Source organism: Besnoitia besnoiti, chromosome I (assembly GCF_002563875.1).
Source record: "Besnoitia besnoiti strain Bb-Ger1 chromosome I, whole genome shotgun sequence".
NCBI lineage: Eukaryota > Apicomplexa > Conoidasida > Eucoccidiorida > Sarcocystidae > Besnoitia > Besnoitia besnoiti.
Genome location: NC_042356.1, coordinates 1,235,624 through 1,358,994, shown reverse-complemented (window position 1 = coordinate 1,358,994; position 123,371 = coordinate 1,235,624). Strand labels below are relative to the sequence as shown.

The following is a 123,371-nucleotide window of genomic DNA, read 5'->3' as shown; positions in this document are numbered from 1 at the left end:
GGAATTTGATGCTAGCTACGGTTACATCATAGAATTTTGCCTGTGCTGTGCGTGTGTTATCACGTCCGTCTCTAGGCAACAAAGTCACGTTCCAGTGTCATGCAGTGGGATGTCCGCTTCTCCCCGCTTATCATTCTCCCGTGTCAGGCCCTCCGCCTGTTGGTCTGTCGCGTGTGCAGAAACGTCCTGCCGCGGTCGCGTTTGCAAGTAGTAGTGTGTATTCAGCCGGTGTTCCAGTCTCCGCCTCAAAGATATGAAAGACTGGCTGACCGCTCAGGTTCCTGCCCGGCGGGTCAGTGCCGTTCTGCCCTCGATTACAGGGTCCGCCAGCTATCCCGCCCACAATGTCCCTCATCCTCGCCGGGATAGCCTCAGCCACTAGTGGATACTGATGCACACCCGCACAGAGAGAAGGAAACGAGGACGCGCTCAGCAGCGGAACTGACCGGGCGATGTGTCACTGCAGTGAAGAGAGATCACCCCTAGTCGCCAGCTTCAAACATATCGCTGATTGTTCTATTCGCCAAGGGCTAATGGCGGCACAGTCGAGTCCGCGGAGCGTGAGGCCAGCGTCGCGGAAGCGAGCCGCATAGGAAAACACAGTAAGTAATCTGTCCACGGTGCTGCCATGTGGACGCTGTACGCCGTCATTAGGGTTTAGGGTGAGTGTGTCTTACTGGTGGTGTGTCTATTCGCCCCTTCACCGTAGCCTGCTTGCCTACAGTAGAAGTGGCGAGTGCCGGACGTGAACTGTCGCGCTGAGGGGAGAGTCGTCGTGCGGAGCGTTACGGCAGTACGGTGTGAGAACCAAGCGAGCATAAAGGTTTCAAGATGCCTTGTGTGTCGCCCAGAAAATGAGTCGAAAATCCGCTTTTACGCCACCGGAAAGTAGATTGGTGATCCACTGGTGGACGCGTATGCCCGCGTCTGCGCAAATGCCCCTGCCGCCGCGAAGGGGAGATATCATGTCGTGCTGTAGGTTTGTCGCGAGGCTTTTTAAACACTAAGCTTCATGACACTCAACCGCGCCGAGGAGCCCACATGCGAAGAAGCGCAAAGGCAGAAGCAGGCCGCCTGTATGTAAGTTCACATTTCTGCGTGCACGACTATGCATCTCCGAGCGCACGCTGTCGTGAGTGATATATCATACACCCATCCCGAGGATGTGTCCTTCGGATGGGTGTATGCATGCTCTCTTTATTTCTGGCGCAGAGACGCACCCGCCCACCACCCGCTCTGGACGGGGACGCGCAGTAAGCTTCCCCCCGAGGGAGCACTTCGACAAAACACAAGGCTGAGCAAGCCTGGCACTGGTTCAGCAGAGGCGGCCACGACGCCGGTCGAGGGACTCTAGCAAGTGCACGTGATCGATGACTGCATGAACGACGGTTTCCGCGAAGACACAGCAGACCGCAAAGCCACAGATCAAAGAATGCACGACCATGGAGCTGACCAGCGGCCGAAGCGCGTCGACGAACCGGTGATGCGGCAGGACCAGTTTCGTGCTTCATTGGTCAGCCGTACATCGAAGTTTGCTCCGCACCGTGTACAACAGCAGAGGGCTCGAAAGCAGAGTCATGCCCCCGTGAACCACATACAGTCCGCCTGTATCTCATCTGCGGACAGAGAGTCTCCTTCGCGAATCCCAGGGGAAGACAGAGAACATGGCTGCACACAGAGCGGGAGCAAGATGCACAGTGTAGTTATCGCGCCTACAGAGCGAAAGCAAGGATAACCACGGGCGACCATACCAAAGTAAATGTGAGCATATGTGCCAACAGAAATATTGACAGTCTTTGCCGCGGCAATGCAGCACTGTCCAGGGGTGGCTGACCAGCAACGAAGCGCGCTGTGGGTCGTGTGGGCAGTCCTGCGTGCCAGCAAATTTGGGAAACAGATGCTCGTTGCTTCAGCTGCAAGGGAAAGGACTCACCTAACAAGTTCTTAGCTGCCTCCCGCTCGGTACGAAGACGTTCCCTGAGTCGAGCTATTACTGGAAAAGTTCCAGTCCTGACCAGAGAGGAAGGCGCGCCGTGTTATCTCACAGCAGACTGAGCCGCATCCCGGTTCAGAAGTCGTGACAGAGATGTCTGAAATATGAGCGTGCAGATACACGTACGTACATGCGAATATACAGATGTATAAAAGCGTATACTTTTGGCCTGTCGTGCCCGCTAGGCCCGCCCTGTGGGCGTTCACACAGTCGGTGGATCGTCTGTCAGGGCCTGCGTGTGCGTCTACTGACTGACACGAAAAGGTGTCCCTGTTTGGGGGAGTGAGCTCCTCCGTTGCCGTGTGTGAGTCGGGCAGTTTCGCCGTCACACGGCAACTGCTCCGCTCGCGCTAGCTGGCTGGACTGCGTCCGAGCTTCGCGAAAGGAGAGCATATAACGGGACGTCACTCACCAGCACGCGGCATCTGTTTGAAAAAAAGAGAATGGAAAAGACTCGAAAACTATAGGGAAAATCCACACGACAGGGGAAAGGCCTACAAGGCCCTCGGGCGCATGCGCTTAGGCGCGCAAACGGCTGTGTCTCCGTGTCGTCGCGGCATCCGCGTGCCCAAGAAGACATCATCCCGGCCTTTTTCCTCGCGCTCTCTGTACGGCGCGCTTCGTCTCTTTTTCCGTCTCTCTTTTTGAAGAATACTTTCTCAAACGACAAAGAACGCGTACGCTTCAGCTTCTATGATCGTCCTACTGAGGGACTGAGCCTCGCTCCTGTGTCGCCGCCGCCCCTCCAGCGCGGGCCTTTTCTCCCCTGTCTCCTGCGCACCGTCCTCTTCTTTCCGCCCTTTTCCCGCCTGATTTCTTCTGTTTCCTCTGCTCCCCTTTCGCCAAGTCGCATGTGTCCGTGCCCTCGATGCCTGCGGGGTTTAGGGCGCTTTTCTCTCCAGGCTGTGGCGGGAGGTCCTGGCTCAGGTCAGCCGTGACGCAGCTCTGAGCGCGCCGCTTTCTTCCTTCCCCGCCGCCTCGCACGAAGCGACGGAAGCGACGAGGCTCGTCCAAATAACTCTATTTTGGGGCGGCGTTGTCCGTTGCTGCGCCTGTGCGCGCGAGGGAAAAAGGCCTCGAAATCGTCTGAGTCGGGCTCGCAGTGGCGCGATGCACGTCTGCGAAGGCGGGCCGGTAGCCGCGCATCGCCGCCACCCTCAGGGCGCGCAGGAAGAAACGTGCGACGCCCGCGTGGCGCCTCGCGACTCCGCCTATGCTCGCGCGGCGTCCCCTCGCGCTCCGAGAGGTGTGGACTCCTCGCCGGAGTGCTTCTTTGCGCCCTTCTCGCGCTCGCCCGCAGCCAGCTGGGCTCTAGCGTCTCCTTTCCGGCGCGTCGCCTCTCTTGGCTCTCCCTATGCCGCTGCCCCCTCTGCTTCGTCCCTCGCGGCTCTGCTGTCTCACCCGCGCTCAAAAATCTTTCTGGCGCGCTGTCAGACGGAGCTTCAGCAGCTGCGGATCCACACCAGCGCCTTCGCGTCCCTCGCGCGCGGGGAGCCCTGGGCCTCTCCCCAGCGCCGCTGGCTCGCGTGCGCTTCCCAGGGAGACAGAAGCGAGCAAGGCGGCGGGGGCGGTCGCTTCGAGAGAGAGCAGCCGCGTCGCGTTCCTGCACAGCCTGCGGACACAGATTTACTTCAGCATGTGTTTCTCCTCGTGCCCCCGACACTCAGTGAACTGCTGCGTGCCCAGCAGGCGCGGAGTGCGGAAGGAGACGACCGGATGAGGAAAGGCGAACGCGATGCGCACCAGCGACTTGCAGGCGCCGAGGGCAGTGCAGAGACAAGGCACCTGAACAGCGCATGCAGCCAGGCTGAAGAGACGCCGCCCGCCCCGCCGGCCTGCCGCACCTACGGCGGTTTCGCGCTTCAGGCCTACGTGAACTTGAACGGACTCCTAGGTCTACCGCAGCGCGCGGAGCGGGGCTCTGGAGCCTTGCGGGGCGCAGACGAGATACCGAGCGACGCCAGCCCGGTCAGGTTTCCAGCCGTTGCTCCCTCGAGCGCCAGCGCGTTCGAAGAGGCGGAAGCAAAGGCCGCGCAGCACGCAGAGAGTGCCGGGGCGACGCCGGAGGAGCGAAGCAACGAAGATCTTTCCACTCAAGAAGGCGAGGAAGACCTGTTTCTCCATTTCACCCTCGAAGTCTATGCGGACTATCCGTTCGAGCCGCCGTGTCTCTTTTTCAGGCGGTTTGTCTCTCGCTCGGAGATCCGCCGCCGCCAGCACCAAGCAGCGGCCTCTCCCGCATCTGTCTCGACGCCCTCTTCGTCTCGCGCTTCTCCGCAGTCTCCGCACCGTCTGCTGAGCGAGGCCGTGCACGAGAGACTCGCGGCGCTGTCGAGGGAGGGGACGGCGTACGCTCTGACGCACGCCGTGCTGGGCGAGAGCTGGCTTCCGTCGCTCTCGCTGGTGATTCTGTTGCGTCGTCTCTGCTCGGCTCTGCTGCTTCTTTCATTCCAAGCGCAGGAAGAGAATCAGGGCCAAAGCACACACGTCAACCTCTGCCGCCTGGAGCCGTCAACCTCGCGCGTTTCTCTCTCCGCTGCGCAGCCAGCGCGAGTCGCGACCAAGGCGCCTTGCTCGCCGCTTGCTGCGGAGAGAGAAGCGCGCAAGGGGCATCTCGCGGGCGCGTCTGAGTTTTGCGCTTCGCCTCCGCTGGCTTCTTCTGCGGCGCTCTCCTCTGCTGCGGCGGCGCGCCACCGAGGGGGGGAAACCGAATGCAGACGAGTCCGGCGCAGTCGTCGTGGCTCTGCACAGCTCTCGAGAGAATGAAGACGGTCAGGGCACCCGCAGGGATCCTTCTGCTGCTCTTCGCTGTCCTGGTGCGCGCGGCTCTCGGCCTTCACCCGTACAGCGGCGAAGGGCGTCTTCAGTCAGGTAGAAGGAATGGCGGCGCGAGGCGGAGAGAAGCGGAAAAGAGACAGAAACGAAAAGACGGCGGCGCAGGAGAACAGAGGGGGACGATGGAGAACAAATTGGGGAAGACAAGGACGAATTTTAAGCGGCACGCTCAACTGCAGAGACGCCGCATCCGACAGCAGCCTTCGGGAAACGGCAAACGATAACAGAAACACACGCGGGAAGAGAAGGGGAGACAATGGAGAAAACTAGAGAAAAGAAAGGAGAGAGATAGTGTAGAGAGGAGCATTTCCCGAGGGGCGGAAGTGGGAAGCGGAGGAGCAAGTCCGATGTTTCACATGTGGCTTCCTTGAGGTTTGACTTTTCTGCGTTTTCTCACAGGTTACGGAGACTTTGAAGCCCAGCGTCACTGGATGGAAATAACTTTCAATCTTCCTCTCTCGGTCTGGTATACCTACGGCACATTCCTGTCTCCCCCCTCCTTTCTACAGGCTCCAGTTGCTTCGCAGTCCGATCCCCCTCCGGCAGGGGGTCCGACCTCTTTTCCTTCTTCCTCTGCTGAGAGAGAGAGACGGGGGCGGGGGCGAGCGAGAAGAGAGGCTCCGCCAGATGCGAGGCCGCCGCGAGCCGAGGCCTCGGGGGAGGACGCAAACCCGCGCGCCTCCGCCTCGCTCTCGCCTCAGATAAAGTCTCTCTGGTGGCCGTTGGACTACCCCCCCCTCAGTGCGTTCTTCGCTCTGGCGCTCGCCCCGATCGCCTTCCTCGCGCATCCTCCCTCCGTCGTCCTGTGGCCTTGGCGGAGACACGCAGGCCTCTGGAGTCTTGAGACGGCGAAGGAGGACGCGGGCGAGCGGGCAGTTGACCGCGGAAGGGAGGGCGAAGCCCGGCGCGCGCCGAGCGCGAAGACGAACGGAGAGCGCGCACACGAGGAGACAGAGACAGCGAACGAGAGCGGCGGCGAACGGAAGGAGGGCGCGCACCAGAGAACGCCGAACGCGAGACAGCAGGCCCGAAATGTCGCGGTCGCTGCCTCGAGCGACGCAGAGTTCCGCGCGGTTGAAGACGAGTTTCTCCGCGTGTTCATGAGGTGGACTGTCATCGCCGCGGACTTCCTGACTTTTGTCCTGTTCTCTCTCTTCTTCTTTTCTTCGTCCCCCCCGTCGGCCTCTCAGGCTGAGCAGACCCCGCCCGAGGACGGCGGGGGAGAGGCAGAGGAGAGCGAAGCGCGAGTGGCAGAGGCCAGCCAGCGGGTGCCGTACTCCCCGTCTTGGCTGCAACTCGCGACTTGCCCATCGAGCGACGCAACCAGACCCGCCCAAAACGCGCGCGGTGCGTCGGGGCTTTACGCGGAGTTGTTCAGCGGCGAAAAGCGCGAGGCCGCTCGCTGCGCACATGCCTCGACGTCGGCCTCGGTCTCCCCTCCTGCGGGTCCCGTTCGCCCTCGCTCTCCATCGTCACCCTCCGGCTCGTTTTTTGCGCGCGCTTCGTCGCTCCTCTGCCGGCTCTCATCAGACTCTTTCTGCGGTCGCGCGTCTCCCGCGTGTCGCTGTGCGGGCACGGAGACGTCGAGCTTCCTCTCGCTCGCACTTTTGTTGCTCTCTCCACCGCTTCTCCTGGTCGACGATGGTCATTTCCAGTACAACGGCGTCGCGCTCGGCTTGGTCACCGGCGCAGCTGCCTGTCTCTTCCGCGGCCAAGATCTGTGCTGCGCTCTCTGTGAGTGATTTGCGCCTAGTCCACGATGAAGCAGACTCTTGCGGGTCGCGCGTCTCTTCCTCGCGTTGTCGCTCATCCGTTCGCGTGCAACGCGCACTCGTGAAGACGTTATTGACGTCGTCTCGTAAGCGGAGTCATCTGGTGGAGTAACTCAGAGCCTCGAAACCATGCTATCCCAATAGAATCTCGTTTCCTAACTACATATTAACATTCGCGTGTGTACAGTAGTCTCAAACGCGCCGCTCATTGCATAATAAACAAACACTCATATTGCAGCTTTTTCATGTCAGCTGAGTTGTCTGGATGCTTCCCGACCTGTCTTCGAAGACCATCTGCGATCCTAGCTAGGGGTTGTATTGTTGAATTTCTATTCTGGGTTCCCTTGTCTGGGCGGCGTGTCTGATCGTGCAGGCTTCTCGCTCGCACTGCTGTTCAAGCAAACGATGCTGTACTTCGCGCCGGCCTTCTTCGCCGTGTTGCTCTCCCGGGCCTCGCGCCGGCTCCACTTTAAAGGACGTAAGCCGCACTCGGGGTCTGCGCTTCGGCTGAGCCCGTCGGTGAGGGTTTAGGGTTAAGGGGAGGGGGGGGGGGGGGGAAAAAGAAGGGTGGGAGTCGATTTCGTGGTTTCGGTGTTTCGCGTCGGTTCTGTTTTGATGGAGCCGGCCGTCTCTGCGAGCCAGGGCTCGGTTGCCGTTTGGTTTGTGTGCCTTGTCAGGCCTGCAGACTCCGCAGATTTTTCATCTTCCGCTCCGCACCTGCATGTGGAGGGTCTCGCGCCTGGCGCTGGTCGTGCTCGCCGTCGCGGCGTGCGTTTTCTCTCCCTTTCTATTGCTCCACCCGCCTGCACCGCTGTCCCTCTCTCAGCAGCAAGAGGCGTCGCTCGCTTGGTCCTTCTCTTTGTTTCCTCCGCCGGGCGAAGCGCCCGTCGACGGCCGCCGCACCGGCGAGCGGTCGGGGCTCCGGCCCCCGGCGTTTTCGTCTTCGCTCGCGATTCTATACAACCGGATCTTCCCTTTTCATCGCGGAGTCTACGAAGACTACGTCGCCAATGTGTGGATCGTCCTCTCTCCCGTCCTTCGGCTGAGAGACCGGCTTGCTGCGGACTCGTCGCCGTTTCTCTCTGAAAAGATGCTTCTGCTTCTCTCCATCGGCCTGACGCTGCTTGGTCTGCTCCCTGCATGTGTCGCCGTGTACGCACACCCGACGCGGGAGCGGTTCCTCGCTGCCCTCTTCTGCTCGGCGAGTTCTTTCTTCCTCTTCTCCTTCCACGTTCACGAGAAGGCCATCCTCCTCCCCCTCTCGGCGGCGCTGCTGATGCTCCCGCGAACGCGTAAGCTCGAGGAAACAAAAACCAGCCGCCAACTCCGCAGAGGGTGGCAGCACACGCAGGGCCCCAGCGCAGGCGTTCCACCCATATTCCCTGCAACAGAGAGGCGGAAAGGAAAATATTTTGATCAGTCCGATTGCCTCCATAAGGCACATGCGCTCCCGTGGAGTCGAGTTCAGATGTAGCTTTGATCGTTTGGCCCCATTGATGATTGCAGTACACCACCACCCCACTGGACTGCTTAAGACAGCTAAAAGTGTTGGATTTCAATATCACGGTAATCATGTTTGCTTGGAAGCGCGCATGCGCTACACATTGCAAAGCGGAAACCACTGCGAAAGCTTACCGGAGGGCGCCTTTTCGGGAGTATACAGAATCGGCGAATGGGTCGCATGCGCACGTTGCCACTCCGTGCGTAGATTTTCGGGCTTGAGCTTCGCGGACCGTCCCGGCTTGCCCATTTTCGTGTGACTGTATCGGGTGTGCATTTGCAGCTGAGTTCGCCTGTCTGTACAGTATGATGGCGACTTTCTCCCTTCTTCACCTGATGCAGAAGGACTTCTTGGTCTTTCCAGCCAGTCTCCTCCTTGTTTGCTTCTTCTTCCTCTCCGCGCTTCTCGTCCCCCATTTGCGGTCGTCCGACCCGTTGCCAGCGACGCGCACGCATGGTCTGACTCCCTTTTTGCCGCAGAGCTCCTCCACTCGTCAAGCGACGCTGCGCTCCAGGCTTGGGGCGCTGTCGCCTCGTTTTTCGTCGACGCATGGGAGTCCGCGATCTTTTGCTGTCTCAGCCTTTCTGACCGCCTGGCGCTATGGTGCGGCGGCGTCAGACATTGGTTTCTGTCTCTTCCTCTTTTTTCGTCTTCTTATTCGGCGCGTGTACTTACATGTGACCTTTTCAGTGGCGACGGTGCGCGCTTCCCTTTTCCCCGCTTCTCCGCCCCGTGAACGGCCTCTCGACCTGCTTGCGCAGAAGCGCATACAGTTGGAAACGCTGCGCTCTGAAGAGGCGCAGGTGTACCGGCAGCTAGCTGAGGTCCTCAGGAAGAGAGGGAAGCCGTTCCCTAGCGGTGTGGCGCGTGAGGAAGCGGCGCGTTTCTGTCCACAAGGAGATCAGACGTGTCGGGAAGAACGGGGGGGGCACGAGTGGCTCTCCAGGCTCTTCCCGCTTGTCCTGAGCCCTGTTGGATGGCTGCCTGCGGCCTTCTTTTCGGCACTACCCCAAGTGAGGAGGCAACTGGAACGCGGTGATAATTCCGCGCGTTTGGCTCCGTTGCATATGCATTCAGCGCGTCACGCTCCATTGTTTCTTGCGCTCTCTAACGCAAACCAAGCCAGACCTGAGGTGCCGAAAGGCGACTACTGGTGGGGGGTTTTTGTGTCCTTCAGACGACTTCCTTCGCGTGCTCCCTTTTTCCTTTTCCCCCGCACGTTCTGTGTTGCCGCGCGCCATGTCAGTCTCTTCCCCTCTTCATGGCGCCCCGCAGCCCTTTATTCCGCGCAAATTCGCACTCCGGTTATGGTTTCGTGTCGCGTGTGATATGCCTCTTCCGTCGTTCGGTCCTTCGACTCACGACACGCACAGAGCTGTTTCTCCGGTTTTGTGTTGCAGGTGTTCATCCGCCCTCCTACACGCTTCCCGTACGTCTTCGTCTATCTGAACTGCTGCCTTCATTTCCTCTTCTTTTTCCTAAGCTTGGTACGGTGAGCACAGGGTCACCCGCGGGGGTGCGTGTGACCGGGGATAGCAAGCCAAACAGCCCGTCTACGCCAACCGCCGGAAGTGCCCCTAGGAGACCAAATTCCATTCAGTGCAGCACGCGGAAAAGTCAAGAAAGAAACTGCTTCCTTTATTCTAGCAGATGCGACAGAGAAATAGAAAGCAAGCAACCAGGGTGGGACGCGCGGTCCCGCGCCCATCTGTGAGCCCAACTAATGGAAGTCTCAGCCTTCGGCCTCCACTCGCCGACTCCCCCCAGTCTTACCTCCGTCTCGCAGTCAACCCCGCCTCCCTTCTCTTTTACGTTAGGCTTTCAGTCTCTCTTCTGTCATCTCGTCTCTCAGGTGGCTGTCACCCTACGCGCTTTCTCAGCCCCCTCCACTGAAGGCAGATCGTGTCCCGAGTCTCTTCTGGACGAGACGCGCGAAGAAATCCTCGAGGATTCTCCGTTTTCGGGCTCTGTTCACTCATTCGTACACGGTCGAGAGAAAAAGGAATAGTGAAAGAAATCCGCAGTCTGGAGTTGCTGCGCACCCCCAGTCCAGTGAAGCCCAGCGTGGACAGAGCCACGTTCCCTCTGGTTGGAGAGAAGGGACGCAGCGCGAGTCCGCGGTGCGCCATCGTAGTTGTGTCTTCTTTCGAATCTGATCGTGTGCAGGGGAGTAAAAAAGCTCCTCATGGGTGACTGTTTCGACAGGGGAGTGTCTGTGCACGTTTGCTCTCTTTACTAGTTAACGGTCGCGTGTGCGCATGTCTCCTGTATTCTGGGGTTGATCTGAGGCGCAACGTGTTGTGTGACCCCGCGACGGATAGAAACCGCGCGTTTCAAACCATTGTTGCCCCTGCAATGAGTCATCGATTACAGGCTTCTCTCTAGCTTCACTCGGTGGAAAGAGGAAACTCTACAGCGGCACTCACAGAGCGCGTGCCTGTCACATCCCATTCCTCGAGCGCCTAGGCAATTCACTGTGTGGGAGGCAGCACGCCGCGCCAACGCAAAAGGAATCGGCCTGGAAATCGTGGGCTAGAGAGGGCCTCGCGTGAGCTCGCCTGCGCCATGAAATAGCGCCATCCGATCGGGAAATCAAAGAAAGGGGCGCAGTGAGAATGCAGAGAGCAGCTCACGAGACATGGAAGAAGAAAACGGGAAGAGAAAGTCAGCGAGATAATACCTGAGTACGGGAAGGGCAGACAGAAGGGAGAGCAAGCGAAGGCTACATAGCAAAGGGGTAACAGAGGGAGCAGGAAACGAAGAGCGAGGGAGATGCGACAAAAACGCCAGGAGGAGATGCCAGAAAAAGGCGAGGCCCGAGTAAACGTGAAGCAGACAAAGAGTCTGGTGGCAGAAGAAAGCGGGGAAGACAAGCACTACAGGGAGCGGCGTGAGGATGAGATCCAGGTCGAAAAGAAAAATCTTTATCAAAGAGAAAAAGCGAGGGCACGGGAGGCCGCAAGCTGTGGGGGAGGGGCATCGGACTCTCCTCGCCTCCGAAACTGGCGACAGGCGAACACGTCCATCCCCACCTCGCCAGAGAGAGGCGACGGAAGAAAAAAGTTCTCACAGACGTGGTGGCATGACAAGGACAATGTAGACAGAATCGAGTAGAAAAGAAAATGAAACGAAACAGAAACAGGAGAGAGTAAACCCAATGTCTTGGAAACACACGACGCCTTTTCCCCGGTCAACGGACAGCAGCAAGGGATCACATGAGGCCTTTGGCATAGACTGTCTGTCTTCCGTTTTCCGCCGCCTCGGACTCTCCGCCTCCATCGCCTGCACCTGCGTTCACAGCTTCCCTTCGCCCCTCGCTATCGTTCATGCATATATATATTCACATACACATATGTATGCATATACGTATGTAGACATACGTATCATGTACATACATACATATATACATACATACGCATACATCTGTATATATGTTCGTGTACGCATGTACGGATGCCTCTCCTCTGCCGCGCCGCTCTCGGTTCCTGAGTCGTTCTTCGCGCAGCTCGCTCCTCTCATACCAGCGACGCAGGTCGCGGCCCGTGGCATACCAGCTGCATGTGCGAATGCGGGTCTCTGCATGCCTCCAGGCGCCGCACACTGCAGATGCCTCACTTGAGGAGTGTCGCCATGCAGGCTTTGAGGTTCTCCGGCACCATGTACTTTTCGACAGTCTTCCGGACGGCGAGCGCCTGACCGGCGGTCGCGGCGGCGCCCTTCCCGTCGCGGGCCTGCGCGCGGCTGCGCTCGCTCTCGCCCTCCTTGATGGCGGTCGCCGCCGCCGCAGCGAGGCCGACGACGCGAACGACTTTGACGGCTTCCTTCGGCTTTCCCGCCTCCTTCGCGGGCACGTAGACCTCCTCGACAGTCCAACCAAGCGTCTTCAAAATTCGCTCCGCCTCGTGCGAGCCCGGCGCCAAGTTCAGGAAGGCGCAGAGCTCGTTCAGAGACACGGACGCGTACGTCAGCGCGACCACGTCGCAAACGAAGCGCCGAATCGCGTCTGTCAGCCCAGGTGTCGCCGCGACGTCCGCCATCGAGGCCTCCTTCAGAAACTCCCAGACCTGAGACACGCAGAGACGAACCCAGCAGTGGGCGAGCGGCAGCGAACCCGACAACAACGACACATACCCCGCGCATAGACACCGAGAGCCACCCCGCAGGGTCCACGAACAAGAAAGCCAGCAGTCGGCGAAGGTGCGCGTCCCCACGCAGTTTCTAGGCTGATAGCCAGAAGAGGGTGCGCCGCCAGTTGAGGGTTTCCGGCGACACGCCGAGATCCCTGGAGCCACGCAGACAGACCCGCAGAGATCACCGGGCAGAGCCCGTGAGGGTCACTTCTACCTGCTTGAAGCTGCATTTTTCGAGCATTTCCCAGAGCTGGATGGCTTCCTGAACCTTCTTCCACTCCTTCTTGTCGGACTGTTGCTGGAGCATGCCCACGAAGACCGCGCAGTCTTCGTTGGGGAGGTTCATGATGCCTTTGACGAGGATTTTTCGCGCGAGGTCCGCGGAGAAGCACTGCGGATAGAGGAGGTACAGTTTGAGGACTGCGAGGCACGCTTCCTGGTCGTAGGTGTTCTTCGCCACCTGTTCTTCAGTGTATTGACACAAGACAGTCAGCGAAGAGGGGTCGTACCGCAGCTCGGGAGACTGCAGCAGGGCCTGAACCTGCGCCGACAGAGGCGGCGTCGTCGCAGCTGTCGCACCCGACATTTTGGCGACCTTGCACGAAAAAAGAACGGGAGACCCTCGGGCACAGAAGATATGGTGACACGCGCCAAAGAGGGAAGTAGGGGAAACGAAAGGGGGAACGCGGAAAAGGAGGTCACTGCCAGCGCAGGCGACGCTCCCCTCAGGAAAGAAAAACAGATCCGCGCGGATTTCCAAAGCCCGGACCGGTCTCAGAGAGCCTAGAAGAGAAAATCGAGAAAGCAGGACGCAGACGGTAGGGAGGAACAAAAACTAACTCGGAAGGCGGAGACTATTCGAGACAGGGATGCGTTGCTCGACCGTGTGGCGCCTGGCCCCTGAGACCGCGCGGTGAGGGCAGCAACAAAAAAAACTGACGCGACGAACGAGGGAAGCTTGGCTGAAGTCTGAGAGGACCGAGGCGCTCTAGACGAACAGAGAAAGAGAGTTTCACCGCTAGAAAGCAAGAGAGGCGCCGGGCCGTACACGCAAGGCGGCAAGAAGACAGAAAACGTGGCGGTGAAAGGAAGGAAAGGCCGGACACAGGAAGAGGAGGAAAACGACGATGCAGTCTAGAGTGTACTGCTGACGACGAGAGAAGAATAGGGACGTGCAAACCAAACACAGAAGGCACGCCAAAACGCGTAGCGCCGTCTGTGGGGGGGGACCATGCCAAATATATTTTGCGCCGTCGTGCATGCTCTCCAGTGGGATATTTCTACTGAGGCCAAAGCGCCCGTTTTTGCCAAGCAGTAGTTGCTCACCAGATTCAAAGGGACGAGAAAGAGAACGCAGCACAACAAGCCCGTAAACACAGAGTTTTAAGAGCTCCGTCGTGTGTCGTTTATGTGCGCATCTATTCTGGTGTTTTCAGACGTCCCGGGAGAACCTTCTCACACGTAGAGAACCAGGACGATCAAATTCGCACGTGGCTCTGCGCATACAAGGGATCGTTTGGGCAGTGCGCGTCTCTCCAGCCCAACGCAAACGATACTCTTGTTTCTGGCTGACTGGACAAAGCAACGAGGGAAGTGAGGCACGCCTACGAGCATCAGGTGCGTAGAGCAGCTGGTCTTGTACCGAGTACTGCATTAGCACCGCCTTAACACTAAACTGGCTCTATGGTGTAGCTCGCAGATGGCTCGAGAGCTCTAGTTACATGCCAGAAGAGAGGAGATACCAGGACGCCATTCCATGAACAGGTCCGTTAGCGGTTGAGGCTGCAACGTACGCCCTGTCATTAGCTCGACGGGAGTAGTGGTGTTACGTGTGGTGATGTTTGCGCCCACTAGATGCGCATATTTCCATATAGTGTCGCGGGACCATCTCTGTCGTCTTGCGTTCCAGTTCAGGCAAAGGGCATTCGGGGGGTGCACCGCGATCCAACATCGCCAGATTAGGATTACCGGAAAAATCGATTCATCTACAGGGGTTCATCCATGTAGTCGGAGATAAAGAAACCGCCCGCGAACTGTTGAATAGACTCGCGCGTTTGCAGCGAGCGCAGCAGAAATCGGAAGAGTGCGCCATCGCGCCTCCTCGTCCTGCGCCGCACGCTTTGGCGGACGAGCACATCATCACAGCGAGGCACGAAGATGGCATGACGCCGCCGCTGCATCTTACAGTAGCGCCGAATGTAGTCCAATACCGACGCACATACAGCCCACGCCTGAGAATGCAGTTCTACAAAATGCACACTATACCGCTCTGAGAGGGAAAAAAAACTGAGCAGGCTTCGAAAAGCTTGGCGCTTTTGTGGACGTGGTTTCGCGGAAGAGGCGACAGTGCGGAACCTGGTACGCGCTCGATGTCCCCATTGACGATCTTTGAGGGTTAGTCGATGCGAGGCTGCTGCCGACACGCAATAGCCTGGCCGCGAACTCGTAAACTGGTCAGGGATAGCGTGCTCCACCGCGCGTTGTACGGTGAGAGGAGCTTTCTCTCACTTCTCTCCCCTTCCCTTGAAAACAAGACGTGCACAGAACAAGGCGCGCGGCGTCGAACTGTGGTCATTTGCGGATAGAACTGATAGTTACACAAAGACACTATTCGTGTACCCGCACTCTCTGTGTCGCAATATTTCGCTGCGGCCTTCGTTCATGAGCCTGGAATACTTGTAAAAATCGGCAATATTTGGCCGTTTCCTCGGATTGAGGTCAAGCAGCCCGGTAATGAGCTCTTTCAACTCTCGGTTAACTGGCCGTCCTCTGCACCGGTGCCAGTCGATGACAGGCCTTGAATTCTGAGGTATGGGCATTTGAGCCAGTGCCGTGAGGAACGCTCCGGTAGTTGATTCATAGGCATTGTCGTAACTCATTTGCGGGAAGGGGTAGTTGTTGCAGAGGATTTCAAAGAGTAACACTCCAAGTGACCAGGCGTCGTGAGCGAAGGAAACTCTCACTGTCCTTTGTTTGTCAGTCAGGAAGCAGTGAAATATGCTTGGATCCGCATAATCACTAGCACCAAAGGTACCACATGGGACGTTCGCCCCTTCCTTCTCCAGGGAGTCCAGATCTGCCAGGAACATTACGCCGTCCCTGTTGAAAAGAAAATTGTCTGGCTTGATATCCCTATGCACCAGCCCGAGAGCCCGAAGGAGCGCGGCCAACTCGACAACTTGTTTTACAAGGGTCGTCCTTAAACTCTGCGAGAAACGCCTGATCACGAGAAAGAGGTCAGTTGGCAGGAGTGGCATGATTTCAACATAATTGAGCAAGGTACGATGTCCGACCCTCGCAAGGAGGTTCGGAAATCCCTTGAATTGCCCGGCTAACATGGGAACCGCAAAGTGGAATGTGTCAATCAATGTCTCGGCTGTGATCGATGAAGGAAACAGGCGCATCAGATCTGTTTCTGGACTAAGCAGTTCCGTGACCAAAAGGTTCGCGTGTGCCTGTTCTTGTTCCAACGAAAAACCTTGGCGTCTACCCATGCGAATGCGCAAGATGACTCTCTCTGGCCTTGTGGCGAGCCGTGAACCTGTGGCGCTCGAGGATGCTGCCAGCGCACGGGGCGAGATGCTTGCTATCCGATCCTCTTCGGGGCCCCTTGACAGCCGAGGCGCTTGAGGAGCAAAGCACCGGATGGTTCTGCGAAAAGACGTGAACCAAGACTGAATGCGTGACGACCACGTCGAAGAAGGAGCCATAGTGGCTGCCACGACGATGTTGTATGCGCCGCAGCCGATAACTTTATCTCTTCTAATGATCCCAGAGACCTTGCTGCCTGTTCCCCGTATATTCTTATGCTGCACCCGGAGCGTCGCGGCAGATGCAAGTCCCATTTCAACCAATTCAACTCCCGCTGGCGGAATGTCAGGGTCGGGGTCGTCCTCGATGGACAGCTGCGGCAGCGAACCTATAAGAAGGGCCTGCGTCTGTAAATCCTCTTCGGTCTGCCAGTTTCGATAGTAAACACTCATAAGCTCCTCAAGCAAACTTGGGAGGCCGTTCGGCCGCTCGGAATCGGGTGGACTTCCTCCCGATGCCTCAAGAAATGCAAGGCGGCTCTCAGGCGCACCCTGCCGCTCCTCTGTTTTCTTAACATAATCGGAAAACGACGGGATGAGCACAGGGACTTCTTCTCGCGGATACGCATCGTCGCTCAAATGACGGCGAGGCGCGATAGTGATGCGAAGCGTGGACGATGCTGCGAAGACTGCTTCTGTCCCGATAGTCCGGACGAGTACGTCCGTGGCTAGAAAGGAAAGCAGCGCCGCGCATCGTGAGAGACGTCGTGGACGATAAAAACGCCTCCTAAAGCGCAAACTCGCTATAGGCTGTCGCGCTGTGAGGTTGGTAGTCGGGACAGTGTTACTCATTGCAAGAAGCCTTCGGAGCAGCTCGTAGCAACTTTCGGTGTCAAAACCCTGCAGTCGCCGCAGGCCATGCTGGGGTCCAGACCAATTGACTGCCGCCGGGGGCGAGAGTCTTCCAGTAAGATTTCTGTCACATAGCCAAGTGCAGTCCAGGTGTTAGACGAAACTCGAGCGACAATACTGAAAGGCCATGGGAAAACGTCCAACGACAGACGCGCTGGAAGCAGAGAGACAAACGCGTCCCCCTTCTGGACGGGTCACAGGGGTCGTAACTGGCATGCGTGTCTTGTGACCGGCTCGCCTGCCCCCGTCAAGCGGCTAGCCGGAATATGTTCGCTTCCCTCGGGTAGCGCCACATGCAGCCGTGTCCCACATATAAACCCCGTTTCTTGGCAGCTCTTGAAACTGAGCGAGCGTTTTTCCAGCTCTACAGTACTGCGGCCGTGGACACGTCTCACTCCATCGTCACGTCGACACAACTACATTGTTCCGGTGGACAAGGCGGGGTCAAAGACGTAAACGAATGCGGACACACTCGTCAACCTCCAGATAACCACCTTACATGATTTAAGACGGGCGTGGGGAAGATGTTTATTCAGGATGCCTTGCGACACGCAAGGCATCCTGAATCCTCCTCTAGCCAACATCGTACTACCGCAACACCCCCCCGTATAGATCTCCCCTATGCTGGGCTTGACAGTGCTTCCTCGGCACCCCACACGTCGGCTAGGCGCGCGAGGTCTTGACTGAAACAGCGGATACACGCACCACTAGTAAGACTCCCGCATTGATCCTACAGCGTCCAAAGGACAATCCGGTGCGCAGACCGTTTACTGTGTTTTCGTATGAGAGTTGGATCAGGGACACTGGCTGCACGTTCCGTGGGACTTGGCGAAGCAGACATGAGCTCGTGGCGAGTAGAATAATAAGCGATACGCCTGTGGCTCACGAGACAGCAGCCCATCTGTCTTCACTGCAGTCACACATTGCATGCTCACTCCGTCGCTCAGCTCCGATCCTTACCTTTATCACCCCCCCCCCCCCCCCCCCCCCCGGCTCCCTGACTCGGTAGCCGAGCGCGGCCTCGTTGCCTTCTCTCGGCGAGATCGTGCATCAGTATCCAGATCAAGCACAGGTTGTTTCGGATTCATATCGTTGTCAGTATGAAGCAGAGGCTGCTGTGTCCGGTCCGCCGCAGAGGCAGGTCAGTTGGTTCGGAGGGACAGCCGAGCGGCGCACAGCTGATCTCGGCACATGAGGCAGGCGTTGCAGGGGCGCAGAGCTCGTGGACAGCTACGTGGTCTTCAACCCCGCGAAAACGCCGAGGAAGCACATTTGCACGCGCGGCCTGCTCTGTCCCGAGCGCCTGGGTGTATCTGAAGGGCACGTCCCATACCATCATGACTTCATTTTGACTCCCATCTCCTTTTCCATCTGTACGCCTCTCTGAATATGCCTCAATAGGGGGCGAGGGGCACGGAGGGTATACAAAGAATGTGATATCGACTGGTGAAAGCGACGGGTTGAGTACCAGTGCTTGTGGGATGGTAAGTCGGCAGTGATGCGGTTGAAAAAGGGAATATGCGTGGGAGAAACGTATGGCTCATTTTCGGCAACTTTTCCCGGGTGTGGCGCGGAGAGAATCAAAGTGACGCATTCGGACAGCACCTCGCAAGCAAAACTCTGGCAGGGAACTCGCTAGCGCATGACGCAGAGCAACAGGTGATGAACCTGGTGAGGGCGAGGCGGTGTGAGGGAGGAAAGCCGCCAATCCACAACATCCTGCTTGAACGTCATTGTGCGCGTAGAGAAACACTTGGTATCTAACATGTGTGTGAACCCCGAAAATGGGTGGAGTACGAAGCCGGCATCATATCCCCAGCCTGGACTGGAGCCGCAAGAGCAACACGGCATCTCGCAGTCCCCCCTCTTGGTGTAAATGCACCTGCTACTGCGTTCGCCGTGCGTTTTGTTTCCTCCTGGATATGCAGCGGCGAGAGACACAATGAGAAACCGAGTGACTTCTCTGATGGCTGGAGAGGCCCAGTCCCTTAAGAATCAGTTTCTCCTGACAGCGGGCTCCTCCTCGCAACGAACGATATTCACAAACAGGCTCGTGTCTCTTTCTCTGTTGCATCGCGTCGCTTTGACAACCGGTCTTTGACTTTGAAACTCTGCAGCGATATCACGGAGCTCGTGTGATAAGGCCGACGACGAACAGGGGCCAGCATACACCTATGCAAGCAGGATGACACTATCGACACACATATAAACTGAGTAGACCGTCAGCTATCTTGCCTTGAGACGGCCCCAACTCTCGGTGGCTTACTTACTCACTCACGATGACTCATGTCAAGCCTTCCCGCTATTAGGCGCCTAGCCCCAAACTACAAGCCTGAACGCGACCTTGGTATCAGGTCTTTGTGGACTGGGAACTGCTACATGCAGAGACTGCACGGACTGGTGATTAGGTACCACAATCCACAATGAGTTTCGTCTGCGGTACATCCTCTCGTCGGTAGACATGACACAACAGCTTCTCGGTTTTATATTGCTGACGCTACCCGCGAAACCCATATCCAAGAAATCCCCTTGGACGAAGACGCTTGATAGTTCTACCGTCAGTACCTAATATACAGTCAACAATGTGGAGGCGCAGCAGTACCAGCTCTTCTTCTTAGCCACGAAAACAGTTAAGCCTGGAAACAGGCGAGGATGCAAAAACGCAAGGAAAATAGGTGTGACGAGCAAATCCCCGAGTAAAGCAGCGTGAGAACCGACACTCGTTGGCAAACTCCGGGCAGAGCTCGTGGGAGCAGCTACGGGGCATGAAGATATGCGCTGCACATTGGGGCTCCCTAAGATTAGCTCGGGCTCTGGCGTCCTTCGTTGAAGAAACTGGAGTCCTTATAGAACTTCAAAACGTCTAATCTCTTCTGGGGATCAAGGTCAAGCAGGGACGGGTCAGATCCTTGACCGAATCGCTCGGTTGCGCTTTGCTGCAGAAGGTCCAGTCGATGGGGGGCCGGGATTCAGTGGATGTTGACGGACCTGCAAGATTACTGAGAACCACGAAGTTCTTTCGGCTGTTGACATTATTGTAGTCCATTCGTCTGATATGGATATTGGTGCGGAAGATGTCGAAGACTACCATCCCGATCGCCCAAGCGTCGTGAGCTGATACAGGAATCTTGCGACTAGGGTCGCTCAGAAAGCATTTCACCGCTTGTGGGTCAGAAAGGATGGAGCCACCCACGTAGACCACGTACAGACAGGGAACAAGGGCACCTGCTTCGTGCGTTTGATCAAAGTCTGCCAGATACGAGACTCCACGATAATCCAGAATCAGGTTTTCTGGCTTGATGTGGGCATGCACAAGCTTGAATGCCCCAAGATTGGCTGCCAACTCGATCAGCTGTTTTCGTTATTTACGAAAAACTCACCACTCCCCAAGAAATTTTACTCGTGAGTTTTTCGTAAATAACGAAAAGGTCGCACACAAAGGGCTGCACTACATCCAGGTAGTTGAGCACTAACATACCATTTTGTAGCGCGAGTAGGGAAGGTCTTCCGGGGATTTGACCTGAGAAAATGGGGAGAGCGAGATGAAAATTGTACAGCAACTGCTCAGACGTTACGCCCGGGGGGAACAGCCGCATGTCGGGTGACTGTACATTTCGATAATTTGAGCTGCCTCCTCTTCGGTTTGCGGCCGATAATTAGAGGAACCTCCAACTCGGATTCGTAGTGCTACGTTGGTAGACTGCCACCGCGCTCCCTGTCGCTTCCATGCTCCCCCCGAAGGCAACGGACCTTGCCATTCCGCCGTATTCTGACCCGCCAAACTCCTGCGAAGCCCCCGCTCGCGGATTTAACCCTCTGAAGCTTCTTCGCACAGACCGCCACCCGGCACAAACCCTAGACCCCCACGAATTATCACGAGAGGCCAACACAATAACATTAACCGAGCCTGAACCAGCAACAGAGGTTCGCACGACCTCTCCATGGCGGCGATACCGTCTTCCCGGTCGCCGGCCCTCCTTAAATATGAACCGACTGCCTCTAGGTAGTGCCTCATCTATCAGCGGTAGTATGTGCGGCGGGGTCGCGTCTCCTATGGCAGCGGGGGTGGCAACGACGGGCAAACCTGTCGCAAGCGAAGCCCGTGCTTCCTCGTCAGTACCAGTAAGCCACTTACGGTGCCAGGCGCTGCTCATCTGCTCCCAAGGACGCGAGGCGCCTTCGCCAACGTCGGATGCCGCGGGGGCTCCTGCCACGGCCTCAACGAAGGCATGTGGTGCTGAATGTATCTCACCCCCGTCTAGTGGGCTGTCCTCCGTGAGAGAAAATGAACCTCCGACGGAAGGCCCCCTCTCTGGAGGCGGATATCTTCCAGAGAAATGACGCGGACAAGCACGTGCCCACGTGAGGGGCGATGACACTTGGAGCCCCCCAGCTCCCCCGTAACGCACACAGTCTGCACTGCGAAGAAGCAAATACGCGTCTGACACCTTGAGAGACTTCTTGGTAGGCGGATACGACACGTTCCAGCCTGTGCTGTTCCCAGCGGCAACATGTCACCCTCGCCCCAGACGGCCTCCCTCATGGCTGAAGATCATATGCGTCCCTGAGCAACAAAGTATGACACGCTGCAGTCTCGATTTCATTCTAGAACCAGTCAGACTAACTGGTGTCAAACAAATCACTTGCCATCGAAGCCCACTGGGAAGGCCGACAGCACCCTAGGTGGAAGCCCAGTTTCAGCCAGACAGGTCAGCGGATGATACCTGTATGCGCGGGTACAGCCGTCCAGACACGCTTTGCAGCTGTCCGTCAACGCATTCTCCCTACAGCCTCGGACTTTCTTTTCGTTTCTTTCAAACCACACAGACTCTGTGTCAGCTTGTTTGCGCCATGCGCCTGTGCTCGTGTAGAGGGCTCTGACAGACTTAGATATCTTGTTGCTGCAACAGCGGCGTGCCACGCGGCTAGCCAAGGGACACACCCGGGGGTCTCTGTCCCTTTGACCCGCAAGCGGCCACGGAGCAAATGTGTGAGAGCGTGCATCAGTATCCAGAGCAAGAACAGGTTGTTTCGGCGGGACGTCTCATGTCGTTATCAGTATGAAGCAGAGGATGCTGCGTCCGGTCCGCCGCAGAGGCAGGTCAGCTGGGTCGGGGGGACCGCGTGGCGGCTCGGAGCGGATCTCACTACAGGACAAGACCGGGAGGAACGCAGAGCATGTGGGGGTCACTACGTTAACTTCACCCCCTCGAAAAAGCAGAAGAAGCACATTTGCGCTCGCAGCTCGCCCTCTCCCGAGCACTCGGAGCATCCTGACAGACAGGTGCTGCGCTAACCATGTCCTCGTTTCGTTTGCCCTTCTCTTCTATAACTGTACGCCTCCCTGCAGCTGCCTTTATTGCGGGCAGCCGGTACGGGGGTGCGCAGCGAACGCGAAGCCGATTGATGGAAGCGACGTGTTGCGGACCAGTGCTTGTGGGATGGTAAGAGGGCACCAATGCGATAGAAGGTCTTGTGCTCGGGAAAAACGGCGCTCTCAGTTTCGGGAGCTTTTCGTGTGTCTGGCGCGGGTACACCCAGAGCGGCGCATTCGGACAGCACCCTCAGGAGCGCAGCTGTGGGAATGAAGCTAGCGCATGTCGAAAGGGCAACGGACGATGAGCCTGGCGTGGGTGAGAAGGCCCGATGGAGGGAAGCGGCCAACCTACAACATGTTGGGGGAGCGCGAAAATGTGTTTGGAGATCGGCGTGGGAACGCACAGTTGCAGGCTGAGGCAAAATTCGAATGACTTCGTTCATCGCATGGGGCATACAAATGGCCGTAGTACCACACGAGTACGTTGTGTCGGCTGTCATGGTCCTTGTAACCGAGTTTTGCTCATGTCGGATTTAGAAACACATCAAACGCAGTCAAGGAAAATGTAGGGAAATACACATGAGTGTCCGCGAAGGTCGAATCTGGGCTTTTTCGAACTAGATTAATCAGGCGGACACGTATACAAACAAACCGCCAGTTCCTCGTGTGAAGATTTAGAAGGGCTCAGAGGACGAATGGTTCAGAATTGAACGGTGGGAGACCACTGCGCTATAACTCCACACGCGATAAAACTGGAGTAATATTGTGGGCTCTCAAGTGTGGCTGTATAACTAGCCTGGGGGCTGTAAAACATGTGCCCCTAGGACGTTCCTGCTTTACCGTGCCAGCTTCTGATCAGCACGCTTGCGTCGAATGTTGCTCCCAGAGAGGAGCTAGTTTTCGACTCCAGTTCATTCCTCACGTACATACTAGAGTAAGCATTACAAGCGGGATGCTTGCAATCCATCCATCCACCACAGCGTTCTGCCGTTAGTCAACGGTGTACACCAGGATAATCTTCATCGTACCCCTCGACACAGGCCGTGTCTACATCTCCACGTGATCCAGACATGGGTGGCGCGACAGCCCCGAGCATAATATGGAGCCATGGGCGATGGCTTCTTCTGAGAAAGCCCGTGGCAACATTGTGCCTAGTATTGAGATTCCTGCGAAGTATACGTAGAGGGGCCATTTTGATGGATTACTGCATGCTGGTTACTTCTTCCATATCCTTCTGACTGGTAGTATATTGTTGCTCCATGGAATAACTCGTTAATATGCACTGTGAAGAGGAGACGCGCGGTTATCCTGCGATGCGAGGACGGCAAATACCGGGAGTTGAAAAAAGACTTCTTTTGCAAGTGATCCGGTGTCAGCAACGGCTTAGACTAAGCTGCTAACAGGGTAATAGAGGTTTGGTCTTCATTACACAGCGCGCGGCATTAATGATTTCCTCCGCACTGAGAGTATCCAAGTACACCCCGCCTACCAAGGGTCAATACAGAAGGAAGCACTTGGCGTTGCATACATCCATTCTGCTTATCTCTACTCGTAATTACCATTCTTTGTATTGACAGTAGACAAATAGACTGGCTGCGGCACGTGCTGCGACAGGACAGAGTACTTGTTCTTGTTGGGGCCGCAGCAATGCAGTAGAGGATATGGTAACTTCTTTGTACCAATATATGTCGTGGTTCGGAAGTCGTTTGCCCAAAAACTAACGCGATCTCCTATTTTCTAGTACCATTAGTGAACTCTTTTGGTCTGATTCTAAGTACGCAGTGAGCTAACTCGATACAAGGAACTTGACAAGCATTAATAGATTTATATAAACGACGAGGGCATGAGTCTACTGAAATTTATAATACAGGGTTGAACTGTGGGTTCTCTTGCATATGGTGTCGCCAAAGAGCGGCTTCCCAGGGATTTGTACTGCCGACGCGTGCACGCCGTACACTGAATTCGCGGACTGACGAGTTTGCATCCCAGGTTCTAGATACCATGTGGTAGACATCATCTTTACGGAGGCAGCGGGGCGTGCGTAGACAAGCGGTGATGGCGCGGGCGGTGCCGGGTGCACACCACCTGCTGCGTGGATAACTCCGCGGTGAACCCTGGGATTGGCGAGCCTGAGTTGCGCACACCTCTGGGTGCCCTTGATGCTGCTTGCACGTAAGTGCTGGCTGCGTGGAGAGCCAGATGGCAGTATCCGGAAATGATTCGTCTCGGCAAGTTCCGTGGACCGCAGAAGACAGCGGCGGCGCCGGCCACTCCACTCACGAAAAGTCTGGAGATCTGTGCACAGTTTATCATCAACTCGAACCGGCATACGAATGCAAGCAGACGGCTGCGTTTTCTCACCAAAACACCGCTCCCCTTCAGACACCTCTCAGCAGGTCACAGTGTCAAGCGGCCGAAAGAGAGAGCACGTCGCAGACATCGTGCACGATTTGTGTGGGCCTCGGCTCACGAACTGATCGATGAGCCTAATTTGGCGTGGTTAATGACGTTGGGGCTCTGCGAAATGCTCACTTCTTTGAGTCTTCGAAGGAACATGAAAACTCAGCACGTCCTCTCCGTAACACCCACAAAGCCTACACTGCTTGCTTCATGGAGGCACTGAGTTATCTTCCCCCTCCCACCCCCCCCCCTCCTTCGGGAAGAATCCGACAACACCCATCACGGTCCCGCCATGCTCTGCAGGCAGAAACTTTTGCAGCAACAGAACAGACAGCAGCCTCTCCCGCATAGTTACTACCCAGCGACTCCGAGCAGAACGCCTATCGCCGGAGATTTCATTCCCATGTCTCTGTGTCCTCCTCTGCGACAAGTCAGTCTCGCGTGAAGAGCACCTTGCGGAAGGCATTCCGTTTCTCATTCCTTTGCTCGACAAACCTGTACGTGCTTACAACAGCGAACTACACAGACGCTCGAGGGCTGTGCTCCAAGCAGCAGACAGTTCCGACGCAGTACGCGTGAACCTTAAACGACCCGTGAGTTCAAAGGATCTGTGTGTGGAGGGCCAGAGCGTGCGAAATATCGCGCACGCGCCTGTCACCAAGGTGTACGTATACTGGACACCTGCGCGCTTACGCCTGCGGTAGACACTTAGCGCACACCCAACAATCACAAAGTTTGTACGACTGACTATGAAACACGAAGTCAGCCTTCGCTCCCTGTTCACCGGCGCCTTCCGTCGCCACGGTCAGTTCCATGGTCGTCTTCGTCGACGCCGATGCCGCTCGAGTCTGCCTCGTCCTCACGGAAAGCGTCATTCATGTAGTCATCAATCACGCAAAGCTTCTGGAGCACCTCAACGTACGTCTTGACCGCCTTCGCTCGACTCATACCAATCTTGCTCAGCGCTGCGTTTTGCCTGGCTGCTCGCTCGGGGCTCAAGCTGTACCGCGCTTCTGCCCCCAAAGCGGAGAGGACGTTTCTGAAACCAGAAGTAAAGAAAACGCGCACACACCTGCATTGCGGAAAACTCGAGTCCTTGCGACCGCGGGCTCTCGGAAATGCGCACTCGAGCATATATCTATATCTATCTATATATATACATGTACATATATATGAACCTGTGAGTCCGCGTCCCCACGCATATGAGCAAACCCCGGTGCGGCCAGGTGTCCCCAGAAATGGGCGGTCAAACACGCTCGCGACACACCCGCCAGTTGAGCGCATAGCCTGAGGCGCTCACCGCCCCTGAGACCCTAAACTCTAAACTTCCTCAGGGAAACGCCTCTTCATTACCCGCACTGCGCACCTGTGAGGCGCACACGGCGGATCTGGGCACTGCATATAGTCATGGTTCTCGCAGCAACTCGAACCGGGATGGAGGAGTTCCCCCCAGCAGTCCTTGTCTGTCGCGCAGCAGAAAGCTAGAGTTTCGACGGCGCTGTACGGATACGGAAAGGACGGCGGACACTCGTGGGGCGGCATCGGAGGCGGCGAATCCATCCTGGCTGGGCGCACGCGACACAGAAACACCGAGAAAAGAAACAATACGTGCAACAGGAAAACCACTCGTGCACGCTGAGATGTCAAAAAGCAGAGCTTCTCTGTTGGCTCTCTCCATGTCAGCTCCCATATGGTGCCGGCGCTTCAACGCTGGAAAGGCTGGCCGAGCATGAGAAGACACCCGACACGAGAGAGGAACTCATCCACACTTGACACACGAGAGAAGGACACGAGAGCTACTTGCGCCCCAAGCAAGACGGGGCAAGACGGAGAGTGTCAACTCCCTGGCTTCACGTCGGACGATAACACAACATGCCGTCACCGAGGACGTCGCGGAATTGGGAAGATGCTCGTTCCTCGGACTTTGCGGGTGTCGCGTCTGCTCACCATCTTCGGCTCCAGGATCACACGGCGGCGCGCGGCACTGCGTCTGCTCGTCGTTGTAGCAGCACGAGGAAAGGGAAGTCAACGCGTTTCCGTGACAGTCGCGCTGCGTTTTGCAGCAGTGATCGGCGAAGTCCGGATGCGTGAAAGGGTAGGGATGCTCCGCGGGACACCGAAAGAACTCACGCAGTTCTGTGCGAATGTACGCCGTCGGGAAAATCGGGAAATCTCTGCTGCGCTCTCCACCCAAAGCTCCGAGCGAGGACGTGGCGGGTGGAACGGCATTCAAGACCTCGTCGCCAGCTCGCAAAACGGGTGGCTCGCGGAGGGGATACAGCTGAGAGAGAAACCCAGCACGCGCGAGAGGACGCCACGAGCTCGACAAAAGGAAGAGAAGCTGAAGGCGGCCCCAGCCGGAAAGAAAGCAGGGACGAACGGATCGCCGAGATGCAAAAACGTGAGGGGCTGGAAAGAAACACACGTGTGGGGCGTCGCGAAAGAGCGGCTAGACGTACCATCCGCAAAGCTCTTAGACACGCGTGACGAACGAGTACCGAGAAGAGTGAGGAGCACGGACTAAAACGACGCCAGCGAGAGCGCAGCGCGGACATGCGGAGCAGGACGGCGGGTGAGACCCGACGCTCAATGCGTGCCTTCGCAGACGGGGTGCGGCACAACGAATAGGCAAGTCGATACGTACAGAGACAAGACGGCAGCCCTAGGCCTTCGCGGCTTTCAGAACTACAGGACAGGCTCGTCCGCTTTCGGAGTGCGCGAACTTCTGTGACCGGTGCGTGGACCTACAATGGCTCTAAGTCGCTGTCGAAGCCGCTGTTTCCCATGGGCCGCACACGCCTTTGCAAAGTCTCTCAGTGTCTTCACGCCGCCTGTAGACTCTCCCTCTCTCCCTCCGTCTGCTTCCTCAGAACGAGACGACGACGGGTCAGAAAGAGGCGCAAAAAGCTCGACGTCTCGATAGAGCCGCAGCAGCACGCTGTCGCTGTTGTTCGCCTCTCGCTTTCGCGCGGCCTCATCCTGCAGCTTCGCCCTCGCGCCGGTTCGCTTCTCGCTCTCCGTTAGCACCCAAGTCTCTGCCGCGTACGGACTCGCGTCCAGCGCCTCTGCCGACGAGGAGGAAAGATCTGCACAGCCGCATGCGGACACGAGCGTGGCGCCGCGTCATTTCAGCGGGGCGCTTCTGAAATCTGGCAGCTCTTTACGCGCGACTCGCACGGAGAGAGACCGTCCCATCCCGTCGCGCGCGCCGACAGAAAAGCTCTGCGCTCGAGCAGCTCAAACACCCGGTTTCCGTCGGGAAGACGAACGGACGACACGGCCCCACCGCTCCACATGCGCGCGCATGCGCCCGCTGCAGAGCAGAGTACCACCGTTACACATCCGCATCCCCCGAGGTGCGGCAAAACAAGCGTGGCGGCTCCGAGCGCCTCTCCGGCAAGCGCAGCACGGCTTGTCGATTTATGGCTACTTGGACCCGCGCAGAGAGCTCTTCAAGTCGCTACTGTCCGCGGACGGTTTTTCGTCGCGGACTTAAAACCGGCATCTCTCACGACCAAGCGAGCACCGCGCAGGCGCGGGCCGTACCTAGCGCCAGCTGAGGGTGCACGACAAGCATGTCTGGCGCAACCAGGTGCCCGAGCGCAATTTGCAGAGCGTACGAGGGCAGACAGTCCAGCGACCAGTCTGGCGCGCGGCCCTCTGAACGCGCAAGCACTGAGTCGTGCAGCAGAAGGAAATTCGCAATCTGCAGAGCGCACCCAGGAACCGCACACGCAGGTGCTGCATCGACTCGCATGCTGCGAGTGCTCCGCCAGCCGGCTGCGGCAGACGAGGACAAACGAGCGAGAACGGGCTCGCATGCAAAAGGCAAACCGTGGTGAAAACCAGCCAGTGCCCTCGCAGACACAGAGCGGACATAACTTGCGCAGCCACGCGCACAGACACGCAGACGCGCAGAGGCGAGCCGAGACGCCGACGGCGCTAGAGCGAGGCTCAGATGATACCAGATGCGGCGAGGCGAGCGCGCCGTTGAACACAGAACCTGCACTCTGCCGGCCTGCGTCGGCGAGCGCAGTCACGAAGCTGGGGTCTGACGAGCTGTTGGAGGGAACGGATGAACAGGCTTCTCAGAGCGGTGCCGTGGCTTGTCGCCGAAAGCGACTCGCGAACCCAGAGTCGCCCAGCAGGCGCGCACTCTTCTCACCAGAAACGCTAGCCTCGAAAGGCGCGCCACAACGCGGGACGGCCCCAGCCAGACGTCGCCGATAAGGACCTGGCCTCTGTGCTGCAGACCGAACAACCTGAAGCGGAAGGCACGCCCGCCAATCCGTTTGAAGTTCACTCCTGCACCCGACGGCGCAGCTGCGCGGCGCCGCAGCCGCGCCTCGCCTTGACGACCGCACACAGAATTCGCGGACGGAGACCCACCGGGCACACGAGCTCCGCACGGCGAGACACAGAGATGAAAAGTCACCAAATAAGAGGTCACACCCCAAAAAACTCACCTCAGAGGCCCGACGGCGACGTATCTGTAGGTTTAGCATTCAGATTCTCCGTCACCCGCCCTCCGCTCTCGCCACAGACGCTCACATGGAGACACGGATACCCGTGTCGAGAAGAGAAACTCTCATTCTCACGTACGCCGTAGCAAGGACATTCTGCCTCACCCAAACGGAGACAGAGCCATGAGACCAGCACACGCGTACACGTCCGCTTCAGTGAGGACGTCTAGAAGTACATGATTTACCCACACGCGCATAAATGTGATTTCAAAGAGCGTCTCAAGGCACCCATAATCTGTCCGCGGCCGTCCTCACCTCGCGTACTCTGCAACCGCTATTTTGCTAGTCTCAGAGCTGCAGGACTTGGATTCCTGAACGACAAGCCACAAGGCTTCTTCTCCTCCCCTTCCTCCTTTTCTGCCGCTTTCTCCCTCTGTGTATTCGTCTCTTTCGCTTTCTGCATCTCTCCGTCTCTCTTCTCCTGAAGCTCCAAGCACGCCTGCCCGTCGTCCTCCTTGTCTCGCTTCCGCTGCTGGCTGCGCCGTTCGTCGCTCTCGGCGAACCAGCAGCGACGGAGTCACGAAAGCAGTCAACGGGATTTTCAGCACCTCTTCGTACGCGTCAAGAACTGTGGCGATAATCGGCTCAGCCAAATAAGCGAGCTCTGCCTCGACGGCGTCCTGGATATGCCGTTTCTCCCACCTGCTGTCTGGTGTGCGGACGCCATTCACAAAGGTGAAAATCACGAAGCAGCGACTCGGATGCAGTCTCCAGTTCGACCCAGACACGCGCGCCGCCAAGCGCCGCAGCCGCTTGCGAGAGAAAAGCGACAAAAATGCAAGCGAAGCCGCAGGAGACACGCGAGGCGACGGCTGAACGCCGGGAGACGCGGGCGCGGCGGAGAGCTCGGGAGAGCTCGCCACTGGAGAAGACGACGGAGAAGGGAGACGAAGAGAGCGGAGAAGCGACACAGTCTCCAACCGAGATTGCAGCCGGAGAGAGGCCAGGAGATGCCCCTCCCACGGCCGCAGCTGCTCGCACACCGGAGGGAGCTTGGAGGATTGCAAGCGCGGATCCGCGAAGATGATTAAATCATTGATGAGAGGCACTCCTGCAGACAAGGACACGATAGAAACAAGAACAACACGGCGCCGTGCAGGCCGAGCAAGGAAGGCACCAGGCGTGCCCGCCGCCGCGAAAAGAGACACCCGTGCCACTGCCCGCCTTTTTTTGTCTCTCTCCGCGAAGACGGCAGTGCGAACAGTATCGCTGGCGCGGGAGACGGAAACACAACAGGCAGGGTGAGCGACAGGTGGGCTCAATGAGAAAGTAGTTCTCCGTGATAGGTGTGAACACGAACAGCAAATGCGTCGATTTTGCTCTCCCTATTCTCCAGTGAACAGCACGCTGGTCAGCTGGTTTCGCCAGGATCGGTCTACAAAGTTGTTTTCCTCGCCCACTCTCACTCAGGCGAGGCGCACGCGTAGCCGCCATCACTTGACCTTCTGCCTCCGCCTCTTTTCCCTCCCCCCCCTTCCCCCTGCAGGGCTTTCATACTGGAGCGTCTTTTGTGACTACGCACATGACTCTTCGTGCGACACGGAAGCGAGCCTTGGGAAAGGAAAGCTTCTCCACCAAGGCTCTAGCCACCGTCGCGCGAGGAGTGGAAGCAGCAAATTTGGCCTTAACCCGCATTTCTTTGAACGGAGACAGGCCCGCGGGAGAGTCCCGCGAACATCCCTGCAAGAGAGCTCTTCCGCCACTCCACGAGGCAGCACCAGCCCTGGGCGAGAGAGCGTCTGGGAGCATCTGCCCCTGAAGCTACACAATCTAAAAACAGACAGACGCGCGCCTCACTCGAGGGAAGGACCCAATGCTTGCAGCATCCGACACGCATCCTCATCGCGCCACGCACGCAGGTTTGAGCGTGTTGGTAGGGTGCGATTGTTTACCGGCAGGAGGAAGGCGAAGCGCCGGCTCGGTCTCTCCGGAGCCCCCGGAGCTTTGCTCCACCGAGGGCGAGCTGGAGAGGAAGCCATTGTGCAGAGCGTCGCCCTCAACGTTTGGTCTCTCCAGCACGCCAAAGGTGAACCTCCACGACTCCACGAGCCCGTAGAGTCTTTCAAGTGTCTCTATTTCGTCCTTGCCGGTCGCTGGAAAGTATGTGACCACTGCGCGAGTCAAACGGGCGTCCTCTCTTCTCCCTGAGGCTGCCCCCCCGTTCGTCCGCGAGGGCGAGCGTACGGAAGGCGTCTCACTCGCCCTCCCCACCCCGCTGTTCTGCTCCCGCTGCGCCACCCCTTCTTTCCGCAGAGACTGGCTTCGCGCCTCGAGTCCGGAAGCGCCCTGTCCGGCAGGCGAAGAGGAACGCAGAGACGACGAGGAAGAAGGCACAGTCAGAGCCTCCTGTGCCGTCTTCTCTCCCGGTGCCGCGCCGCCGCCTCGCGCTCCTTCGAGACGCTCGTCGCCACCCTCTCGAGAGACCAGCGAGAGAAGCGGAACTGCGAATCGCTCAGCTTGGGGAAAAAGGAAAATGCGCGTGGACGTTCTGTCAAATGCGAAGCCGTCCGCGCGCCAAGCAGCAAAGACCGGAGGCACGAAGGACGGAGACACTCGCGCGAGGGGAGCGACCTCTGCGGCAGACAAAGCGGAAGAAGGTGGAGACGAGGGCGCAGGCGCTGGGTGGGGTTTTGGCGAACCGGCCACTGCTGGAACAGCGAAATCTTCTAGACGGCTCCCTGCAGCGCCTGTGCTTTCTGTGGGCGATCCGCCGTCCTCCTCGGCGGGCGTGATGACGGGCAGCACCTGCGAGACAGGCTGCGCATCCTTCGCAGCAACTACGACGTCGCTCCAGCCAGAGGAAGGAAACACGTTGCCGAGAACCAGGGAGACAAAGAAAAGACGAGAGCCTAAAGACGAAAAAAACACGCCGAAACGTCCCCCTGCTGGGCACGTCCAGCGTCGTTTCACGTCGCGCCGCAGTCTGCTTCGCTCGGGTCCTGCGGCGATGTCAGCCCCGTATCTGCTTGCTTCTGCCATTTGCATGTGACCGCGGAGCAAAGATGAACGTGGAGACGAAGAGAGGATCGTGTGGAAAAAGCACTCTCCGAGGTAACGACCTTCACGCCTCTTTCCGCAGTCTTTTTCGACTCACCGTCGCGTAGATGCTTACGCACGGGGCCTGGATGTACGGGCATGCAACTTACGCCGACATGTCGGCGATTCTCCATCGGTAAATGCAGATATGCAGCGTCAAGAGACTCAGCGCTTGCATATTACCCACTCCTGAGCAGTCTGCACGGCCGCCAGGGGCTCGCTGGAGGCTACGTAAACGGTGACGTGAGAAGTCTGCAAGGCTTTTTAGCCCAGTCGGCAGATGAATCTCGTGCAACTCGGCCGGCGGGCAAGCGACTCCACCGCAAACAATCTAGCAGGGGGTACTGACCAGTTTTCAAATATGACGACAGACACGGAGGCAAAGCCAGGTTCCCACGGACTTTCCGCTTGCTGCCTTCTTACTTCAACAGACCGGCGCGAAAACGGTCTCGGTCGCTGAGCGTGGCAGCTAAGTGGCGCAGCAGTTAGAAGACCAGGAGGAATACGGAGGCCGCAAGCCCGACTGACTTTTCCAGTGTTGCCAGATTCTTCTTTTTGGAAAACTACAGTGCGTTAAATAAACAAACGGAAGCCGGGGTTGAACGCGGTGCAAAAGTTCAGGGAGACACGAGTCTCATTCAGACGAACCCGCCGCGTGAGTCAGACCGGCACGCAGTGCACAGGTTTATCTCCTCGGAAGATGCCAGTTTCCTCCTGCACACGAAGCAAATGAGTCCCCACGAGACTTTTCGAAAAGAGCCAACGGACAGAGACGTGACAAGATTGACACAAACCCGTCTTCTGGCTCTGCTCGTCTCGTCGGCGCAGCTCGCATGTTTGCCCGGGCGGTGGCACACGCGCGGTCTCACCACGAGAAACTGAAGATTGCAACTAAACGCTGTGCCGAGGCATGACGCGGGAGGGGAAAGTTTTGGTCATGCTTTTTTGTCCCTGATGCAGCTGCAGGAAATTGCTAGTGAGTCAACTGCTCCACGTGGAGGATCGTAATGCGTATTCATGTGTGTTCTGCTTGCAGAATCTCATCTACCAAGTACTGAAGGCGTCTCCACTGCCTGAGCGGAACGGCCACAACGGTTCACCGGACTGTGCTGTTTCCGCGAAAACGTGCAAACTCGCCGCCTTGCACTAAATTAGAACCCTCAGCGTGTGCGTCAGCGTTTGCCTTCTGAGTTGTCTGCCTCAGTGGCAGGAGAAGGCACTGCTGCCAAGAGTAGATGCTGGTGCTCCGGACTCACGCGCCAGGTCGGCGTTGTGCCCACCGGAGGGGTGTCTGACGGCATTCCGAAATTCCCTCTGTCGCCCGCACACTCTCGTGTAGGTGACTCTCTCAGGCACTCTTCCCGTGAAAGCGCGGAGAATGGAGTCGCCATGGCGTCTTTTGCCAGCAACACGCTGCCGCCAAACAAATTGATGCCAAAACAACGAACAGCTCGCCTGCGCAAACTGAACTTCGTAATCTATACTGCGTGTTCTGGAGCGCAAGCGCTTACAGAATTGCTTTTTCGAGTACCTATGTATCGGGTTTTAGCTCGATTGCACATCATAAATGCTGTACGCTTTCCCATGATCAAATGCTATCCACCGGCACTTTCGAACAGATAGACCTGACTTCATTCGATTCGCCTCGGCAAAAGAGTGCAAGAACCTTCCGCGTCGATGCAGCTGCACGTCTCCGTACGCTGTTTACCCTCACATGCCGGCTCTCGCTTGGAAAGTCTTTAGGGCCAAAGTGGCTGCTTTTCCGAAAAGCACATGGTTCAAAACACACACCTTGGACGGTTTGTTACCTCTGCCAGAAGCCAGAGCGTTGATGACTGAAGCTTGCAGACGACTCAGGCGAAAGCCGACATTTGAGAAAAAAAAGGATCTTTGCTCTTCGTTCAATGTATACAGAGGCTCTACCCGAGCTCAGATGCCGGCATCAGATGCCTCGAAGCGACGCACTGCACAACTGGAAAAAGACGTGTTCCCTAGGCTCGCCAGTGTGTCTGTTCCGCATGTGATCACAGTTCACATATGGGCAGAGCTCACATGCCGGAGCGGCGGTCTGTTGCATTGGGGAAGTTAAATCGATGCTAACATTCTTGCCGCGTTCATTTCCCGGCAGAAGAGATCAAACAGCAACCAAGAAACATGAGCGGTCAGCTGCTGTGGCGAGACTCGCTCCATGGCAAACGAGCGTGCAACGGCCGCGTCGTGCAGTAAATATCAAAGTAGCACAGCCATACTCAGAGAGAAGAGGTGTCATCTGAAGAGAAATGGACATGACGAGCGAGCGAAAAGCTGCAGTACGTCTGACATCATGACCCAAAAATATCTGCGTGCCTCGGCTGCTTTATCGGCTCGCAACGTCTCGAGTACTACTAAACTCTCCGAAGCAGGGCGCGCGACACAACTGACCTCTCAAAGGAGTTATCCAGTCTCTTTCTGGACGCATCAGACAGACGCTCGGTACGCGGTCCATAAAAAGACCTCCCTCTCTCCAACTTTTTTGGTCAGATGAAAGTGTGAAATTCACGCTCTGGTGCTCGTGTCATTCGATTCTCACATTCCACGCGTGCATTGCGAGTTCGCATGCGCCATGCATCTATTCTCTTACTTTAAGGTAACAGCAATCTGCAGCCAGGACATACAAGCGCTGACTAGTCTATACGAAGATACAGATCTTCGTCAGTTAGTCTGCGCATGTGGCGGGCGGTCTGCCTGTGGAACGCTCTACGGGGAAAACATGCATGCATGCACTCTTTTTCTCCACGCCCCAAAAAAAGCGATGGTATTTCGTGACGGCCAGCCAGATTCTTTCTTCTTCGGCGCCGATCGCAGAAGCTTCTCCCTCCAACACAGACTTCAGCGACACGAAACCTGCGACTCTCCGTTATCGCGGTGCCTCGCTTTCTTCCTTGACTCCGCAGACCTTAAGCGCCGCCGGCGCTTACTCGTTGAGTCTCCGCTGATGTCGTCGGCCGCCCCGCTCCCTGTAAGGAGGATAGCAGACACTTCTTCCCCGTAATTCTCAGTAAACTGCCTGTATGCTAGCCCCGGGTCCTCTGCGGGCGGACAAGGGAGTAGATCTCGGCTCGTTTTGTCCCGACGCGTTCGCGCGCATGCACGCGTCAACTTCACCGTACGGAACCGTAGCTCCGCGCTATTCCTGCCCTTTCCCCCCCCCTCCCCCCGCCCATCCCGCCGCCCTCGCAGCGCGCATTCGCAAGCTTCATGCGTGGCTTTTTCCTGAAGAGGCCTTTCTTTCGTTCGCGACCTGCGGCTTCGACTCGTGGTGCATCTCGGGGCCGTTGCCTCGTCCGTTGCTCCGCTCAGGGCTTGTTTCGCCGCGTTTCTGGTCCAGCTGCCGCTGTCGCGCTGCGATGAAGGACTCCAAGAAGGGGGGGGCTGCGTCCGCCGCGGAGAAGCGGGGGGGGACGGAGCCGAGCAGAGCGAGCGAGAAGGAGACGCCTGAGAGCGCGGCGCCGAAGCGCGAGGGGAAGAAGGGGAAATACAGGAAAGAAAAGCCATGGGACACAGATGACATCGATCACTGGAAGATTGAAGAGTTCAAGCCGGTAGGTGCGCGTGCCCCCGGCAAACCAGCCGAAGCGGCTTCGGGGGACGACTCGCAGTCTCGAGTCCGGCTCGCGGGCGAGGCGAAGACCCGAGACTGCGCTGGATGCGCGGGGTGGCGCGTCTGGTGGAGTGTCATGTCCTTCGTTTCTCGTCCGCCTCGCTCCGCCCCAGCCTCGCGCTTTTCTCGTTGCCAGGTTGCCGCTGCTGTCCGCGATCTCTCTCGCCGCCCGCGACGTGTGTGCGTCTGCAGGAGCACAACCCTGGAGGCATGCTCGAGGAAAGCAGCTTCGCCTGCCTGTTTCCGCAGTACCGCGAGAAGTACTTGAAGGAAGTCTGGCCTGAGGTGAAGCGCGCACTCGGTCAGCACTTCATCAAGGCGGAGCTCGACCTCGTGGAGGGCTCCATGACCGTGCGGACTACGAAGAGGACATACGACCCCTACATTATCATCAAGGTGAGACCGCCAGTCCTCGCGAGAAGAAGAGAGCAGCGAGTCGACAGGATCGACGTGCACAAACTGTAACAGAGCACTCCTCAACTTAAACTGAGGAGTCCAGCGGTACAAACCGTGACGGAGTTATCATGTCCCTCTGTGCGTCCAAGCTGAGACTGTCGGTCACATATTTTAGATGTGATTTTTCCGGCGAACACACCCCTTCCTTTGAAGCGCACATCGGTTCTCGCCGCCGCTAGCGGCTGGTCACGTAACGACGGAATCGGAATGCAGGTTCTCTATGTCAACAGCTGATCTACACAGATCGAGCGAGAGGGGGGCGCGGCCCCTGGGGGCGTCGGCGCCCACGTAGAGATATGGAGGAATGCATATTTGAGTCACATGCATTGTTCTTCAGGCCCGAGACATGATCAAGCTCCTGGCGCGCAGCGTTCCCATTGCGCAGGCGCGGAAAATCCTTGACGGTGAGTCCGCCCACAGAGCGCAACAGGGAAGAAGAGAAAGCAGAGCGATGGCAAGCAAACCAGAGACAGCCAGTAAAGGAAAGGGGCGGGGGGCAGCGGAGAAAGCAGAGGAGGAAGAGAACTCACCCGCGAGAGGGCGAGACAGCAACTGCGCGTGGCGATTGGGTGAATAGAGGGAAGAGACACGAGAGGAGAGGCGGGTGCAAATGGACGCGTGGCGGAGAACACAAGACTAGACGCGAGCGAGAGGAGAATTCAGGAAGCGAGGGAGCTTTTCAGGGGACCGGGCTGGGTAGGCGTTTGACAGAGAAAGCGCGTTTCGAGAGCCGGTTTGGTAAGGTCGCAAGTTAGAGGCGCGAATCGCTGGAAAAGGCACAGTTTGAGAGATGGCGAAGGGGAAAGAACGTCTGATGAACCAGAGCGAGGGAGAAGGGGTGGCAGTGGAAGGGCCTCGTCGATTTTTTCTGGGATATCCGGCGCGCTCGTTGTGTCGTTTGTTGCTTAGACGGCATGTTCTGCGACATCATCAAGATTGGAGGCATAGTTCGGAACAAGGTAAGGTCTTTCTTTGCGTGCTTCGCCTCTTCTTCCGTATTTTTTTCTCAACTTCGTTACAAAGCCACACACCATTTCAAACAGAGGAAACCAAGCAACTCAAGTTAGATTGCAACACACGCACTAAAATATTTTCGATTTCAGATTTGCTCTGTGACTCAAGAGTTGCATTTCAAACATCAGCTCCTTAGACGTCTCTTTGGCATGCTCGCTGCGCATGGGCGAGGCGTTTGCCTTCAGGAGAAGTTCGTGAAGAGGAGGCAGCGGCTTGTGGGTCCGAACGGATCGACTCTCAAGGCGATTGAGCTGCTCACCAAGTGCTACGTCCTTGTCCAGGGACAGACTGTCTCCGTCATGGGCTCGCCAAAGGGCATCAAAGTGGTCAGTCTCTACCGCAAGCCAACACACACGCGCGCAGCCCTCGTCGCGGCGACTCCTCATCCTGCCGTTCATGCATATAAACTCACACACGTACCATATATATATATATATATATATATATGTATATACGAGCAGAGGCTCGTGTGCACACACGGCAGCCTACGGATCTGTGCGTATACGCAGATGGAGAGCTGGAGCGCGTAGAGGCAAGCGCGAGCGCTCTGCTTCGAAGCGCTGCTCACTAGCGTCAGTGTGCGGCCGCGCACCGTTTTTCGCAGGTGTGGAGCCGCCACGCCGCTTCCGCATGCGAGTACACAATACATATATCTACCTATATTTATCTATTTATCTATATTTATTTACGTATATATATGCAGCATGGGTACATGCGTGGAGATGGTGCGAGAGAGGCGGGAGAGGACATCTGCATGCATACGTCCAAGGGTCGGAAGACGTTCCGCTTTTTTCGCCCGCGGAGTCGCCCTCCCGCTCCGCCCTGTGTGTTGCGCGGCTGCCACCCAGAGCGCGATTTCTCTCTTTTTCCGCGGTGTGCAGTGCCAGCGCTTGGTGGAGGACTGCATGAAGAACATCCACCCGGTGTACCACATCAAGGAGTTGATGATCAAGCGCGAGCTGGAGAAAGATCCCGCGCTGGCGACGGTAGGTCGCGGACGAGGCCCCGATTGCTTGTTCTCGGAGCGTCCTGCATGGGAGGTGTGACCCGCTGTGTCACACTTTTTACTCGAGACCTGCGACATCCACACGAGGGCGTCGGACCTTTGCTGAGCGGCTTGGTGTATGTATCTCATAGCCGGGGTCATCTTCAGTATTCTGGGAACTTTAATGTCTCTGCTTGTTCGACGAGAGTCATACAGTTCCGCGGCCTGAGAGAACTCAGTGCTCACGCGTTGGTGTGGTTTTCCGCCGTGTGTGACCTTTTCCGCAGGAGAACTGGGAGAGGTTCCTTCCGCAGTTCAAAAAACGCAATGTGCAGAGGAAGGCGAAGAAGGCCGCGATCAAGAAGAAGAGCAAGAGCCTCTTCCCGCCTGAGCAGACGCCTAGAAAGGAGGATCTGCTCATGGAGTCTGGAGAGTACTTCGTCACGGAGGAGCAGAAACAGGTGAGGGTCGCGTGGAAGCGAAACACAAGGCAAAAGGTGGCGCTACCGCCGCAGTGCGTTCTCTTTTTTCAATCCGAATCCCCCCTCTGATGGGCAGGCGGCGTGCTCTGCGATTGGATAAAGGACACATTTGCAAAGAGGAGATTGAGAGAAGATCGTCATTCAGGAGGAACTGAACACATGAGGGAGAGAGCGTTCTGTGGTTTAGAAAATGCTCAAATACAAATACTATATTTTGGAAATATTATTTCAGAGCTTGAGGCAGAATTGTATTACGAGATTATTCATATTTAGTTAGTTTAAAATGTGTATTAATAGTTCAGAACTAGAGCAACGCGAAATTCAAAAATAAGGCACCCTCTTACATATACATTCTATTTCTATCTGCGTTCTGTTTGAATCAAATTTGCTTGTTTTCTTGTTCGCGTTTCCGCTCTTGGGCGAGTTTTATCTTTGAGGGAGCTTTGTCCTGTTGCTTTCCGCGTGTTTTCAGATGAAGAAGGCGAAAGAGACGCTCGAGAAGCGCGAAGTGCGGGCGGCTGAGAGAAAACGCGAGAGGCAAAAGGCCTTCGAGCCGACTGAGGAAAATTCCATCAAAGTGAGACACACGAAGTGCAGCGGGGGGTTGTGTTCGTATTTTCTCTCCCGGCGCCCACTCGCTCGAGGCAGTACAGAGTTGCGCCTACACCGTACTTAAGCTTCTGCTTTGTTTTTATCGCGGCGTTTCGTTTTTGCTAATACATGTTCGTATATACGCCTCGTGCCTGCTATATTCACCTTTGTAAATGCATATAGGCTATTCCTATTCACCACGCTCTTTCCGCAGCGTAGTATCATATATATGTTAGTTTTTCTGTCTCGGTTTATGTAGTCTTCTAGCCTGAAATCTTCTTTCGCGTGCGCATGCATCGATACAGCGGGAGACATTTGTGCACCCGCAGGGATGTCTTCGCCTCAGTTCTGTACACGCATGCGCACGCGTCGAACTGCCTGTGCTGAATGTGTGTATGCGCCAGCGTCGGACTGTGAGCGTGTAGATATGCATATCTGCCTGCGGGTGGTGTTGTCTCTGTTTTTTTCAGAAGCACCGCTCTGCAAACACCGATGTAAACAATGATGTAAGGGAGACGTAAAGAACAATTTTTTTCCTCTCTTCAGGGTCCTCCTTGGCGCACATGGCGTGCGCGTCACGGCGCAGCGACTTCGAAAACGAGTTTAAAAATTCTCGTCAGGGGTATAGGAAGGAGGCGTTTTCTGATCCGGTTTGAGAGCCTTGTCGCCTCTACTCCGTCCGCAGTTCTCGACTTCCACGTCTCTTCCTGAGCCCACAAGGCCGCGACGCGATGTTCAACGCGATTACGCCAAAACTAAAGAGTGGTGCACGTCCTACGTGGAGAAGAAGACATGTTTTCACAGGTGCCGTTTTGACTTGTGTGCTTCTTCCTTCAGAACGACACCTCGGTGGCCGCGCTCACGGAGCGACTCCGGGGGCGCGAGAAGAACAAAGGTGAGAAAGAAAAAGTGAAGACGAGCAGCGAGGGGTATAGGGTGCGGGATCGTTATGTCTGTGTGACAGTGTCCTTAACGCGAAAAACTGGCTCTTGTTTCTGCCGTCGTCTCTCCCGCTGAATCTTTTGTTCAGTGCCGTCTCTGACCTTCCAGACGCTGTCTCTCGCGCTGAAGAGGCGCTCGCGCGAGAAGCGTCTCTCGTTCGCGTTTGCCTGTTGGAGCAACTGGGCTCAGGCGAGCTGTGCGCTGTGTTTCCCACCTCCGTGTTTCCCCTACACATTTTTTTGAGTTCTGCCTTTTTTGCCTTTCAGCGCGCCGCTTCTGTACGTTGTGCACAGTATACACATGCAGGCGATATGTATGTGTGCACCCCAGGTTTTTACTTCGCGACCACAGGCAGGTGTGGTATTCTCTGCATGCCGCCTGCAGAGCATACAAATGTGTGGATTGCAGACGCAATGCATACAGTTCTTTGCTTCTCACGCATGGTGTGCGTGTTTCCAGGCGAAAAAAAGAAGAAAGCGGGCGGCGCGGCCCTGCTGTGAAAAGCCATGTTACTTCCATTGTTCAATCCCGTTTTTGTCTCTTTCTCTCTCTTTCTCTGTCGTGGTCGGGCGACTCACGTCTTGCATTTCTTGGTTTCTCTCTGGTGTCTCTCCGCCTCCCTGGCTTCTGTCGTGAATTTTGGACATTTCCTCCACCGCGGCCGCCCCTTAGCTTCCGGCGCAGGTCGCGAATACCTCTGTCCTGTGCCTGTCTCTAATATATACCCATATCCACACGAATGCATGCGTACGCGGAGGCCTTACGCGCGAGGTCGTGTATGTGTGAGTTCCCCAGTCGATTCGGGTTTCTTACACTTTTGCGAACCTCTACGTATTTATCTGTCAAGGGGGAAGCGGTGGAACGCGGATCTTTTCGGTCCAAAGAGGAAAATCGACCCTCGAACTACGAATCAGTTATTTTTCTCGAAAATCCGGGTACTTCCGAGAGTGTCTCTGCTTTCCTCGAAACGTTTTTTCGAGCGTCGCCCCTGGAGCAAGTGACGGAAAACGCTGCTGGATAAAGTTCTAAATGAAGACTGTAAAACATATAGTTCTACGGGCAGTTTTCAGCAGTTCAACACGAAACACAAGATTTCTAGCGGCTGGCTGACTCGCTCAGTAGCTCCGCATAGACCTACGCGCACCAGTATCTCCATTTAAAGCATTAGTTCTCCTGAGCGGAGCCACATGCGCTTCTGCCGCTCACACTTCTTCGTCCGTCTCACACTGCCGCAAGCTTCCAGAAGCTAGTCATGCGCGCGACTGGATCCTTAACGCGGGTGAACAGAGACATGCAAAATTCGCCGATATCCACGCGCAGGACTTTGCTGCCGTGCGGTGCGCCCTGTATATCTGCACTATTCGCGAGGCCTGATGCATTTGGCCTACGCATGTCTCTGGCTGGGAACATGAATAGGGTTTAGAGTTTATTAATTCCTGCGTATCGGGCCGCCCGCGGGCGCCTGCTGACGCGTGCGCGAGCTGCTGCACACGGGAGTTTCTTCCATTTCTTCCCTCTCTTGCCTAACTGTTTCGCGACCCACGCGGTATGAAGCGTCGCGGTCGCCTCTGTGAAGCTCTAGGCAGTTAGCGCGAAGAGCTGAGACGCGACGTTGAATCAGGGATCGTTGTAGTACGCTCCGATTGCTCTGACTGCTCGCCCATGGCAAGCGAGCGTCTCAAATAAAAAGAAAAAAATTCCGTCTCTCTGCCAACACGGAGATCTGCGGCGCCTCCCCCCTCTCCGCGTGGCGAGACAAGACTCCACTTGCGCGGCACCCCTAACCAATAACGCTATCGCTACGAGCGCTGAATGTCTGTGCCCCGTAGCAACGAAACGAGTGAAACTTCACATCTGCCGTCTTCAAACTCAAGAAGGGAAGTACAAACACTTTTTCATGTGCGATTCAGCCAGAACAGTAGGGTTTGGATGTTGAACGTATGTTTGCCGGGGTAACCTCTTCATCCTACTGCTTTAACTCTCATCAGCAGTCGCGCTTCAAAGGATCCTCTAGGTGTCAACGGGAGACACAAACCCTGTAAAGCACGCTTTTCCTCGCTCATTGTTTCGCTTCTCAGAGGCGCTGGAGGCAGCCGCACTGAGGGCACACTAGCCGCCTCAGTTCGCCTTATCTCCCACCTGGTTGAACCAGCGTTGTTACTGCAAAATCCTCTGTCTGCCTTCCGGACGCGCGTGAGCGGCTCATTCGCTTTCGAAACAAGTAGCCCTTTCTGCCGACGCTTACGGCTAGCCTGCGGAATCCTCTGCTATCTCGCTCGTTTCGTCGTGCTTCAGCGGTTTGGCGCTCGACTTCAGTTAGGCTTTCCTGTCGCTGCACGGTATAACCCACGCATCTTCGGGCCTGTCCTGCTCCCCTCCGCTGTCCCCTTCTTCTCGCTCCCGCGGTTTAATGCAGGGGCTCGGTCTCCTCGCGTTTCTGCCGCGGCTGATCCCAGCCTGACAGCAGACGCCATTCGCTGTCTCGCATCTCTTCCCCTGGAAAGCACGCGCTTGCGCCGCCGCAGGGCACGTTGCGAGGCGCCTCTGCACCGGAGTCTCCGCCTGAGAGGCGCCCCGCCTTCAAAAGTGAGCCATGCTGGGCAGCCAGCCTCTCGTCGACCTCGGGTCTCGCCCGCCACGCTTGAAGCATCTCCGGCTCGTGCGGAGGGGCGGGAAGGGCCGGAGGGGCGAGCAGCGAATAAGAAGCGGCTGGCTGGCTGTGCTGCTGGCCTCTGCGCGCATCCCCTGCGTCAGCGGAGGGAGGAATCAGCGGAGGCGCGGTCGGCTGCGTCAGCCAGCTCGTTGCATAGATCAGGGCGATCAGGAGAAGGCCCAGGCACGCAATGGTGCGCCTGCAACGAAACGCAGCGACATGCGTAAGAAGGCCTCATATTCGTACAACGACGCATGAGCCACGTATCACGACGTCCAGCCGCCGTCGGAGCTTGCGTCGATATGGGTGAAAGAACGCGACGATGTCGACGCCGGCGCGGAGCGGAGGCTTGCGACGGAGAAAAGGAAATAAAAACGAAAAACACAGATTCGCGAAGCACGACACGAGTTGCTCGAGTACAGAGGCTTCCGCCAGTGACCAGAGGACAGGCGGGCAGTCCGACGCGAGGCCTCAAAGCATGAAACGGCGAATCACACGCTCAGCGAGTGGATCACCAACACAAGACAGCGAGAAGCATGAAGCGGGCAGGCCCCGAACCGCCTGAACACAGTAAGCAAGAAACTCTAGGCTTGGACAACGCGCGTAGACCGCTACCTGCACGAATGAGCATATCTATCGCCGTGCATACGCAGCAGCACCCGCAGCGCGGTGAAGTCTGTTGATAGCACTTACCACTCGAGGCGCTGGAAGAAGGCATTGAGGACGTCGCCCACGACGGCAGCCACAATTTTCGTTCGTTCTCCATGGTGCTGAGGCTGGCGCATGAGACAGTTTTTCCACTCGCTGCAGGGTTGCTGGAGGTAGGGCGGAAGCGGATCGAGTGTGTCGCAGCCGTTCTCGCGGTGTTGTTGGCGACAGAACGCCGCCTCGGCAGCTGTGCGCAGTTGTCTCTGTTCTTCGCCCTGCTGGATGTCCCGGTAGAGCGAGAAAACCAGGTGAAGCAGAAGCCACAGGAAAGCTCCGACCCAGCAGCCGCTCCATAAAAGCCGCAGCACGCGCTGCCCCGCGTCAGCCAGCTGCGCAGTCCGTGTGTAGACGCTCACAGCTGAAGGCCACGGTGACAGAGAGTGGTGCGGCGCGCAGGGCTGCGGATCCGCGTGCGCGAGAGTTTTCACAGGACCTGCGAAGCTGACCCCGCCACCGGGGTGCGTGAAGGCTCGCCGCGGCCACGCGCCCGCGACTGGAAAGCGCGCGTCCGCGAAGGCAGTGGTCAGCTGCGGGCTCCGCGGAAAGAAAGGGCGAGCAGAATGCTCTGGCGAGACAGGGGACTCAGTCTGACTGCCGAAGCCGACGCCGGAGCGCGCCTCTTCGGGGGCCTCGAAAGCGCCGGCGGGCGAGCCCCCGTGGAGACAAGACATGAACGGAGGCCGGTCCGGCGCGGGGCACGACGACGAACTGCCTGATCCATGAAAAGGGAACAGTGCCTGCGACGAGGGAGCCGAGCCAGCACGGTCGCGATCTTCACCGGCGGCAGGCAGCGCCGCAGGAGGCGGCGGGGAGGGCTCTGAAGGCCGGAGGACGGAAAGAAGAAAGCCGATGAATCCACCCACTCGCCTAGACCTAGCTCCAGGGAGGCACGCATCCGCAGGCGAGCAGACGCCACTAGTGCGGTCCGTGCAGCCAGCCGCTCTGTTTTTACTCCCTGCGTCTTTTTCGTCGCGCAAACCCTCCTTCGGAGCCGCGTCTCCGCGGAAAGCCTGACGCGGTCGAGCGCGAAGTCGTTTCCGGGAGCCAGAGAAGGAGATATCCTCGACGCACTCGCGGTCGCTGTCTGTAGAGCAACGGCGATGGCTGTCCCTTGACTCCCCAAAGCTCTCCGAGGTCGGTCCTTCTAGACGGTCTAGGTGAGTCGCGCGGTGCTTACTACTCGGGAGCCACGGCCAGTCCCGCAAGCGATCATCCACAGGAGAACGCTCTCGGCAGTGTACGGAAGTGAGAGACGACCGCCTTGACTGCGTCTGTGCGGAGACTGTAGGTGCTTCAGCAGGAGCGCTGCGAGAACACGATAAGAGCGGCTCGTCGCTTCGGATGCCGAGCTGCGGTGCCATTCTGCGTGAGGACGGTGCTGTTCTTCCATCGACGACGGGATGAGAAGAGTCACCACCTTCTGACACAAAGCGAAGAGCTCCAAATGCCTGCATAAGCGGCTCCTGGATGTCATCAGGCAGCGCTTGCGGGAAGAGGAGTCGGCGGCTCTCTTCCAAAGAAGGCTGCCGTGAAGGAGGCATTCGCGGAGGCGAGATCGGGGCTGACGATGTGCTCCCTGTGCTCTCTGTTGTAGACAAGTTCCCCGGCGAAGGAGACTCGCCATCACTTGCAACCTGAGCCGAATTGCTGCCGAAAAAGAAGCGTCGAACCATCTTCGACCAGGGGAGAGGGCAGGGTGCACGCTGGACGCGCCGCGCACAAGGAGGGCAAGGGACTCAGAAGCAGCACATGTTCGCGTCCCTAATAGGGACATGTGCACACTACTAAATTCACGGCCGCTCACGCTCTGTCCATCATACAACACACATGAGTCAATGTTGTTGCTGTCATGGCACGCTAGAGTACGTCCGCGAGCACGCAGAAAGACGGATCACGAATTGCCCGGCGCAATAAGAAGAAGCCTGTTAAGCCTCTACTGTGTTTTGTGCAATACAATAGCGGCTATCACAAAGTCCTTCAGCTCGTGGCAAAGACAATAGACGAGGAACTGCATGGGGTTCAACAGACAACCTAATAAAGCACCGGGGACGAGAGCGAAACCTGCGAAAAGTAAGTATCTACTCGGAAAGCTGCCGCCTGAGGAAGGCAAAGGCATGTAACCACACAATGCCCTTCATAGAGACAAGCTGCGAGAGTTCTCAGCTTCCCAGAAAATCATATGGGATGAGAGCATTGCGATCACGTCTCAACTTGGGCTCAACTATCTCGCGCTGATGAATGCTACAACAACGCATGCAGAGCTTATGCATGCAGAGCAACCTTGGAACCACCCTCTCCTGCAGACACTGCCTTTTAGAACTGCATTCATTTCGCGTAATGTGAGTCAGTTGTCCTCTGTGTACTGCGTCTCTGTCTTCTTGTCTACGGCCCTTGTAGATACTGCGGCAGTAGTGGCGACACTGAGACAGGACCACATGTGCTGTCATAAACAAGACTGGTGCCTACGGCTCCTCTTCTCAGAAAAGGTGACTCATCGGTTGCCTGTCACGCTTTCGACAAAAAAAACTGGTATGGTGCGTGTAGGGAGGCAACCGTAGGAAGGAAAGCCCATTTCCCGTGTGTACGTCTTGTAGACACCAGTTTCATTAACGTGTTTTTGATTGTCATGCCACGACACTAAATGGCACGCACCGGCTCCGACTGTTAGGGAGACTGTTTTTCTGCTCCCGATGAAATCAGGAGAGAAAGCTCTCCTGTATTGTCTATATCTCTTGTATCGCACCTCTATCTCCGACGCTTGTACTGTCGATGCCACCAGTACTGACGTCTCGTGGATGCTGAATAGCAAGAGTGCGAAGTAACCAGCTTCTGAAAGAAGCATGACAGGTTCCTTACCATTCCTTGCTGTAGTTCCTTCATGGCACGGTCGATTCGGTGAACCCTGGAAGGCCTTGGTAAAACGACTACACGTGGGGTGTATTTTTCTGGAGTCACTAGTGGTCGAGGGTCTGTCAGGGAATACCGTTCACGTGACCGAAGCCTCCAGATGCGGAATCAGCTATATCAGTTGCAACAGGCAGATCAGATACCAGGGTCAGAATAGATCCAGCAAGCCACCGCTGTCTGTTGCTGCGATCTGTGGAATAGTTCACAGTCAGATAACTAGTTTCCTGACCTATCCGGTGTTGACTCCCGTTTCATTAGAAATCTGTAACTCATTCAAGCTTCATCGTGCCCGATGCTTTGTTTTTGAGCGCCCTTACAGAGCTGCCATTGGCGTGCCTGACGGGGTTTCGTGTACGACGAGCTAATACTATCTGCATGAGAGGGTGTACCTAATGCTTTCATCATTTTCTTCGCGAAAGGTCTCGAGACAATGGTTTTCAGTCGTGCAAGAGCCGTGTCCGCACGTCTGCTGAGCGATGAGAGCTTGGATGCGAACTCAACACAGCTCGTGGATACCTTCCACCCGAGAGGACGCGGACATTGAGAGTTGATATTTCTTTTCCTGCAGCAACGGTAACCGCCAACCCTTTCCGTTGTGGCAACCGACGCGTACCGTTTTCAAAAATGTGCCTCGCATCCTCCATCACTATGCCGTCAAACTGAGAATGAAGCGGTCGATTGGCAGAAAAAAGGGACTAGCATACCGTTTTGGATACATAGCATCACCTCCCTTGAATGAGGTGCTTTCCCACCTGACTTTCGTGCGACTTCACTAGCGCTTGCTCGTGATCGATTATAATGCTCACATGCTTCAACAGATGGCAAGTTTGGAATGCCTATCGTCACTCAATTCTGACATTCCGTCCCTCGTGTGGTCAGACATGCCAGCATGTTACCTATTGATGATAGGAACGCAATCATTCCTGCAGCGTGGTTGGCGATTTGCTGAATCCAGGGGGGCAAGACCTGATCAGCTGCCACTCCGAAACTGTGGTGACTTTGCAGCAGTGTGGGACTTACGAAAGTGGAGCCTAGTTGAACTGGTGCCATTGGAATAGTCTCTGGGAATGCAGCACTTTGCGGTAGTTGCCCAGCGGACTAAAAATTGTCCCTCAGTTTGGAAGATGAATAAGTAGGCTCTTGGTAGTACACTCTCACGACTGGGGCAGCTGGAGGCGCCGCAGGCTGCGCCAGCGGGGCCACTGGCGAGGGTTGAGGTAGGTGTGGCTGCACCGGCTGACTGACTACTACAGGGAATGTTGGCTTTGCCAACACCAGTCTCTGCTGTGGTGCAATGCCGATGGGTCCTGGAGACGCAAGCAGGAAATCAAGGACTTCCACTGAATGGAGCGCTGCCGTGATCCGTACCATTGTCCAATTGCATGCCCTGCGCAGCGGCGCACTGCATACGCAGGAACAAAGCTAGGAAGCCGGCCGCGGTTATGCTGCTTTCCTTGCGCAACATCGTGGGCGGTGGGAATCAGAGTTTCCCGAGATACCCTGGCACGCGCCAGCCACGGTAGAAAATTCAGCTTCTCTTGCACGACTGGTAGATCGACTCGCCGTCCGTGACTGTAGATACACGTCATCCGCGATATGGTACCCTTGCGTGACGACTGTGAATATGCTTCATTTACCTTTCGTTTTGTCAACATCGTAAGCGATGCCCATGGGCATCGAAGGATAAACTAAAGAATGTAGCTGTTATCCGGATTACAACAGGGCAGCAAGTTTCTTCGAATTCTGCATCTGCTGTAGATCAGCCTACCAGCTGCCGACCTTCGATTTGATTTCGGCAATAATCTAAATAAGACAACAGCTTTCATTCTTCTGGCAATGATTGTTCATACACCTTCTTTGCTCCTGCTTAGAGCGCCCGCCTAGATACGGGGGTTCCTAGGGCCCGAAGAAACTCAGCGCCTGCACGACGTTTCACCGCCCCGGGCGATGCCGGCATAAGCGAGAACAAACCTACCTGGTTTTGATACACGGCGCTGTTTCTTTGCACGGGAAAGTGAAATTGTCGTGCTGGGGCAACTGTCTTCCGTGTAAGTAGAGCAAAACAGAAGCGGTAGCACTGTGACTCCCAGAGGTAAGATGAGGGCCGAACAGCTGCACACCTCCACAGGAGCTCACTAGTTATTTCCCCCGCCGCCGCCCACCCCCGGGCTAACTTGGATTGATATGTTATTTACTTTGTCGCTGGTGTCTACAAAAATCCAAAGAGTCTACGAAGGAGTAATCTCCGTGGTAACACTGGGAAGCTGTTTGCAGTCGCCGTCAATCGTCCCAACACGAATGACAGCGCGAGTGACGCATCGCCCAACCACTTGTCAACGCTTCGCGGAGTCACGTGAGGGAGGAACGCACGCCTAGGTGAAGCATGATACGTGAAAGACGAAAGCATAAGTCGCGTGCACCGAGAAGAGAGGTTTCCGCATCACACTCAGCGTAGACACTAGCAACAAGGCAGAGGCCAATATACGCAGCCAGTGGAATCTCTCAAGCATCAGTGAATAAACTCTTATTAAGACACTCAGAAATGCTCTGCGTGACAGTGGCGCAATCACCGTTTCCGTTTGTCCCTTGGGCGTTCTGGAAAATCAAAGGATATCCCGACTTCCGCTTCCGCCGTAAAAACCGGACACCGTCCCCGTGTCTCCCATAGGTGCATGCGCTGTGTGCACATGCGAAGACTCGGAACTCCAGCTTGGCAAGTCTTGCCATTTTATCGGAAACGAGGAATACTAGAAAACAATTATCTCCTGAAGGAGAATGGTTGCCTCTGCTTGTGCTTCTTCTCCATTTTTTGCTTGCATGGGCACTGTTTCGCTCCTAGATTCTTTTTATTACCGGGGTTGCCGCGTGCTTTGTCTGCGTCCTTCGCTGTTGTTGCTCTGAGCACAGTCACTGTCTCGTACGCATTTTACGAGATAGCATGCTAAAGATGACTGTCCCGGCTCCTCCGCCGTCCGAGGCCCAAGAGGACTCGAAGCAAGCCGTGGATGGGGGTGAGAAGGAACTCTCGTAGCGCCAAATGCGTGGAGGGTGGAACCACTGCGTGTAGTTGCTGCCTGCGCCGTCCTGTCCACTTTTTCTGGTTTTTTCCCTTGGCCGAGCAGCTCATGATATTGAGACTTGAAACAGTGAGGAAGGGCCGGGAGTGCATTAGAGCGTGTGTGAAGTTTCTCTTTAGCTCTGGTGTGCCCAGTGTCTCCGAGCCAGAAAACGGTTTCAGTCAGAAGCAGCAAGCCTCGATGCGAACTCTAGCTGGAATACGACGCGCCGCCGCTTAAAAATTTGTGACGCAGATCCCAGGTTCTTGCCTCTTGCTCCCGATTAGGCACTAGGCACAGCATGCCTTTCTTGTGTTCTTCGCAGCCGCCGGTGCCAATCCGGAGGTGCCGTCGCCGACGGAGAACGCGGAGAGCAGCCCTAGTGCCCCAGCGACGGAGCAACAGCAGGAAAATGAAGTTGATGAAGGTGAAACGGAGGAGGCAGGAGATGACGACGAGAAAGGTGAGGTGAAGGAGGACGGGTGAGGGCAGCAGCGAGCGAAGGAAGCGATTTTCCTTTCAGCTTTTTGGTTCCTGCAGCATGCTTTAAATTTCACAGTTGCGGCTGCAATAGACTGCGCGGACGACGTCTGGTAGGCCGGGAATTTTTTTGCTCTGCGGAAAGCAGCGTGCCTGTTCCGTGGGAACCTCCTGTCTGCAGAGTTTGCCGGCAAGGATGCACAAACCCTCCTCGACGACGGCAAGACGTTCTTCCGCAGCAAGAACTGGTCCAAGGCTGCCGAGTGCTTTTCGCGCGCTGTAGAGCGGAGGTGCGTCTCTCAGCGTGGAAGCATGGGAACGACGGAAGAGGAATCTGCAAACCCTGGGCGAACGCATCGTCTGTGACCCTCGTTACGCGGCCGCGTTTCCACTCGCAGTTGTCGATGTATTCAGTCTCCTTCCTTGCCTGATCTCCGTTTTGTCGTTGGGTCGCGTCTCTCCGTGCGTCTTAAGGACCGTTCCATGAGGCATGCAAAGGGACCAAGAGGAGCGAGAGGTTTGCGCTCGCTTGTGGGGTTCCTTGCAGTGAGCGTGATTCCTTCGAAAGGGAGTCGAGAGACGGGATAGGTGAATCGTGGACTGTACTCGCACAGGCTACTTGCTATTTTGTCGTGTGTCGCAGGGTGGCAGAACTCGATGGCTCAGACTTCCACCCCGAGCTGAGCACGTACTATCTCTGGTTCGGAGATACTCTACTGACTAAGGAAGAGCAGAATGCCGAACTGTTCCAGTTTGACAAGCCAAAGCAGGAGGCCGGTGACTCGGGTTCAGCTTCATCAAGTAAGTGCTTCGGCGTGCGGGTACTGCGTGATGAGCGAGGAAAACCGGCTGCTCCGCAAGCAGAACGAGTAATCCAGGGCGCGAGATCTCTCGATAGCTACGATGCCTCCTGTATTGGTCTCTCTGTGTGCACGTTTCCTTCAGCTTCTTCCGGCGCGTCTGCGTCGTCATCAAGCTCCTCGTTATCTTCAGCCCCTTCCGCAGAGAAGGGCGAGAATGCGCATGGTTCAACAGAAGAGGAGGTCCCTGGCGGAAATGCCGCCGGCAAGGTTTCAGATGAGGAACTGGCCTTCGAAATGCTGGAGATGGCAAAGCGGTGTCTCCTGAAGAAACTGGAAAACTCGCCCCCTCCAGGGGCCGCGGCAAGCTCGTCGCTGCAGGCTTGTGCGAAGGAAGAAGGCGGGAAGAGCACGGTCGCAGTCCACACTGACGTCATCGACCTTTCGTTCGCCTACGTCCGCCTGGCAGACATGCAGCTAATGAATGAAAGATATGATGAAGCCGCGCAGGTGCGTGCCTGCCAGGAACCTTTTCTGCAGTGCGGCGGTTTCGTTTTCGATACAGAATACCCGTTCGCGTGGCGCATTCGGGATCCGACGCCCACGGTGCAAAGCCCGCTTCTAATGAAAAAAAGCTGCAACTTACGGTTTCCAGACGCACAAGCAGAGATGGTCCGTGTGTGCTACAGTCGCGAGCGCATGTCAGATTTACAGCGTGCATGTGCTTTGCAAATCGCTAGAATGATACGTACGCGGCTTCTGCAGAGTTGGATTTGCGGCGGGACTCTTCTGCCTTGCTGGTCTGAAGCGCCTTCGCAGACACTCACCTGAGAGCCGTTTGCAGGTCTATTGCCCCGTCGTTCGCTTTGAGAGCTCTGCGGCACTGTTGTAGCCGCCGGGGCTTTGCAAATATCTGCTTGCGGACCTCGGGTCGAAGTGAATCGAAGCAGAGTGTCTGTGGGTGTGTGCCGTCCAGGACTATGGAGAGGCCGTGGCTCTCCGAGAGCGATACCATTTACCCAAGGAAACCCTCATGGCGCCACTTCTTTCTTTAGCGCAAGCAACGTTCTTCAGTGGAAAGAAAACCGCCGCGCTCGATGTGTTCAAGGTAAGCGGGCCTCCCGCGCAGCTGCCTTCAATGAGCATGATGCGGACAGGCGGTGCGTCAGGTGTGTCGGGCGTGTGAACCGACATGCACGAGTCTGCGGTCGCCTGCATGTGTGAATGACAAGTGTGCTGGCAGGGCGACCGATCGTAGCGGGGGAGGAGGGGGGGGAGGGGAAAACGGCCGGGCGTGCGTGTGCCGTAGATTGTGGCAAGATGCCACGAGGCGCAGGCGACGAACTGCGCAGCGTTGTGTGCGCGTGTGTATTTGTAGCGTACCCTGGATATTGGCAAAGAAATTAAAGAGGGGGTCCTGAGGATGCCAGATGGCATGACAGCGGACGCGCTTGCAGATACGATTGAAGATCTGCAGCTTCAAATCGCAGACGTCGAGAAACAAATTGCTGAGGAGGCCGCCGCCGGCAAGAATGAGGAGGAATCGACGAAAGGCAGCCAGTGTGCTGCACGTGATTGCATTGCGACAACGACATCGACTTTCGATACAGCTCAGTTGGACCCTTCCTCCGCAAAGGTCGTCAGAGTTTCTGTTCGACCACGATCCGCTGCTGTTTCCGTCATCAGTGGCGAAGGAGCCCCCTCCAGGGCTGGAGGCAATGACGACGAGGAAGAAAAATACAGGCACAGCCCGAAGAAACGCAGAATTGATTTACGGCAACTGCAGAGTAGCCCATCCGAACAAAACGCAGTCAAAGCAGCCCCTTCTGCCGAGGCAAAACCGTGAAAGCTGCCAATCGGTTTCCGTCAGATGTACGGATGCGAGATTCTTTGTGCCTTATGAAGCGCGCAGCATGCGCGTCATGCTTCAAACTATTGCGGGCGAAAGCCGCTTCCACTTCTGTCTTCGGAGTACGTGCATACAGGCAATTCAGAAACCGGTTGTGCATCCGAATATGCGGGGTGCCGCATCCCGTTGGGTAGGCGCAGCCTGGTATTCCACCTTTTCAACTTTTTTGTCTTGGCTGAAACGTGGGAGTGCAGCGTTGCCGGCGTTGGCTGACTGTTAACGTTTCTCATGGAAACTCCATTTGTATTCGCATTTGCGCAAACAAAAAAGTGGGGGAGAACAAAGCCCCCTACACCTCTTGCAGGTCTGCCCTCACAAAAACTACCATCACGGTTACGGGCTCACATAGGTACATTGTGGATGCACAAAACACACATTCCCTGCTCAGTCGTATTCTGCGGATGGCCTCCGGGAAAGCCCGTGGCAGCGACGCAAGTCACGGTCAAGTAGCAGCGCTTTCCTGCACCTTTGCTTTTCGCTCTCGTAGCGGCGACCTCTTTTCGCTGTTTCTCTTTTTTTCTGAGGAATCTGTCTTCGTTTTAGCTGCATGATCAGATGGGCGCCATCCAGAAGCCGTCAGCAAATCGGCAACATCGAATTTCTGTTTTTCATCGTTGTCGGCCGATTCGTGCTGAGGCTTCAGCCTGGCAAGCAATGGAACTTTCTTTGTTTCTTGGGCGCTAGACCGTTTATCTGCATCTGAATGAAGAGATGGCTGAGGAGAGACCACTACTTCTTCATCAGCCTCTGCCTGTTGTTTCTTCCTAGAAAAAAAAGGTTTCTTTGTAATTCCTTTTGCAGTGTCAGCTGAAGCGCTTGGGCTGTCGTCAGCGAAGAAGTGGGCGTAGTCGATATCTGTCTTGCTAATCGGGACTCCTAGCATGGTAAAGGCTGAAGAGTTAGTCCACTCCGTGGAGGAGGTTTGCACCGTTCCCCAACTCTCTGCGAAGACGCATCACGCATCGAGGATCATTCCAATACGGCTAGCGGAGAGCGTTCACCCATGGAGTGAAGGAAGTAGGAAAAGAGGATAAGAAATGAGAGGGAGGGCTTGATATGGTCACTCGCATCCCTCGTCAGCGCGGCCCAGGGTGCAGGTATTTGTAGGACAGACAACAGCCTTACGACTTCACAATATCTCTGACCGTGGAGAATGCCAGAGATTTACTCTCACAGCGTGAGCCTTCTGTTTCCGCTGCGTTTCAATCTGCATTACGCTTGTTAGCCACAAGCTTTCACTACAACATCCCACCCCTAGATATGAAGAAGTGTCTGTGTGGAGGGACGAACGACTAGTTGCCTAGCGTATGTAGATATGTACGCAGACAGCATGTCTGTATATACATATATATATATATATATATATATGTGGGTAGATAGATAGGTACTGTCATGCAGCCACTTCTTTCTTATGTTATCCAGTCCCCCTATTTCTCGTGTGTATGAAACTGCTGTTGTATTGTATTGAGCGGTTGCGCGCTTTAGGCATGCGTGCTGTGGAAACCGCTTTGGCTGATTCCAAAGGAAACAGCGAGTTAAAGCCAAACAGGGAGTGGAAAGTGAAAAATACACGAACACAGTAATGGACCAACTAATCGTGCGTACACCATTTCTATGTAACAGAGCTAGGAACTTGGCTTATTCCCACGTTTCATTCCCTTTCAGGATTTCCGTACCGGCGGAGGAGGTGGTCGCCGCAGGAGGGCGCTCATAGATATCAGGCAGGTAGATACCGTATGCTTGGGCGTTACGGCTACGAGCTGAGATGGCGTCTTGATAGTGGCGCTGGGGTCGGTGCTCTTCATACCCTTCGAAATCATCGTCAAGCTCGTCGTACTCTTCGAAGTCATCTTCGTCTAGTGCTTCCGCGTGAACACTTGGGTAGGCGTGAGAAGGACGGTCCTGACGAAAGCAAGCAAGCCACACAAGAGGCATGCACCCCATCGGTTTGCCGCCCACTCGTATCTCACTGACGGAGGCTTCTGTTTGTTTGCGGTAGCAGTGTGAACATCTGGCACCTCTGTTGGCATTAGGGGAAAGGCTCAAACTCTGCCCCAAATGACTGCCCTTCCCTAAAGTACTTCAAGTTCACCAACGAGCGGTCGACCTTCAGAGTGAGAGCCAGTGCAGGCGACAACGCCGAATGGTGTATCACGGCTTCTGACAAAATGCACTTTGCATTGATCAGTCAAAACGCGTACTACGAGGTCGCCGTCAGAAATCAGTTCACTATTGACAAATGGCTGAACACTGGGCAGCGGCATTTTGGTACCGGCAATTACGATTTCAACAGCGAGGATCACGTTAAGTCTCTACTCCCCGAAAGCCTCTACGACCTTACTCTAGGTGACTGATGATACTTGGGCGGAAGCGGCATTTCTGCCCTGGTGTGCCGCTGTGTGTCTTTTGCTCGCCGCCCCACTTCACGCGTGTCTGGTCGCTCGTCATGAGAACTATTCTTGATTCGTTCATCCTTTAGCTGCTTGGTTCGGCAGGGGGGACAGGCAGGAGGCTCCCGTTCCGGGTCCTCCCTGGTTTTCCACGCATGCACCGTTCCTCCGTCGCGTCGGTCGCCTTCTCGCGTCTTCTTAGGCCCAGTCACAGACTGACTAAAAATTCGGAGCCGAGGCTGCAGTCGCCTCTCTTCTACGGCATTCACGAGGCTGGGATTATCCAGCGACGTGGGGTGCCCCACGGCACCTTCTGCGTCCTCAGGCACTGCATCTCTAAACCCTTCCTGTTGCTCGTCTTTCATCCACCACGCAGTTCCCGGAGAGTCAGCGTACACTCCAATGCCGTACCGTTTTCGATTGGGGCTAACAGAAGCTCGCGTGGCTTTCTTCACAAGTTTATTGTACTCTTTTGACTGACGATCCTGAGCACCTATCTGCTTGATGTAATTGCGGTCGGCCACCATTATGGCGCGGGGATCATACACTACTGGCTTCGATGAGCGCAACATCAGCGGCGCATTCCAGTCGACAGTCGTCGATCCTCCTGGACTACCAGCGACGATTGGAGATCCATGGAGGGAATCCGCATACGCGAATTCATGTACTACCGGACCGCGTGGTTTCAACAGCTGGATGGGACTGGTCGGGGAAGGGCCGTAACGCTCTGCTGGGTGCTCGCTGTCGAAATCAACAATGGCAAGAGATTTGATAGATGGTCCAGCACCCTCTTCTCCGGGGGACTGCGACCACACTGTGTACGTGTTATTAGCGGAAGAAGCATCCGGCCTCAATAAATCGTAATCATGGCCGTCACCCGCGGGGCGTGGAGAATCCGCGTCTGCAGCCACAGCTACTAGCGTGTGCTGAGACTGCCCATCGGCTGGACTCGGAGACGTATACGGACTTAAAGGAACTGAATCGGGAAGAATTTCAGTTGGCACGTCAGTGAGATCAGCCTGTATCATGGCGTCGAGGGTAGCTAGAGGAGGGCCCTGTTGTGTGAAGCTCGCCACTCCGGCGCCTGTATACAAAGGATATTAGTAGCCAGAATGAGATATAGGTGCATGCTGTGTCCTCGAAATAAGGTGACAGTAACGCCTATCAGCCAGGAAGACATAGAAGGCGGCGCTCATCATCAGTGAAAGGCTGATCAGCGCCGACCGGGATTTGCACCTTTTGCTTGCCTTGGGCTCTCTCTGAAACCCCTGAACCTTGGAATCAACTAGAAACACGCCGTTTAAAATGTCTCGTGTCTCGAAATACAGCATAGTCTTGATACAGAGCGACTAGGGGCGTACCAGCTTCGTGCTCTGCCGCGAATGAACTCGATGACATTCCCAACAAAACCAGTGCCTGATCGAACGCAACAGAGCAAAAATATCAACACTCGTTACCATAAATGCTAAACTCCTGGGATTAGGTGACTAGTGAAACCATCGAGCTCGATCAAAAAGCATATTTGAGCATAAATTAAGGAACGGCTCTGAAGCCGTACCAGTCCCAAGGCGCACGGCGGCATTCGACGGTACGCCGCGAAAACCATTATTCCGAGAAAACCGGCGATTGTCTTCTACACTGAATCCTTTCTTTGAACTTAGACCTTCTTTTCAATTATCTGATGAGCGAAAACACCTGCACTCCAGAATACGTCTGGTGCTTCACGAGTACTTAATCGCCAACCAACAACAACGCGACGAAAGAACGAAAACTCGCGGGCAGAGAAAGGTGTCAGATCTTTAGGCTGCCGTAAGAGGCGACAAACATGCGATTAGTAGAATGGTACGCAACTGCGAATGAAACAAACAACAGGGAGATTGTATTGAAAGGCGTGCTTCACAGGACTCACTTGCACGTTCGCCAAATGCTAGCCGTTCGTATCTGCGCGCGTCGACGGTTGCTAGTGTCGGCAGCGACTTAAGCAGGGGTGCGGACCGCGAGACTGCAGAACGTCTCTTTCTTATTTTGCCGTTACCGCTTCTCAAACCAGGACGTCCAAGTTCACGGCTCATGACTGCAGAACCCTCTCTGATTAATGCGGGGGCAGCAGGCGGGGGCAGCAGGGGGCAGCGCGGCAAGTCATCTAGCAGGGGCAATCGCCAGTACAGTCGTGTTACCCACCGTGAAGTTTTTCTAAAACGAGAAGTGCGTAACGGACGCCTCAGGTATACCCAGTCCCCTGGAGACCCTACTCGACCACGATTCAGTAAAGCGTAAAGCGTGCATACGCGGCCACCATGCGCTTTGACCGGCCTTCCCCAGCAAACGCCTGACAGACAACTGTATCCCCCAGACCCACTGCAGACTTTTGTGACTAGTAGGCACCTAACCCTGTGCACGTCTCGAACGGAGATATGTAGTAAGAGAACGGAGGCGTCGGCACAACGTACGTCTCAGTTGCTCGTCTAGCTTAGACTTCTGCCAACAATAGTCTCCTGTGTGCTGTGTGCCCTAATCGTCCGCTACTGCGGGGCATGTCGCGTCAGCTATGGGGTGGCGAGTACTGGGTGCTTTCACCGTTCGTCGCTGTACGCTCCCGTGCATCTCTCTCCTACAGGACAGCTGAAGCCTTTAGGTTGTGCGCTACACCACTGAACCTCTCAGTGTTGAAGAAGGCACGTCAGTCGTCTTCGACACTGCAGAGATGGCAGGTTTCGAAACAGGGTGCCACCAAAAACCAGGAAACTGCTGGCGTGTCCGTCACTTGCTCGTGGCTCAGCTGTAGCTGAGCGTAGAATGGTAATGAAGGCTCTCGGAGAGTAACTTCTTCGAAGCGTCAGCCGGAGTGAGGCAACAGTGCCGTTGGCTTGCGCTTCTGGCGCTGACGCATGCGGGGGGTACGTTCGCCTACTGCGCCCGGTTTTACAAACAGGCAACGTATATGTTCGAACGTATCCCTGTGAACCGGGCATCACCACCACGCCTAATAGTGATGACTTGCGGAACCCGCTGAGCCCGCTAACCACCATTAAATACCCGTCCCTGCGTTCCTCCGTCGTCGTCCGAGAGCATTCTACGCCGCTGACAGCACGTGACCGAACGGGAAGGCACCAGAACGCACAAACTTTTACGCTCGCAAAACGTCGCGGCGTCTGCCTAGCCGGAAACGCCGCTTTGCAGGAGGCGGTAGGGAACACATTAGGAGGAGGAAAAAAAGTTCGTATGACAAGAAAACGAGCAATGGACATGCCCTTGCCCCTCGGACCGCCGCAGAGCCTCGCACGCGTACGCCAAGAAGATATAGCACCCCTCTATTTTTACCGGATCCAGACACCTAGCCAAACCACTACCACAAGTGAAAAACTCAGTTTCGATGTCCCTGGCCCCAAGCTCCTGCTACAAAGAAACAGGTTCAGCCCCGCACGATATATCCAACTTCTACCTGACGTCCCTTCTCACACAGTTTGGAATGTTGCTTGCTCCCGCTCTGCCGTCTTTCAGTTACACCTCCCTTTGCTGTAGTTAAACCTCCCCGCGTTAAAACGGCTTGGGCATTCTCCTCGTCTGCGACCCTTTCCTGCATGTTTTCCTATCAGGCGCGGCCTCCGGCATTTCCAGGCTTTTTCTTGGAACGTCGCTTCCTTCCTCTGCCTCCTCTTCGACTAGCTCCGCCAGCGTCGCCGTTCCCGGGGCCTTCACCTCCGCTTGATGCCTCTGCTGAAATATCTGAGGTCAGCATCAACGCCGGTGCCCGCGCCGCATCTCTCTCAGAGCTTGACTGTGTCGCGGAAGGCGCTGTCGTCTCTCGCTGTGCAGCTGTCCCCGGCTTGTTACACACCACTTCTGCTTGTCCGACGTCTCCTGTCGACCTTGAATTACCTTCCTCAGCCGTAACGGCTGCGGCTGGACACTGACCCTTCTGTCCTCTCTGGATTCCCCCTCTCTTGACCGACTGCTGTTGTCCTTTAATGTCTCGGTCGTTCTCCGTCGCGACAGTCCCTCCTCGATCGTGGCTCGGACTCGAGCTACTTTCTCCCGTCGACACGTGGGTCCCTCCCCTGCTGTCAGATCGATTTGAACCTCTGCTTGCTCCCTGGTCGTCCGCGCACCCCCGAGACAGACTGGCGAGTGCCCGTTGCGTCTGGTCTCCCTCGCCCCTTGCCTGGCTCGTTGTTTCCTCATTGTCCTCGCTTGAAGAGGCCGCGCCCACTACTCTCCTCTCCACACTCTCCACAGACGAAGACTCGATCTGTGCTACTCCGGCTGGACTTACGCCTCCAGAATCTTCTGTGTGATGCACCTGCAAAGCCGTGTCGCGCTGGACACAATCCACGCCCGAAGAGCAGCCGCTTCCGCGCCCTCCTCCATCTGCCACGTCTACGCAAGCCCTTCCGCTGCCTGTGCCACGTCCGCTGCTCAACCCTGATTCGTCCCCGCCGTCCGCATCCTCGTCTCCGTCGCGCCGTGGAGCTGTGTTCAGCAAGTCCCTGTCTGCAGTTGCTTTAGAGGCACTACGCAACTCTGCGCTTCGCTCGTTGGCTTCCCCTCGCCCGGGGGACCTGTCAGTTTCTTCTGCGCTATCAGACGCTTGTCTCGTCCTTTCTTGCTTCTCGGATGGTGGCGAGGCCGCAGCGGCGCTCGTGCTTATGCAGTGCTCCGTGCCCGCGAATAAGTTTCGTTCGCGGCTGTCGCGTTCTGATTCGTCAGACACAGGTGCCCGTTGACCAGCCCGCGTTCCTCGGTCAGACTCGCCGCTACCGCCCCCGTCTGGGCTTCCTCGCCGAGCACCATCTCGCTCAGCTGCAGGCCACGAACTCCCGGGGTCGTTCAGCGATTCCGGCATAAGTGATTCATCTTTGAGAGACGACTGTCCCTCTGCTCTTCCCCCCGCGTCGTGCCCGAAGTGAGGCTGGGTAGAGCCGCCGAAGCGGCCAGCCTCGCGTTCCGAGAGGCTGCCGGGAGAGATGACCGCATTCCATGCATCGCGGCTCCCTTCGGCATAGGGGGTCGGGTCCAAAGCCTGCGTGGGGGGGACAGTCGCATGCGGCGCTTGCTTTTCAATGTTTTCGTCTCCACTCGACGCGTGCTCGCTGCAGCGTTCCGCTCCATTCTTCCAGTCGTCTGCCCGCGGAGACTCGGCAGCCTCCGCAATGCCTTCTTCCGCGAGACTCGTGCCCGGCGCCAACGTGAGGCCCTCCAAGCCGTGGAAACTTCCTCCTGGGCGAGCCGCGACGCACAGTGGGGAGGAGGCAGACCTGAAGTACATCTCTTGACTCTGCTCCTGGAGCTGCTGAAGCCGGTCGCGAAGCTCGCGGACTGCACGCAAGCAGCATTCGCAGGGGAACAAGCCACATGTGCATGCATCTTGGCTCTTACACACACACACTGACCGTACGCAGACAGCAATGATGCAGAAACCTCTAGCGGTTGATGGCGAGTTCCAAGCGAAGCAGGCGGCGGCCGAAATCTGGGAGAATGCCTAAAACCGCTGAAGTGTCTGCTTTAACGTCGCTTCCGCAGCGCGAGGCACACCCACGACTCTAACAGACAGGCACTTACACGGCGACTTTGTCGACGGTCTGACGCGAATCAGGTTGTTGAAATGTCCGTTGCCGTCCTGAAAATCGCCCCAACCGCACGCCACACAAGCGAGATTGAGCAAACTCTCTTTCGCCAGGCAAGAAGAAACCTTGTCACTGCAGTGATGCCACCAGCGAGGCCGAGCCTGAACCCGAAACCTAAGGCCAAGAAGCAACCCGTTTCTACACGGATCCGGCTCTCGCCCGGCTTCTGACTCACCGCCACAACAGTCTGACTGCCGTCGCACACGTAGCGGCCGTCCACGATGAATTTCACTTCGTAGCGCCCTGGCTTGCGTGGCAGGGGAAGAATGAAGCATCTGCACCGCGAGACAAAGACCACACACGGAACACGTTAGCTTCCTTATGGAGAAACACCCATGAGTCATGCCCTCGTAGATCAATTGACCATGTGCCCGCTTTCTCCTCACACTCATCCTGCTGACCGCATCTCTAGTTTGTGTCCCCCCCTCCCTCCCCCCCGCTCCACAAGGGTTGCTCTACAGGTCTCAGACCGGGACGCGTCACGGCATCGGCAGCTGAAAAAAGCACCGAAGTTCCTCGGAGAGAGATGCGGCGTACCTCCGCACGTAGCAGTATGTCATGAGATATCGCTTCGTCCACGGAGGGTTAGAGAAGTCGCCCACAACCTGAAACCAGCCACACCGTAAGCAGAAAACCCCTCACGTTGTTCTGGATCCCCCGGTTCCCACGCGATTTCAGTAGATCCGCGAAAACACTCACACTGAGCGCTCACACAGTCTCCATTCGGTAACTCCTCGCACGCAAACACGCGCATCCATCACACAGGGCGCGGCAGAGGGGGAAACGAGGCCACAGAGGAGACACGAGCACGGCCGGTTACCCCCTGCGGCAGGCCGAAGTTCTCATTTCACAGACGCACCTCGACGATCGTGCCAGGCTTGTCCCACGGCCACTTGATGATCCATTTCTGCCACTCGTCGTCGAGGACTTTGCGCGTGACTCTTCCTCGCCACACGCGCTGGAGCTCAATGGCTGCCAGCCGCCGCAAGGCCGACAGACACTCCACCTGAACATCGCACACGCCACAGCGAAACATGCGTGAGGCGATCGAGAAAAAAAACAGCCACGCAGAAGACTCCGAGCAACCGCCGGCAGGGTCCTACGGCTAAAGCCCCGACGCCATCCGGACAAGCAGCTGCCCGGCAACGAATGCCCTTGCTTCTGCATCTGCATCCGCAAGCTACATATATATATATATATATATATATATGTCTATAGAGATGTAAACACACACGCACAGCTGATTGTAGACATATCTACGAAGATACGTGAGATACACACGCCTCGAGTACGCTCATGCGCGTACGTACCGTGTGTGTGTGTGTGTGTGGGGCGGGGGGGGGGGGGGGGGGGGGGGGGGGGGGGGGGGGGGGGTTCGCTGCCCGTCGCAGAACGAGGCTGGCCCCGTATCTGTAATGGCCACGACCCTGGAGCGAGGAGAGTCGTTTGCTGTCACGAGTGCGATCGAGCGTGTGAGCTCACCAGGTGCATGGTGCGATATTTGTCGCGCTGAATCCTCATTTTCCAGAAGGCCTGAATCTTGACGGCGGCCTCCTGCCGCTCTCGGGCAAATATCGCCGCGAAGTGGAGAACGAGGAACGCCTCCTGGGCCTTCACGCGCCTCCAGCCTGCCTGGATGACCGTGGCCGCTCGGCTGAGACGAAGGAACTCCCTTCGCTCGGCGAGCAGCTTCTCCATTCTAAGCCGCCCCAAGTGCCCGCGCACCACTCGCTGAATCGTCGCCTGACCAGAGAGAAATCAGCCACCGGAAGGCAAGCATACAGCGTGATACCTGCACGTGCACAAGGCAAGGCGGAGTGACAGCCCCTCCCCGCTCGGCACGCGTCGCAAGCTCGCTTACACGACGAAAGAATCACAGAGTCAAGCGATGCCGAGCTTCCCCCCCCGCCCCCTCCCCCCACGCCGTGACAGCCCAAGCCCTGCTTGAGAGAGGGCACGCCCTCAGGTCAAGCCTCTCGGTTTATTCGCACTCTTTCCACTTACCGCAGCAGTGTCCGCTAGCATGCACCGGAGAACTTGCAGCTTGGAGGCGGGCGAGGACGACTTCCAGAAGGCGAGGGAGTTTTCTCGGTCCTCTGCACACGACGCGAGCGCGGCTCGGCAGCACCACGACGAAGAGGCTCCTCCGCTGAGGGACGAGAATACGGCAGGGGCGAACATGTGCGTGTGGTAGGCCCCGGGAGACTGACTGCCGAACTTGGTCGAGGACGACCTGGACAGCGGTGGGGAGTGCTCACTCCTCCGCGCGGGTGCCTCTCGCGCGTCTCTGTCCTCGTGCCACGGCCGGGACGCGTCCCCGGGGGTCGCCTCGGGGAAGACCGCCGGCGCGTGGGAGGGGGGGTTCGGCCCCGCGTCCTGGGGCTTGGGGAAGCTGCATCCTTCCGGGAAGTCGAGGGACGAGCGATGCGAACTGGTCGCCAGCGTTGCGCCCGCGTGCGTCGAGAGCGCAGAAGGCTGGCCGCCGACGGAGAGGAACGTCGCAGGGTCGGAGGGCACAAAAAAGGCGTTGGAATTCGCGAATGGGTGGCTTTGCGATTGGAGTGCGAACTCGGTTCCGCTGCTGTGCGCGTCATCTCCACTTTCTCCGCCGTACTGCTTGAAGGCAGACGAAGAACAGCTCGATGACGGCGACGCAGTAGGCGAGTCAGACTCGGGCGTGCCTCGCGCTCGCGTCGAGTCTTGTCGCTTCTCTCCAGGCGCCGTCAGGTCACTCGCGAAAGACTGGGTCCTCTCGCCTCGGCTTCGTCCACACTGCCCCTTCCACTCCTGCGACGACCCCAGCGAAAGCGCCTCCTCCTCCTCGGCCGCCTCCGGGCTCCACGGAGCGCCCTCCATACGCTTGTCTCTCCCTTGCCAACCCGCGACCGCCTGCAAACTGCTGCAGCCACTGCTTCCAGGCTTGCCCCGGGGCTCAGGCCAGATGTCGGTTTCCAAGCCGCACTCGCCGGCGCCTCTTTCTCCGCGGCCTCCCCGCGCCTCCTCCCCATCCGCACGCGCCGCCCCCCATCCTTCTCTGCTCTCGCCTCCAGAGGCCGCTCGGGATCCTACGCCTGCTGCTGTGCACCGGCACGCCGCCTCGCCGTCCCTAGCGAGGCGCGAGGCTCCTTCCCGCGGCCGCTGACCGTGGAACTGCCGGTTCAGCTGCGCGGATTTCTCCGAACTCGGGTCCGTGAAGAACGGATACGAGAATGCAGCCGCGCAGTTCACATTCACGATATGGCGGAAGAGGGGGAAGTGGACCCAGGTCCGGATCTGAGACCTGGAAACATCACAGCGATGAGACTACGAACGCGAGATGGCGCGGAAACAACGGGCTCGACACGCAGGCTCCACTCGGTAACAGCTCCACTCCGCGGCATCGCTGCCGGTATGCATCGCATTCCTTTTTCTAGCAAAAATCTAAGGCATACAATCATTCAATATACTCACAACTTCAACGGCAGAAAACCGGGACAGGTGCTTCAAGCACGGAATTGAGAGCACGAAGCCAGTGCGACAGACCTGCTTTGAAGGCGACTTACCTCACGAGCTCCTTGAGCTGTCCAACTGCTTCACAAGGCAGCTCCGGAGGGACTTGCGTGAGAAACTGAAGCAACAAACGCATCCACAACAAGAGGCCGGACAGCGCTTGCAGGAATATCATCAGCTGCCACACAGCGCAACAACACACTCCCAAGCCCTGCGATTAGCGACGTCCATGCTGATCCTGATCCATCTGACGGAGACATCGCAAGCGGTGCTGCAGACACGCGGGCGACCGCCTGCAGAGACGGGGCAAGTCACACTATCACACGCAGCTGCGCTCGCAGAAAAATGCCTTCACGGCCACCCCACGCACGGGAACAGGATGCCTCCGCACCGAAGCAGATCTACGTCTACTTCCGAAACTGCGGCCGACACCCGAGACGCGCTACTCTTGTTCTCCCTAACCGGCCACGCGGCGGCGCGGTAGAACCGTCGTTGCAAAGCTCGCGACTCTGCCTTTCCACACACACCGCGAGGGGTGAATCTATCGAAGCGGCTGTTTACAACACGAACTACGCCTGCTGGACGCGCTCAAACGCGCGTCAGGCAGCTTCATGGCGCGCGAGGGCATCCCCACGAGGCACAGCGAAACACTCAGATGGGGAAAGCGTTCAACAGTCGCAAAGGGTTCGACCTCCCAGCCTTACCTCTCCCGAGTTGATCGTGAGTCTCAGCTGTCTGCCGCAGTTGACGGAGACGCCTGGGCCCGCGTGGGCGTGCGGCCCTGCGCCGCCAGACCCGAAGACCGGCCGGAAGTCGTGGACTGCGCCACCCCGCATTTTGTCTTTTTCTGCCCCGAACGAGGAGGGCGTCTGCTTCGCGACTCGCAGCTCCCACCTGGAAAACTCTGTGCCTCCCTCCGCCGCAGCAAAACACAATTACGTCTCCGCTTTACGCACCAGCGCCACGCACCCGCCCAGACGAGAGGTTGAGCAGACGAGGCATACGGAGACCGGAGAGCGGCGACCTGAGAATCACGGTTGACGAGGTATGCAGATGCAAAGACACGAATTCACACACGGGACCGGCACTCAATAAAGGCGAGGCACTGGAATTTAGCCACGTCACGGAACCAAATACCACCTCCGAAACACATCAAGCACGCGAAGGCCTTCCCGAGCGCTTCCCCCTCCCGGTAGAGTAATTCGCAGCACTGCAACGCCAGGCCCTTGTAACGCCACAGATGACGATGCAACGGGGCAGAAGCGGCGAGGTCTGGATCTCAAAAACGCGTCTTTTGAGGCAACCAATTCAACTCCGAAAGAAAATGACAAGAGCAGTCACCGCCCACCAGCTCCGACAGCGATATGGAACAATCACGTGAGGCGTGAAGCACGTCGCGTACGCCTTTGACCGGCGCACTTCACACAGAAGCCAAAACCGAACTTAAACACGCGGACAGAGGTGCGTGTTTACTATGGAAAAAAACGCAAAACGGGAATGAAACCAAGTCCCGTAGCGGGCGAGTCGCAGCCTTCCACTTCTCTCCCCTCACATACAGCTCGACACATACAGCAACTCCCTCGAGAGACGCTCAGCGCGAGACGGAAAACACGCCAAAGGACGCAGCCAATCTCGTTCTGAGAAACGGGCTCTCAGCTGCGTACACTACGCGCACACCACACCAAAACCTCCAGAAGTCCAGCAAAGGATTCAGCAGCCCCGCAAAGGCGCGTATGCCGCGTTTATGAAGGCCCCGCCAGCGCGTTCACAGGGACGATCTCACGATGACAACGTTCCGACTGCCCCCGATACGGCGTGCAAGCGACTAAGGAACACGATTTGCGTCGAGTGTCAGCGCGTGTGCCACGGCGCGTTTGTCACCAAAAATGCACCAACCCGTGCCTCCCGTCCAACCTTTTCGCTCCTCCTATCGCGCCACGCCCCCTGATGACTTTTCCTCGATCGAGATGAGGCTTTGGTTTCCCGATTTTGGGGCGGGGTACTGGGCACGGACACACACTGTCGAAGAGCAACTGGGCACCCCTGCCACGCAGTCGCGGATGCAAGGGGGACAGGCGACGGCCGACAGAGAAAAGCTGGAAAACCTATCGGCGTAGACCGGTCATCAAACGTAGAGTTGAGCACGCAGGCGCGGTTGGACCGAAGCGAACCTCCTGAGACCGTAGAGCCACGCAGAGGGAACCAGCAGCGCTGACGAGACGCAGGGATGTGCAGCGTGCCTCGCAGAGACGCGCACCCCCCAATCCTCGCAGGTCATCTGAGTTTCTCGGGAAAATATGCAACCCAAACCTCCAGAACAAAACGAGGAAGCGTCACATTTCTCTCCTGCACGATGCGACTGCACCCGACGCGGGGTTGCTGCCGCACAGGGAGCAGAGGGATCGCCGCCTCGCGCCTAGCCTGCCTTCGCGTTTTCTGCTGTGCAACGCCGCGGAACAAACTTGAGAGCAATCCTACGAGTACCTCTCTCTCCCCGTAGCGACGAGAGGACGCACTCGGGGATGGCGCGCGGCGCTGAAAACGCACGAAAAACTCGCTCCCTCCACAGGAAGCACGACCGAATGCAGCAGCAAAACTGCGGAAGGAGGAACCCACAAACACGGTGTCGTGGAGAATTCCCTCGGCGGCACGCCCGCTCCTACAAAACGAGAGACTTTCTACAACGGAGAACAAGCCCCCAACCAAAGGCGCCTCTGGAACCCGGAGGTTTCCTCCTTCTCCGCATGATGCCCCGCTGAGCGAGATTCTGTGAGAGGGGTGGCGATTTAGAGGGTGGAGTTCGACGCAAAAGGCAGAAGTAAACCCGTGTGAAACTAGGCGAAATGAAGCTGCAGTGAAGAACAAAAAAAACTGCAGAAGCGGAAACACTCGTGCGCGCGAAGCAGGGCAGACCCGCCCGACAGGCCTCCTCCCCCGACGGTGCGAGAGAGCTGCTGCAGCGGCGGAGCTCTGGGAAAGACAGAACCGCCCGCGGCACGATTCTTCAGCCGCCAGGCGAATGCTGTACTCACAGGCAACTCGCAAGCAGATTTGCGTCTGAAGAAGCCCCGTGGAAAGCTCCACGTAAGGGTAGGAAAGAAATGCAGGCAGAAAACACACACTCAGTTGCGAAGCTGCTCCAACTGCAAGCGGTTTAGGGCGGTGCGACGCGAGACTGCTGCCTCTGGCTGGCTCCGGCGCTTCTGAAGCTTGCGCTCTTGCCTCTGGCTTTTCGCAAATGCCCGCACGGACGGGGCCCTTTACTTTGAAGAAGCGGAGAGCAAAACAACACCCGACTGAGCAAGGAAACCGCACCCAACTACTGAATAGGATCTAAGGCTTTTGGCTGGCGAACTCTTGACCGACCGACCCGCAGAGCAAGTCGATTCAAGGGAGAGAGCGCACCGTGGAGCGGCACAGCGCTGCGACATACCACGAACGCAAGGAACTTTTCCCCCTTTTGCCCCACGGACGAAACCCGCCTTGCTCTGCTTTGCCACGAGGAAGGAAAAGGATGCAGATTTGAGGAGGTTCAATCACGCTCAAGGCTCTCGAGAACGTCATCACAGCCCCTGAAACCACGGCATGCACACGCGCCTCATCCGTTCTGTGATTTCCTCGAAGGCTCCCGTGCTCCTGCCCGTGCTCTGTCCCTTCCTCACCTTCCCTGCTAGCTTCGAAGCGTGCAAACCATGCGCTTCCAGAAGCCCAAAGTTGACTTCAAACCCGCCTGCAGTTCACCTTGCTTTGCGAGTAACTATTCCTGTTGCCTCTCCCCAAAAAGGTTGTCTCTCCTGAATCCCAGAGTCCAGCATTCCCATACTCTGCACTGCTGGCTTCCGCTCCGCAGTTGGCGGAGGAGGGGCGAGCAATCGTAGGCTGTCCTGGGCGTGGCGGCCGGTTCGCTAGCGACGCGGGAACAGCGCGGCTCTCCACTCGAGGGGCGCGCATTCCGCCCAGTTCCGCGTCGCAGTCCACCTTGGTTGTTGACAGACAGCTCGAGGCGCAGATGGTCTGCTCTGACGCAGCCAGGAGCGGTGCCCCTGACCGTATCACAACCACGTCAAATTCAAATTTGTGCATGCGTGCAGCAGCGTGCGCAGCAGGTAGCAAGTGAACAGTGTTCTGGGACGGGAGACTCGCCTCCGTCGAGATACTAGATCACGGACGCGATCCATATCCGTGGAAAGGCGTTAGGCGTAGTAGCAGCTTGGTACCAATATATATTGGTGGTTCGGAAGTCGTTTTCCCAAGAACTAACGCCATGTTGACAGTTTGTAGCACGACTCTCATAATAACTAGCCGTTCAGTTCTGTGGCAAATAGCAAAGGAGCGGGTGATCAGGCAGCACACAGTTCGCACTGAGATCCTGGTTCGCGCAGGATGATCTCAAAAAAAGAGTGTGTGCTCTGTACTTGCGAACACGAACGAGTACGCGAGGACAGCTAAGAGATGCATTTCATCGGTAGGTTTCCCACCGGAATTGCTTGGGGGGTGTAACAGGCGATTGTTCCGTGATCTTCACGAAGCACTGAAAGTCGGGAAGAAAAGTCCAGCTCAATTCCAGGCGATCAGCCGTATGAGGCAGCCGTCACTACTCCGTGAAGACCACAGAACAATTGCCTGTTCCAACCGGCAAGCAGTTCCGGTGGAGAACCTACTGGTAATACATAGCCGTACTCATGTACTCATCACGCGCGTGCGTGGAACCCTCGCCAGAGCCTATCTTCTGATAGCAGACAGCTCTCTTCCTTCTGCATTTGTGTGCACTTTCTGAATGCGCTCTCGCCGTCCCACTTTTCCATTGCGGAGGAACTTCAGGCGTCCCAGCAGGCGTGGAGCAGCGCTAGCAAACGTGCAGATTCCACCAAGACGGGCTGGTCCATCCTGACACCCGTGAAATCGTCGGTAGATCGTTTCACGGCCCCTTGCGAGTCCAAACAAAACGCCGTAATCTCAACAATTGGCGATAGACCTATACGCGCCATCGGCAAGACAGTCGGCGTGCGCCGACCGCAGACCGAGGTTTGCGGCGTTCAACGGCGTCAACGGATGCGCATGGAGGATATTTCCGCGCTACTGAAGACTGGTGTAATGCCCCGTGTACCAATTCGTGAATATTTACAAGACACGGCACTTCAGCAGGGTGACTGCGTACGCTGAAACGGCGACTTTGCTGCTGTAGGCTGTGGAATGAGTGCCTGGCTGCGCGAGAGGGTAAGAGAACCCGGAGTTCAACAGCTGCCAGCGGATGCATCGAAACATGACGCAGCGGCCACTTTTTAACGTGCCTTGACCTCAATTACGAAAACCTGTGAAGTGAAGGAAGAAAAAGCGTCGCTTCTGCCGCATGGCGGCAGGCCGCCTGGTGCGTAGTCGTCCGCGTCCGCCCGACGCCACGACGGACTGGCGACTTCTCTCAGCAGCGCCGTGACTCGAATACACGAACTCCGGCAGAACACGATGTTTGCTTTGAAGTGTCCCTATCAAATCCCTACGCTGCGAGGCAGCAGACAGGCTCAGTTCCGTCTCCAGGGTTTGCAAGGCCTCACGCGGCTACGCAGTGTGGCGCGGAATTAGACTCGGCGTCTCTGTCCGCGGCAAGTGCCTCGTTGACGCTGTGCTGTGGCGCGCCTTTTTGCCTTCGCGGCTCTCGCCTGGGCTTCTTCTTCTTGTCTTGCCCGAGAAAAGCATACACGCGTTTATTCTGATTTTTTCCTCAATGATCGTCACCGGTACGCACTCTGACTGCTCTGCGGAAAGGACAATGAGTCGCGTCCCGCTTGAGGTGACCCGACCCGCCGCGCGAGTGAGAAAATTCAGCAGACAGCACGGCGCAGTCCCGACGACCAACCTGCTTCTCCGTTGAAAACGAAAAGGAGGATGACGGCGCTGTCTTCCTCGGAGTCTTCAGAAGAAAAGGCGCACGAGATTGGGGCCGGAATGAACGCTTTTTCCTCGCCATTCCTGCCTCCCTACTCCCTTCTTCTCATCCCCTCATTTCCGTGTGCCATAAGCAATCATCATAGCGTCACTTGCTCATTCGCGTGAGTCCTGCGCCAGAGAAATGCCCGTCCTGGTGCCTCAAGCGCAAGAAACGGCATCTGGACTCTCCTGTGAGCATGCACTTCGCCATGCGCGGCAGTTGGAGACTACACATGCCCAACTCTGTCAGTGACATATCAGCACGCCGGCGAATCGTTTGAGATGCGAACAAGCCCGCGAGCGGAGAGAGCATCTGCAGCGACGCGAAATGCATTCGTCTACGACTGCACGAGCGTCGGCGGAACGAGAGACAGCTCTCCCTGTCTCTTTCGGAAGAATGTCCGCCCCCCGCTGCCTGCGGTGTCTTCGCAGCTGGTCTTCCGTTTTTTCCCCGCCTTCCTCTCCTCAAGAGGAGCGCATTTTGAAGTCATCCTCTGTATGCCAATGCTATTGAATCTCCTAGAGATGAGAGTGTGCACGGCGGACTCTGCCTGCCGGGTTTCCTGTAACACACTTCACAGCCTTCACGTCCCACGCAAGAGCTGATGCTCTACGCAGTGACATTTAGAACTATCTCTCGTTGTGAGAGTTGACAGCTGAAAACGAGCTGCTAAGCGGAACCAGTGATCCTGTCCCTTCGACTTGCGTCTGGCAAGCACATCTCTCTGAATATGGTCTCGTGAAAACTCTCTTTGTCGGGCAGCACTGCTCCTCCTCAACTCTCCACACGGCGTCCCTCGGCGCCTGCGGTCTTCGAGTCTCTCTCTCTCTTCTCCCTCTCCGTTTCTTCGCGGTGGAGGGCGACGGAAGCGCTGCTCCCAGGACGAAGCACCTTCTCTTCATTTTTGAAACTCTTGTTCGCGGTCTGCCTGACTCTCCCCCCGGGTGCTCCCTCGCCCTAAACCCTACAGCTCCCCCCCTCCCCCCCTGCTGTCGCCTCTTCTGCGCGCCTCCGCCGTCTGCGTTGTGCTCGGTCTTTCGTTTTCTAGATTCTCTTTGCCTTCATCTCTGCAAGTGTCGGTGCCGCCTCTGCATGACTGCATCTGACGGTGAGCAGGCGCCTCTTCAACGGTCGCTCCAGCGCGGCAGAAATGGCTCGCTTTTCCACGTCGCCTGCCTGCGGCGAGGGAGAAGACGCGTTTTCGCATTCCTTATCTTCGGCGCGGAGTAATGACGGCAAAGTCGGCTCGCTGTCGGGAGGAGGCGGCTTCGCGGCGCAGGCGAAACGGCTGAAGAAGCTGACAGCGGCGCTTGTCCAGGGGCGCCTCTCAAGCGCGCCCGCGAGCTCAGAGGATCGACCGAGTGAGCGGCGCGAGGCCTCTCTGCCTGACCTTGAGAGAAAGAAGAAAAGCGCGAAATACCCGGGCGACGGCATACGCAAATCGTCGCACTCCCAAGAGAGAGAAGCGGAGGCGGCGTTCTCAGGCTTCTTCTGCGCGCGCGAAGGGACAAAAAGCGGAGACTGTCGGTCCTCGCGACCCGAGAAGGCTGCCCTCGCGCCCTTCCTCACAGATCGCCTCGTCGGCGAAGACGCACTCAAACTTAACAGCTTCGAGTTCTCCGGGCTGGCGAAAGGCAACTCCGAAAACTGCGCCTTCGGGTGGTACGTGGAACAAAACGCGACAGACGAGACATTCTGACTCGTACGTCAAAACTTGTAACGCCGAGTGGACGCAAAACTCCTCCTCCCACAGCGCTCTTCCTCGCCGTCCGCGCGGGCTGAAAATGCCAACGTTGAGAGGCAGTATGCGCCCCAAGCTGCACACAGCCATATATGTGCATATAATACATATACGTGTAATATGTGTAATATGTATGTATATTTCTACATAGTGCGTAGCTGCGAGTGGGCTCATGTCTGCTCAACACGAAGTGTGAGACAAGGAGGAACGACGCGCGCAAGGAGATGCGACTTTTTCAGGGTCGACCATTTGTCAGCAGGGAGACTCTCAAGTGAAATGGAGACTGCCGACACTTAAGGAGAGCATTACGGTGCCATGGCTCGATCTGTTTGTGGCGCCTGAGGCGCGTGGCTGCGTGTTTTCCCTTGTGCGTATATATGCGGGCACAGAGGTGTTTCGTTTGTTCGTCTATGCGAGCGCGCAGAGGCTGTCGCACCTTCGTCTTCCTCATGAGTTCCACTGCACTCTGTCTGTGCTTCTTTGAGTCTGCGCGCGGCTCTCACGGCTCACTGCCTCCGCGGTCTTCTGCATCGCGCGGGCGACGGCTGCGTCTGTCCCCTGTATGCGTGCGTTTCCCTCTTTTCTGCGCGCGGTGCCTACCGTGCAGGTCGGGAGGATCGTCGAAAGCAATCGAGCTGCCCAGCAACGTCGACGAAGCCGGACCGCAGCTCGTCGACCGAAACTCGCTCGGCGCGGCGGCCAGTTCAGACTGCGAGCGCATGCATGCGCCTCGCGAGGGCTGTCCGCGCGTCTTGCCCTTTCAAGAGATCTTCAGAATGTTTAATCCGTACATTCCCCAGTAAGCCCGCGCATCCGCAGACGCGGGCAGAGAGAGAGGGCTGCCCGCAGGCGGCCTTTGCGTCGACTCCGCTCTCGCCGCATCGGAGAATGCAGAGGAGCGATCACTCCGTGCCGCGCTGCGCAGGGGCTTCGCGCAAGTTTAGGTTTTTCCGGCTCTTCATATGGGTGCATGGCGCTTGAATACCTGGCTGTCGTTTGGCTGTTCTGTATCGCATTTTAGATATTTCACATGCCTGTGCGTCTATTCACCTCTGCCTGAGCAGCGACCGCGTCGGAGACAGGGGGAATCTTGACACCGGAGCAGACTGCAATCTCTCAAGGCGAACGCCCACTTTTTGTATGATTTCCAAATTTTAGCACTTTAGTATCGTATCAAAAACTTGACAATCAAAAGCATTGCTGAAGAGAAAGAATTTCTAAATGATTTGTTCGCATTTATGTAGAAGGCGATTTCCAGACTCGTGTTCAGTCCGCTCTGTGTGTGTCTCATTGGCTGTCTGCGCTTCTTCAGACCGATCGGCTCTCCAGCGCCAGCAGAGCCCCTCGTCGAGGAGAGCGAGCAGCGAGGCGCAGAAGAAGAAAGAGAGGAATCCTCGCTGGATAAGCGGGAAGACGCGGAAAGCGAGGAGGAGACAGGACGGGACGACGACTGGCAGACCGTGCCAGACGCCGCGCAGAGCGAGGCAGGCGACCAGGACGCTGCGGCGGACTCGGCGACGCGAGTAGAGGAGGCGAGGAAAAGCGAGGTGGAGGAAGATCCGCAGAGAGAGAAGGCGGCAGACGAGGCAACTGCGTCTGCGAGCGCCGCAGAAGATCTCTGCGAAAGCGAGGCGGAGAAGAAGGAGCAGCAGGGCGGTGAAGCGCTCGTGGGGAGCCTGCAAGAGCTGTTGCCGGAAGGCGGCGACGAACCTACAAAGCCAGAATGGGCAAATGACATCAAGTCGGCGGCTGAGGCGGACTCGGGCGCTCCACCGAGTAGAGACTCGGCAAAGCGGAAAGAAGAGGAGAAACCACTCGACAGGGAGAACGAAGAAAGTGAGAGGGAGGGAGAAAATGAGCAGCCGCGGGAACCGGACCCCCGTAACTCTCGGTTTGCGCTTCTCGCAGGGGAACTGGGCTCCGTGGCTTCCGTTGAGGGAGCGGAGAGCCTCGCGGGCGTCCGCGAAGCGCGAGAGCGTGAAGGCGATGTCCTGAAGGCCTCGTCCCCGCTGGCGCTTTTGGAGAGCGACGACGGAGAGGGCACGCTTTCACTCGGGTCGCGTTCCCCGCCAAGCAGAGCTCAAGAAAAGACAGACGCCGAGCGCCTGAAATGGGACGACGCGGAGGAAAGGAGACAGAGAGACTGCGGAGTCGAACTTGAATTGAAGGGAGCTCAATCGGAAGACGAAGAGCAGATCTACAGGTATGTCGCGTCAACAGTTTTCTGGTTTCAAAGTTGCGGGGTTTGAAAGGGAATTGAAAAGCAAGCGAGCCGGAAGCGGAGACAGCGCAGGAAGGCTAGCACCGACGATGTGTGCTCGCGCAAGATTTTCTCTCCATCGAGGGGGTGTTTTGTTTCGCAGCTGTGTGTAAAGTTTCAAGCCAGTTGTTCTTACGAGGAGCGCGGCTTTCAGGGTGGTGCGTTTCCGCCGGCGGCGGAGAGCGTTTTTGTTTGCCTTTGTTTCTCCGTTCCCCCGCTCCTTCTTTCAACTCGCTTCGCCTCTGTTTGCTATTTGATTGAACCCGGACGCGCGGCTTCGGCGGCGCGGCGCGCTCGTCTCTGCAGGGAGCCGACTGCGCCGCGCGACTCCGCCTGTGTCTCCTTTGCATGCTTTTCGGTTTCCTTCCTGCGATTCACCTTGCGTTCGCTCGGTTTCCATTTGCTGCGCAGGGACGCGGACGCGCTGTCTGCTCTGGCGGCCGACTCGAAGGGTGAAGGCGCGGGGCGAGGCAGCGAGCAGGCGCGGAGAGGTCTCGTCATCGGACGCGCGGAGTTCCCAGAGTGGCTGATGCAGATCGACGGCGAAGAAGACTCCGATGACGGCGGAAAACACAATCCGTACAGACACGTTCGCTTGCGCAAGTAAGGCGCGCTGAGGCTCTATTCTCGCGAGGGACAACAGGTGCTTCGCAAACCCAGGGATCGAAAACCCCGACGCCGAATCCTCGGCATTTCGGCCCCTGGATATGCCAGTGCGGCACAGCAAGAGACATGTGCGTGTCTCTCAATATCTCTGCAAGTGGAAGTGCATGCCACGCGTGCGTCTCTCTGCAGTGCAGAGGCAGTTTTTGTTGCGAAGGCGCTGGCTTTGACGCGTCTCTGCAGGCCGGCCGCTCTGTCCCTGTAGTGTTGCATTTTTTGCCTGTCACCCTCTGGCCTCTGGCACCGTTCTCTCAGGACCTTTTTTCTCGTTTGCTGCTTGCGTGCGTGACTCCAGGTGACTACGAACGCAGGCGTGTGTGTGTCGGTGCGTCTGCGGCGCCGCGCCCTCGCGGAGAGCGTCCCCACTTTTGTGAGCCGCATGGATCTCCCAGAGTGTCTGAGAGCCCGCTGCATCGAGGCGCTTGCCGTGGGGTGTGTGCGTGTTTTTCAGAGTCGGGGTTCGCGAGCTGCTGCGCGACCGCCAGCGCCCGAATAGCTGCGAGAGTCTGCTGTCGTCTGCGGGCGACGAGTCGCGCTCAGCCGTGTCCTGTCTGTCGCCGTCGCTCTTGCTGGAGCGCAGCCGCGAGTGCCCGTCAGCCTCGTTCTCCCTCGACGATGCCTGCGAGACCGACGGCGGGCGAGGAGATGTGAGCCGGAGAGAGAGATCTGAAGACGACGGCTTCGAGGCGGGCGGCGCGGGCGAGTCCGATGAGAGCGCGGCGCGACTCTCGTCGTGCCGCTCGGAGGCGGCGCCGCCTGGCGGGGCGGGACGGAGCGGCGGCGCGGCGGCGCGCGGCGGCCGCGAGCGGGAAGCCGAGGGGGAGGGCGCCAGGCGTCTCACTGCGGCTGAGAAGTTTCGCCTGGAGCAGGAGCGTCTCCTCGCCGAGAGACAGCGGCGCATCGAGCTCGACGAACTCCTGCGCCTCTTCGAGGAACGAAAAAAACTCAAACAAGTCGAAGAAGAGAGAGAGGAGGCGCCTGACGCGAAGGATGACGCGCCTGAGGAGGACTCCGCCGGTGAGCCATGCTTAACCGTGGAAGATAAGAAAATCTTGGAGATATGGACATAAAGGTATTCTGTCCTGTATCGCTGAAGATACGCATTTATGTGTTTTACAAAAACCTCTATTCCCAAGTAGTAGCATTGGTGCTGTAGGTGACTACATCGCGTATGAATTCACGGCATTTGAAGCTTCAGCAGCAACACTGGGCGAGGAAGAATGCCGCGCGAGCGCCGCTCCGCGGTTCTTCGCAGGGGGCGGCGACGCGAAGTTCTATTTAACCCGCGACAAGGAAACAGAGGCGACAGCCACGTCTCGATTCGTCACGTCGTTCTGAGGAATCAGCCGATAAAAACTTCTCATGGTTCCATCTGTAGTAGAGGGCGGAGGCATCGCAGCGGAGACTCCTGGCAGACTCGTTTGAGTCTGTACTGAGGCGGAACGAACGACCTCCGCGCAAGCAGAGACGAGGGAAGCACGAAGGAGTTAGACAAGAAAGAAAGGGCTCACGAAGCAGACAGCACAGCTCGCGGCAATCTCGTCGCGGTTTGGGCTCAGCGTCGTGCCTTCTGATGCTCGTCGGCTTTTTTTTTTAACAGATGAGAGTCGCCAGTTGTCAGTTTCGGCGCTCCGAGCGCGGTTTGAGAAGTCTCAAAACGCTTGGTTTACCGAGCAGGTAAGTTTTTTTTTCTTTTTTTGCGCATGTCTTCCTCTGCTCTTCCTAGCTGTCTGGTACCGTCCTCTTCGTGTCTAATCGCTCTCTCGATGTGCGTCTCGTTCCCTCCAGGAGAGTCTTTTCTGCTTCGTTTTTTCCTACCGTTTTGTCGCGCGGCCTTTTCTCTTGCATCGATTGGGAGCATTTTCTTGGCATGTTCCGGTGACCATCGTGCGCTGCCTCTTTGCGTCCTTATCTGTTCGCCTCGCTACCTGTTCCCGGCGCCCCCTTTTTTTCGCTTTTTTTCTCAACGTTTGCTTTTTCTGGGCCTTCTCTTTTCTCCTCGCTTGCGGCGCGCGTGCTCTGTGCGAGTTGCGCGGGTTCGCCGCTGCGTCGATTGCGTCGGCGTGAGGCAATTCGTCACCTTTTCTTCTTCCTTTGCTTCGCGTTTCTGGCGCTAGCTTCTTTGCAGTTCTTCGCTTTTTGTTTTTCGCTTCAGCTCGGCAAATATCGAAAGAGCGACGGCGCTGTGTGAAGGATGCGGCGCCGGCACGCTGTCGCTCTCTTCACCGGAAGAGAGGAGACGCGAGAGAGATCTCAAAAAGAAAGAAAAATGTTGCTTCTTCAGCTCTGTCTCTTGCTTCGCACGTCTACGAGTGGTCAGTCTGTTTCTGCTCTGGATCGTTTTTTGTGGGCTTCTGATTTCTTTTCTTGCGTTTGTGTCCCTCCTTTCGCTCTCGTTTCAACACCAGCTTCTGTTGTTCTCTCACTCTTTCCATGTTGTTTCGCTTCTGCATTCTTTCTCCGTCTCTCGGTGTGCTGTCGCTTCCAGCGCCTCTCTCCCATAGTTTTATAGTTTTCTCACCCTCACTGCGCGTGGCGCTCGGATTTCTTCTAAAGTTTTGCGTCAACGAGGGACCCACGCCTTTTGAGTGGCTCAGCAGGCATCGAACGCTGCCTGCTTTCGCAGAGGAACGTCCAGTTTCCACTCGCGGCGCAGGACAGACCGGAGAAGCAACGCGGAGGCGCAATCTCCTCTCTGCATCCGCACTCGCCCTTTCTTCATCTTTCCAAATAAGGAGATTCCCACTTTAGCTCTTTAGGATCCACTTTCGGTGCGAATCCCGCATCAGAGGCCTGGAGTCTGGAAGTCCTCGCCTTTGCTGGCGGAGAAGCTCACGAATAAACGGCGAAGGCAGTGCGTGTCGAGTTTTTAAATCGACTGGCTGCCATTACGAAGGCGAGCATGGGCAGGTGTCTGTCTGCTAGTGAAGAGAAGCCTTGCTTTAAAGACAAATGTAGCGCCCATGCGGAATGTCCAAGCTCAAAAACAGAGAGTCGCTCTACACAGAGACACTCCCTGAACTCATGGCTGCGGAGTGCCCTCACAGCTCGCAAATGCAAACGCTTCCTCTCGGCGCCCTGGCTCGAGGCAGCGCAGGCGAAGCTGAGCAAACTGGGCAAGTGTGCTAGAAGCGTTGCTAGATTTCAGTGCAGAAAATCAATTGAAACTCCTCGTGGCGCAGGCTGATCGAGACCTCAAGCGCAGCTCGCTCCGTCAGGTGCACTCTGCAGGCTTTCTGGTGCGTGACGAGACACTCCTCTGGTTTGAGGGCGAAGCGCCGCTTTAAAAGAGCAGGCGGTCGCGAGGCGGAAGAAGAAAAAAGTAGAAACAAGGAAAAGACTTTTTGTGACCTGAGCTCTGGCGCGCACAGCGAGCCACTACAAGACCGGGAAAAAAATTGAGAAAAAGCAAAAAATTAGTGACGCACAGCGGAAGAGGGACAACGAAGATGACCGACATAACAAAATATACAGACACAGACATGCCACCTCAGAGAGAGAAAGAATGCAACGGCTTCGCCTTCGCCCTTCTCCCCATTATTGCCGTCACTTCGCCTCCCTGCTCTTTGTCCGGCCTTTTGCTCCTCGCTCGCACGCCCCTCTCTCGGAGGTTTGCCGAGGCAAAAATGAAATAATACGTACACTTTTCGCTTTCACTCGCATGCAGCTCAAAATGTATATCTGAGTTTTCGCTCCTCAAAAGGCCTTTTCGACCTCTCTCCCTCGCTGTTCGCCTCCATATCTAAGCAAACAGAAATTAGGTGCCGAGACCGCCGCGGCAGACAGGTCAGTCGAGAGTCAAAAGTCCCTCCACATGCGCGCGCAAGTCTCTTCCGAAAATATACAAGCACCGCAGTACGCGCATGCATGTATATATTTTGCCATATAAATATATATTCATATACATTTATACATACTTACATATATATATATATTTGTGTATATATATAGTTTATGGAGACGTCTACAGATACAGGTAGATGCACGACTTCGAGCTTGAGTCAAGGCGGGCGTGCTGCCTTGGCGGCCGCTGCGCGAAAGGACTTTCGAAAAACTTCTAGTTTCAGTTTGTATCCTTCGGCGCAGCCGCGTGCAGACGCCACGGCTGGACAGAGGGCTGATCTAAACGGTACCGAGAAATAAAATTCTGCAAAACATGCGTCACCTCCTGAGGTTGGTCTTCCTGCACACAAGTTACACATGCGCACACACACATATACGTAGACGCGGGAACTCGCGTCACGCGCCTCAGAGAATTGAATTTGCGCAAGCTTTTCAGCGCGTGCCTCTGCTCAGTCTCGTGCTGCATCTGTGTACTCTGCACACACGAATTAATGCATACTCATGGTAAATACAACGAAAAACATACAAAATCCGTGTATATATATATATATATATATATATATATATATATCGCCAGATATATGCGAATACATGCATGCAAGCCGTATCAGGGAAGCCTTCATCCTCCCTCGCATATTCATACATAATACATAAATACATATATATAGATATAAATACATGGACTGACAGACATACGTGAATATAGGCGAGCGCACTTAGTGAAGCTGTCTTTCTCCCTGGAAACGAAGGCACATCTGTGCGTCTCGGCTTCATCGTTTCAAAGCACCCGTCCGCAACAGAAGGCAGCTACCGGGAAGTTGGTAAACGCGAGAAAAAGAGATGGAGTGGACGCGAGCCGAGGGCTATAGAAGCCGCTTCGCCCTCCAGACGCGCGTGTCGAAACATTTACAAAAGATGCCACGAGAGGGAGACACGCGCTTTCACCCTCGCATTTTACCTCGACGACGTGGCCTGAGTAGGGAACGAGCTGAACCTGGAATTTGCCTTGCATGTGAGCAATCATGAGTTCGCGGTCAAGGCGGTCATTGCCGGCGCAGATGAGCACTTTGGTGCATCGCGCCTGGAGAAAGAGAGACGACATGCCCGCGAACCAGCCTGCGAGAAGAAACGACAGACAGAACGCAAGAAATTCTTTGCGAAGAACAAGAAATGGCGCGAGCCCACAGACTCGCGCGATTTCCTGTTGTTCATTTCCTCGTTTCGCGGGGGCGAAACGAGGAAATGCGGAAAGCGCCTCAAGAGGAGTGTAGAGAGACCGAAGAAAGAAGAATGGAGAGAATGCAACAAGAATGGGCGATGGCGGCGAATAAAGGTGCGCCGAAGAGCGCGAAACAGCAGACAACCAAGAGAACGAAAAGAAGAGAAAAAAAAAAGACACACGCCAAAGCAGACGCAAACAAAAGGCCGATGAGGAAGGACGAAAGACACCAAGGGATACTGGGCTCGCACCGCGGCGTGAACAGACGACAGCTGACTGAACAGAAGGCGACGGGAACAGCATTTCTCATGTCTCACCTTCCCAGTAGGGCTGCGTTTTACTCAGATCGGTTCTCCACGTCCTGCGGATCACACGCGAAAACAGTGTGAAAGTCCGCCTCCATTATTCGTTTACAATGTGCTCCCACATCCTTCTTCGTGTTTTATCTTGCTCCTTCCCCGCCTGAGCGTCTTGCTTCGTGCAAGAGTCTTGGGTTCGAAACTTCACGCTCTTCCCCTCCTCGGTTCTGTCTCTTCTTTTCGCAGTTCGTGCGATTTCCTCCCTTCGCCAGCCTCCGCTCTCGGCGAATCTCTCTTCTCCCTCTCGTTCAGTCCCCGGCCTGTCTCCCCCCAAGAGACTAGAAGTCTCTTCTCCGCAATGGACTTTTTTTGTCAGGACTCTCTTCGTTCCCCGGTGCTTTGCCGCCCCGCCCTCTTCCCCCCTCCCCCGCTCGCGTGTTTTTTTTTTCGATTCAGACTTACCAGACCACGTCGTCTTCGTGCCCAGGCGAGATTTCCTTCTTGAGGATGTTCCTGACGTCGCGGCGCCGCGTGCGAATCAGCTGCGAGGGCAGCGAAATCCGCGCACTCTCTTCGTTCTTCAGGCGCCCAGAGCGAACCGCCCAGCTCACGGCTTCCCGCGGCGACGTGAAGACAGTGGGCAGCTTGTTCACAAACGACGCCATGTGCGGCAGTGCGGCGAGCGCAGTTCCTGACAAAACGCGCGAGACACAGGGACGGCAGCAGCGCTACAGCGAGAACGGCTCCCGCCCCCGCAAATCGCGCCGCCCTGGAGCCACGGAACAATGCGAAGACGGAGAGAGACTCGAGACGAGATACACGAGAGGGGAAGGCAGGGAAGACCACAAAAAGAGGAATTGAGGACACGCGGACTTGGGGTTTTCATGAAGTCTACGGGTGATGGGTCGGAAGTCGTTGTACCACGAGCTAGAGATCGCGTTCGTTCTTGGGAAAACGATTTCTGAACCACCTCGGTGCACAGCAGTTCCGCTTAGACCCAGGAGTCATCCCTTTAAACTCTACGAACACGTTTCAAGCGACCCTGGAGGGATTGATTCCCACTTGAAGCAGCCTTCCATCGTAGCATCACCTGGAAATAGTTCTGCCTCTCTGCCAAGAACGCACGCGAAAATGGAGTGAAAACGAAGCGCAGAGAAGAGAGACGCGGCACAGGGAAGTGACGAGAGAGATGATGCATGCGGACACAACAGGAGGGCCGCCGGGAGGCGCCAACGGTAAGAAATGCTGAGAACAGTGACAGCAAAATGCCGAGAATGCGAGGACCAGGAGAGATCAAAACGAAACTCACCTTCAACGACATCAACAACGACGAGACCGTGGAGCGCCGGAAGCTTCCCCGAAGCTGCAATGCGTGTCGCGATCGCGCCCCCCATGCTGAAGCCAAAGACAAACGCGTTTCGTGTATTTTCCCGTTTTCGCGCGTCATCTGTCACAGTGGGTCGTCTCAACCCTTTGGTTTGTTCTCGTTATCCCCCTTGGCGTGCGCATGTCTCTCACCCTCTCTGCTTTCCTCCCGCGAGCTGTGTCTTTTCGCTGCCTCTCCCCCCCTTTCCCCTCTCTCTTTGCCTCTACACGCTCCCGAACCACAAAAGTATATACTGGACAAAGAAGTTACCGCATCCGTCGTGGAAACCAGCCATTGACAACACGAAGAATACAGCTAGGCTATCCGCCAGTATTACCTCATGATAAGTAGCTATCACCTCTGTAGAACGATCGGCGATCCAGAGATGAATACCTCAAATCGAAAAGGCGCTCGGTCCTTCGCAGGCTTCGACTCGATGTCCCATCCCCCCCCGACGCGTGAACGGATTCAGCCGCCTACCCAAGGCGTTTTCTCGCCTTCTCACCTGTGTCCAATGATGATGATGCAGGGGTCGTCGCTGCGCTTCATGCCTGGAAGCGGCGCGAGAGGGATGAACGGCGTGCCCGCCGGTTGCTCGGGCGCGTCGTCGGGCTCCGCGGGCTCGAACTTCTTCTTGTGGATTTCCTCGTAGATTTTCTTGCAATAGTAATCGACAATCGCCAGCCCGTCGCCGACCAGACGCTCCGCGCTGAAGTCCGTGTCGTCCTCGCAGTGCGTCTCGCCGTGGCCTCTTGCGTCATAGGCGATGCAGCGGACGTTGGCTCCCAGCGCCTTCTGAAAAAACGCGGCAGCGCAGAAGTAGAGAAGCATGCCACGCTAACGACCGCCGGAGGAACCCAGGAAAACGCAGAGATCAGCAACTGCATGAATCATGTTCTACGCAGACGGATATCCACACGTCCATATATACCCACATACGTATATACACATATGTATATATATGTACATATATATATATATATATATATATATATATATATATATATATATATGGCCCTCTACATCAGGCGGCTAAAGCAGTAGGCGTGTTGGTGCATACGCACGCATGCAGATGCTTGCAGCGTCCTGCGGAGTGTCTCCAGTCGAGATCCGTAACTCTCCTGCCTCCAAGAGACAGGAACGAATTTTCACTTACGGCGACGAGAGACCAGCTGAGCGCCGTGTGACCGCCTCCGTGCAGGAAAAAACACACGGGGCCTGAGGACCCCGAGCGATAAACGCGGAAGGACTGCGAAAAGAAAATTCACAAGACGCGAAAAAAAGATGCGCCCTGCTCATTCCCTGCGCAGGGGGAAGAACCATGTCGAGCAATGCCCGTCTCTTACGCGCAGATACACAGGCGCATACATATATATATGTATATATGAATAGGTATGCTCACGGGTAAATTTAACACATAGACGCGAGGGGTGGAGCGAGCGTCATCCGCAGCGCCTTCGCGGTTTAAATACAGGGCCCTCTAAGAGAGTGGAAACTACGACTTGCACGATGTCTACGGGCGACGCCAGCCAAGCAAACATGTGGAGGGATTTCGACATTAGACAACCGATGTCAACGGAAGGAGGAAAGTGAGACACTGTTGATCTCGAAACAGCCACGTCGATATGCCAGGAACAAGTCGCGGCACTTACGCAGCAAAAAAAAAAAAAACACGGATTGCTTCCACGATCGATAGTCTCGACGGAAACGAAAGACGAAAGAAAAACAAATGTGAGGAGGCCAGAACGATGTCACAGCGCCCGCGCCTTCACGTGAAGCGGATGCCTGTTGCGAATAGTTCAGAGAGCTGCCCCTGCTTTGACTGAAGTACATACATCTTTCGGATTTGATGTCGGGTGGATGTCTTCCTGAGCCTCCCAGTAGTCACTCCACTGGGGGAGCGGCTCCGCGGACCTGCGAAAAAAGAAAAGAAGAAGAGACGACGTTCTTCACTACGCAGACAGAGGAGAAATCACCCAAACGCGCACTGTGGAATTTTGGGCAATCGAAAGTCCCATGGAGCTCAGCGCTCTCTAGCGTGATAGGAGCGTGTATGCAAATGAGCATGCATACACAGCCGAAAGGAACGCATATATTTTTGTATATCCGGCTGGGAGGGTACATTCGCCTGAACGCCCTCTCGCTGTTTTGGGCTCGCGAACGGAAAGAACGTCAATGGGTGTATGAGGTCTCTGCGGCTGCACTCAACTATGCATTTCCTTTGTTTTCTCACCGCAAGGGATGCGGCTGAGCCCACATAGAATTGTAAACGCCTCTGACTTTTCACTGGTGCATGCTCCGGGAAGCCATCTATCTCGCTAGGTCACGGAATAAGAGCATATGATTTCCTGTGCTTCCCTCGCTTCCCTCTGCTCCCTGTTTATGAGCCTGCCTCATCATGCAATACCGAAAGAAGAACGCGAGTCCTCTCGCCTTTCCAGCGTCACGCGGTTTTTGTTTTTAATTCCTGTTCCTCTCTTTTTTTCCAGCTTACCGCGACCGACTCCTGCCCTTGCTACCGGGGCCTGCGTCTGTGCCGAGCTCGTCAGATTTTTGACTGTCTGCAGAAGATCCACAACAGTCGCAGTGTCCAGGGTGAAGTTCGTTCCTAGTACTCTTGCGCCGGCCTCGAGAGTGTTTGTCAGCTCCGCCGCTGCCCGCTTCGCCATCGCGCTCTTCGGGTACAGCCTTCATCACGTGTGGTGGAGGCGAAGCTGGCGGAGGCGGCGTGTGCGCAGGCGGCATGCACGTTGGATACGTCGGGGGCGGAATGAAGAAGTCGTTATCCATCTTTGCGGCCGGTCAAGTGAAACGAAGGGAAAACGGACGCAGGGACGACGCGGAGGAGGCGCGGGCGCAAAGGTGGAGAGGCCGCCGTTTGGGGACGGCAAGACAGAAAAGACTAAGGACACTTCTTCTCCCTCAACGCATGAATACAAAGGCCGGTCGAGCCGTGGACGAGCCGGCAGCAGTTTTCTGTCGAGCAGCGGAGCCAAGTCTCCCCGAGCTCAGCACGGCCGGGCGGGGGTCACGACGAAGTGGGCTCTCCACGGAAAAATTTCAGAGAAGCCAAAAAGGGGCTACGTTTGAGATTGTTTCACAGTGCCTCAGGAGGAACGCACCCCCAACAAGAGGTGTATATACACTCGGATTTGGGTCGAGAGCCGAGCACCGCAACTTCCTCGGGACACGGGAGCGCTGTCACATTTTCACCGGACTGATCCCGGCGAAACGCAGACAAAGAACCGCGAAAACAAGAATGGAACGAGTAGCAAAAGGTTATCTGTCCACGGTGGGGAGAGTTTATAAAATCCAGAGTCATGCCCGCGTTCGGTGACTCCGGTGTTGGTGGCCATCCTTGAGGCCAAAGCCTCGGCGGCCGTGTAGCCGAAAGTTGCTGTGCACGACGAATTTAAGCCTGTCTAAAATTGAGGGACCCCAGTGAAAAACGCCCATCACACGGTCTTTCGTCTGTTGGGCCGGCGACGCATAAACCGTCAATCCTGTGGAGTAGGCGAGGGTGGGCACCAGCCTCACGGGGGAAGGCTGGATGATCGACTCTGATATTTCCCCCACCGACAAACTCAAATAGACAAGGAGCCTCAGTCCCAGTTCTGGATCCAAACACCCGAGAAAACGTACGGTTGTTGATTGGCGTAGTAATTAATCGTTCTCTAGCGACAAAGAAGGCGGCGAAGGGAGCCGGAACACGGGAAAAGGCCCCTCTGTGCCCGCTATGCCGGATCCCCATTCACGCGTGCATGCATGGCGCAGCCGCTGAGACCGAAGACCATTGATCAGTTTGCAAAGCAGCCGCCTGGTGTTCCGAAACCCATATCTCCATAAGTTTCCTCCTCTCTGCACAGGAGCGTGGCACGCCTCCCCACTTCCGTCTTTCTTCAGGAGCCCACGAGTGACGGGCACGGAGTGGGATATAGGGAACTTGGGTGCGTGAGGTTTGTTTCAGCTTTTGCTCGCGAGGCTGGTCTTCAGTCTCTTTGCGTCATCCCGTTGCAGGAGACGCGAGCGGGAAGCGAGTGGGAAAGCTGCGTGGGCAAAAGCAACTTCACGTGTAAGTGAGGCCTCCGCGCGGACAGGCCGAGGTGTTTCCGTCCTGCCAGCGCGGATGTGCGGCAACATGCCGTCGCGGTGAATCGGGGGTCTCAAGCCTGGATGTGTCACTCAAAAACGCGTCGTTCCGAGGCGTTCGCATCTCAGGTGTGCGTTTCGGTCGCATCTGTGGTTGCAGCTCTAGTGTAAAAACTCAAATACGTCCTGCGTAGAAAAGCACGGGACACTAGACGCGCTGTGACCTGGTTGTGGGCCTTACCGCCGGATGCCGCTTCGGTCGAAGGAATAGATATTTTGCACCTTGTCAGTGGCAGGTGCAAAAATCCAGCGCGGGCACCCTGCTGTGCAGAACGGCGTTTTTACGCAGCTGCGTCTTCCGTCAGCAGCACCACGGAAGCTTTCTCCCGCTGATCACAAAGTATCAAGTACTGGATCGCGTAGCAGGCACTCATTGTGTCGCACTTTCGAGCTGGTGTGGTGGTCACATACAACGTGGCTAGTGTCATGCCAATTCGAATAGGATTCGCTATTAGAGAGAAGCCCATGTTGACTTTCACAGGCTGCGTGGCTTTGTAGCACATTTGCAACACAAGACAGCGGTGGGCGCCTTCTACCAAAGTTGCACGACGGCGAACAGAGAGTGTGGAAGCACTGTTGCATCGGACGTTTTTCCGGCAGCCAATCTCATCCCCGGAAAATGTGGAGCTCACGTTATGCTTGTTGATGGAATAGATTCCACTGCAGGCACACAGTTGCAGCAACTCGGTCACATGGTAACGGTAAAACGGTCCGATCTCAGCGAGAAGGTGCAGCGCGACTCACGACGGAGGAAATTGTGCGTTTCTGCGGATGTGTTGCGTCACGTTTCGCGGAACTGCAGTGTATATCCCTTTTTAAAGTGTTTGCTTGTTGTGTCGAGCATTTGCTTTGGCATTTCTCTCAGCCACAGTGCAGCTGGGGCTATACGTCTACTGCGCGTTCTAGGGATTTATGGAGACGCTCGCTGCCCCCCAATCGACTCTTCTCAGCCGATGTGAAAAACGCACAGACTATGCTGAGGAGCGTAGGCGGGCGGAAGAAATCTTTTTAATAGTAGCATCGGCACTCAGTGTGGTGGCATACCGGTAGATATCTTAGGATCTAGCACCACGACACTCAAACACCCCAAGAGAAGCGATCTGAGCGGAGAAGTCACGCGCATACCTATAGTCAGCATTCCATGGGTGAAACCTGCCGGACAGAATCCCCGCCGGTCACTGTCCATCTGCGCATATATATATATATATATATATATATGTAACACTGCGACCACTACCAGCTTGGAATCTCGAATCTGCTGTGCAGGCATGTTAATATTACTGAACTCCCTTAGCCAGTTTCCCGCCGACCTCTTTTTCATTGAATATCCACAGCGGGAAACTGACAGGCACTTTGGTTGCCGCCGAAGAGCATGATGTGGCACTATAGGGTTCAGGGTTTCATGTCGTTAGGCATATAAATATATATATTGGTGCATGAGTGTTTCCTTTTGGTGTCTTGCACTGTCCTTAGCTTTATTGTTCCACCTTTCCTTCGTTTTCTTGCCTTTCGTGCATGCTTTCCGTACACAACCACAAAATTTTGAGTTTGGGCGAGTATGTCCGTGGCGCGCGTTCGCAAGGCCCCGGACGGGGAACTCGCCTTCTGCCACAACCTCCATAGCCGCCGCGACGCACAGAAGACGGCGAAGCGATATTGAGAAGAAGAAAAAGGAAACGCCCTGGCCTCCGCAGAACTCAGCCCAGCGTCGCAGGAGAGGGACACGCGTATATTTTCTGCTACAGACAGTCCACTCGAACGGGTATCGGCGAGTCTTTCTTTGTCTTACCCGCTGTGCACGAGGATGTCTCCGGTGCTTCTTTGCGATGCCCGGAATTGGCCTGACAGCGAGCGGTTTCCGCCGTTTTTTCTCTTTTTTGACGATCGCACGCGAACAACAAACACACGAAAAGGGAGGCTCAGTTGCGTTTCTCCCAGCAGAGGACGCTGCCGAGAAAAAGTCCGTTTTCCACGCCGTTTTGCGCGCCCCGAACTCCTTCGTGTCTTTTCGTGGCAGCCAAGCCCTCCTCTGCCGTTGCTGATTCTTTTCCGGTGTTCCTTCTAACTCACCTCGCAAGTACGAGCCCACGCGAGAGGGTAAAACTCAAACACCTCTCTTAGTCAGTGCTGTAGTCCAGTTCCTTTTTTGAGGCTGGGCTTGGCGCCGTTCTGCGCCGCGCCCACGCGTCCGTCGCCGATCGGTCACCTCCTTCTCTTGTCTCTGCCCCGAATTTTTTCTTCTGCTTTGGAGGCCGCGGCCTTCTACTCATTTCTCCGTGTTTCCGTTGCTTCATCGCCTTGGTTCTCCGCCTCCTTTCCCGGTGCCTCGCCTCTTCGGAGCTCTCGTGTCTTTGGCCAGCGGCTGTTTTCTTCTGCCCTCACCCGCTCTCTCGCCACCGGCAATTCCTCATTCCTCTTGGCTTTCCAGCGTCTCCTGCCGCTTCTCAACGAAGCATTTAACGTGTGTTCAGAACGAGTTTGCGCAATGTCCTCAACTCACCCGCCCGCGCGGCGCGTTGTTCCTCTGTAGCTCTCCGCGGTGGCTGTGCACGCTCGCTCATCGCACGTTCCATAGGTGCCTCGTTCTTCGACGACGGAGGACCTTTAGAAAAGGTCCTCCCTCCGTTATTCTCCATCTCCACGCCTCGCCGCGCCGTCGCGGGCACGTCGCAGTGTGTTTTCCACTGGTGTATGCGCGTCTTCCTCCGCGGTGCGGAAGTCGTCTTCTGCTTGGCCTCGACGCTATTCGCCCCCCTGTGCGCCGCCTGCATGTAGTTCACCTCTCCCTCTGGAGAGACGGGTCTGTTTCCCGCAGGCGCGCTGCTGTTCAGCTCCTTCTCCACCTCGCCACGGGCGGCGGAGTCTCCTCTTCGGGAGAGAGACAGAGAGACGCGTCGAGGGCTGTGGAGCCCAACGCGACCGGAGGCTTCTCAGGCGTGACGGCGGCATCTCGGGAGCGCGCGTTCCACGCTGTTCGCGGATGCGCTTTGCACAGAGGAACAATTCTTCCAGTTCAGGCGCCTGTATTCATTTAGGATCTCCTGTCTCTGCGTTGGGGCAGCGGCTATGAGTTCAAACGCCTGCTGGAGTGGCGTGAAACGGTCTTCGGTGCTTCGCCCAGGTGAGCGAGTCGCTCAGAAGCGAATGATGTAGAACCGAAGTGAGCGAAATAGGGCAGCACGTCCAGCCACGGAAACCCGAGCAAGCTTCCCTCTCGTTAACGGATGTGTCTAATAAAACGTGTATCACTGCGCAGACTCGAAAGGGGCAACCAAGACTACACACGAAGGGACAACGGATAGAACGCAAGGTCATGAGGGGGAAGGGGGGGAAGGCGTCGCGCAGTGACGGCAGGAAGAAGAGAAAGAGGAGTCAGGGATACAGTCCTAGGAGAGGCGAGTGAGGAGGGCGGAGCGCCTGGTCGGAGTTTCGAAGACATGTGGAGAGTTGCGTTTTGTGCCTTGTTGAAGCGGGGGGACACCCCTGGACAGAGTGGACTTACGGGGACGTTTCTCAGGGGTCCTTTCCTCTCTTGGCCGTCCCTGTGCCTGTTTTGTCTGCTGGCGGGTCTCTTCAGTCGTCGTTATTGCCTTCTGCTTCCTGCGTATCTCCTCAAACTCGGCGCGTTTCGTCTGCTTTCGCAGGTTCCGCAGCCGACAGCTACATGTACGCAACTCCGGGGTCCGCACCGGGGATCTCGGCTGGCGCGTCGCGCGCGCTGCTGGACTCCTCGCTACTCCCCGCCTCGCATACACCGCCTTCGGTCGGCGGGACTGGGGTGCTAGGGGCTGCAGGCACGAGCGTCGCCTCGGCTCCGGTGCCGCCCGCAGACCTGCTCTACGCGCCTGCGCTCGGCGCCGCCTCGGCGCTGCGGAGCGCCGCAAGCGGGAGAGGCAGAGAGACGGGCGGGACTGGGAGTTTTTTTTTCCGGCGGCAGCGTCGGCGGGCTGCTCACGAGCAGCGGCGGCGCGCTCACCTCCTCCTCGCGGCCGTCTGCGGCTTCGCTGCTCACCGCGGCCGCCCCCGCGCGCGGCGGCTCGGGAATGCAGACGCCCTCGGGAGTCCGAGGCGCCTGTGCGCCGCTCCGCGCGCTGCCGACCGGGGCGGGGACGGCGATGAGCGGCAGCTCCAGTGCGGGAGACAACCTTTTGCTGCGCTCGTACGCGCACTCGAGCGTGTCTGCGCCTGCGACGTCTTCGCTGCTGCCGGGGAGAAGAGGAAAGAGTCAGTTCGAGGACGACACTTCTTCGCAGGACCGCGACGGCGGCATGTCGCCCTTCACGAGCGACGCGAGAGGAGACACAGACGGCGAAAACTCGAGCGGCGGCGGCGGCGCCTCCTTCGCCTCGACGGAGGACTTTGAGATCATGGTCGGCGACCTGAGGCGGACGTTCATTGGCTGGCTAAAAAAGACAGAAAGCGACCTGAGGAAGGAGAAGCGCGACTTGACTCGCGCGCGAAAGGAGTTCGAAGAAGAACGAAAGAAAGCTTGGGAAAGACTTCAACAAGAAAAGGACAACGAATACGAAAAAATCAAGGCAAGTCGCAAAGGCAAGAAGACAACAACTCACCTATAAATATGGCTGTTTGTGGGCTTTCGTATTCACATACATATGCATGCGTATGTTGCGTAGGGAGATCTAGCGAGTGAACATGCTTCAGGGCAGGTTTCTAAGGCCCACTTGTGTCCTGCTTGCTTCTTCTTCAGGCGTTCCTTTCTTCTTTGTCACCCTCTGATTCTTTGCTTCTGTCGTCGTTCGCCGTCGTTGCCTGTTTGCTTTTGTTCAGGAGGAGAGGCGGAAGGCGCAGGCCGAGATGGCGTCGCAGATCAAACAGATCCAGGTTGAGCGCGAAGACACTCGCCGGAAGTTGAATGCCGAGAGAAGTCGGTTCGAAGAGGAGAAAGAGGCGCATCGGCGAAGGATTCTCCTCGTACGTCGCTGCCTGGACTGCTCACGTCTTTCGAAGTTTGTCGATCCGCCGCTTTGTTTTTGGTCTTATAACGTCTGTCGAAGCCCGGCAGGGCTCCTGCTGGCGAACCGCGCAGCGGGGTCTTCTCGCGCGTGTTTTGATACCCTTTGCAAATCCGCGTACACGCTGAGGGGTGGAGCTGCGTTCGCATATGCGTGTCTGCATATGTGTCACACGTAGAGCGCATGTCTCTCTCTCTGAATATATATATTGGTTGCTTTTTTGTCAGTTTGGTGATGTCCAGTAGCTGTCGAAGTCCTACGGGGGTGTGTCTGTTTAGGAGAAGGAAAGGTTTCGACAGGAAGCGGAGGCGCTGGATGCGGAGAAGCGTCGCATCGTGGATACAAATATCGCGACGGAGACTGTCGTCGACTTGAATGTCGGGGGCGTCGTCTTTGAGGCATCGCGGCACACACTCGTACAACAGCCTGGATCTTTCTTGGAGAGTCTCTTGTCCGGTCGCCACCATGTCTCTCGCGACAAGCAGGGCAGGATCTTCCTCGACCGGGACTCGGAGCTCTTCCGCATCATCCTGAACTTCCTCCGCAACCCCTCTACGCCGCCCCAACCGAGGTAGGCGCAGCCAGCAGCCGCAGAGGCGCAGCAGCCAGGCGCCGCGATGTTGATTTCGCACGGGGCGTAGATTTTCTACGTTGGCGCACGGGCAGGTTGTGTCCGCATCCAGCAGGTTCCCTTTCTTGAGGCAGTCGCGGCGCATTGCGTCGGCTTGCGGTCGCGCGAACGAGAGGTTTTCCGCTCGCGTCTGAGAACTTTTCAGCGACGTCTGGTTCCGCCTTCTTCGCCGGAGCGTGACAGCGGCGGGTCGGTCGCCGGTCGCCGCGATTGCGTTATTGAGCTCTCGGTTGCGTCTCCTCTCTCTTCACCGGGATCTGGAGTCGGCTTCCGCCGCCTCCGCGTTTCGACGGTGTGCACGTGGCCTCTGTGGAAGGCGCGAAACGCCGCCACGGCATCTGGTGCGTTCAGGGACGCGGCGGAGAGCGACGCGATCACGCAGGAGGCGGATTTCTTGGGCATTCGCTTCTTTCCTTTTCCGCTCGTCTTCGCGGTCGGCGGTCACAACGGCAGTGAGCACCTGCGCTCGCTCGAAGTCCTCGACGTTGGGCAGCAGTGTTGGCGGCCTTGCAAGGCGATGGAGACTGAGCGCGCGTACTTTGGAAGCAGCGTTTTGCAGAATCGCCTCTTCGTGTACGGAGGACAGAATCTCGACTACAAGGTAATCGAAAGTGACGCGGGGGGGGGGGGGGGGGAGGGAGTGCGCAGTTGCGCGTCTGGCTCAGCGCTCACTCTCTGCGGCAGGCTGCAGGCGCGAACGCAGCGTTTGTGTCGGCCGCTCGTTGATGCGTGACGCGTTTCTTTCCTGTTTAGGTGTGCCTGCTGGGCCACATGGGGGGGAGGAGGGGGGGACGGAGGTCTAGCTCAGGTTTTGGTTTGCCGGTTTCTTCTCTGGCACCCTCTCGTTTAGGCGCTGTGCGAGACGGAGATCTTTGACTGCCTGCGCGACTGCTGGGTGACCGGCGCGCCGCTGAACGTGCCACGGCGCAACACGGGCGGCGTGTTCATGACCGGCAGACACTTTGCAGTTGGCGGCTTCGACGGCTCCGACATCCTCGCCAGCGTTGAGTGCTACGACCCGCGCATGCGGAACTGGATGGAAGTCGCGCCGCTGCACACGCCCCGCTCCAGCGCCATGTGCTGCGTGCAAGGTGAGAGTCAAGAAAACAATGCGCGCGCGGGAGTCAAAAGAATTCAGCTGGAGAATTCAGCCTTCTGCAGATAGATGGCGTTCAACTGGAGATTTCTGCGCGGCGCAACCTCTGGCTGCGTGTGCGTCGCGCGCGGGGAAGCGCCTGCGCGCCTCTGTCTTCGCGGCGGCGTTGCGCGGGGCTTCACGGAGCCCGCACGACGGCAAAGCGACTCACACATCTGAGTGTGCTGTGGACGCAGATGCGGAGATAAAGCTATTCGTGTCTGTGCTGCTCGTTTCTGCGCAGACGATCGCCTTTACGTGCTTGGCGGGACGAAGGGCGAGCGGCTGCGGAGTGTGGAGGTCTACGAGCCTCGAGTGAACAAGTGGGAGATTCTGCCCTCTGAGATGATCGAAGTGCGTCATTTGTTTCCGCGAGGAGTTTTACAAGAAGAAAAAAGGCGGCAGGGCGAAGGAGCGAAGACCCAGCATCTGATCTGGCCTGCACCAATCTTTCTGCGCTTCTGCATGTCTGGCGGTTGTCCTGTGCGCAGCGGCGTTCATGGTGCCACGCTAGCGCGGGCGCGCCCAGCACGCTGCCTCCGTCTATCTACGTAGTCTAGTAGGCTCTCGTGTGCGTTCGCCAGGCAGATATCGAATGCGTATGTGTGTCTCTTGGAAGCGTTGAAGGCTGCCAAGGCGGTAGAAAGCGTGAGAGAGAGGGAGATCGTGGCGCGTCTTGCCTTCCTGGGCGTTCAGGTCCGCAGCGCAGGAAGTGCAGCGTGCAGCTTTGACCACATCGTCGTCATGGGAGGCATCGACAACGGCAACGTGATTCACAGCTCCGTGGAAGTCCTCGATCCGCAGACCAAGCGCTGGGCCTTCCTCGCAAATATGGACGTCCCCCGCATGGACTGCGCGGCCGTCGTCGTCTCGGATTCGATTTTGGTAAGGCGCGGGGCCAACGAGAAGGAGGCGTGAGCCTGCGTGCGACGCGCGGCTAGAAACGCACCGTCCACAAAGATATACAGAGCTGTGAAGGCCACGAGGCTTCGCGGATATCTGCGTGTGTGCGTGCTCCTTTTTGCCGCTACCAGTTTTACCCTTGATGAGCAGCGTCCCCATATACATGTATATGCACATATCTATCTACCTATATATATATATATATATATATATAAACGCGTGCGAGCACCTTCGTATACATATATATATGTGTCGTGATATAGGTGTACGAGTTGAGCGTGTAAATGCGTGTGTTGCGTGTTTGTGGCGGGTTTTAAAGGCATTGATGGCGTTTGGGTTTTTCTTCGCAGGTCACGGGCGGCCAGAACGAAGACGTGCTGTCGAGCACAGCGTTCCTCCGTCACGAGCTGAACGAGTGGAAGGCAGGACCTCCCATGCTGTCTCCTCGCTACGGCCACGGCGTGCTAATCGCGAATTTGTAAAGAGCTTTTTGGTAGAAACTTCAGAGAGATTTTGCGAAGAAATCACCGCCATTGGAGAGTGCTCAAGCATTTGAAGGAAAAGCCTCGCTTTCGAGCTCCCGTCGTCTGTCTCTTCCGTCGACGTCCGCTCTGCAAACTATATGTATACAGAATCGTGCGACTTTCCCGTGCAAAGCTGCATGCGTGCGTACGTTCGTGCATGCCTGCGGGTTATGAGAGACAATTGTGCTTCACTCGGCGTCTGATCCCGACGAGGACTTTTTTTGCAATTGTGAAAACACACGCGACATGTCTGGGGACTTTCGTCGCCTCGGCGCGAGGCGCTGCCACCGCGGCATCCTTCTTAAAGCCAGGCACGAATCGACTGCCTTCAGATCGATATCGTTGTCTCTGCGATTGTTCTTTCTTGATTTTTATGTATATAGAATGATGCGAGGCTAGAAGACAGACAACGGTATAGGGGTGCGTGCGGCGCCGCGTGCCGTCTGCGGCTGCGCTCCGCCTCTCGTCGTGTAGGAGCTCACTCACACCGAGCGGAGGCCTCTTCTGAAGATTGTAGTCACACCCTGCATGCATGCGCCAGCGTCCTGGATAGATACACACGTGTGCATATACTGACGTATTTACAAACACGCATGTATACAGGAAGACGCGGAGGATGTGGAGGCGCCTGTCGTTGCTGTCGGGCGCTGATAGCTCGCCGCGGCCTACTCCACGCTAGAGCGGGCCTGCCGCAGTTCAACCTCTCTGCGGGCGACAAGATGAAGTTCAGATGGCGATACGTCACCAGCGGCACAGAAGACCTGCTGACACCGAGCCCTCCCTCTTGCCTCACAAAGTGCCGCAGGTCTAACAGATCGAAGCGCTTCTCAGTGGAAAACCGTCTTGCGGTTTTGCGCTGCGAATCGGCGCCTTCGATGCGGTCAGGTGGATAGAGACTGGCTGTTGTGCAAACGGAGAAAATGGATTCCCTTTCTTGAGGTTTCCTCTGCGTCACATCGCTCTTCGTCGCCCCCGAGTTGTTCATGTCCTGTATCGGATAAAAAAAACTCCTAGGCCACTGAACGCTTTCGGGGCCTGCGTCTGTTTTGAACACAGGGTATCTCTACTTATTCTCCGGTTCACGTTTTCGAGGTGGGTTTCCCTTTACGTTTTTTTCTTCTTGCTCGGCTCAGACTTTTTTTTTCGCCTCCTCTGCCTCCTTCGCGGCCAGAGCGCCCTTCTGCGCGCCCGGGGGCGAGCGCGAGACCGGGGCGGGAGGGGGCAGCGGAGGCTGCTGCGATTTCAGAAGAAGGTAAACAAGCGCGTCGCTCGCGACGCCCTGTTCTTGAAGACTGTGGTCTCTTTCTAGGACTTCGCCTCTGTGCACCAGAAGCAGATCTTCTGGCTCCAGCCCCAGGCGAGTGTGGAGCAGCCGCATCAACACGCTCACGGGGTCGGCCGCAAGCATCTCAACCGCCTGCGCGACGGGCAGAAAAACGAAGGCATTCGAGTCGCAATTGTGGTGTTGTCATCCTGCATAGACTTTCTTCCTGTGTAGGTCTATCTACACACGCTAACATAAATACATAGACATGTATAGGCATAAATATAGAAAGATACAGATATAGATACATAGATATGCCCGATGAGGTACCCAGCTGCCTTGTCGCATGAAACTGCGCATGCAGACTCGCAGCAACCATGCGGGTTACACTCGCAAACATCTTTTTGAACATGAACGAGCATAACTGGGGTCTTCTGGGAGCACCCGGTCAGCTCACGGGGAAGCCTGGACGCTTTTAGACAAACACAGGTCCCGTTTGGCACGTGTGCATGCCTCTCCGGTATGCATATGTCTATCTATCCCTATCTATATATGATTACTGTATAGGTGTACAGCGGTGTCTACGCCCCATGGCAGTTTCCAAGCGGCGTGTTGCCTGCGGAAAGCCTTCCGCCGCTTTCTGAGGCGCGCAACGCATGCATCCTAGAGCCGATGCTCGCGCTGCGACACACTGTGCCCGGCAGAGACCTCCGCGACGGAGGGCCCTCGGCGAAACACCTTCAGTTTACGCTTTTTCAGGCAAAGGCGTACAACAGTCTCTCCAGTTTCCGCGTAGACGATGAACAGCCGTGTCGGCATGCTGTAGGGCACGCTGGTAACGTACAGTCTGGTCTCGGGTCCGATCGAATAGTCCTCGGGCTTCTTCTTCGAATCAAACACAACCCCATCCGCTGTCAACGCGGCGTTTTGCAGGCCGCCGACTCCAGTCAGCGAAGACTTGACTAGAGTCGGCGCCGTGCCGCGAGCACCTCGGGCCGCAGAGGCGAAAAAATTCGTCCCCGCTAAATGATGAAGTAGCATCCCAAAAGTCCAGTCTTCGCCGCACTCGACGCGCCCGTCAGGCTCCTCGTCCCCCCACGCGGGGCCCCATCCGCCGGATTGACGATGCGGAGACGCATTTTGTTTTCAAAGAAGCGAAACGCGGGGGCGGGCCCTCCAGCGAGGATGGACGCACGGCAGAGCTCGGATCAGGCCTGAGGCGACAAGGAGACTCTTGCAAAGGGAAAAGGTAGGCGTTTCCGGTGTGCCTAGTTTCTGAGACAAACAAGATAGCAGTCGCGTGGCGAAGTGTGGGATGCATGCTTCATTTGATCGTCCACATGCATCTAGAAAGCGCGAAACAAGGCGCGTCTTATGTCCGTTCATCCTGGATAGCGTGTAGCCGCAGCTACGCAGTTCGTGTGTTCATAACCAGAGCACGTATTACCATGAACGCACCAGCTGCACGCGTGGATCTTCATACACAAGACTGCCATCCGATCTCCTTTTCTGTGCGGAAGCGCCTGAGCGGGCTTCCGACCGCTAATGCCGCTGCCGCTGCGGATGTCAGGACTCAAATAAGGCGAGCCGGGCGTTCGCATCGCCTCTCCCTCGTGTGTGACTCGTGTATCAGGCGGGACTGGACAAGCTCTGCAGGAGGAAAATGGCGTATTTTCTTTGCCGGTTTCTCACGCGTGGGCGAAGCCTCCGCCGCGCGGGACGCTCTCAGCGTATGGGGGGGGCCCCGCAGACGCAACAGAATCGACGCGGGCGAATCGGAGCTCCGTACTTGCACGAAAAAGGGGCGTTTTGTCTCTTGACGCAAAACACGCAGCCCAGACAGGTGTTTACAAGCGCAGTTAGAAGGGTCCTGTGTGGGAACAAAGCTAGTGTATGCCAGTGTGTGTCGGCGTGTAGGCTAGCGGTGTGTGTGGAGGTTTGAATTTACAGCGACGTTTGTTATCGACGCCAGTCGAACTCCCCGCATGCGCGTTCTACAAAAAACAGATGCTCTATTATCGTTAGTTTATGCAGGCTCACGCGCACAGGAATTCGCTTGCATATGCGGGCTTACCCGTGCAGCAGCGGTGTGCACCTGGTGACAGTTCCTCGCGATTCACGGCAGCCTTTCATTGTTTGTCACAGACTTTCCGACTTTGCGCCGCATGCGCACGCGAATTACGACTTCTCGTTACATTCTTTCGGATATAAACGTTTAGTTCGTCCACAGAAGCAACAAAATACAAAGCGATGAGCCGCAAAACATCTCTACATTCCATCCTACGTATGCGGTGTCTGTTTCTCCGCTGCGAAGGGGACGACTGCATTCCTAGCGCTCCAGTCATTCCTCCGGCGACTCGGCTTTCAGCTCGATGGAGGAAGTCATCTGGTGGTGTTCGGCAGCCCCCAGCCCGAAACAACACGCGTTATCTTAGCCTGCTTCTTTCTCATTGTCTTTCTCTTTGTGACTCAGACTTTCCTGGGTCGCTTGTGTGCTCTTTCCGTCGCAGGGTGTGCGTGTCTCTCTCTGGCGTGCTCACTGTAACGCGACCGCGTGAGGCGGCTGCGGCGAGATAAGGCCGATGGAACTGTGACTTTCTGAGTTTCTGCTCGGCATCCGCGCAGAGGGCGTGCGCAGAAAGAGGCCCTCTGTTTTCTGCGTTGCGCGCCTTCGGCTGGCCTTCCCGGCTGGCGAATCCTCCGGCATGCGAGATGCGAGTTTCAGTCTCTGCGGCGGATGACACCGGCGAAAAACCACTCAGTTGAGCAGAGGAGACAGAGAATGAGAGAGGGCCGGCGCGCCCCGGGCGTGTGGCTGACTGTGTTTGATCTGCGGATAGTTGATAGTAAGCATCAGGAGAACGGAGTTTTCAGAAATTTTCAGCCTTTTTTGTGGATTCATTCTCCCTTCCTCTTCAATGCCGCCCTCGGGAGGCCGCTGTCGCCACTTACTCCGTCAGTGTTGGACGCAGGAACTGAGGAGAAGAGATCGAATCAAACCCCTCTCCCCTGCGGCTCGCAGACAGGCGAAGAAGGACCCCAAGTTGCTCACGCCCTCGCTGACGAGGCACATGCAACTCAGCGATCTCCCTACGGGCTTTAGTTCGAGGTGAGACCAACAACAGCTGTCCTTCGCGCGCTCCATATATATCTATATACCTTCATATCTGTATATCTGTACATATACCTCTATATACAGAAAAAAAAGTTTATCAGCTACTGGCGGCATCGGGGGAGGGGGGGAAAGTGAGCAGAGCGTGATTCCTCACCCGAAACGCCGGCCTTCTGTCAGCGACAGAGCACTGTCTTCGGCATTTTCGTCGAATACATAGGGAGAATAGGCGCCTCCACGTCCGTAGGGTTCGTGTGTGTTGGCGTGCATGCCCTCTGTCGCTGGGCTGACATGCCTTTTTCTTTCTTGCGTGCGGGGGTCGCCAGATACATTCAGGACAAGCGGCGGATGAAAATCGCGTCAGCGTCTGACATCGACGTCTCAGAATTCTCTCTCCCTCCGACCGCTCACGCCAGACGCGACCCGCGCGAGCAACTCACTCCTCTTGACCTCCTGGTACAGACCTGCAGGCAAAGACCTTAGTATGCTGTCGTGATTCCCCGTGGTCAACGCAGTCAACGAATGGCGATCTTCCTGTCGGCGTTGTCCTTCGGCGCCTCTGTCTCGCTCCGGCGCTTTTCTTTTCTCTTCTCTTTTCGGTGGTCGTTTGTCCCGCTTCATACCGTGTGTCGTGTGTTGAGATATCTTTGCGCGGCTTCTTCTCTCGTCGTTGCCGTGGTTTTTTCCTCTTTGCTGCCTACGATGAGGGTTTCGAGTGCAGAGAGACAGAACCGTAGCGTTTTTCTACCGCGACGTATGCACTCCGCGGAAAGGCGCTGGCGAGAGGGGACACGTCGCGTGCGAGCGACCTGCGGCCTCTACGGAGGCGAAGAGGAACCGAGGCGGGGCTTGGCGTCCAAGCGACGCTGCGCGTCTTACATCTGTTTTGGTCTACACGTGGACCCTGAATTCTACGATTCTAGGTATTCAGGTGATCGCGTGCCCTATCGAACGTTTGCTGCAGCTTCATGCGCGTCTGCTGCCTGTCTGCTTCGACGGTGGTCTCCTCAGGCGATCCGTCCCTCTCCCAGCGTCACCGCGAGGGCGCGTGCGGCAGCGGCAGCGTCTCTCTTGCGGCGCCCGCGAGCTCCAGTCTCGAATTCGGTGCCCGCCGCGACTGACCGGCCGGGGGGGGCGGTTGCGCTTTTCAGGGCCCGCAGCGGCGCGTCTGGCGGCTTCCCGTCCAGCGCGGATGGCCGCGAGGCAGGGCAAGCGCGGCGCGAGGAGATTCGCGGGGAGGAGGGGAGAGACGGGCGCGGAAGGGCAGCAGACAGCGCGCGCGGAAAGGGGAACCTCGCGAGCAGCGGCTGCGGCGACCTGAGTGGAGATCAGCGCGCTGTGGCTTCTGCTGGCGGAGCAGATTTCTACGTCGAGCTCTCGCGGATCGCCAGGGAGACAGGATTCACACTCGAGGCCGAGACAGTTGTGCAGTTGGCTCTCCAGCAGCGAGCCGGGGACGACCGAAGCCGTCCGCCTTCTTCTGGTGCGCCGTCCGCTGCGACTTCGCCTGCGAAGGGGCTGCGGAGAGACACGCGCACGCTGCGGCGCGTGCTGCCTGACGCAGCCAGGCAAAACCAGAGAAACGGAGGGTTCACAGCCGGCGGCTGGGGATGGAAAGATAACCGAGAAGCTGTCAAAGAGGTGTACCGACAGCGCGTCACAGTCGAGCGGTCCAGCAGCCCCTCCCTTTTCTCGTTCTCAGTTGTTCCAGAAGAAGACGACTGAGGCGAGAAACGTGCGGCGCTTCTGCGTGCGCAGTGGAGAGTGCAACACGCAGAAAAGAAGGCGAACTGTAGATCGTTCCGCACCGTGAACTCGGCGCGCCGCCTGTCGCGCCGCATTCGGTGTGCGGCGAGCACTGCAGCCCCAGTGCATGTTCAAACTTCTAGTTCATGACACGCTCTTTACTGCATTCGGCTCTTAATCGCGAGTTTCGTGAGGGGTTCAGCTGCCTCTACGCTGAGAGGAACTGGAGTGGCGTTTTTCACCGTGCCCATGCAGAGACTCGACACCGCTGAGACACTAGCTCTTTCCTTCGAGGACGGCTAGATGACAGCCACTCTGGTGGTCAGCGGCAGCGTCAGGGAACATGGAATTCCGGTTTTCGCTAGACAAGTCATACGTAAACGTACTGTGACCGTGATGACCGTTCTGCCTAGAATACTGCGCGAGTGCGTGCAGCACGAGCCCCACTCCTGTCCGCGACATGTCACTCGGCTGCATCCCCGACGACGCTGCTGGGCTTTCGAGAAAGGAGCTAGAAAATGCCTCAGAAGACTCCGCACACGCTGAAAGTTTGCGTTCTTTCACCTGCGTTGCGTTCTTTCACCTACGAAACGGCTGGCGTGGTGTCTGGTTGCGGTTTCTTTCTCTCTCTCGTGAGCACGCTGGCGGGGTGTGGACTAATTTGGCAAGCGCACGCGTATCAGCGCGTGGTGCAGAAGCGCGACAGCGACTTCCCCTCAGTCCAGATTCATGCGCTCTGCTGTTGAGAGGGACAGACAACCGAGGGCTCTCAGCGGGACTGTGTCTTCTGTTTCGCACCAAGCCTGAGTCGTAAGGTCACCTGCGAAGCGTCTTCGTGCCGTCGCACATCGTGTGAGGAAGCGTGCTTAGAAGTGCCGTAGTGACTCACGCGAACTTTGGATGAGGGAGCAGAGGCCTCTTCCCGATGCACTCCTTAGTAAATGCTGATACCAAGCGACTTGACGCTACTCAGCACAGGCACGCGAGGGCGGGCGCTTCACCAGGGGCGGGGAGCCTCTCGTGCGAGCGCCGCCTGTGGAACTACCGATGCACAACGCGGCTCCCTCTGCGCGGATTCACTTTACGACACCAGACGCCAGGCGAGCCTCGTCGCTCGCCAGGCGTCTGGTTTTCATATCTTCTCACTGACTGCAACTCCAACCCCGTTCACGGGAAACAGCCCGTTCAACACGGGGCTGTATCACTCTTTTCGCAGCGCGGAAACAGCCGCCTCGGGCGCAGCGGCGTCTCATGGCTGTCGTTGCGTGTGTGCCTACGAGGCTGGAAGACCCAAATCGAGCTAACGCTCTCCTCTCCTCTCCGCATCACTCGAGAATACGCAGAGGATCGCCACTGGGACTCCTTTTCTAATCCGCCTCCCTTGGTGGAGTTTTTGTCCGCCTCTGTTGGCAGAAGACGGTACATGCACCCGCGACAGGTGAGCTGCGCATGCATTCGGCTTCGGGTCCCAGAGAGCGGCGTGCGAGCGAAGGGGTCTTCGGCGCTGCGTGAAGGCGTTTTCGCGTGCATGTGTCGATGAGCGGCGCGCTGCGCGCAGTGTGAAATGTGCGTGTTTCCGGCTGGGCTTCGCATCCTTTCGAGCCCTCCCTGCGCACATTTTCTCTTGCTTTTTTATCTGCTCTTCCCGCGAGCATCGGGCGTCTCTTGTTTGACTTTCTTGGGGCGTGGCTGTGTCTCTTCGCCGACAGGGTCCGCTCTGCAGCCGAGTCCCGCGCTCGCCTTTTGCTCTTCGTCGCCCTTTCGCGCGCGTTTCTTTGGCTACCGTGGCGTCGACCGCGCGGTGTCTGTCTGTCTGTCGCGTTCTTCGTCTTGGCTTCTGTTGGCTTTCACCGTGTCTCCCTTCCTCCGCGTTGCGTCCTCGCGATGGTGGGTTTGAATCTCGTTCTGCGGGCCTCGAAGCCCCACACGGCGGGCGCCTTTTTCTCGCCTTCTTTCTGCCGCGCGTCGATCTCCAACGGCAAGCGCACCGTGTCCGCTTCGTCTCCACTCTGCACCGTCTCTCTCTCCTCTTCTGTCTCCGCCTCTGCGCAGTCCTCTGCGCCGGCTGCACCCGCCGCTGTCTCCTCTGGCGCCGCCTGCGCCTCCGCGCGCCTCCTCGCGACTGCGCCGGTCTCCTCTGTCTCCTCCTCTTCGCTCTTGGGATCGGCGTCTCGGCCTTGCGCGTCGCGCTGCTCTCCACTCCGCGTGGCGCAGCGCGGCTTCGCAGTTGGCGTCTTCCAGCGCACCAAGCCGCATCTGAACATCGGCACAATTGGGCACGTAGACCACGGCAAAACGACGCTCACCGCAGCCATCACCAAAGTCCTCGCGGACATGGGTCAGGCGGACTTCAAGTCCTACGCCGAAATCGACAAAAGCCCCGAAGAACAGAAGCGCGGGATCACCATCAACGCCACCCACGTCGAGTACGAAACTGCCACGCGCCACTACGGCCACGTCGACTGCCCTGGGCACGCCGACTACGTGAAAAACATGATCACAGGAGCTGCGCAAATGGACGGCGCCATCCTCGTCGTCTCTGCCTACGACGGCCCCATGCCACAAACCCGCGAACACATTCTCCTCTCCAAGCAGGTGAGAAAAAAACGAGCTCTCCGACCCCCCCCCCAACCCCCCCCCCGCCCCCCCCCCGCACCGCCAAGCGCCGCCGCCAGATGCCGCGCCTTGGGGATCGACCCGGCGCGAGGCTGGAGAGAACGGAGGCGCGTCCTCGAGAGGGCAGCTCGCTGGCAGGGCTGGCGCAGGACGTGGCGACACCGCAAGCGTCACTGAGGCTCAGTGCGGGGGGTCGGCGGGCGCTTTGCAGGGGAGCAGACATAGAAGAGAGAGAAGACGTTTTGAGGGAGGGGGAGCAGACAGAAAGACGGAGAGACGCACAGAGAGGGCGCGCAAAAACTGCGAAGCCGCAGAGGGTAAAGGAGAGCGAGAGGTGCTTTGTGCGCGCTGCGAGTGGCGGGCAGACGCTGCGCACGCACTCTGAATCCCACGGTGAACGACGAGACCGCCAGATGCCGCTGAATCTCAGGGTCTATATGAGGCATGCGTATACGGACCTACTCAGGGAGGACAGAGCGGTGCGCGGGTTCTTGCTTCGTTGCGGTCTGCCTCCGATAGATGTCATCTGCCCTTTCTCTCTCCTGCCTCAATTAGACACGCTGGCAGGGCCGCACTACAGTGTTCGCGCAACCTGCTAGTATCTGTCCAGTTCTTTATGTATACCTGTATGTTAGTGTATATACCTGTATGCATATATATATATATATATATATGTATGTGTGTGTAGCTGTGTTTGGTGCATGCGACTCGAAGTTGCTTTTGCTGGGGCCCGCGGTTTTCCGAGCCTTTACTTTTCGCGCCTTCGGATTTCTGTTCAGGTCGGAGTTCCCCGTTTGGTGGTGTATCTGAACAAAATGGACATGGTCGAGGATCAGGAGCTCGTTGAGCTCGTGGAGATGGAGGTGCGCGAACTTCTTTCTTTCTACGACTTCCCGGGCGACGAGACGCCCTTCGTGAAGGGCTCGGCCCTAAAAGCGCTCAATGGGGACACTGGAGACTACGGCGTTAAAACCATCCAGGAGCTGATGCAGGTACGCCCTCAAACAAACGCACTCTCTAAATGTCTCTTCTGTCTCCCCGGTCTATAACCGAGACGCCAGGCGCTAGAGTTGTGTGCGGGCCTCAGCAGTCTACGCAGAGCGACGGCGCGCGACACGATGTACGGGCATCTATCTACACATGCATACGTCTACATATATATATATATATATATATACGTGCGTATGAATCTCTGGGGAGGTGCAGATATATACGTGTATTTGGTGCATGCGTCTACATGCGGCGGAGACGAGGCATATATCAAGAGGATGCCAATCGTAACGCGAGCCTCGCGCAGGCGTGTGCTGCGCGCGCCTCGCTGGCCCCTAAGAGTCCCTCGTGCGCGGATTTCCTGCGCTGGCGTTCAGGCGTGCGACGACTTCATTCCGGAGCCCGAGCGGAAGGCAGACTTGCCGCTCATCATCCCCGTCGAGAGCGTCCTCTCCATCCCAGGTACGCTTCTCTTTTGGCGCTCTGCGTTTGAATCTTCACGCGCTGACTCACTCGCTGCCTCCGCGAGGAGAAGATTAATTCTCTGCAGCGGGACCGGCAAGCGGCTTCTGCCGCGCAGGGACTCGCGTGGAGTGATTCATCGCGGGAGAGAGAGCAAGACGTGGAAAAGCCGTGAGACGATCTGCCTGAGTCTGCGGAAGTCCGCCGCACAGCAGCAGGCGCCTCCGCGCCTCCGGGTTCAGCGAGGCGCTGGCGTTCGCTCCGAGCTCTCTAGAGGGCCGCGGCCTGCCGCAGGCCGCCGCAGACTCCGCACCGCGACTCAGTGTTCTGCTGCGTCCCTCCTTTCGCTGCGTTCCGTTCTCCAGGAAAGGGCACCGTGGCGACCGGTCGTGTGGAGCAGGGAACTGCGAAGCCGAACGAGGCCATCGAGATTGTCGGCGTGCGCGACAAGCCGCTGAAGGCGCAGATCGCCGCCCTGGAAATGTTCAGAAAGACGCTTGATGACGCGCAGGCCGGCGACCAGGTCAGTCACGAAGATTCCCTCTCGAGCTCTCTGCATGCGCACGCGCTTGTCCCAAGCCCCGAATGTGTCAGCTGTGTGGCTGTGCGTGTGCTGGCTGGTCTATCTCCCTTCCCGTGAGGCGGCTGTCGCTGCTGCCATGTCCATGAACCTCGTCGGTTTTCTCTCTCCCGATTTTCGCATGTTTCTTGCTTTGGCTGCTTGCTCTTTTATGAACCGGGTGTCCCGCTGACGAAGCTGCAGGCTGGACACTGTGGTGCGTGTGCGTGCATGTGGGCGTGATGTCTGCGCTCGACTTTGGAAAACACGTTTGCCGCGTTTCTTCTTAGGGCGCTGGGTCTCGGTCGGGTCGCGGTCTGGACGTCCTTATGGTTTAGGTGTTTGGGAATTTCTTTTGCGCGCAGGTCGGTTGCTTGCTGAAGGGCATCAAGAAGGACGACGTGAAGCGAGGCATGGTTCTGGGCGCTCCGGGCTACCTGAAGACGTTCAAGAAGTTCGAGTCCGACCTCTACGTGTTGAAGGAAGAAGAAGGCGGACGCAAGAAGCCGTTCTTCTCGCACTACCGCCCGCAGGCGTTCATCCGCACCGGAGACATGGCGTGCACCATCACGCTCCCCGAGACGACTGAGATGGTGAGTGCTTTTCTGAAAAAGGTACTTATTCGGCAGATCATCAGTCATCAGTCACTTTGGCCTCCTGTTTTTTAGCTCGACTCTGCTTTTCAAATTCTCGGCGTCCTCGCGTGGCGTCTGCCTGCTGCTGGACTCTCCTCGGTGGACACCTGCATGCGTGGTGGGGTCGATTCGTGCTGCGGCTTTTTTTTTTTTCGTTTTCTCGCGTCCTCTCGCTCGCACTGCTGTTGCTCATTCTTCGTCTCACTCGGTTTCACGTATGCCTCCGCGCTCGTCGGCGGTGTTTAAGCTTTTCTCGCGTGTGATCTGTCCGGACTCAACGCGTTGTCTTTCTTCGACTGCGTTTTCCCGCAGGCCATGCCTGGCGACCGCGTGACGTGCACCGTCGAGCTGCTTCACCCGATTGCCCTCCACGAAGGTCTTCGCTTCGCCCTGCGTGAAGGAGGCCGAACAGTCGCCTCTGGCATCGTGACCAAGCCGCTCGCGGACAAATAAACGAAAACTGCGGGAGACTCCGAGACTGCCGCGTCTATCGCGTCTGCAGCCCGTCCCTACCCTCCGCCCCCCCCCCGCCCCTTCCCCCCCCCCCTTCCCCCCCCGGGCCCCGAAGACGGCCGCCGACTGCGCACCGGAAACTCCACGCGGCGTCCGGTGAGAGTGCGCGCTGTGGGAGCGGCTTCGCGAGGTTTGAGGCGAAGAAAGCGAGGGAACGAAGCGCGCGAAAAGTTGCTTTCGCGAGTTGTTTCAGCGCGCGGTTGGGTGCGCGGGCGAGTCTTGAGAGGAAGGGGTGCTCCTGAGACCCGTTTCTCGCAAAGACCCGCCTCTAAAAACAAAACTGAACGAACAACAGCCACAGGACAAAGAAAGGAGCCGCGTGAGAGGGAAATCGTCGGAGGTGACCACGGCACGAGTTTTTCCCGTGCATGCGTGAGTCACTTTCGCGAAGCTTGTCTCTTGTGCTTTGAGGGGTTTCGCGGCGCATCCGCTTTCTCTCGCGTGCCCTTTCCTGTTCTACCGGCTGCCAACCCAGCGGCCAGAGCGAGGCTTGTGTGCCTTTCTTCGGTATCGTGTATGTCTGCTCAGAAGGCGCTTACGTGTGCATTATGCGTGGATGCTAACAGCCGACTTCCAGGTTTCCATCTGCGCCGCGAGAGCGGCCGCTCACGAGAGGCATTCGGTGAAGCGACACACGTTTCCGATCCTGTTGCAATGCGAAGGTGTAGGAAAATCGCAAACAGCGAAATCAGCTGAACACAACTAGATCAATACAATCAATATATGTAAAATATACGCTAGAGTGATTATTTCATCCAGTTTCGACACTACGAATTTAGATTAAAAATTCGGGTAGATTTTTAGTAATTTTCTTCAAATTTTTATTGTGGCCCTAAACTTTGGTGCAAGTAGTACTGTGTTTATCTATATTTAATACTAGATCTATACCAGTAAGACCGTACCTATGAACGAAAAGTGCTGTAAGCTGACCTGGCTGTCAGAAACTACTTCTTCACCCGAACTGTTCATCAGCCGATATTCAAGAAGCTCCGGTAAAATTAGTAGAGCTATCTACATCACTAGAACGAGTACATCACATTTGACATTTTGGTACGCGCTCGGCGCGGCGCGTGCGCAGTTGACTTCGGCATACACACAGGCACTCCAAGCATCCTATGCGCTTCCGCGAGGCGCAGAAGAAGATAAGAAAAAGTGAGGCTGCGTTCGAAAGAGAATCGCCGTCTGGAGCAAAGTGATGGTATCGATTGCTCGTGAAACGGAATGCTCCCGCAGGCCTAGTTAGTAGCTGCTGCTCGTGTAGACGAAGGACGCAACACTGGAGTTTCGGTTGTCTTCCAGAGAGCTGTTCGGTACGCTTCCCACTCAAGAAAAGGCTCGCCTAGCGATTTGGGTCAGGAAGAAGCAATCTGCGTGACTCTTGGGGCGCCTCTGTGCATACGACGTTTCCTGCTTCTTCGTGCGGCGTCGCAAACCAGTGGCGTGTTCATCGGTGTCTAATCCTCTCTCATAGTTTTTTCTGTCGCGACGTTTCGCATCGTCGTCGTCTCCCTCCGCCTCTTCCTCCCCCCCGTCACTATCCGCACTCCTGGCAGTATATGAAGACTCTCTCACAGGCCGTGTCTGCTTGAGTCCGTGCTTCCGCCGTCGTCGCGAATGCGTGTCGCGTGCCATAGGCGCCTGTGTGTGCGTATTTTTTTCGCAAGAGAAGCAAGAATGGACGCAGGGGTGAGAAGCAAAGGTGTCTGTCTCCGCCCAGCAGCAACGCCGCCTTCGAGGCAGTGTATTCGCAGTGCGTTTCCCTCTCGTGTGAATCCGTCTGGTTGCTGGTGGGTCTTCGCAGGGCATCGAAAGATGGGGTTTGCGAAAATCCCCCTAACAAGGAACTGCGCGCGGACGCAGTCATTTAGGGCCCTACACGAGGCACGCGCGTGGCACCAGCGGCGCTGCAACGCCGAGACCGAAAACGCCTCGCGACGTCCTCCTCGAGACCCCTGCTCGCCTTACAAGCAAGAATAGACTTCCCACACCTTCTTCGGCGTAAACCCAAGTCACTCCTTTCGTGCGTGCGTCTTGGCGTGCCCAGCTCGAGGCCGGTCGCGGCGAGACGGCGCATGCGACACACGCCAATCGACAAAACAGGAGTTGTGTGCGTGCGCCGGCCCTGTGGCTCGCGGCTCCAAACGCCGGGCAGGCGCCTCTCGCTCGCGCCTTTTTTTCGCATGCAGAGAAGAGGCAGCCGCACAGCCGCCTAGTAGTCCTCGAACGTCCACACCTGAGAAGCACCGCGCAGGACGCGACACCACACGAGTTTTGGCTCTCTCCAGACTCGGCAAGGTGTAAACCCTAAACCCTTTCGGCCTACATGCGAGTGCTCGCGGCGGCGGGGCGGCTTACCTGGAACCCCTTGACGATGAAGTCCTCGGAGCTCGCCAAGACGGGCGAGTTGAAAGTCAGGCAGCACGACGAACACCCGCGAAGCAGATCTTTGTCGACTGTGATCGCGTAGTGGCCGCCGCCGCCGACGCCTATCACCTCGTGATCTGTGTAGATGAAGTAGCTGTTCAGTTTGCTCCATCGGTACACGTGGATCGCCTGCGTAGGACGCGCGGACACGCGGAAAGGCGACAAGATGCCGAAAAACGAGACGCACACGCACGGGGCAGGCAGGGAACAGGCATTTCAACAGCGCGAACGCACCTGGAGAAGCCTCCACTCGAAACACGATTTGAAAACGACACGGGCAAACGCGACGTCGCGACCGACCCTCTTACCGGATTCTCGGCATCCATCTTGCCGTCGGCGCCTTTGAAGGTGAAGACGAACGTCTCCGCTGAAAAAAACACAGCAACTGCCGCGCGGATCAACTCATCATCTTGACGCATGCCACTCGACACGCATGCGCTTGCTCCCCTTTGAAACGTCGTGAAGCGCGCACGCAAGTCTCTCGATATTCGCTGAAGCAGACCGAGTCAAATTCTTCATCGTGTGTAAGTTTGCCGAAGGCAGGACCGAGGAAGGACGGCAACCTGAGACTCTGGGCGTAGCCTGACACGCCCGGCGAACTCTCCTTTTCCTCATCCTCGATAAAAGACGCAGAAAGTGGTGTTTTACCTGAGCCGTAATACTTCGAGGACTCGTGGATTTCATCCAGGAACGCCCCAAAGAGGACGCCTCGCGCGTCTTGCAGGAAGAGCAGGCACGGTCCTTTGTTCGAGCACTTGCGGTAGAAGCTAAAAAAAACATCGACATTTCACACATCTAGAAGAAACATCCCAAGCTAATGGCGACTCCTACTCAGCGGAGAACAGCCCACAGTCGCGTCAACGGCAACGTGGATGCATGCACACGCATGTGCTTGCCAGAGGACTCGTACACACGCGCTTTCACGTGGCTTGCGCTGCGCCAGCCGCCAGCATCTACCTAAGCATGTGGTCATGTAAAAATATATACGCAAATTTATTTATCTGTCAAAATATATATCTGGAAGTGCGCACGTTTGAACTGCAGTCTACTTATGCATGCCTGTCTCCGTTTCGATCGCCCAAAACTCGCAATCAGGCTTTATTGACGCAAACAAATCCACGGGAGTCTGGCTGTGGAAGCTTAAAAGTTTACGTGTTCAGAGAAATCCCGTGGAGCTTGTGACAGAAGGCGAGCGACCAGGTTCGCATCGTCAGCATCAGGGGAAGGTGAACAGCGAGCTGAAACGACAGACGGCAAATCGCAGGCGGCCGAGTCTCACGAGCGAATAATGGGGTTGAAATAACATTGAGAAGCACCCTCTGTCTGACGCGAGTGAGGACAAAACACACCATTTCCAACACTCTTCCTCAGCCCCGACCGCGCGATCCGCGCATGCACATGCGCACGCGCGTGGGCGCCTCTGGCATCTGGCTCGCGCAGTGTGCGTTGACTCTCACACGCGCATACGCGCATATGCGTCTATCTATTTACCTATATCCATCTATGTCTGTCTATAACTATCCACATCTATCTATCTGTATCTATCAACCTATCTACATCCAAATTTGTATTCATATCTACCTATATATATCTATACATGCGCAATGCAAACAACAATATACGTTCATGCGTCCAGAAGCGCTTTGAAAAGAAGCGCGGAAACACATGCGCGGCAAGAGACGAAGACTGGAGCTCAGAACTTTTGCGCAGAATGCTGCGCCTAAGAGCGACCTCGAGAGATCGCGGACTTGTACGATTCGGATTTTTGCGGCGCCAGAGATCGAGCCCCCGGCAGAAACGGACGACGGCGACTGAGCAGGTCCTGCTCTCTGAAATGAGCACCAAAATTATTTTATGTATTTATATTTATATATTTGCACACGTGTGAAGGCCCCGGGCGCGTCTGGCGAGTGCGGGCTTGCGGGAGGCTCTTGCTCTTACTTGCGAGACGATGTTTTTCGTGAGCAGCGCAGGCGCGCCTTCTGGGATTTCAAAGTCTGGCACGGGGATAGTCAGCGTGGACCCTCGCCCGAAGGACTGCGGCCGCATCATTTCTTCCTGCTCGGGTTCACCGGCGCAGACGATGTCTCCAGTCCCCTCCTCGGCGTCGAACAAGAAGCTGCCAGCGCGCGCCTTGTAGCCCGCCTTGGAGTCTGTGCGCGCACAGCTGGACGAGCGGATGGAATGCCGTCCTCCGACGAGGAAGTGCGAGAAGAATGACGGCGAGGACCCCGGCAAAACCGAGGTCGTCTCGCGCTGCGGAAGCTCAGCAGCCCCTCCGGCTGTCGACGAGCCCGAGTTGCTGCGGCGCCGCGGCAGCGGACGTGAGTCCGCGCGCGCCGAAGGCGAGTGCGTAGAGAGCGAAGAAAACCGCCGCCGCGAGCAGGCGCGTGCAAGCGAAGACGGCCGCGCCACCGCGTCCTTCGAAGAGAACTCCGCGGACGCCAGACGCGCGCGAAGATCCACTGAGGCCGCCAGCGCCGAAGGCAGGTCGCCCTCTGCCTCAATCAAGTCGTCGTCGCTGCTCAGGCTGCCGCAGCTGTGAAGCGACGCCGACCTGGAGCTGCGAAAGAGCCGAGCGAGAAAACCGAAAAGAATGAACGAGGAGGCGACACCCCTGCGCGGAGAAGGAATCTCGACACACAGAACTGGCGCAGAGAACGAGCGGCGGAGGGGAGTTCGGAAGACAGCGAACAAAACACACACAGGGCGGTGCACGAAACGCAGAAACGACAGCGACGGTCGCCCCTAGGCTGCGACGCGGCAGCCGCTCTTCCCTGCCCCCTCCGCGGTTTGTTGCCTTCATCTGTGAAGCGTCTCCTACCTCAGCTCAGCGAGATCGTCATCCTCGCGAAACGCCGCCGAACGCGCGAACTCCGCCGCCCAACGGCGCACAAGGAGGTCTGCACGAAAGAAGAAAACAGAAGAACGCAAAATAGACACGAAAGATCGAGAAAAACTGCAAAAACCCGTCGAGTTGAACGCCCGTAGAAGTCCGCAGGAAAAAGACGCAAACCCCGGCATGGAAACGATTCCGAAAATAGACGCGAGCGTGTCACAAAGTTTCAAACAGAAAGCCGGTCAGAAAACAGAGAGGACCGAGACATCGCCATACTTGAGTTGAAAGGAATGTGCGTCGGAACGACTCTGAAGTGCTGATGCTCTGCCTGAGAGAGAAAAGAAAGACACATCGCGAGACACCATTTTCCATCCCGAACCCGATTCGCTCCTCCGTCTCTGCCCGCGCCTGCACAGGTGCCGCGACGCAGACGATCATCCGCTTGTGAAGGCTCGTATGTCCTTCCCCCCCCTCTGAGACAGCCGCTCGAGGCAGTCACCGTCCGCGTTCCCCTATCCCGAGCGGGGTTCTCCGCCGCTTGCTGCTGATGTGCCCCCTCTCTCTCCCTCTTTATCTCTCTCTCGCTTTCTCTCTCTGCCTGGGCGCGTTGTTTGCTTTCTTTCTCCTCAGACTTCGTGCCCAAACGCCCGGCCTGAGGCTCGCTCACCTGGCATTGGTCGATGAGGTTGATAATCGCCCGCGTGAAGGCCTGGGCGAGTTCCTTATTAAAGAATCCAAAGAGGACGAAATTCAACTTGTCCCCTCCGCTGCTGCACAGCCAGGCACGCGCCGTCGGCAACCCGAAAGCTCGAAAACACGAAGGCGAGACGCGCGCGAATCCGCCTTTGAAAAACATAAACGTCACGCGCGAACGAGTCAACAACTCCACCGAGCTGCAGAAACGCAGATGCAAGTATCGATTTATGCAGGCGTATAAACAGGTGAAGGGCGCATATGTAAGAGTGCTTCGGGCATGCACACGACTTCGCGAGCATGAAGCCACGCGCGAGCATGAAGCCACGCGCATCCCTTCCCCAAGAGCGCGCCTGGGCAGTGATGACGGCTGCGCCTGCTTCGCTTACGCAGGATGAGGGTGTGTGCGTGTCTTGTGTTTTGAGCGGATTTCCTTCCTGTCGGTTCGCGCGAGCGGCGAGAGGCCTTGCTCTCCAGCCCCATCCCCTTCGAGGCCCCTGTCTCCGCCGCTCAGTCTTCTCGAGTCGCCGGCGTGTCCGCCCCGGCTCCGGCTCCTGTCGCCGGGCGCGTCTCCGGCGCCAGCGCCCTGGAGGCCAGCTAGCGGAGGAGTCTCCTCCTCGGAGACACCTGCGGTCGACGGCAATCTCTTCCACTTGGACCACATGTCAGCCAGGCCCCAGGCGCTGCGAGACAGCAGCCGCACGGGCGACAGCGAGAAGGACGAGGTGCGCTGCGAGACGCCAGGCAAGCCCGACGACGACGCATCGTCTTCTGCACGTGTGGGCGTGTGCGCGGACGCAGCCGAGCGCGACGAAGGCGAGGACGGCGCGCGAACCAGCGAAGGCAAATGCATCATTTCCTCCCCGCCGGAGGGGTGCGACGACGCGGAGATAGCGGGAGACTGAGGGAAAAGCGGCGACGAAGTGGCGGACGCCGCCAGGAAGGCCGGCGGCGGCACCGCCAAAGACGCTCGTCGCCGCGGCCTCTCCTCGCTGCCCCCAGAAGACCCCGAGGATGCCGAGAGAGCAGGGGAGGACGGAGGCGGCATCTGGTGATCGACTGAAGAGGCGAAGAGAGGCACCTCGGGTGGCTGCGAAACTGCCGCACTCGCCGCAGAGGGTCGCGCTGCCGCGGTCGGAAGGCCTGAGGGCGCCGGGGGGGCATCGGGCGTCCCCCCCAACTCCTGCGAAGCAGACGGCAACGCGAAGAGCGAAGGCACCGCCTCGCTCGGCCGTTGCTCGTATGCGTGGTTCGTCAGCGCCGGCGAGTCAAGCGGCGTCGAACTCGTCTGCGACCCAGAGGGCAGCTGTGGCGGCCTGGAGGGAACGGGCGGCGCGGCGCCGGCGCTATCTCCAGGCGCCGCAAAGCTGTGCTCTGCGAGAGACGCGGAAGCGCCCGCGGAGGATGCAGACGAAGAAGCGGGCGCAGGGACGATGAGCTGTTCAGAGGAAGCGTACGAGGAGAGAGGAGAGAGCGGCGACGAGCAAGGCGTCGCGTAGGTCGACGGCGGTGGAAGGCCCACAGGCCCTTTGCCGACAGCCAGCGTCGCGTGGCTGTCCTTCTGGCTTCCCTCCCCCGCAGCCGGCTTCGCGCCTCCGTCCTGCACAGCGTCTTCCGCTCGCTTTTCCACGATTGCTTCCCCTGCTGGCGGCGGCGCGTGCTCGCCCCCTTTCTCTCCACCCTCGTCCTTCGCCGGCAGCTCCGTCTCCGCCGCCGCCAGGTCTCCGAACTGCGGCAGCTCCGCCTTCGTCTGCTCCGCGTCCGCCCGCTCCACCTTCCCCAGTTCTCCTCGCGCGCCGCTCTTCTTGTCAAAGTCCGCGGGAGCGTCCAGCGTGGCCACCAGCAGCTGTATATACACCGTCGGCTGCGGCGGAGGCCGGGCGCTGCCGTCTGGCTTCCACGCGCCGTCGCGGGCTCGCGGGCTGTCTCCAGCTCCTCCGCATTCGGCCGCGCGACCCTCGCGCCCCTGCCGCGGCGAAGCGGCGAACTCCGCGCCCGCGTCCTCGAGCGACGGCGGGCAGACGCACGCGCATTCCACGATGTCTGTCAAGCTGACGCACAGGAAGGGCGCCCCCCTGGGGCTGCTGCCGCCGCGTCGCGCCGCCGCGGAGACTGCAACAAATCAGGAAAAAAAGAAAAGATGGGCGCAATCAAACTCGGCACCTCTCACTGACCGCTCGCTCCACATACTCTCCCCAGCCGTTTCGTCCCCTCTGCGTTTTTTTACGGCCGGCTCGCGTGTTCACTTACACTTGGTGAACTTTAAAGCCTCCCTCTCGAGCTTGAGAACTCCAGGGACGAAAACATCCTTCGCGAAGTAGAGACAGCGCGCCTCGCCTCTCTCGAGAGCAAAGCGCTCGTCCTGCCGCTCCTGCTCCTCGTGCCAAAAGTCCAGCAGGCCGGTACCTCTGCGGCTCAGATGCTCTCGATGGCGCTCTTCCTCTCCCTGCAGCAGCATCCACGAGGACCGCCGGTCGCGCGCCTTTTCGTCGCCGTCGCCCTTGTCTTCGTGTCTCGAATCGGTCCTTCGCGCGTTCCCCACGCGGCCTTCCTCTTCGCTGGCCGCTGCCATCTCCCCCGGGTGCGGCGTGAGAAGACCTGAGAAGGCAGAGAGTTGCTGCGTCAAGCTCGCGCGGCGCGCGGTACACGCCTCTTCGTTTGACGGCGAAGATGAGGAGAGCGAGGTGAGTCTGTCCTGCGGCTCCTTCGCGCGCGTCCCGGGTTCCCCCTGAGCGCCGCCTCTCCTCGGCAGAGGCTGGGCAGCCGCGAATGCGTCATTTTCCTCGTCCTCTGCTTCATCCTGGCGCTCGAGTTTCTCGCCTTCTCGGCGGCTGTCGGTCGCGAACTGCGCCTCCTGAGGCAGCAGGACACCAAAGTGAAGCTGCGGAGTGGGCAGCGAGGCGTTCGCGACCCGCCCGCCGCCACGGAAGGAGCCGAAGGCGTGCGCGGAGGCGGAGGACGCCGCGGCAGAGGAGGTGCTCCCCCCGCGGAGATACCCGAGGCCGACGAAGGCAGGACCTCAACGGACGACGACGACAGCGACAAGCTCCTCTCACGAAGGGACTCGGGCACAGCGCCGGGCTGCAAAATCGCCTCGCGGATGCTTCCCGGCTGAAACAGAAAGTGCGGAGGCAACGTCACCGCCGCGGACCGAGCGTACATCCCCCCGCCCTCGCCGGACGAAGTGACCGAGATGCGAGGCAGCGCGGCTCCGGCGTGCTGCAGAGAGCCGGTCGCCGCGCGAGACGGCGGCGACGAGGTGCGCTGCGCGAGGGACGCCGAGGCGGCCTGGGCAGCCTCAGGCGCCTCCGTGGGGGACAGCCCCTGAGAAATCGGCGAGACGCCGCCGCGACCCGCGCCCGCGTGCGGCGAGAGCGAAGGGGACCTGCGCCGCAAGGAAGCAAACGCAGAGGAGAGGTAGCAGCAGCATGGGAATCTAAGAGGTTGCATACAACAACTGCTTCTTTCGTCTTCTTCTGTATCTTGATAAAGGGTCGCATCCCGAAGGTGTAGGTGAATAATCGAGGGAAAGAAGACGGGATCGAGCTCAGTAGGGCACAGAAACGAGAGAGACGGAGCCACGCCACCACGGCACTGAGTCAGAGACACCTATCCAACACCTGAAGCATATGCGTGTCCGTATCTGTGTATCGGTTGCCTGTGCTCCTTCTCAGCCCGCACTGCCTTCAACTCGTTCGGTTTCCTCATCAGACCGATGTGACTAAGGGTCACTGCTCCAGTACACAGGCAGACGTTTCCTCCTTCTCGCGAGCCTCCCTGGCGTCTCCGCGGTCCTCCTCTCCAGTTTTTTCTGCCTTCTTTGTCGCTCTGTCTGTTTTCGCCTTCGCGCTTTCCCCTCACTTCACTTTGAGAAGGTCTCCTCCTCCGGGATTCTTTAGCAGCCCTCTTGGCTCACGCGTTTTTGCTTCTCACGCTCTCTCGGCGTGGGACCGAGTGCAGACTTTGCACCGACTGCCTTTCAACGAAATCTTCCCCCTACAACGAGAGCGAAGACACCCTAGTGCGCTCCATTCTGCGCCGCCACCCTCCTGCTCTCCAGATGTGCGGAGACAGGCCTCACAACTCGCTCGCTACGTCGCCCTCACCCCTCTCCCCCCCTCTCCCCCCTCTGTTCCTCTGGGGGTATTCTCACCTTTTCCACAGGAAGGACGACGCCCAGGTAGCCGATCTAGAGAGGACTGAGGGCACATACCCCCCAAGGCGCGACGAGGGCGAGGGCGGCGCGGGCGAGGGCGGCGCGGGCGAGGGCGGCGCGGGCGAGGGCGGCGCGGGCGAGGGCGGCGCGGGCGAGGGCGGCGCGGGCGACTCGGGCCTCAGCCCTAGGTCCTCGCCGCCTTCGTCTGAGCTCTGTCTCCGCCTCTCCCTCCGGTTTCTCTCTTCGCGCGGCTCCCCCCCCCGAGGCGCCCGCCGACTGTCGCCGCGCTCCAGCGAGGCGAGAGACGGCGGCGGGTCGGGCGGAGACGCCGCAAGAGAAGCCGAAGCAGGGCAGGAGGAGAGCGAAGGAGAAGTCTCGCTAGCGGGGTCGCCGACCGCCCCTTCGGAGGAGGGTGCGGCCGCTGCAGCCGTTGAGTGCTCAGAGCCCATAGCGGCTTCTCTCACGCGAGGCCGCGAAAACGCAGCGCGCGAAGCAGCAGCAGAACAAGAAGGCGAGGAATTGGGAGACGAAGAAAAAAGCATGGAGGCGCTGACTCGGACCCCCCGCGGGGAGGACACCCGCCGCTGGGAGCCGAGCTGAGGAGCGACAGCGACGATCCCCTGCTTCTGCCTCTGGCCGAAGAGCGCACCGCCCGATCGGTCGCGAATGTCCTCTGCGCCGCGTTCAGAGGCGAAACGCAGAGAAAGCGGACGAACAGCTGCGTCGCGCTGTCGAGTCTCTTCTCGCCCTGCAGCAGCGACGGGGAACGCCGCGTTGTCTCCCAGGACCTCGGCGGGGGGAGACGCAGCGAGCTTGTGGCGCTGCACCAGGCGCCGTCCTCCTTCGCGGCTGAACTCCGCGTCCGAGTCAGTCTGTCGCCCCTGCGGCCTCGTCTCTGCGCGCAGCGCGTGCGCGGGGACCTGCGAAGAGGCGGAGCAAGAGGAGGCTGAAGGGAAGTGCTGAACCTGCGGAGACGCGCGTGGAGCAGAGGAAGTCAGAGACGCATGCGGCGGGCGCTGGGAAGGACGAGCGAACTGTGCGTCTTCCGGGGGAGTTGGATCTAGGCGGACGTGAAGCACATCGGCGAGTTCGGCGGCGAAGTGGAGGAGAGAGCTCGCAGAAAACATCTTCTCTTCGCGCCTCGCAGGACACGCAGCACGCAGGGCGCCACAGAGGGGTGACGGAATACTTTGCGCAAGAAAACACCGAAGAAATCGAAGAAAAGGGGGAAACGTTCCCTCTGTGCGCGCGCCGCTCTCCCGAGGATAGACGTCCGAGGTCGAGGAAGGTGCCTGCGTCGCGCGCGTTTGACAGCGAGGGCGCCCGGGTGGAAACCGGAGGCCTCCGCCTGTGAGCGCACGCGGAGACACGCCCAGGCGACGGCTGAGCCCGAAACGCAGAAGGAAGGCCTATACTCAGGCGCTCTTCAGCTCTCGATTTGCGAGGAGTAGGCGGCGAGCGCCGCCGCGCGCGCGAGAGCTCCAGGCGTCTTTTGCGTCGCGAGGTCAGTCCAGGAGCAAGGCAGCCTCCATTTGATGCGAGGCATCCGCAGCAGTTCCTCCGAGGAAGCTGCGAACCCAGAGAAAGCGCGCTGGAGAAGCTCGAGGGAGCGGGCAGGGCGCGCGGAAAGCAGACACCCGCGCGAAAACTGGACAGAGGAGGAACTCCCCGCCCCAGTCTCTCGAAAGGAGAAGGCACGCGTGGAGACGGAGGAAAAACGACCGCGGGTAGAGAAGAGGCGCCGCAGCCGGCAGGGGCAAGAGACGCGTTCCACGAAGAACGAGTGAAAGACGCATCAGGAGAAATTAGCAACGGAGCTGTAGAGACCGTGCGTTTGCAGAGAGGGGACTGGGCGCAGGACTGATGGAGGGGAAAGTGGAGAACGGCGAGAAGGCGAGAAAGGCGAGAAAGGAAGGCCCGCTGCGCTGGAGTAGCGCGGCAATTCGAAGACTTAAGAGATTACCACGCAACGAAGAAAAAAGAACACGGCGACCGCCGCACAGCGTTCTTGGTGAGCTCAGTTTTTGAGAGGGCGCTAAAGACAGGCGAGGAGGACGCGAAAGAGAAGGAAACCGGAGTAATAAAACAACTCACACACGAACTGAGGAAGACCTGGAAGGTACAAAAGTTGGTTCTGTCTCCAGCAGAAAGGGAGACGGGGAGCGAGAGTTGGAATGCAGCTCGAATGCCACCCGAAAAGAGAAAAGAAGGCGGAGCAGCTGCGAGAAGAGAAAACCTCGTGAGGCGGGCGGCGAGGCCGGCGGCAACGGAACCTGCGTTTTAAGCTACGAACGCGGAAAAGCGCGGCGTCGAACAGAGGCAAGAGGTCGCATTGTCAACGCCAACTAACTATAAAGGCGGACTCCAGCCGCACTTCCTCGCCTGCGGCACACAGAGTCGCTCGCGCCAGCTGCGGCGGTCAAAAGACTAGAAAGGCGTCACGAGCTCGCGCGTGGAGCCCGCTGCTGCACACTCTGAACAGCCTCGGGGGGCACTGGTTCGACACATCTTCCCGCTTCTCTCTGTTTTCCCTTGCTTTCTTTGCTGCGCACGCCGAGCTCGCTTCCTTCTCCTCCGGTCCTCTCCCACGACGTGGCTCTACTTCCTCACTCAGCCTGAAACCCTCCTTTGCTCCGCAGCGTGTGTCTCCACACGTCCACGTTCTCTCGCGAGTGAAGCGGGGCGTCAGAACGGAGGCATAACACGTGCAGGCACGCAGTTTCTGGGCAGACTCGAGGTCAGTTCTGCTCGCTTGACATCGTCTGTGTCTCTTCACGCTCCGGCGTCCTCGCAAAAAACGCCGCTTCTGTGTGTGTGTGTGTGTGTGTGTGTTGTGCTGCGTAGGCCGTTCCCAGGCGGCTGCGGTGCGCGGCCCGAAAAGGGTCGGCTATGCAGGCTGCACTCTGCATACTTCCACACGCACGCGCGTTTATGCATTCTGCATTACAGAAAGCATGAAGGCGTAGGCGTCTGATCAAGCTCCCTCCACTACGAAGCAGGCCCTCCCCTCCCCCCGCGCGTATCAGGCCTCCGCGGGTTGTATGGCCGCGTGAATGCGGAGTTCCTACTCTCTTCTTAGCCAGATCTTCTTAGCCAGAAAGAGGAGCGAGGCAGCGTGCGTATTTTGCGGCGAGGCAGCGTGCGTATTTTGCGGCGCGGCAGCGTGCGTATTTTGCGGCGAGGCAGCGTGCGTATTTTGCAGCGATCGTGCTGGTGACTGGCGGCGGGGGTGGAACGAGGCAGCGCGGAGAGAATTCGGCCGAAAAGTAGGCCCGCCCTCCTCCAAGAGGGACAGATGTTAAGGCAGTTGCGTTCATGCCGCGCACGACGGCAAGCATAACAAGTTCCCTGTATCTAGCGCTAGCTCGGTGCGTACCTAGGATCAGACCAATAGGGTTCAGCAAAGGTGCTACGAAGTAGGGGATGGCGTGAGTATTCTTGGCAACCACATGCCAATATGAACGATGATGAACCAGATTTGGTTTACATGACAGCATAGAAGGTAACGCTGGATTCCGTTCAAACAGATATATATTTTAGACGCTATCTCCTCGGCTAAACGTACGTTTCTTCGAAGCACACGCCCTTCTCGCTGTTTGCATGATCGCGAAGCACACAAGCTGAGTCACGGCTTCTGTGAATAAAACCTAAATCACGGGCTAAAGCACGAGGTGGACTCAGGAAAATGCGGCCGAGTGAACACTGAAAAGGTGCCCGCTGTCCGCGTGTGAAGGGACACACCGCGCGCAGATCCTACGCAGAACATAGCGACTAGGTTCACTGTATCCCCATAGTTACCATGGGGTCGATCCTGCGTTTCAGATGCGTGAAGACTGTGGCTCTCGGCGAGCGCTTCTCCTCCCGCCAAGCCCATGCCCGCGGAGAGCGCCCTCCATCGTGCAACGACGCAAGCCGTGGCAACCTGCTTTCGTGAGTCTCTGAGCCCTGCCTTGGGCAGAACGGTGCGCCCAGCAGTCAGCTCGCTTCCCGCTAGTTAGCACAGACAACACCCCAGAAACTCGCGGCGAGCTTCCGCACTGGACTATAAGCTCGCGCAGGAGAGCTCTTCGTCCTCTGCAGCCCCAGAAGGGAAGAGCGACAGCAGGTCCGTCACTGAGATACGGGCCTCGAAGCGCCTCCATTCTGGGCATTCCCGGGGGCAACACAAGTAGCCATAACAGAAGAATCGAGCGCGTTCTCGACAGGCGAAGAAAGACGAAATAACGGGCAGCATGAACCCGCGACGAGACCCGCCTGCCCTGGTTTCGTCCCCTACACAGCCTGCAGGGGGCACGGGGTCGCCCTTGGGTTTGTTTGCTTGACGTGACCGGCAAACACAGCTGTGAGTCCGACACCAAGAGGCAGAGAGGCCGCAGACTACAGCTCGCGCGCCTGCACTCGAGGTGCTGTGGTATGCGATGCACCCAACGGCGGACTTTATGGGCGGGCAGGGGCCACTGCACCCCTTTAAACTTGTGAATCGGGACTGAATGTGTGGGGTTTGCGCGGAGTGCACACGCTGCGCAACGCCTTTTGCAGCTTCGGAAGCGACTAGACGACGGCGCAGGAGACAGCTGAGCGATGGCCAAGCACATGCTTTTCTGACTCCTGACGATGGCGGCAGCAAGGCACAGTCCTCTTCTGGCCCCAGTACGCCTACATAACAGTGACATCGATTCTGCAGACTTCAGAGCTGCCAGAAGGAGCGAGGACAAACGGATCTCAGAGGCGAGAGTGCCTTTTCCGGGGCTCTTTTCCGCCCTTCGCGACCTCCACCTGCTTCGATGGTCTTCTGGGGCTGCTCCCAGAACGTGTGCTGGTTTCGCCTGGCTCCTCGGGGTCGGAGTTGCCTACTTGCTGTCTGCTTTACCCCTGCAGAGAACTGCAAACTAATTCTTCGTGACGCAGACAACTCTACAGGCACCCACTCCCGCGCCCTCCAATAGCGCCTCTCAAAAAGAAAGCTCTCTTCTGCGCAAAGGCCGCAAGCCTGAAAGTGGCCGGCCGCTAGGAACGCGACTTCTCACATTGTCGCGGCTAGGGGCCTGGATCTCGCGCACTTCTGGCCAAGTTTTTTTCTGGAAGCCTGTGCTTTGATAACGAATCGATCTCCGAGCTTGCGCAGCTTCCCGTGTGCAACTGCACCGGATCGTTGTGCGAGGAGACGTGACTCTAGCGGGCGGAGGCGCTTTCTGGTCTTCGTGCTTATTTTTGTGCGGCTCACACGCGGAAGCGGCGCGTGCGCAAGTTTGCGCGCCAAGCGAGAAAAGGGGGATGTTTTCAAAGGCCTCGTCACGGATCGAGTCGCCGGATGTCGGGTATACCTTAACTCTGGACGCGCTGTTTCACACGAGTTCTTTCCGTGGTGATCCCTACAGCTGCGCCTGGCGGCGTACGCCTACTGGGGATGGGGGACGCAGAACGCGCGCCGTTGCCCAGAGGTGGTTCGCATCGCACGGTGCGGGTTCGGGCGGCGCCTGCGGCGGCTGTTAGTATGGGCTGTGCGGCTGCGATGGGACTCGGGGTCAGAGAATCGAGGCAGCCCGACGTGCAATGGTTGCGCGTTGGGCAGAACTGTCGCTCGAACACGACAATACGGCGGCTTGCCTCCCGACTTCTCGTCCCTGGATTCACCGACGGAGGACAAAGAAACTGCACGTGCCGCAGCTCGTTCCCAATGTGTCCGTACGTACACCCCGCCCCACAGAGCAACGAATTCGCTGTCCCGGCGAAGTGAACCGGGTGCCGGCAGGAAAAGGCGTCGGAAGCGACAGCGTTTTCTCTCCCCTGTCTCCCGTTCTTCCCCCGCGGCTCGTTAGGTATCTGCCTCTGATACCCCGATTTTGCGAATGTGGTGGAGCAGTACTATGGAACTGCGGCGGTGAAGTCGGTTCCGAGGGTCCCGCGCATCTTCTTCAGCGACGCCGGCGGACAGGGCGTCGCATTCGGGGGGCTTCGCGAGTTTGTCTCCTCCTTCTGCGTGATCTTTTCCACTCTGTAGGGGATCTTAAGTTTTCACAACGCTGATCGTCCTTCACCGTCGCGCGCATCCGCTGACTCGACTCTGCGCCGCCGGTCGACAGATAGCGATGATCAGGAAGGAAATGCCAGCAGCCAAACAAGCGCGCGCCGCTGATGCGTCCGTCCTCCACTAGGTTGGTTTTTTTCCGACTTGGTCACTTCCCCCAACCTACGTTTTTCCGACGGCGCCACCGCAGGCGAGAGGGACGCTCGAGGGGAGGAGGTGCTAGGAGCCGCGGGTGTACGCACACCTCGGCTGGGCTTTCTGCTCTTTGGGGTTAGGTTCAGGCCACGCCAAGAGAAAAGGCTTGTGAGGAGGATGAGCGTGGGGACGGGACGCCGGGCTTCAGCGGCTGAGTGTGCGTGTCCTTTGAGTGTTTGTCTTTGGTGCGCCAGCGTCCGCGCGTTGCTTGCCCTTCTGACCTCGCACGATGAGACGGCTTACGGGGCGTCTCCAGCGCCCCCTGCTGTTCCCTAGCTTCCCCTCTCGCGCCTTGGTGCTTTTCTTCTCGGTTTTATGGTGTCTCGCGTGCGGTCTCTCGGCCGCAACTGTGCCGGAGAGCGTCAGAGGTCTGCCGCCGTATGACACGGTCGCGCGCCGCGTCCCGATCGGCAGCGAGAGTGACGAGTCGACGGGAGATGCAGAGGCGCAGGAGCGGTCCCTACGCAGGGCAGACTCAGGGGTGCAGAGGCGTGACACCCCGCACCCAACTGGAGTCTACCGAGTGTCTGCTTCTGCGACGTACTCACCGCCTCCCTTGGGCGCCATCGTCCCTCGCACGTCGCCGCCCGCTCGCGCCGCGACGCCGCTTCCTGGCGATGGATTGCCGCCGTTTTCTCAATTTTCCTGGGCTGCGGACGCCGGCGCGCTTCTTCGCGTGGCCCCCGCCGCCGCCAGGCGCGAGGGGGACGAATTCGATGCCGACCTTGGCGACTCTCAGGAAGACGACGAGCTCGCTGTGGCGTCGCACGGTTCGCGCCAGTCTCTGCCACCGTCCTTTCCCTCATGGCCAGTTGCGACGACGAACCCTGTGCTGAGTCCCTTCTCGCGCGCGCCCCCTCGCCACGAAGCAGCTGAAGTCGCTCCGCGAGGCTCTGCGGGCGACCGCGCTTTGAGGCTTGAGGAGAGCGGGGCGGATGACGACGACGGCGGTGCCGGCTTGTCTGCGACGCAAGCGCTGGGAAGTGCGAGCCTCGAAGACGAGTTCGTCGTGCAACTGGATGCGGACGGTCAGGTGACTTGCGTCCCGCGTCCTCGGCAGAAACAGGGGAAAGCTCTTGCTTCCCAAATGTTCCATCCTCTCTACGTCTTCTTCCCCGACGCCAATGCGCGTCGATCTGAAAAGGGCCCCTCTCAGGAAGAGGGACGCACCGGCGGGGTGTCACCGTCGCCCTTTGTTTGGGACTTGGAGGCGATGGCCTCGTCGTCCTCCTCTTCGCACGTGAGTTTTAGGCACTCGGACGAGAGGAGGTCGTTCCGCGGCGAGTTTTCTGTTGGTAACGAAGAGACACCCGAAGACGAGCCAGACTCAAAAGAAGATGTGTATCACTTTCGCGTTCGGCCTCGCGACGTGGGATACAGGCCCGTCGACCCTCTACAGACTTTGTCCTTCGGCGTCCAGGCGCCGTATGAG

At 57.4% G+C, this 123,371-nt stretch overlaps 19 protein-coding genes across 19 annotated transcripts in view; 9 read left to right on the top strand and 10 right to left on the bottom strand.

Moving 5' to 3' along the window:
- Window positions 1-3,103: 3,103 nt before the first annotated feature.
- Window positions 3,104-10,109, top strand: BESB_002010 (uncharacterized protein; the record flags this gene model as incomplete). Its single annotated transcript, XM_029358956.1, has 7 exons — window positions 3,104-4,724; window positions 5,228-6,562; window positions 6,974-7,078; window positions 7,278-7,892; window positions 8,384-9,114; window positions 9,502-9,588; window positions 9,954-10,109. 7 exons carry the CDS (start codon window positions 3,104-3,106, stop codon window positions 10,107-10,109), a joined length of 4,650 nt encoding a protein of 1,549 aa, XP_029221869.1.
- Window positions 10,110-11,712: 1,603 nt separating this feature from the next.
- BESB_002000 (SAC3/GANP family protein) lies at window positions 11,713-12,817 on the bottom strand (the record flags this gene model as incomplete). Its single annotated transcript, XM_029358955.1, has 2 exons — window positions 11,713-12,165; window positions 12,446-12,817. The coding sequence occupies 2 exons, from the start codon at window positions 12,815-12,817 to the stop codon at window positions 11,713-11,715; spliced, it is 825 nt and encodes a 274-aa protein (XP_029221868.1).
- A 2,008-nt stretch (window positions 12,818-14,825) lies between these two features.
- BESB_001990 (rhoptry kinase family protein ROP39) lies at window positions 14,826-16,613 on the bottom strand (the record flags this gene model as incomplete). Its single annotated transcript, XM_029358954.1, has 1 exon — window positions 14,826-16,613. One exon carries the CDS (start codon window positions 16,611-16,613, stop codon window positions 14,826-14,828), a length of 1,788 nt encoding a protein of 595 aa, XP_029221867.1.
- Window positions 16,614-25,170: 8,557 nt separating this feature from the next.
- Window positions 25,171-31,892, bottom strand: BESB_001980 (uncharacterized protein; the record flags this gene model as incomplete). Its single annotated transcript, XM_029358953.1, has 8 exons — window positions 25,171-25,429; window positions 25,757-25,955; window positions 26,338-26,671; window positions 27,139-27,476; window positions 27,937-28,096; window positions 28,556-28,652; window positions 29,169-29,964; window positions 30,806-31,892. 8 exons carry the CDS (start codon window positions 31,890-31,892, stop codon window positions 25,171-25,173), a joined length of 3,270 nt encoding a protein of 1,089 aa, XP_029221866.1.
- Window positions 31,893-35,335: 3,443 nt separating this feature from the next.
- On the top strand, window positions 35,336-39,202 carry BESB_001970 (putative ribosomal rna assembly protein mis3; the record flags this gene model as incomplete). The annotated part of the gene is made up of 8 exons (XM_029358952.1): window positions 35,336-35,530; window positions 35,782-35,985; window positions 36,383-36,449; window positions 36,955-37,004; window positions 37,245-37,385; window positions 37,941-38,045; window positions 38,332-38,505; window positions 38,999-39,202. 8 exons carry the CDS (start codon window positions 35,336-35,338, stop codon window positions 39,200-39,202), a joined length of 1,140 nt encoding a protein of 379 aa, XP_029221865.1.
- Window positions 39,203-42,466: 3,264 nt separating this feature from the next.
- BESB_011430 (uncharacterized protein) lies at window positions 42,467-45,093 on the bottom strand (the record flags this gene model as incomplete). The annotated part of the gene is made up of 2 exons (XM_029359897.1): window positions 42,467-42,911; window positions 43,406-45,093. 2 exons carry the CDS (start codon window positions 45,091-45,093, stop codon window positions 42,467-42,469), a joined length of 2,133 nt encoding a protein of 710 aa, XP_029221864.1.
- A 1,072-nt stretch (window positions 45,094-46,165) lies between these two features.
- BESB_001960 (uncharacterized protein) lies at window positions 46,166-47,792 on the bottom strand (the record flags this gene model as incomplete). The annotated part of the gene is made up of 13 exons (XM_029358951.1): window positions 46,166-46,344; window positions 46,404-46,504; window positions 46,557-46,589; window positions 46,645-46,663; window positions 46,717-46,793; window positions 46,844-46,889; window positions 46,941-46,973; window positions 47,032-47,079; window positions 47,134-47,163; window positions 47,224-47,293; window positions 47,348-47,425; window positions 47,486-47,634; window positions 47,696-47,792. The coding sequence occupies 13 exons, from the start codon at window positions 47,790-47,792 to the stop codon at window positions 46,166-46,168; spliced, it is 960 nt and encodes a 319-aa protein (XP_029221863.1).
- A 1,482-nt stretch (window positions 47,793-49,274) lies between these two features.
- On the top strand, window positions 49,275-52,509 carry BESB_001950 (tetratricopeptide repeat-containing protein; the record flags this gene model as incomplete). Its single annotated transcript, XM_029358950.1, has 7 exons — window positions 49,275-49,338; window positions 49,709-49,846; window positions 50,045-50,153; window positions 50,507-50,664; window positions 50,809-51,173; window positions 51,640-51,771; window positions 52,042-52,509. 7 exons carry the CDS (start codon window positions 49,275-49,277, stop codon window positions 52,507-52,509), a joined length of 1,434 nt encoding a protein of 477 aa, XP_029221862.1.
- Window positions 52,510-53,014: 505 nt separating this feature from the next.
- BESB_001940 (uncharacterized protein) lies at window positions 53,015-56,568 on the bottom strand (the record flags this gene model as incomplete). The annotated part of the gene is made up of 5 exons (XM_029358949.1): window positions 53,015-53,514; window positions 54,249-54,474; window positions 54,914-56,046; window positions 56,324-56,378; window positions 56,521-56,568. The coding sequence occupies 5 exons, from the start codon at window positions 56,566-56,568 to the stop codon at window positions 53,015-53,017; spliced, it is 1,962 nt and encodes a 653-aa protein (XP_029221861.1).
- Window positions 56,569-58,554: 1,986 nt separating this feature from the next.
- BESB_001930 (IQ calmodulin-binding motif domain-containing protein) lies at window positions 58,555-64,911 on the bottom strand (the record flags this gene model as incomplete). Its single annotated transcript, XM_029358948.1, has 10 exons — window positions 58,555-60,278; window positions 60,522-60,579; window positions 60,762-60,861; window positions 61,124-61,191; window positions 61,446-61,592; window positions 62,069-62,329; window positions 62,591-62,968; window positions 63,074-63,866; window positions 64,129-64,193; window positions 64,780-64,911. 10 exons carry the CDS (start codon window positions 64,909-64,911, stop codon window positions 58,555-58,557), a joined length of 3,726 nt encoding a protein of 1,241 aa, XP_029221860.1.
- Window positions 64,912-71,151: 6,240 nt separating this feature from the next.
- Window positions 71,152-76,856, top strand: BESB_001920 (uncharacterized protein; the record flags this gene model as incomplete). The annotated part of the gene is made up of 7 exons (XM_029358947.1): window positions 71,152-71,663; window positions 72,350-72,541; window positions 73,055-73,945; window positions 74,414-74,605; window positions 75,117-75,682; window positions 76,266-76,342; window positions 76,821-76,856. 7 exons carry the CDS (start codon window positions 71,152-71,154, stop codon window positions 76,854-76,856), a joined length of 2,466 nt encoding a protein of 821 aa, XP_029221859.1.
- Window positions 76,857-78,728: 1,872 nt separating this feature from the next.
- On the bottom strand, window positions 78,729-84,182 carry BESB_001910 (putative chain a, pp2a-specific methylesterase apo form (pme); the record flags this gene model as incomplete). Its single annotated transcript, XM_029358946.1, has 9 exons — window positions 78,729-78,848; window positions 79,467-79,624; window positions 80,045-80,088; window positions 80,489-80,717; window positions 81,336-81,421; window positions 81,898-82,187; window positions 82,549-82,641; window positions 83,228-83,306; window positions 83,887-84,182. 9 exons carry the CDS (start codon window positions 84,180-84,182, stop codon window positions 78,729-78,731), a joined length of 1,395 nt encoding a protein of 464 aa, XP_029221858.1.
- A 4,425-nt stretch (window positions 84,183-88,607) lies between these two features.
- On the top strand, window positions 88,608-90,118 carry BESB_001900 (kelch repeat and K+ channel tetramerization domain containing protein; the record flags this gene model as incomplete). The annotated part of the gene is made up of 3 exons (XM_029358945.1): window positions 88,608-88,662; window positions 89,186-89,700; window positions 89,795-90,118. 3 exons carry the CDS (start codon window positions 88,608-88,610, stop codon window positions 90,116-90,118), a joined length of 894 nt encoding a protein of 297 aa, XP_029221857.1.
- A 238-nt stretch (window positions 90,119-90,356) lies between these two features.
- On the top strand, window positions 90,357-93,665 carry BESB_001890 (kelch repeat and K+ channel tetramerization domain containing protein; the record flags this gene model as incomplete). The annotated part of the gene is made up of 7 exons (XM_029358944.1): window positions 90,357-90,473; window positions 90,793-91,085; window positions 91,497-91,746; window positions 91,996-92,236; window positions 92,525-92,634; window positions 92,977-93,165; window positions 93,534-93,665. 7 exons carry the CDS (start codon window positions 90,357-90,359, stop codon window positions 93,663-93,665), a joined length of 1,332 nt encoding a protein of 443 aa, XP_029221856.1.
- A 1,171-nt stretch (window positions 93,666-94,836) lies between these two features.
- On the bottom strand, window positions 94,837-96,012 carry BESB_001880 (uncharacterized protein; the record flags this gene model as incomplete). The annotated part of the gene is made up of 2 exons (XM_029358943.1): window positions 94,837-95,124; window positions 95,743-96,012. The coding sequence occupies 2 exons, from the start codon at window positions 96,010-96,012 to the stop codon at window positions 94,837-94,839; spliced, it is 558 nt and encodes a 185-aa protein (XP_029221855.1).
- A 2,030-nt stretch (window positions 96,013-98,042) lies between these two features.
- BESB_001870 (uncharacterized protein) lies at window positions 98,043-99,808 on the top strand (the record flags this gene model as incomplete). The annotated part of the gene is made up of 3 exons (XM_029358942.1): window positions 98,043-98,080; window positions 98,410-98,539; window positions 99,095-99,808. The coding sequence occupies 3 exons, from the start codon at window positions 98,043-98,045 to the stop codon at window positions 99,806-99,808; spliced, it is 882 nt and encodes a 293-aa protein (XP_029221854.1).
- A 1,905-nt stretch (window positions 99,809-101,713) lies between these two features.
- Window positions 101,714-105,544, top strand: BESB_001860 (putative elongation factor Tu; the record flags this gene model as incomplete). The annotated part of the gene is made up of 6 exons (XM_029358941.1): window positions 101,714-102,424; window positions 103,225-103,437; window positions 103,813-103,897; window positions 104,263-104,420; window positions 104,822-105,049; window positions 105,404-105,544. 6 exons carry the CDS (start codon window positions 101,714-101,716, stop codon window positions 105,542-105,544), a joined length of 1,536 nt encoding a protein of 511 aa, XP_029221853.1.
- Window positions 105,545-107,813: 2,269 nt separating this feature from the next.
- Window positions 107,814-116,843, bottom strand: BESB_001850 (uncharacterized protein; the record flags this gene model as incomplete). Its single annotated transcript, XM_029358940.1, has 13 exons — window positions 107,814-107,837; window positions 107,960-108,157; window positions 108,337-108,395; window positions 108,677-108,795; window positions 109,181-109,266; window positions 109,970-110,591; window positions 110,853-110,931; window positions 111,144-111,195; window positions 111,535-111,760; window positions 111,950-113,672; window positions 113,811-114,414; window positions 114,579-114,945; window positions 115,774-116,843. 13 exons carry the CDS (start codon window positions 116,841-116,843, stop codon window positions 107,814-107,816), a joined length of 5,229 nt encoding a protein of 1,742 aa, XP_029221852.1.
- A 5,325-nt stretch (window positions 116,844-122,168) lies between these two features.
- Window positions 122,169-123,371, top strand: part of BESB_001840 (lipase) — a gene marked incomplete at both ends in the record, with an annotated part of 6,924 nt that continues 5,721 nt past the window's right edge. Inside the window, one exon of the mRNA XM_029358939.1 lies at window positions 122,169-123,371. This exon is cut by the window's right edge and continues 1,456 nt beyond it. Coding sequence (XP_029221851.1) covers window positions 122,169-123,371 — 1,203 coding nt within the window.